Genomic DNA, 128,849 nt, shown 5'->3' on the forward strand with positions numbered 1-128,849 from the left:
TATCAATGAGTTACAGATCCTAAGTGCTGTAGACCAAATTATTCAGCATCTGATTTAAGATTGCATGTTTTCCAGGATATCACAGGTTGGTTACAGGCAGTTTATAAGAACAGGAGAAACCCCATAACCAGGATGAATTTTCACACTAGTCTAGATACTGAGGAGACCGTAGTCTTGTTCACAGAGAAAGATGGCACAGGAGAAAATACAGTGACCTGGTTCAGTCTGGTAGGTAGTACCAAACGTAAAGAGCTCATCAGCTCATTCAGTCTTCAAGTGGAGTCTCATTTTTCTTGTTCTTCCCACATCTGAATGTTTCCTCACTAAAGCAGCCTTTCTGTTCATACAAAAGAAGTCCAGGAAGTGCCATGACCAGAACCCATTTCTGATTCTCTCTGTTTTGCAGATATCACAGTGATTTGCCCATGGGAAGCTTTCAGCCATCTGGAACTGCACGAGCTGGCCCAGTTTGGGATCATCTAAAGCCCCGGCATCTCTACTGGTGTCATCTGGTGACTCTGCAGATCCCACCATGGTCTTCATCACCTTTGACACTGAATTTTGGCCCTTACATCCACCTGTTCATGGACAGGGTGATTTTGTAAGAGCTAGTTTTGAGAAAGTCCTTTGCAAATTAATTTGTCAAAGAAGTTATTCAGGACCCTGAACAGACTGCATGCTCCATGTGATGAAACTACTGAAAATGTCTTAATATCTCCCTGCACCATACCCTGTCCTCTCCCACTATTGTAGATCTTCATGTGTATGGAGAAAATGGGAGGCTTTATTTGAACCTTTCCCCTGGTTAGCTGAGATAGTGTGTGCATGGGTGTGCATGTATGCCCTCATTATATCAAGCCCATTCTTTTTTCTTCCTTCCCTTCCTGACAGCTTTCTATGTAGTATTTCCACGGGTATGTTCCCAGGTTATCTGGACCAACAATTAAATGCTGAGACTGTATCTGTAGAGAACAGAATCAGAGTAAGTAGTTCAGCCATTAAGGCGTTTTTAAGTAGCAGGAGAGCCTTCCCCAGGGGTTCACCATAAGGAATCTGCTGCTGAGGTTCACCTCATCAAGAAAGGGGGAAAGGGCTCTGAAATGTTCTCTCTGCTGTACTACCCACCAGCTTATGAGCCAGAAGATTCTGGCTGTTCTAGTAATGCTGAATGAAAACACGTGTGTCTGAGATCAAAAACTAAATGAATTAATTAATCTTTCTAATTCCTTTGTGAACCTGAGTGGTTGGGATTCCAAAGAAACAACACTCCAAATGGCATTGGGTGTCCTCTCCTTCAATGGCAGGCTCCTGTGTGACATTTGTACTGTCCCTAAAGCCATACATATTTACATGAGGAGTTTGCTCCCTGGGACATGATGCTGGTTCAGAAGACATTACAGTTTGCCACCAGACAGTGCCAGTAGTCCCACCTCATCTAGCAGAAGATGGTATTGAATTACTTGCTCTCTCTTTCCTGTATTTAGCACAGACAATTCTCTCTTCATCCCACCCATCAGCAGGAAGGCTTTTCCCTTCACCCTCTGGCAGCTTCAAGCTCCAAAGCCTGTCTGGACAAGCAGGCAAATGGTTGTTCCCCCAGGAGAGATAAGAGCAGAGCAGGTGGGGAGGCAGGGGGAGACTAGGATTTGCAGGCAAGCACGGAGCAAATCCACTTAACCTCATCGATTTTTGTCTCCTGGTCTCTGGCATCCTGAGCACTGGTGAGCAGGGAGGCACTTGTAACCACTTAAGTGCTCAGGGAAGGCACGGAGACTCCCTGCTGCCTCGGCATTAAGGAAGGGGGTTCATTTTGGTCAGAGGCAAGGAGCAAGCATTGTTGTAGCTATGTGATATTCAGAAGGGGAAATGGCATTTTTAATCATTGCCTTCAGCTTCACAAGCCTCCTTGCATATGAACTGCCTCCCCCGGCTTATCTTTCCTATGCTGAGCATGTTCACAGGAGCAAGGAATGGCTGTGGAGAGGACAGCAATTCCTGCCTACAAGATCGATCCCCACGCATAAAGCATTGCTATAAATCCGTGGCTGTGCTATAGTTATCAGCTAATGTCATGCCAGAAGTAAAAGCTAGCAGTTTTCATTTAAAATATAGCTTCAGCACTAAAAGCTAAAGGAAATTCTTGCTGGCAGTCCAGAGTAGAGCTTTATTATTCAGCACTCCTGTCATTAGCAACAGCAGTAAACCAGCGAGGGTTCAGACCAGCAGCACAATCACAGCACTGAAGTCATGTACCATTTAGCTAATTGCTGTACACAATATTTCCCTGGGCAGAGGCGGTCCATGCTTTCTGCTCACTCCTCATTTCTCACATCTTTCTGACCTTTTAAGGTTGTTCTTCCTTCCCTAAGTGTTCTGAATGTAAGTGACATTTTATTTAGCTTTTACTGCAGGAGACTGATTTCATTTTTCTTCAAGCTTGTGCTAGCCCTCTCCTTTTGTGGTTAAATGTGAATGTTCCTATGTCAATGCTCTTGTGATTTCCCTCACGTTACGCCATCTTGTCGCATGTGATCCTTATTTTACTTTCTCAGTCTGTCCTCTTCTATATGGGAAAAGACCCATTGGATCCAGTTTGTGATCCTGCAAGCTGGCTGCCTCTATTTTCACGGCGTTTTTCCTTATTTTAAGCAGGAATACACCAACAGAAGAACATTTGAATTAGTCCTTTTGCTCCATTATCATCCCAGACCTTGGGAAAGCAGTACAAAAATAGTGAGATTCTCAGTCACGAAATACTGGTGTAAAAACAAAGTTCTCCCTAGTCCAGAGACTGAAGAATTTCAGCAAATGGGAAGGTCCTGATGTAGTTCCACATCTGACTGCCATAACCCCTGCTCCCATCAGAGAACCACACCTCCAGCGGGAATGCACACATACCCCAGTCTCATGCTTGGCTGAAGAGCTTTGCCAGAAGATGTTCTGAGTCACCACAGTGTGTTAGTTAACTTAAAAATTCATTTCTATGCAGTAATAGGGATTACATTTGTTCTTGTACTTGTAAGGAGTTCCAAGACTTAGAAGAAGAGTCTTTAAACATCCTCACAGTTGTTTTGTCTGAGGGTCCGAGTTTTTTCTAAAGAGATATAACCCCTGAAGCTTTAATTTCTCAAGCAGTGAGAGATGGCTGTGGTATAAAAAGCAAATATATTTAAATAGCTTGTTGAAGGACTTCAGTCTATATACATTGTAATATGTTATTTGTTCTTTTACTATAAAAACAAGTCAAAAGCAATAAAAAAATTAAACATGTTTTAAAAATCCTACAAATGTAGTCTGATTTACTTACAAAACATATCCAGAGAAAGGCAGATGATTCAGCTTTTCATTCTATAATCCTTGCCTTAGGAAAGCTCTGAGTGCCAGTCACCACTCCTCATGAGAGAAAAGTAGCTATTTATCTCCAAACAATAGGCAATAAAGTCTTAACCGTGATATCATCTGAGAAGCAATTCTTCTCTGAGTGATGATTGGTGTATTCTCCCAGGCGTGGTGCACACAATTTCCTCAAGGCTGAAATCTTTTAGCCAGTTTTGTCTTTTGGGACTCTGTGCAGCTGAGTGTCAGCATGCTTCTACCCCATAGCAATAAAGGACTTAGAGACATGCATGCCACTCAGTTCCCCCTCTTTGCTGTGACTGCAAAGGAGAGCTGCAAACATTCATCTCCCTTTGCTTCTTGTTGATGCTGAACTTTCTAAACCTTCAAAGAAGTTTCAAGACAGGGTCAATTGCCTGCTGGTAACGTGCTGCTAGGTCTCAGTGTTTTCTTTTGCACCATCTTTGGAGGTGCTTTCTTGCACCTCATTGCTGAGTATCTAATCCAAAGTCTTTTGGATGTCTATCCTGAGAGAGACAAATACCAGTTAGCCAAGAGGAGACTTTAATTATTTTATTTTTTTTAATAAATCCTTTCCTAACAACACTTTGAAAGCCAGGGAAACTTCCTTTCATGTGGTTACTGCTATTTAACAGTCCCAACTTTGAAGCCACGTTTAGCTTTAGCTTGGAAAATTCTGTATCACACCAAGAGGGCCCTCAAAGATGAGTCCTATCCTCGCTGACCTCTGTTTCTGTCTCTAGTGAAACAGTTAAATAAACTCAAACGTCTGGAAAAAAAAAGAAGCATTAACCTTGGGAAAAGCTAGGAACATGTGTATTGCTTTTCCTCCCACAAAGTATCTAAATCACCTCAGGAATACCAATTAAAAAAAAAAATCTTCAGTGTGAGCTGGGTTCTTCAGACCTGAAGATGCTCATTGCAAGATCCCATCCTACAACAATTTAACAATTTGCAAACCAGTACCTCAGTATCAAGCCACTATCTCATTTTCCTATGGTATTGATCAAGATGGCGTGGTACACTGAAAAATGTATTCTGACAATATCCTTGTGTGTTGTGGGGGATATTTTTCTATTTTATAATTGGGATTCTGAGAGCTAGAAAAATTAATGTTCTCACTACTTTGATGTCTCCTGTACCTGATTTATGAGAGTTCTTAACATTGTGTCTTGGTGTTCAAAATACCGCTGTCCTTGCTTTTGGTTGCAGCTACTCATTAGTGAGTCTCACCCTCTCTCAATCTGATCTCGCTCAGATGGTAAGATCCAAGGCCTCAGCTTGGACATCTGAGGAACAATGAGGGTTGTTAAAGCAAGGCTCTTAAAAAAAAAAAAAAAGAGCTGTTAAAGCTGTTAAAGCTTAGTGCACTGATGTTGGCCACCTCCAGAGGTTGTCCTGCCTGCCCAAGGCAGTGAGCACTTAGAGCTCCCAGGCTTCTCCACACCATCTGCCAACCACCTGTAGTAGGTTGGGGAGAGCTGAAGTTCCTATACTGGGGGCACATAGGATTTTAATCTACCAGTGGCAACATTTAGCATATCTTTAAAAAGCACTCCTATTTTTTACGTGCTTCCCTTTCCTGGAGTCTAGCACAAAAATCCCTGTGGTGGATTTTTGCCCCTTGCTAGCCCCGCTGGGTGAAACTGATACTTCCACTATGAAGGCTCATTGCCTTCAGGCATTTGCAAACACTTCCTTGTCTCCAGCATTTTTCTGAGGGTCTCTCCCACACTTCCGAAGCTGTAAACAGGGTGAATGAGTATCATAATCACCAGCATGTATGCAACAGACACCAGCCGGTCCTGATGGTAGACCAGAGAGCACAAAGAGATGAACTTCATTATCCTGTTAAGAGTGTGACTTTAGCCAGGGGAGCACTGGCAGCAGAGCTTGGTTCAGACAGCAGTGAGCATAAGAAATGTGCATAGGAAAGAAGGATTTCTTCAAGAATATGAGCAGATGTTCCCCAGGTAAGGACAGTCTAAATCAGCTCCAACAGCAGCCCACCACAGCCAGGTGCCTTGTGTTACTAGGAAAAGACCCATATGAAGATCTCAATAGCCTGTGTTTTGTTTCCCCCTACCTCTGGTGAGGACTGAAACATTAGAAGGAGCAAAGGATGGAGATCCCTGGACTGTTAACGCCCTTTCCAACGTAAGCTGTTAGCAAACATCTCTTGGAAGTGTGATCTATGCAGGCTTACAGGGGGTGAAGAGGGACACAGCAGGTTATAGGCAGATAGGAGACAGGGCCAGTTCCTCAGTCACACAGGGGTTCCCAAGCGACCTCAAGCACAAACACGCATTGCTTCCACAAAACCCCACGCTGGTTTCTCTAGGCACAAAGAGAAGGCAAGCTCTTTCTGCTCATCTCACAAGCTAGCTGGATACCAGTCATCTTGAACCTGTCCAGCAGACATCCTGTACACCTTACCATCCAGGCAGCTGCTGGCACAGGCGTAGCAAGCTTGCATCTGTCTGCACCAGCGGGGCTGCAGGTCTGAGAATAAAGGAAGAAAAACAGCCTCAAGCCAACAACATGAGAAACAACAAAGAGTGTTAAATCTGGTGTTAACAGTTGAAGTTTTACAAGAAACCCTCACTGGGATCAAGGTCTTTCCATGTTAGACAATTTGTAAATGCATCACTGGGAATTAATGAGTTAGTATTAAGCCTGATCTCCAAACCAGTGTGATATTTCAGCCCCTGGATACCAAACTTCAGTAGCAAGGGGGGGCTGTGGAGATGCAGGACAAGGGTCCTGAAAATGCTAGTAATATGACTAGGTCACACAAACAGTCAGGATGGGGAACACACAGATACAGGCATCAGGGAACAGACCTTTCAAACACAGATCAGAAGTTCTGGTAAGCACCAGGCCCAAACAAGAGCAAGGGAAAAACAAGTCGGCAATTGGAATCAAATATGGTAAGCAAACAAAGCAATTCTGGGCTAAGACTGTGTGTACAGAAATAGCACCACAAGGAGCTATGTTATGAAAATCCTGAGAGGAGCTTAACACTGTAGCATCCTCAAGCAGAAAGCTGCATTCAGGCCCAGGCATTTTGAGGACAGAGGCCGATAAACTGTTAAGCATTTCAAGCTAATGTGAAAAGGGGAGGGAGAGTAAAGAAACATACAGATAGAAAGAAGAGGGAATGGAGTTGTAAGGACTCTACAGAGAGCAGGGAATTTGCTCCGGCATGCGCAGCCCCCTAAAAAAAAAGCCAAGTGGAGTTGTGATTCCCCTCTGTAAGTAGATAATGAAGGAGGGCAAATGTTACCTAGGATGGCCCAAGGGAAAACCTATCTGAACATAATAAGCAAAATTTTAAGTAGATGTTATCAGGAAGTCTTAAAAAATGCCTTCCTTGGGAAAGCTGGTCTCTTGTCCCATGGGAAGTGGGAGGGCTCTGTTACTCAGGACATTTGCAATGGGACTGTAAAAAGCATCCAAGAATCCCCTGCAGAGAACATCTGGTATGGATCAGCTGTAACTCCAGCAGGAGGCAGGGCAGTCTCTCCGGCCATCACCATTATGGCTTTCTTGCAAGCTATGCAATAGTGATGTACAGAGAGTCTAAGTTTGTTTTTCATATGAAATAGAATCATAGAATAGTCTAGGTTGGAAAAGACCTTCAAGATTATCAAGTCCAACCATCAGCCTGACCTACTGACTCCCATCACTACACCATGCCCCTTAGTGCCGTGTCCACACAACTTGTAAAACCTCCAGGGACTGGGACTTCCCTGGGCAGCCCATTCCAGTGCTTGACCACCCTCTCTGTAAGGAAATTATTCCTAATATCCAATCTAAACCTCCCATGGCACAACTGGAGACTATTTCCTCGCATACTATCACTTGCCACCGGAGAAAAGTGACCAACACCCTCCTCACTGCAATCTCCTTTCAGGTAGTTGTAGACACTGATGAGGTCTCCCCTCAGTCTCCTTTCTCCACAATAAACACTACCACTTCCCTCAGTCTCCTCACAACTATTGTTTTCTAGTCCACTCACCAGCTTCATGGCTCTTCTCTTCACATGTTTGAGCCGCTCAATATCCTCCTTGTAGTGAGGGGCCCAAAGCTGAGCACAATATTTGAGGTGCAGTCTCACCGGTGCCGTGTACAAGGAGACAACCACTTCCCTGGTCCTGCTGGCCACACTATTTCTGATACAAGCCAGGATGCCATTGGCTGTCTTGGCCACCTGGGCACACTGCTGGCTCATGTGCAGCACACCCAGGTCCTTTTCTAGCAGGCAACTTTCCAGCCACTCCTCAGCCACTCTTCCAGCCACACTCTTCAGCCAAATTTATGTTGCCATTACAATAGCAAAGCTAAATACACAGGTAGCTCTGTTTAGCAGCTATCTGTAAGCTTCCGATAACAAGACATAAATAGACCAGTAGAGAAATGAAAGACATTCATATGATGTAAGAAAAATGTTGGAGATGAGCTTTCACCACTGCTCCCTGTTACCTGTCAGGATTCATTATTTCTATGGAAACAAAAAATAAAAATAAAATAAGAAAAAAAAAAAGACCAAAAGAAAAAAAGAAAGAAAGAAAGAAAAACAGGAGCCATTGTCTCAGATGTACACGAGCGAGCCCTCAGGGAGAGGCGGCTGTGCCTGCCCATGACCTTTTGCAGGCACCAAATGGCTGCCACCACCGCCCGCTGCCCAGGCACCGCTGCAGGAGAGGGAGAGCCACCCGAGTGCCCGTGGCCCCCCCTTCACCATGAGCTAAGGAAGCACGCTGCAGTCATACCTACAGTAAGCAGCAGCCCAAAGCAAGCCTCCGTCAAGCTGAGGTGTGGGGTCTCATCCCCACACGTCAGCCGCCAGCACTGTGCTCGCTGCTCCCCCTCTCCGTCTCCCTCCCTGCCCCTCTTTCCTCCAGTGTCTGCCCATTCTGAAGGGTTCTTCCCCGCAGTACTGGGAGTCCTTTGCTGATTTCCTAGGAGCTAAGGGAGAAAAGCTCATTCAGAAAAAATAAAAAGCAAAAATGCAAGGCTCAAAAGAAGCAGCACCAAGTTGCATGAGACATTTTCATTGCACTGATGAGCAAGAACTGTTACTTGGAATAAACCTGTGGGATTTTAGTTCCACATCCTACCTTTAGTGCTAGATTTCTCCACTTTGGAAGATATAAGATACACCTCATTGTGCCTAATACTATGATGTGCAATTATTTTTCCTTGGCTACATTCTGGGACCATTTCGCTGAAAGGCAGAATAAAGCTTTGCAGCTTTATCCCAGTCATGTAACCTCTTTGCATACTTTCCTGTTAATGCCTAATCCCATTTTTAATGTTAATAAGCTCTTTAGTTCAATAATATCCTACGGCACTAAGACATACAAGTTAATTCCTTGACTTAAAGCCAGAAGTCTCTTGGGAGCTTTTCCACTGACTTCCACAGGCTTTGGTTCAGGTCAGGCTCCAGAAATAAAAACCAACCCACTGCAAATCACTGAATTACCTCACTGAAAAAGTGCTATGGTTTTATATCCTTCGCACATGTAGCCTCTCCATATCTCTCTATATAAATTCTGCTTTCACAAGAATTTCAAGCAGTGTTTAGCCTGAATATAGAGCTACGCTAATGCCAAGATATTCTTGATAAACCCTACAGAAGGAACGATTTCCTTATCCTCACTACCCTGGCCTGGGCTGATATGGTGATTCAAGATGAGAAGTTTGGAGCCTTCGGGTGCCTACTCCCAGAAGAACCCTCTCTCTTGATCTATCTAAATTAGTCAATTAAAAACAAGATTCCCAAGTTTATGCAGACAAAAATGATGGAGACAAATTTAATATGAACTAAATTGCAAACAGGAGGAAATTGCTGCTAGTTATAATAATTTAATTACAGAGCAAATTTTAAATCACTTCTTTTGAAGGACTGAGAAAAGTCAAACTGTGGAGACTGCCTGGAATTTCTCTCTGAGCACCAAATAAAGGTCCCGAGTGGTCCCAATAGTGCAAATCTCCTGGTTTGCTGCAAAACTGGAACTGTGGCTGGGAGCTACACTACAGTACAAAAGCCATTCAGTGCCCTTTATGCATCTTCATTTTGACACTGTTTAAAAATGAGAAGATAAATCTGTCTCCAGGGCCCCTTTAGTCCCTCGAGATTTGTGATGAGACACAGAATACGCACACACAGAGGGTAAACTAGCTCAGCGCTCAGCTACACGCTCAAAGCAAGGGAGTTGTTGTAGCTCCAAAAGTTACTGTTCATCGACTGAGTTAGAGAAGGTGACCTCTTTGGCTGCTCCAATTGCCCAATAAAAAACAGTTTATGGTGGTTTATGCTTGCATTTATCCTTTCTTCTTGCAGCAAGCTCAGAGCACGCACACAACCCATCACTGCATTTCAGCTGCTGAGTAGTATTTAGTAACCTGAAATGGCTTCATTACTTTCTATCATGGATCCATAACCCTTGTTTGGTTTACTAAGAAGATGGTTAAAAGGCCATTTGGTCAGACCTGGCAATGTGTTCATAGGAACAAGTTTCAGATAAAAAAGGAGGTTTTCTTCCAAGCAGCAAAAGTAAAATCAGATCCGGTGGCTGGAAACTGTTGTTTGAGAATTTCAGATAAGAATCACATTGCTCATTTCTGACAGAGGAAATAAAGAACCTCAGAAACAACTTTCCATGTGATCTGTGCCTTGTAGATCATCAAATCAAGGGTGCATAACAGGGGATGAAGATATATATGTTCTGGCTTACATCTGTGGCTCAGGCAGTTCAGTGCTCTTGTGCAGGACCACTATAGAAGTTTTCAAGCCAGAGATACACAGGATGATCCCAGGTGGCTCTGACAGTCTGTCACCCATCCTTACTCATTGGTGCACTGGTGGGAGCCCATGAGCAAGAGCTGTGCTTAGATATGATAGCTTTTATGTCCCTACAGATGCACACCAAAAGTCTTCAGGAAAATGGAGATTAGCACGTACATTATAACAGTATCACTCTGACATAGGCCCTGCAAAATTTCTAGCTTGTTGTTATGGAACAAGTCTTCTTGTTGCTGTCTTCTGTATGTCCATCTTCTATCAGAAACATCAGAAAAGCATAACAGAAGTGTCTCTACCAAATCAGACAAAAGATCCCTCCAGCCCAATACTCTATCTCCAGCTGTGGCCAGTAATGGATGCAAAGGAGAAGATACAAGAAGGTGGCAACGTGTAGCAGTATACTACTAACATGATCATGGAGCTTCCAGTGATTTACACTCCAGGACATCCTGAGCCAGAGTTGATGTCCTTGTGTTTCATAGCACTTAGTATATTTTTCCTTCACAACTCAGTCCAGACACTTTCTGAACCTACAGAAACCTTTACGACCCACAGAACCCTTAGGCAAGGAGTTCACACAGTAAGTCTGTTCAAATCAAATAAAGAAATAAATAGAAGTGACTCCTTTCGTGTTTCTAAGAATAAAAAAAAAAAAACAGTAATTTTGCTTGCTGTCACTTGTCAACTGCAAGTTTCCTTGATGCTTGCCTTGGTAGAGACAGTAGTACTATGCTGGCAAAAGAAAAGTTTTCCTACTTCTCATATTCTTGGTGCCCCAAAGCAGAGGATGTTGTGTTCATTCATTGTTTGGCTAGTTACACTCAACAGCAAATGATGGGTTCCATGTTACGACTCAAAGAACGTTGCTCAAAGAATCTTAAAAGCTTTAAATCCTTCCTCAGCTAGAGAGGTCAGGAGATATTCTACCTTTAAATGTAGTTACAATTCACTGCAATAAGTGTTAGATGGAAGTTGTTTTGTTGTTATTGTTGTTGTTTGTTTGTTCGTTTTTATGTCTGTGTTACTTAAAGCCTCTGTTCCAAGTATTCAGATAGGACATGGTGGTAATTAGTATAAGTTACGGAAGTTGGGTTAGTAAAGTTCCTGTGGGCAGATAAAATAATTACTGCATCCTTCCAGTAGTATCAAGATAAAAGATAAATGCTTCATGACCTTCCCCTGCACACAGGGTCAGAACCTCTGCTGCTGAAAACTGACCTTGAGCCTTGAGTTCCCAGACACTTATTTAACCCATAGCAAGGCCATTTTCTGGGGCCTTAGAAGTTCAGGTGTCATTGTGTGCCCCGCTTCAAGGAACTCCGTTTTCTCCCAGCAAGCAGTCTTTTTTCCACATTTCCTGTTCAAGGCACCACCTCTCACAGCATCATCCTTGGGCTCTCCCAAGGCCCAGCAGCTGATCACAGCAGTAAAATCCAGCTAAACTCATTGAAACAATGGGGTTTCGATCTTTAGTATGAAAAGAGATGCAATGGTCCTAGCCTCCGTGAGGTAACCAGCAAGAAGGAACAATTTAGACAGGACAAAGTAGTTTGTTGTTTTAACCTTTCAGTCAGCTATGGCAAACCAGAAGACCATTTCATATAACACATCGCATTACCTAAACCAAGGCTGTGGTGGGGATTTACTGCCTCGGAAAGGGTGGTAAGACATATATAGGACAAACCGTGGGTGCTCAAGGTGGGGTAAAGGTATCCAAGGCAGGGTCCACATCTAAGACAGCAGAATCAGAGGGAGAAATGCAGATTTCTGTGAGGATCAAATCAGAAAGGCACTAATAATTCATTTATAGCAAATACAGCTTAAATAACAAGAAGGTGAAGAACACCCCTATTCCTTCAGAGCAAAGTCCAGCTGCAGAAGCAAAACCACCTCTTGAATTTGCTGTCAATATCTGTAAGCAAAGCCTGGGACTGACCTGGTATGACTTTTGTTCCAGTGCTGGAGGCTACAAGGCTGCAATGATGTGAGTGGACACCTTCTCCAGTTCTTGTTCCCCATCCACTGTACATAACTGCCTCCTTTAAGCTCCTTTTGGAGGATGATGACAGTGGCTGGCAAACATGTCCTGCTCTCCTGGGGCTCCCCATGTGCTTGTACTAGTTCTGTCTGCTGTTCTTTCAAGGGTCACTGTGCACTGTTCACACACACATATACTATGCTGAGCACTCAAGTCCTGGCCATGCCAAATTCAAGGGCAATTTTCTTAACACAGAGATGTTCTTACTGAGGACACAGCCTTGTATGGTTAGACAGCAATATCTGTGGCGTATTGTGAGAACTGGAGCTATAAATACAGAAAATAAGGGTGACTTCGGTATGTTTTCCCACTTACATTTTATTGGACTTTTTAAATCCACAAATGCCAGAAAACTTCTCTTACAACAATGGTATTCTTTAAGAGGCTGTTAAAAGCTAAAAACTCTGACAGAGCCTCATCAGGCCAAGCTTGTTTCTCAGGCCTCAGTGCGACGTTGTTCCGAGTGAGGCTGTGACAGGGAAAGACGACCCCAGTGATGAGAGCATCACTAACCCATCCCACTACCCTTTGCCATCTTCCAGCCTTCAGCTGTTTGTCTGTTACCCCACAAGTGCAGCTGGAAGTGAGGAAAGGAGAGCTGCCAGAACTGCCCCACAGCACAACAGTTGGCTTGCAAAGCCTCAGCTGGCAGGTGATAGCATGCTGCATCCTCACACAGAGCCTCCTGTTACTAGCACCGAAACACAAGGAAGTTCCTCTTCCTCAGAGACATTCAGAGAGTTTTCAAAAGCTGATGGAAGAGGAACCGTGGGTTTAGTGACACCTGACCTCTGGATGTGGAGTGTAGGCAGCACCGCTACCTCCCACGGCTCACCCCACTGTGTGCCAGGGGACCAACACCGTAGTGTCTGGGGCCAGGAGCAGGACAGGGTGGCTGGGACACTCATCCACAATGATGCAGGTGTATCTCAGAATAAATTATCACTAAACAGAAGCAGTGATTCCTTCTACAGTAAAGGCCAGCTGCTGGTACAGACTAACTTGAAGAAGACCTGTCTTATGGCACGGGTTTCATCTCATCACAGCTGTCCCATAAATAAGAACTTACTCTTACTGGAAGCAAAGGCAGGGGGCTTTGGGGGAAATACATCGTATCTTTCATATCTTTAGCACTATCAAGTATTGTCAGAGCTCTCCATAGCTTTAAAAAAAAACAGCTGTTTTGTCCTGTTTAGGTCAGTGGAAGTCACAGGCATGACTTTGAATGACAGAAGCACAGAGATACAAATAGCTTATTTTTATTTATTTTGTTTTCTGACGTCTATAAATATAAGTATCTGCAAGACTGCGTGACTTTGCCAGAAGTTAAAAATACAATTGAAGAAGAAAGAAACAGCCACAGACTGTTCCTAATGACAAGTCAAAATAAAACTAGCCACAGGAGAGTAAATCTAACCAGTATTTTCTACCCTATAAACTCAATTACCTCACCTTACCTTACATCACCTCACCCTGCCACCCAAAGAAAAGTTTCAAATGCAAAAATAAATGAACAAAAAATAATTCAGTATCATACACTAAGTATCACTTAGTCCTTTTGTTCTCTACCAGGTTCCTTTTGCCATACACTCCCCAATGATCTGGCCTAAAAAACATGCCTTCTGCCTCCAATGAGCTACTACTGCATTTGTAGATGTATCACTCTGGTCTTTCTGCTGAAAGAGATGCTGTGTCCTAGGAATCTGCATGGCACCGGGAAAAAGAGAATGATTAAGTGATTTTTAGCCTGTGGTCTGTAGCCCCCAGGGACTCCATGAACTATTTCTAAATAGTTCTGAACCATGAAAAACAACCAAGGCAAGCAAGATGTTTGTCACTGTGCTTTAATCTGATGGGCAGGAACTCACACTCCATTAGAAAAATAGCTCAATTGGAAGCTTACTGGAAAAAGATAAAAGACATCATCCAAGATTGGAGGTGGTCTATGAAAGTCCACGAGCCCACCTGAAGAGCAGGAACTTGCTTCATACATACCACTTTCTGGATTACAGGTGTTTCAGCTGCCTGAAGCATGAAACTATGGTGAATTTATATAGCTTCCCAGCAGCATTTTGCAGTCCATATTTCCCCAGCATTCATGCCAGTTAGCTTAAAGCTAGTGCAGTGGTTTCATCGCTTTCCTAGCCCTACTTTATCTGAGCTGTTGTCATTTCTCCGAGTCAAGGAGCTTTGCTTTCATCTTAGAAGTAGGAACATTATTGAACTATTTCTTTCCACATTATAAATCTGATGTGCTGATTTACCCCACCAGCTCTGGATCTTCTTGACTTATTAAGTGTCACCAGATCTACTCCGCATTGTCCTAATCTGGGTACAACTATTTCACAACAGACAGACCAAAATAACCTCTGCTGGGTTAACATTTGTCATGTTGTCTGTTATACCACGGATCCATTTAGTGCAGAAACAGGCAACAGAGCATATCTGCATTGTACAACAGAACTGGGTGTAAAGATTGCAGAGTTAATGCCCAACAAAAATAGCTCTGGACTGGGAAACAGTCAAATGTCTTAGCAAAGCAGCCTGGCCAGCTAATTTTCCTTGAGGAGGGATGGAGTCACTAGTGGAACTGCTGTACTGTTCTCTAGGTCCAAACTGCTATCTCTGCACAGCACTGCACTGCTGTTCCAGCTTTGCCTGGAGCTGGCTCCAGGACATGGGAGCTACAAAGTACACCTGTGTGCTATTTCAGAAATCACCTGAGGGATGTTGAGTATTTCATACATTCTAGAGACAGAGAATGCTTGCATAAAGAAATAAAACAGCGTAACAGAAGATTTCCCATGCTCTTGAGCAGCAGCATATGGCAGCCCATGTTAAGGACAGTACATTAGAAATACAGCAGGTACAAGAATTCATAACAAAATAATGTTTTCGCCATTCCACCCGGGGACCACTTGGTGACATTCTCAGATTGAGTCAGATAGGAAAGCAGACTGAAAACCAATGGGATCACTTCAAAAGAGTTTGGTTTTAGGCTGTCACTGCATACTGTGGAAACAAATTCAGGCTCATGTTCCTTAAAGCTGTACTCATTTAGGACAGCTGGTCTCTAAATGCTCTGGTTTCTTGATGCAGTGCTGTAGGATCAGAGCTTGCCATCAGTAAGCATATACTGTCTGTATATCTTTCCTTTCATAAAAGAGGTGTCTAAACTTTTCCCACCCCAGAAAATCTTTCCCCATCAGCCTTTCCCACCACCTCCCCCATTTCTGTGCCAGTTTCTAAAGTTGGTCACTGTTTCTGGTGTTGCACTGTTTCTTCTGATCAGCTTGTACTTTACAACTTGGGGGTGTACTCTCTGAGCTGACTTCTGACTGCACCTTTCAGAGGGCTTCCTAATCACAGAGTCACAGAATCATCTAGGTTGGAAGAGACCTCCAAGATCACCAAGTCCAACCTCTGACCTAACACTAACAAGTCCTCCACTAAACCATATCACTCAGCTCTAAATCTAAACGTCTTTTAAAGACCTCCAGGGATGGTGACTCAACCACTTCTCTGGGCAGCCCATTCCAATGCCTAACGACCCTTTCAGTAAAGAAGTTCTTGTTACAAGGCTCTTCAGAGCCCGGTTATCTCAGCGAGTCCATGCCCTGGATGAATGAGTATCAAATTGGAAACAATCTTTAGTGCAAGTCTCAAACTCACTGTCCCTGTACCACGATGGAGATGCATCAGCCCTGTGACCGTTGGCATGCCACAGGGGCCTTATCACTGCATACTGCAGCAGTTTCATTAACTGCTTCTTTACTCTATGACTACAGCCAATTTCTATGAAGTTATAGCTCTGGAGAAAAAAAAAAAGAAAAAAGAAAAAAAAAGTTTATTTTTTTTAATCAGAAGTAATGGAGTCATTTCCTGTAAGTAACCCCCAAGTAAAACAGCCACAGAAGCCTGAGAGAGCCAGCAATGTTCAGTCAAGAGCGAGGAAGGGAGAGGAAGGATTAGACATGCCAACCTCAGCCCCACCGCCGTGCTGCTGTCTTGTTTGTCAAAGTTCATTTATTTAGGTTCAAAGACAATTTCTCTGACTTAAAAAGCCCTTGAGCCAGACCTCTGCAGGCTGGAAGCACCACCATCGCTTACCCTGCATTTTTCCCTGGCATTGACTATTGGCAGCCATCAGAAACTGTGAACCCTTGGGCTGACCCAATGCCACTCGTCTTATGCTTTAAGCTAATTCAAAAGCTGAGGAAGGAATTTCTCATACTTCTTCGACCCCAGTAATTAGAAAGAAACTAGAAATGTCCAGGAAAAAAATGAAAAAAAAAAAAAAAAAGAAAAAAAAAAACACAGGGAAACCAGCAAATGAACTGGCAGCATGGACAGAAGCCTGTGCAGGCACAGGCACAGCGCTGGGGACTGCAGCAGATACAAGCCAAGGAGAAGGGCAGGACAGGGTGGGAGAGAAGGTGTGACCGAGGGGAAGAGGGATTGTTGTGCGCTCTGGAGTTCATGCTCTGCCCCAGATGCGGCCAAGTCTGCGGGCCTGGTTAGGGACTCACAGACTGGGGAGAAACGGACAACAGCCCCTTTGCTGGGCTGGGCTCGCAGCCCCCAGGGCTCTGCCTGGGGCCAGGTTAGGCAGCATCCATCCACACACCGGCTTTCTGTGCCAAGTGACAGCAGCAGCACGGTAGAGGTCAGGATGGAATTCGTCTCTCCCAGTTTCAAGTATGTGTAGCACAGCTGACAAGGGGGATCTGGCTAATAAAGCCACCTGAGTTTAGGAAATACCTGTGTAACCAAATGCAGGTATCTCTTTCGTCATGAGATGGCTCAGCCATACTGACCAGCCTCTGTGGACTGAGGAGGAAAGCCAAGGTGCCTCGCTCAGACACAGCCACGCACACATGATGGGAGGTGAGCATCACACTCTGAATCCAAAAATAAAGTAGTCCTGAATTCAGTGAGGATCCATCCTGGTACAATAGTGACAGTAACAGTCACACCAAAATGTAGCTGGGGAACGCAGACAAAAATAAAACCTGTGGGAACAAGCCAAATTCTCAAAGGACTACAATAACCGTCAGTTAAACGGCATAGTTTTGACTGGTATTCAAAAACATCCAAAAACCCTTAGCAGGGTTCAAAGCCATGCTGTGCTAAGCACTGTATGACCATATAATAAGACACTCCCTGTCCCTGGAGAATGTGTGCAAGAGCAGTAAGATCAGTCCATGGTCTTTGCCCATTTTCTTTCTTTCTTTATTTTTCTTCCCTACCATTTTCACAGGGTTCTCACCAATCGCCCATTTCTCTCAAGGGGTTATACTGGAACACAGTGACATGATTTGGGCAAGAACTTGTATTAAAAATGGGCGTATACTGTTGTTCACAAACTTTCTGACTTTCCAAGGCCAAGCTTGTACCATGACATTTCAGGTTTCTTTTTGGGTGATGTCAGGTTGTTTCAACGTCTCAAGAGTTTCAGCCAAGTCTTTGAACGAGAATGAAGTAACAAAAATATTAGAAATATTTCCCAAGAATGTGGGAAAACTTTTATATATATATACAAGAACCAGAGGATTTGAGGGGAGTGGAAGAGGAAAGAAACATACCCTCTCTAATGAAAAATTGTACAGAACTCATTTTTACTCAGTAAACACAAGAAGGAACTTAACCATTACAACAGTTTCAGAACAACTTGTTAATGAAGGCAGAAAAAAAGCTTAAAATAATGCGTTTACTTTTCTGTACACCAGGTTTGAGTTCAGGTGTGTGTTGAGTACCTGTCTCCACGTATCTTCAAAAGTAATTTGTTCAATCTTTAGAACAAAGTCACTTGGCTTTTTAATCAAAATAGAAGCATCAGAGATACAGAAGGGTTTATTTGGAGTTGCAGATGAAATTTTCAAAGAAAGCTCAGGAGACTTATTAGAGATGGAGCTGGAAGAAAAAAAAAGAAAGAAAGAAAAATAAATAAATAAATAAAATTGAGCACAAACACAAAAAACAGTACTGGAAGCTGGTGATGCGACTCTCCTGAGGCAGCCTGAGACAAAAAAATATCTGGAAAGAACTGTAAAGAAAAAAGAGGAAACAAACAGATTTAATGGAGATTGGTCGACTAAGACCTTCTCAAATACCTGTAAAAATTCATAGAGATTTGCTAAATCCTGTAAGTGAGCAAGCTGCACAATAACTAGAGAGTGCGTAATTTTTAATTAGCTAAAAGTGGCTGGCATATGTATTCTTAACCAGTTTAGTTTCTGTTAAATGCGAGTGTACACATTTGAGAATTGTGGAATAAAAGGAAAACATGGAAATTAAGTCACGCAGAACTAGAAAAACATATCAACAATTGTATGAGAAAAACAAATTGGGCAGCTATCTTCAGTTCAGCATTTTATCACTTTGTAAACCATACTATGGCCAAGGAAAAACAAGTATGAAGGGAATTGGGTCAATTCAGGACATGAGTTATTTTGAAACTCCTCTGCACCATGTTTAACATAACCACATTGCACTGTACCACGAAGTATAGCGCCACTTAAAACAAGAGAAATTTAAAGCATCTGTGCAGGTTTGCAGCACCGGGTGAAACAGACCTAATACAAATCATGATTTCATCTTGTGCAACATGAACTGACATTTTTTCACTTCTTTGCCTCCAGGGACAGGGTCTTACTGAGCAATGTATGGGTGATTAAATCATTAGCACTGAAGGGAAAGACTTGCACAAGAGTAAAGCTGGGCTCCATGGAGGAAACAACAGCTTAGGCTACGGGTTATGGCTCTCACTAAGCAAATGACAATGAATGCAAGTCCCTACTAGTACTGACACATTTTTTTTCTTTACAAGATTTAAGCTGCGTGCTGCAGAGTCTGAGCATTCAGTCTGAGCACGACATGTCTAAATGAAACTGTTGCTATTCACAGCACAACTAGCATTTGTACATAGGAATGCAGCAAGATTTTGGCACCCAAGGGCTTATCTTCACTGCAAAGCTAAATTAACATTATAAAGTTGTACTTTGAATGTTGCCTTTATTTTGAGTCCTATTCACATCCAAAAACTTCACTCAAGTATGATGTAGAGCAGACACAGAATGGAAATATGTTGGTGCTGCCAGACCTCACACACCTTCCCCTAATTCCCATGCATCAAGAAAGGTTAAACTCTCCCAGAATCCACAGTGAAATAATTTACAGAACAACCTCATGTATTTCTTCTGATGATTGTAACCCACGCCGAAATGATCCTTGGAGTTGTCTACCCCAGTAATCTGCCAGAGGTTACTCTTTCTCTTCTTTTCTCTCATAACAGGAGCAACAGAAGATTTTTTTTTTTCCTGAAACTGTGGTTTCATGCACATTAATATGGTTCTGCACACTGCCAGATCACTCAGCAGCACATATTTAATCTTGATCACGTGTGGGCATATGACTGCATTTCTGTTAAAACAGACAGAGCACATGATGGGGTTTTTACTGTCACCTTCTATCAACGCGAACTTTATGTCAGCCTGGGAGGCTGAATGATGTCTGATCTCTTACAAAGACAGGCAGTATGAAGTTAACCCGTTACATTACTCTGAACTGATCTGAGCTGGCAGAAGGAATACGCAGGAGGCAATGTGCAACCTGGGGCCATGCCATTCTGGATACCGTTATGAGAGACAGAAAGTAGATTGACTGCACCGGCCAGCCAGGGCCTCGGGCATGGCAGCACACAAACCAAGATGCTAGCTTAAGCTGGCAATTTTGAAACCAATTTGCGCTTGGCATCCTTGACCAAGCCCTGTGACACCAGCCTATGGGGCTGTACAGCTAACAAGAAAGATGCTATGACCCAGGTGACCAACAAACCCACATAGATACAACACCATAGGCGTTATGGCCCATTGCTCAAAGTGGTCAAAGTGAAATGACTAAAGATAACAGCAACTGGATGTAAAATAACTCTGCTTGAACCCTACAAATGCTCCACCCCATGGCACAGCACACAGCCAGCATCTGGCCCCACGGATCCGTCAGCAAACCTCAGCGGCATCTCCTCGCCCTTCCTTACAGACTGCTACCACCTTGTGGTCGTGCTGCTTCCCATGTTCGTAAAAGCAGACGAAAGAAACCTTTGGAAGTTAGTCCCATTTTCCCCCGTTCCTCTGGAGATAAATGATTTTTAGGGAAAGAAGTTGCAAACACAAAGCACTATGGGGCAATTGTGTCACTGGAGAGAAAGTAACATAAAGGAATACACGACAAAAACCTTTCTCATAAAGTGAACACAAGGATCTCAAAAAAGCACCTACCACTCCATTTTGCAAATGCAAATAAAGCTCTGTTAAGGAAGGACAGCACAGACATTTTAAAACCAAATGAACTATTTGTGAAAAACGGTTTCTCCAGTATCAAACAAAGCTTTATTGCACTCATCCTGAAATCCTAGCATCCTTGATTCATTCAGGAACAAATTAACACCGAGATATAGAAATTATCTGTAAAATAAAGCTTAAAGACATTTTAAATCAAGTTGCTGCCAACACCTTTTCCCCACAAAATAATATAACAGCATGTAACTTCTCACTGGAGGTACCCAAAAATTCCTGGAGACCCCAAGCTAAGGTTTAGGCTGTGCACTGCCAGCTCAGCACCTCGCATTTGTTGAGGGGACATTTCGTTTCATTGTGAGAGAGGATGCTGCCCAGTGGGCAGGACGGATTTATGGCACAGTTTCCGTCCTAGGTTCTGCCTTCTGTCCTGTCCTGCCTCCTTGCCTGTCCCTCACTGCCTTGCCTCCTTGCCTCTCCGGGGGATGCTCAGTGAAACAGGGCACCCGACACAACATGGCTCTGACCGCGGTGATGGGTACGGCAGTGACAGAAATAAAAGTCAGTGACTGAAGTAAGAGCACATGGTTGATTTTATTTGGTTTGTGTTGCGGTTAGGTTACAGAGACTGGTGCTGATACAAGGGAAGTAAATCTAATCATTCATCTGGCAATTTCAGACAGAAAAAAAAGCAGTTCTGAAAGTATCAGGACAGTGATCAGTCAGTATTACTTTTCAGCCTACAAAAGAGAATCATTTTTCAAGCTACTTTCACGAGTTTTCCCGCTATTTGCCCAAGCTGCAGTGGTTTTCTTGGTGCCCACAGTAGCACCGCTAGAGGGGCTTATCGTATGTTAAACACAGTTTTCACTCATCATAAGCAGGAAAACATGATGGCTCAAATCTCCTTTCTCAGAGACTTTTATAGGGACTGCAGCTAACAGGAGACTGAAACATAAGCTGTTGACTCGTTGATATGCACGTACGAGATGTGTAAACACTGAATTTACTTTATTGCAATATTTCACGCTCATTACGCCCCCTGAGGCGAAGGGCAGAGGGTAACTACCCAAAAACCGCCCTGTTCCACGCACAGCCCCGCGCGGTGCCCGAATGGGCTCCTCGGGGGGGGGTTACACCACCACCCGCCCACCGCCACGCGAGGACACGACGCCGCCATCTTAGGGCACGCCGGGGGAGCGCGGGTCCGCCCTCGCGCCGAACTCTCGCGAGCAGCGGGGCGGTTGCCATGGCAGCGGCAGCGGGGCGGGACGCCCGGGCCCGGCGCGGCCTCGCTCGCCCAGGCCGCCGGGGAAGCGCCGCCCCCGGGCCGGGCCCCGGCCGCGGCCCTGCGGGGAGCCGGCAGCGGCGGGTGCGGGGGTGGGAGGCGGCGGCCGCTCCCCGGGAGCATGTCGGAAGGCGCGGAGCAGCAGCAGGCAAGGGCAGCTCGCGTGGAGGACGGGTACCAAGGGTCCTGCGGCTGCTCCAGAGGTGGCCGGCCCCGCCGCTCCGAGCTGTGCTGCGTCGCGACTGTTGGGCTGCCGTGACATCGAGGACAGTTAAAATAAAATCAGTCGTGTGCTGAGCGCTTGGAAACGGCTAAAAGGAAGGAAGGCAGTAAATAGCCCCAGTAACAGACCGCTTCTACCTGAAACGCATCACGGAGCGCGGTTGCAAATTGAATGTTAGCGCCCCGCTGGGTGTAGGGCTATGCAAAGCCCTGCCCTAAGCTCCCCAGGAGTTCGCGTACTGCTGGCAGCAGTCGTCAGCAAAGTAAAACCTCCTCCACGTTAGTTATATCTGTGCTTTGGTTTGTGAACTGTTCGCAGTTCTTCACCTGTAAAAATCACGCCCTCGATCAGCTATGGGACTAGCAGAGTTTTAGAAATCACATGTCATATTTGCAGCTGCAGTAAGTGTAAATGGCAGCAATAAATAAAGCTGAGTATTTTTACCAGCTGTGAAATAGATTGGATGTTAACGACGCTCATATTACAGGAAGGAAATTTGTTTTTTAATTGAATATGGTGTTAATGAAAGGGGGCTAGATTGAAAGAACATGAAATAAACACTGTGTTAAGCACAGAGCAGAGGACAAACGCTGTTGTCCCTGTGTTGCCTTGCCAATATGCTTCAAATTTAACCCAGGATAGCTGATTGCTTTTCATGGTCCGTGTGCAGCTTGGATGCAGAGTGGTTCCTGTTTAATTTTTGCCAAGTGTTAAACCTCTGTTTACTGATTGTCAGGTTCCTCATTTCCCTGTCCTAGTCATTATTGCTTTGGGATTATTGTGGCATATACCCGCGTTGCCACCAAAAGGACTGCGGCTGTTGGTTTCCATTGCCTCTCCTGTGCTTATGTTAGCGGACTTGTATGATGAGCTGGATCAGATGGCTAGCTAATGTAGCTGAAAACCAAACATTTTTGTTTTATGTTAGTTTTCTCTTCTACCTTTTCACCCAACAGTATGAATACGAGTACTGCACAAGAGAGGCACTGGGGAAACAGGATAAGTGAAAGCATGTCTCCTGTGAGAGGCAGCCAGGAATAATGGCACTGTAAATGACTATGCAGACTTGGCCCAATTATTTTTCAAGCCATTGATAAAGTACACCAAAGCAGAGGTAGCTCTTCTCTCTGAAAATAAGAAGGAGCAAGCTGTCCTGGTATGGACTTTTGATTTTATGTTAGTATTTTTTTTTTTTTTTTTAGGATGAAGACTCCCATAGCTCCTTTGTGGCAGAAGATAGTCAGCAGTGTGCAGTTCTTACAGGTTAGAACCCTTCCAGTTATTTCCCTACATTTTCCCTGTAAGACCACTGTGGGTAAGAAAGGGGAAGGGAGGAGATATTGGTACACATATAACTGTCAAGCTGTAAATTAAATTGGAGCTAGGTCTAGTCACACTTTATGGTTCTTGACCTAGGTGAGTGATTATCTCGGTCCCATCCCGCAGCATGCCCTTGATCACCAAGTACTGATTTGGTATTTTAGTAGCCAGGTATTCGTTAAAGTTAAGAGCTAACTAGAGTTTAAAGATGAGTTCAGCAGTTTTGCTTTTAGTTTATGTATGTTTCACATGTAGTATCATCTATGCTTGGAAACAGATCCTTAAGATGAAGAGCTGTTGTTTGTTATGGTGTTCTTTTGCTTGTTGTGAGAAGTAGTTCTAGAAACCAGATCTAAGCTGATTATTATTTTGTTTCTGGTAAAATAAGTCGTGTGGGTGCTGGTATCTGATTCAGACCCAAAACAAATTTAAAAAAAATAAAATTTCCATGAAGCCAAACTCCTGTCTTTTGGTCTGTCCAAAGTGGGTAGTAGTAAGGACAGAGGAAGAGCTTTGGAAGGGAATCTTTCATACCTGCGGCAAAGACAAGTAATTAACTTTGGCCAGTGTAGTGGTCAGCACACAGTACTAGTCCGAATCTTCAAATTACTAGCTTTTTATCAAAACCCTTTCTCTGCCTGTCATGTTTTCATTCAAGTGACTTCTCATGACTTGACAGGGTTCCTTGTGTACAAGTAAAAGCTCCCCCCACCTCTTCCAAATGTCTCTGGAGATGTACAAAATTCTCGATACCGTCAGATTGTTACCTCTCCTGTCATGCTAGCCAGTACTATCTCATTATTGAATACACCATGTGATAAGTTTTATAGGAGTAAGCTTTGTTCTGTATTTGTGCAATATTGCACTGTACAGATTTTGGCTTAGGCATTGAGATTGTAGACCTTACCATAATATGCTAGTAATAAAAGCAGTAATAATAACAGGTGCCATCATTTTCTGCAGGAACCCAAGTAAGCTATTTCTTGCTACATTGCTCTGTGGTTTAATGAATTAATTCAATGCTACTTTTAAATTTAGTGTGATTTATAGGCTAGAACATTGCATTTACATTTCACTGGGATGTAATTTTATTGTGCCATGCTTAGTTATGTTAATTTCATGTAGATAATCTGTGCAGCCTGTTTCCACTTGAAAGAACAAAAGAGACTGATGTAAGGGTTCTTTCACTTTCTTACAGATTCTGTTTGTGCTGATCTTTTTCCAAGGGCAAAACAGATTCTGCTACCATCTAATTCAGAGGCAGAGGTTCCCCATCTTCAGGAGCTGCCGAATCCGTGTGACTTAGCACCTGTAGGTCAGTTTTCCCAGGTGTACTGGCCAAACCAATGTGAAGTCATCAGGGACAGAATTGAGCACATTGGTAAGTTACTGTGGTATGTTCAAAATCTTGCTTGTGGGCAAAGGGGAGGCACACCTTACATATAAATACAGCCAAGAATTTCTTGTTAGTATAACAAATCTTAAGAGTGAAACCATTGTTAGTTCAGATCTAATTGCTACAGATGAAGAAAGAATAGTAGTGCAGTTAAAATTGTTATGCATATGCTTAACTCACATCCTTCTCCAGCTCCCCTTCCCACTGCTCCTCTAGGTCCTCAGGTCAGTGGTTTCATTCTGGTGGAGGGGAGGGGTTGCTTGTTGTGAACTGTCAGCCTCTGGAGCCCTTCGCTGGGAGAAATATGATGTTCATATTGATGATATCTTCTTCCTTACTCTGGGAATCGAATGACTTTTGGGGGTCATTTTTATATGTTTGATTGCTTGCTCTTACACCTTTCTCTTTTGTGTTGGTCTGCAGCTCCGTGTTAGATCTGAATTTAGTATATATGGTATCCTTTACATTTGTTAGATATTATTTCATTGTTCTCTTTGTTGCCCCTAAAATGAGTTTTGTCGAGCTCCAGATCTGCATTTACTCAGGTGACAATAGGAGAGTTGTTTATAGCCATAGGGTCTCCAGTGCCAAACTTGTGCTATGTCTGTTATTGTCCCGTGACGGTACTCCTGTACCACATCCTATATCTCTACTTCTCAAAGCCTCTGCTGTTGGACCAGGCCTGTATTTCCCAAAGCTTCTGTCTGCTATTGGACCAGACCTGTATTTCGCATGCTACATAATTCTGTTGGAGTTGCAAATATCTCGATGTGCGCAGAGTAACTGCTTGTTACTGTTGTCTGTATAAGCCCACAAAATACTACACAAAAATGAACAGTAGTAAAGCACATTAGCCATGTACCTGGTTGGTTAGAGAGATTACTGTCACGGCTAAACTAAGTGAAACAAGGCTGCAAACAGACGAAGAAAAGTTCAGACAGATTAAGCCTGACAATCTTCAGCAAAGAGGTCTTGCAAACTCAGTACAAATTGTATGGCCTGTTACTAGCAATGTCAATGCTTTCAGGGTTCTATAACCATCGCCATAGCCATAACGATATAACCGTATATGGTCATATAACCATATATAACCATATGTTATAACCATGGTTATAACCATATATGGTTATATAACCACAAGCATATGAATGCCAACTAATAACTGCTTTTATGCAGTCTGTACAGAAGTCATACTGCAAACCTATTAGGAGATGACGAACACTTGACCAGTTCCTGTGCTTTATAAATACAAACAATTGTGATTTGGAAGTGATCAGTAGAAATCAGAAATGCACAGAGGTGAGACTGAGACATCTATGACTTTATTCTGTTATCTAGAAAATAGATCCCAATATCTTCAATGGAATGAGATGAGACTGCTGTGAGTATTTCAGGAAGGAAATGCCAACTGTCTCAGTGTACCATCAGTCAGGGTTCAACAAACAGTTCTTTGACATGCCAGGTGAATGTCCTGCAGTTTGCAGGGGGACACTTTATTGTAGCTATGCAGTGTCTCTGTAGTCAGCAATCAGTGACTTCACTCTGGAGTTGGAGCATCAGTTTTCTTAATGGTACCATTAAGAAATGGTACTGCTTGTAGGGAGCAGTACAGGAATTCTGAGTAATTGCAGGGCAAACAAGCTGTACAAAGAATGGAGATAGGTTTGCACAGCAAAAGTTAGCCCGTGCACAGACTGATACATCTTTTTATTTAGAGTTATAGTGGAGATTTGTTCACAGATCAAAAAAAATATGTTCATAAAGGGGGCTCCCTATTCCCTTATGTGTAACCAGAATAAACAGAGTGAACTGCTTTCCAATGTGTTCTTCATACTGTGAAGACTCTAATACAATCTTCCTGCTCGTAGTTAATCTGTGTATCACTTTTTCAGATTGGATACCCACTACCCCTGAGCCAATGTACACTCCAACAGGTTTGGAGATGATGCCGCCATACCAACCTCCTGACAAGGGCACTGTGGTTTATCTGGGAGAAGAAGGTGAGAACACCCTGAGAAACGTTGCTGTCAGCTGTAGGTAGATGAAGCACCTTCTTTGATGCCAATATTTTATCTTCTTAATGAACCTAATGCAAAGCCTAATGAAATCAATATGATTTTCTGTTGTTTTTTTTTAAGCAGTTGGCAATAAATCCTTTTCCTATAGATAAGGAATAAAATTAGTTACACAGCAGTCTCATCAGCCATATGTTTTGCTCATGCTGTTAATAAACTCAGAAGACCAGCTCAGTTCAAGTCATTGTTGCCAGTGAATAACAGCATGAAACAGCTAAAATGTGTTGCTTATAAAATATGAGTGGAGAAAGATTACTTAACATCCAAACAAAAAGAGAAAGTAAAAAAGATGAGAGCTGTATAACTGCAGGATCACCACTAAAGTCTGCGTTGGGAGAAGTTTTATTATCCTGTCTGCAATAAATGTTTAGCCAAGACTTATAAACAAAACCTGACCAGACTGGATCAGTGCTTGATTACAGGCACCACAGTCTGGCAAGGATTAATTGGACAGAAATGAAGGGGGTTGGTTGCCCTACTCCACCGTCACCTGTTGATTAACAGAGGTTTATTTGTTGTTGTTTTTTTTTCCCCCTGTGTTTACTAAGTTGATACAATTGCCTTGAGTGAACTTGGAGCTTCTGGCGGTTGTTGATTTTGGCCCTGGGCCACTTGTGCATAGGTAAGAAGGGATAATAATAGTTTTGCAGTTCTAGGATAACTAGCTGTGGCCACAAAATTTTCAGATGTGCAAAACTGAAAGGATGCTGACATCATTGTTGAGGCCAACACGCCTGGTAAAGGCTTGCAATATGCTAAAAAGTACCAGTATTTTGAAACAATTTTTATCTGGAAATTTGCTATTTCTGCAGAATGAGAATATTACCCATCACTAGTAGGTTGCTCCATGTGGTAATCCTGCATCCGAATTAAGTCATACTGCTGACCAGGAAAACTGATAACTGCTGTGTGGCTGGGAAAGAACCTCTGTCCTCTGCAACTAGACCTGCTAACCTACTGTAAGGTACAAGGTGTAGAGGAACACTCTGAATCCCTGCATCCCACCTTTTAAAAACAAGGACAGTGATTTCTGTTACAATTCATTACTTGTCAATCTTTAAAAATGTAACTTCCCACTTTCTGGGACAGAAACCTCCAGGTTGGTAGCTTTGCTATCTAAGCTATATAGCAGTAAACATAATTTTTAAAACCCTAACATCCTCTGTACAGAGGACATCTGTAGGTAGGGCAGACACCTTACGCAGATTTAAAATGTGAGTGCTACACTTTGACTGGCATGTCATGAGCCATCGCATCCTGAGGGAGGCAGCAGCTGCACTCTCCTGATCCCTGCTGAATTTGACTTCAACAGGAGCTGCAATGCAAGGAACTACCTGCTGCTGAGTTCCTGCAGGCCCTCCTAAAATCTAATTTAGGAGAGAAAAAAACAATCCAGTGGTGACCCTCGTGAAAAAAAAAAAAACAAAATACCATGATAAACAACTCAGATTTTGTTCACGCATTTCATTCTATAGCACTTGTCTGATACAGATGTTTCCACAAACAGTTTCACTGGAATAACTGCTGAAACATTTTTCTGCCTTAATGTTAAGCCTAAACAGGAAGTGGAGGGTAGAGAAATTGTGAATAGATTTCAGCTAAACAGAAAGTAAGTATTCAAGTGGGTATCCCAACCAGCAGACTTAACAATTCTTTTAATGAAAAACCCTATGGATCTGTAGTAACTTAAATAACCAAGAACAAAACACAGAATATGACATCCTTTGTGTGATTCAGTGAATGAAAAAATGCCATATAGAAATCTCAGCTTTGCATAACTTCTCTGAGTCATATTGTCAGAGCTCTTCTACAGCTACGGGAGAGTACAGCTCATGCTCTGTGGGTCAGGACAGAATCACCAGCACCATGATGCTGAGTTCTGCAGCAGGATCTCTGGGCTTCTGGTTTTCAGCAGAGGAGATGTGTCTTCTTTTATTTTGTGGGTACAGTTTGGAGGTAGCAAGAAGCTTTGATTACCCCATTTTTCTACAATTTGGTGGCAAAAGCTTTGCCACTACGTAGAGCATCAATGCAGAGAAAGCAAAAAAAGTGTTAGAAGTAATTCTTGCCTTGGTTCTGTAAAGAGAGGATCCTTTATCAATAAAATTATGCAAAGAGTATTCTGGAACCTAAATATCTTCCCAGCCAGAAAATTTGCTGTTCTAGCAGTTCTGGTTTTTAATGAACAGGAATGAAGGTTGTAGTAAAAAGTTGAGTTATGCCTCTGTGAGCCTCTCATCTGAAGAACAGTGGAAAAGGTAGCAGAACAGAGCAAAAGGAGATCTGGGCTCAAATTGCATGCCAAATGTGATGTGAAAACATCACTTACAATATGAAACTAACTGCTGCTGGGTCTGGGTCATCTTTTTACTTCTAGGCTAGAAGATTTCAATAGAGATTTAAAAATAAACTGATGGCAACAGTTGTCAGCTACGTACAGTTTCTGAGGAGAGAACTTGTCTGTGTGACTGGTGAAAAGACCTGGAGGAGCTGAGTCTTTCGAGTCCTTCCACCTAACACAGTTGCTTTGCCTAAGTGCAGAATATGAATTGCTCTAAGCTCACACAGAGACACACAGGCACCTCCAAGACAGTCAGATTTTAGGCTGGCCAAAATCCATAAAGTTGAGTGGGAATAGGCAACAAAACCTTCCACGTCATTTCTTTTATGCTTATCTAAAGTATGTGTTGAAGCTCAGCTACATGCAGTTGTTTGTTTCTAGAAGGAATTTTCATAAAGTTGCATGTATTCCTTAAAATGGCTCAGGCTGAAACTGAAGACATTTGTTCCACTCCTTCCACTAGCTAACACAGACTCCTGCTTCATGTATTCCCGAGTGAGAGGTCTCCGCCCCACGAAGCAGGTCCTCCATCAGAAACTGGACAACACACTCATCTTTGAAGCACGGTTCGAGAGTGGGAATTTGCAGAAGGTGGTTAAAGTGTAAGTTTATAATCTTTCCTCCGTTTATTACAACAGTGTTATTATCTGAGTTGTTATTGCCTGCAGCGTGCTACTGGTTTCTGAGCAGGTTATGTTTCTCTGGGTTCGTCATTTGTTTTACACTAACTGAAGAAGCTTCAGAAGTTGTTCCAGGTAGCCTTCACATGAAATGATCTGATAGCCATTTTATAGCACTGAATGATTTCTGTAGGTAATAATCACCCACCAAAATTCACACAGCTTTTCTTCAGCACCTCCTTTTCAAACGTCGCGTAGAGAACATTTTTAGAAGTCCTAGTCATTATTAGAAGTCCTAAGGAAGACAGCAGTTGCATTATTGACACACTCAGTGCAAGTAGGCACCTTTTCCTGGCAGCTTTGTAGACTTTATGACAGTATAAATCTGCAAGATTTGCACCTGGTTCACCACAGGGTATTTCTTCATGGCAGCCTGCGTTACTTGACATTGCATCACGCTGCAGTGCTAACCAGCATCACAACTGTTTGCCTTCTTTTGCCTACCAGTAATGACTTTGAGTACCAGCTGACCTTGCGCACCGACCTCTACACGAGCAGACACACGCAGTGGTACTACTTCCAAGTCAGCAATACTCAGGCAGGGATGCCATATCGCTTCACCATTGTCAACTTTACCAAGCGTAACAGCCTGTATAAACATGGTTTGCGGCCGCTGTTGTACTCAGAATTTGATGCTAAGAAGCACAGTGTTGGCTGGCGAAGGACAGGAAATGAAATCAAATATTATAAAAACAATGTGGGCGAAGGTGGACGTCGGTATTTCTCACTCACTTGGACGTTCCAGTTTCCTCATGACAGAGACACCTGCTATTTTGCCCACTGCTATCCTTACACCTACTCCAACCTGCAGGAGTACCTGGTGGACATCTCTAAAGATCCAGTGAGGTCCAAATTCTGCAAGATTCGTATCTTGTGCCGTTCCCTGGCAGGAAACATAGTGCATGTCTTAACTATCACCAACCCTCCTGAAAGTGGCAACGACACGAAGAGGAAGGCTGTGATACTAACTGCAAGAGTGCATCCAGGAGAAACCAACAGTTCCTGGATAATGAAGGGATTTCTGGATTACATTCTTGGCAATTCAGACAAAGCTCAACAGCTCCGGGACACTTTTGTCTTCAAAGTGGTTCCAATGTTAAATCCAGATGGTGTGATTGTGGGAAATCATCGCTGCTCTTTAACAGGACAGGACTTAAACCGCAAATACAGATCCAAGGTGAAGAAATGTTATCCTTCCATCTGGTATACCCGAAACATGATCAGAAGGTAACCTCATTTTCTTTCCCTCTAAAATAGATTATTTTCCTTTCCAGTGTCTCTCGCTTAGCGTGACTTCTCTGTCACTTATTGTTCTGGTATTATTTATATCTTTGGCGTGTACCCAAGCCTTTCTGACTATTTAGTTTCCCTTCAGTTGTATTTCAGAGTGGGCTATTTTTTTCTCCAGTATTCTGTAGGTTTTCCTGTAACATTTTTTCCCCTTCCTGGTTGCAACCTGTATCTCTAAAGTGAGAGTTCTCATCAAAGCATTTTCACCACATTTCTCCCCACTATCCTCTGCCAAGATCTTCTTATCAAAGTCCTAATGTTTCTCTCATTTTCTTTTCTGGCATGAAACCATGTCCCTGAATGAATTTAGGCTGAGAATAGATCCCAGCTGTCTATTTGACAGAAAAGACTGTCAAGTTTGCTGTATGTTTTACTATAAATATGTTTGATTTCTTAGGCAGACCAAGTCACATAGACATAAATACTCTGGATATAAAATTAAATCTTCAGGTATTAAAGTAAATCTTCAGCTAGAGAACTTAGCTAGTAAATCTTTTTGTTTTAACTTCTGTAACAAACTGACACAGATAGACTCTTGTGGGGAAAAAAAAAAGAGTCAGAATTAGTACATTTAATGCTTTCCATCCAGTGCCAGTTACAGACTGTTTTAAATAAGATCTGTGTTCTTAAAAGTATATATTTCAGCATGTATATCCCTCACTTAAAGGAGATGAGTACTGTCCCTCTTCTTCTTTTCCATGAGAATTTGCCTTTGTCTTACTGTACGAAAACAGCCTGCACATTTAATTGCAGTGCCCTGTAATTAAATCAAGTAGGTGTGGTGAAGTGCTTCTGGCCTTCAGATTCAGAGTCAGCCGAGTCAGACGGATAAATTTATTATTGCTTCCTTCTTAGCTCTTCCATGGATTTCCAACTCCTGCCCAGAGCAGAGCCCCAGGCGACATGCTCTAGTGCCATGACATCTTCTGTGTAGGACCCTGCTTCAACAGGAATTGGGCATCAGGGCTGGGGGTCGCCAAACCCCAATATATCCACCTACAGATTTTATTTTAAAAAGCTAGTTTAGTGATAACACACTACAGAGTCTTGGCATGTCATAAAAATTGTGGCTCCAGCTTGAATAAGGGAAAGAGTATTCACTACATCATTCAGAGCCACTTATATTTATGCTTCAGTCTTGTAATTGTACAACGTGTATTATTCATCACATGTGCCACAGCAAAAGAACAGCAGATAAGAACAGCGAGTTTCAGCTGTACAACATGCTGTAGTACACATCTACAGAGGTGGATGCATATAACTGAACCTGAGAGTTAGAGGCTAAAAGAAGGGAAAAGAGAGAAGAGGAGAAAAGACAGGGTGGAAAAAAAACACCATGCAGCCACTGCACAGTAGGAGATTGAAGAAATTATATGCAAATAAATAAATAAATAAATAAAGCAGTGAACACGTGATTTTAAAAGATGGTGCCTAGCTCTGGAATTCATGAAGACAGCTAAGCTGTGAAAGCTTATGAACAGATGGACAAAGATTGCTGATACATACAGTCATGTCTGTATTTCTGTGCAGTGACAAGTGTTTTATCCTGGAGGAGCTGAGCAGTCTGCCTCTAATCTAGCATTCTAAATGTTTATCTTAGCACTCAGAATAGAAAACTCCTACTGATTTCTTGCACTTCAGATTAAATATGAGCTTCAGTGTATTATATTAGCTCAAACTAGTACTTCTGAGGTGGAAAAAAAACCCCGCATGTTAGCGAAGTATTCTGTGTTGTTCCATATTACAGAGTGATGGAGGAACGTGACATTTTTCTGTATTGTGACATCCATGGTCACAACAGAAAACAAAATGTCTTCATGTATGGTTGTGAGAAAGAGCAGCAACCAAAAGCACCGTACTTGCAGCCACGTGCCTTTCCACTCTTGCTGAGCAAGAACTGCCCAGAGAAGGTAAGCAAATGCCAGACCAGAAAATTATTCACTTGAAATTTCAAACACCAACTGTGATCCCTAAGGTTTATATAAGGGTATCATATCGGCTTAGAGACCGCACTTCACCTAGTAAAATAATCTTCAATTGGCTAAAACTGGAAATGTTAGAAAAATGAAATTTGAACTCCTTTGAAGTTCCAGTATCCCAAAATGTGTTGTGCTGAATTGGGTCACAAAGTTAACATTTTTAAAAGAATGAAAAAAGGAATATCAAAGTAACATTATTCTAACAATTTGAAAAACTAACGCTAAATATTATTTATTCATACATAAAGTACAACTTTGTAATATATAGTAGAACTAAAAACAAACAAGTAAATAAGAAGCTAAAGAAGAAAAAAAATCTCTAGGCTGAATCTTTTTGAATTGTTTTCTGCTGAGAATTGTGTTAAAATCATCATGTTTGTGTAAGATATTTCAATTAAAAAAAAAAAGAAAAAAAAAGAAATTATTAGTATTAAAATATGTAATTTTCCAGCAAAATCTAACTGGAGTAAGCTTCTTTTGAACCAGAAAGGTGGCAAACATTCAATAATAAAACAACACACAAGCTAACTTACTAGATTTCACTGCATACTTGTAGCTAATGCTGTTTTCCTCAGATATCAGTGATAGTAAGGTGGTTGTGAGCTCCAGATCTGTTACATCAAACTGTTGATCTGTTAACTCACAAGAGAACTATTCTGACTTTTTAGTAAATATGCACATTGGTATATAGCAGGATTTGTGGTAACTCATCTGTTCAGTATTCTTATACGATTTAGAAAGGGTAAATACAGGCATGTAAAAAAATAAGCTCAGAAGTCCCAGAAATCCCTAAAGTAAATTAAACTTCTAGTTGAAGGACTATTCTGTTGTTTCATCTATATCTCCGTTATACCAGTAATAATAGTGATTGTCCTGAACTATACTGTGCAATATTCAAATAAGGTGAATAGAGTGAAAACACAATTATTTTCCTGGTAGATAGAATATAAAAAAATTTACAGGGTTAAAATGAAATTCTTGCATCCTCCTATTTACTTCAAAGGCTAATAGTGTACCTGTCTTTTGAGTTCTCATTCCCAGACTGCCGTTTCAGAGTACGAAAGAGCAAAGAAGGTACAGGTCGAGTTGTAATGTGGAAGATGGGCATCAACAACAGCTACACTTTGGAAGCCTCTATTTGTGGCTCTAAGTTGGGTGAGACAATTCCCTGTAGCTATTCAGTAGGAATCATCATACAAGACCTTTACTTTTGCTTTTTCAGGGAAAGCAGTAGCTTAAGGTACCAACTCTTGCTGGTGTTCTGTCTTATTGGTTAGAAATGAATGATGATTGAAGATAAGATTTGGAAAAAAAAAAAAAAAAACCTACAGCATGCACCTGGTGACCTTTCAGGACACCGCCAGCATTATTACATATCTACCATAAAGCAACAATATTAATGAATGGCAAATTAAAAGTAGTAACTAAAATAGTTGTATGGGAATCAGTTATTGGGAAGAAAATCCTCGATAAAAAGAAATACGATTGGTGCTGAAAGTAATATAATGCATAGTTAATCCATGCTGAGTGGATAGATTTGTCCATATGGGCAGAACAGTGAGTGATCTGTAATGCTATCTGTATAAACTCTGGCAGTCATAGACCTTTCTGGCATTTGTCAGTGATATGTATATGTGAGTTTGCAGTCAGCCACCATCCTGACACACCACAGCTCACAGTCAGCAGGATGACTGACATTTCTATTTCTGACTTGCTCCTATTGATGTTGCAGGCTGGAGACAAAGCACCCATTTTGATACGAAAGACTTAGAGTCAATAGGACAGCGTTTCTGTGATGCTCTCTTGAACTACTCTGTTCATATTGAGGTAAGGAAAATCCCCCCTAGGCCTTTTCTCCTGCCTCTGTTTATCCTACTGTGACAAAACATAATACTTAATAGGGTTACAGTAATAGTAAATTTGATAATGGCTTTCATTAAAGCAGTAAACTAAATATGTGGTGTGTCTTCTTATTATCTGTGCCTGAAGGAACAAGAGAAAGTAGTGAGACAGCAAACTAAGGTGAAATCTGAAGTCCTCAATTCTGATATATACTGGGATTCCAGGTAACTTAGAACTATAAAGATATACCATAATTTATTGTGTGTTCTCCACACTGTGTAAAGAGTGCCCAAGTAAATGTTAGAAGTGTTATTAACATTAGATTTTTAATGTTCACACTTCTTAATTTAACAGTCCTTTGTATATATACAAACCCCATATGCAAACCTTAATAATTGGAAATAGAGCTCTGTATCCACCCAAGGTGGCCCTCCTGAGGAGAAATTAAACTGCGTTGGTGCAGGGCTTGATCTGTTGCATCACTTGAATCATTTTTTTTCCACCTTACATTTTGCAGAGCAATCTAGCCATGATACAAAGTCTCTTGTTTTAGTTTTTTGTATATGTAATTTCACTAACCGTGGAAGATGCTAGTGTGATTCCATTTAGCCAAAGGTTATAATTTCAGGGTAATTTAAGGTACAATGACCAAATGATACAGTTCTTAAATATGATCAGCTCCTCCTGTGCCAATACTGACTGTGAGTGGCAGTATGATCAGTTGTGCAGGTGATTTGTGTGAGGTGGGTATATATGTGCTGTACCTGTAGCCCTATGGACATTTCTTTGGGAATAAAACTTTAATAGATTTCTTTTCTGGGGAAACATTGATGGGTTGGATCTATCTCATCTAACTTTAGGTGCCCAGGGTATAAAAATTAAGAGATGAGATTCACAACTAGTACTGGAAGTGCTCAATAAAGAGAGACACAAGATCTTAAGGGATCCTCAGACAACTAAGAGAAGGTTCTCTCTGAACAAAGAGGATGATGTTCCGTGGAAGGATTTAGGAGGGGAGGGATAAGGTATGTGAAGTAGAACTCAAAGAAAGCTGTGTAGAAGAAGGAGATGCCAACTCAATAGATCAGATCTCTTACAATAATCAAGCTTTCTCTAAGATGACACCTACTTTTTGCAGGTTAGGTAGCTGTAGGTTAGCTGTAAAATTAAAATGTGGATCTGGAAGAAAGGCATGTAGAAAACATTTATATCTCTACAACTAGAGGTACTACAGAAAACACCTGGTAATGGTTGGAATTAATGCTGCAAAATACAGTTTGCAATTACCAAACTCAGAAATTAAACACAACAATGCTCGTCTTTCACAGCAGTCAAACTTCTGACAGTTCAGACTCCTGTGATCTTCCTGCACACAGGCAAAAACAAGGCACTAAGGTATGCTATGAATTTTTCTTGGCTGTTCACATCTCTGACCTGAATGCCACTAGGAAAGAGTAACTAGTGTGTAATAGGATCTATTTTGAAGAAGCTTGGGATTCAGTCGGTGAGAATAATAATTAACAAATTAATCAGGTAGCTGATAATTATAAAGCACCCGTATAATCTGTAGAGATAAGGTCCAAATGAACAGTACAGAACAATACTATTATTTAATAGCTTAACCCAAATTGTCCAAAAGGTGGTGTTTTAGTTTCAAAGAAAGGCAGATGTCTACCTGCCAGGTTCTGCCATGCAGACAAGTACACAGATGTAAGATCAGGATGAGGAGGACATCAGCTTTTAGTACAAAAAGTATACATTTGTACGCTGATGTCAGCTATACTTTGCAGACACTCAGTTCAGTGTTCAGAAGTTCTCCTCTCATGCATACAGGCACGTTATCATTCTGCTGCTAAGTGCTATCAGCGTAAGACTGCCCCATTGCCTATTTCTAATTTGTAGGTAAATCTAGCCCCAGATTTTACAGTGTTGTCCCTGGAAGACAATGAGACATTTTATTTTCCTGAAACATGTATTTACCTGTTTCAGGAAAAATAAAAAAATACTTTACTTGAATTTTACTTTGTTCTTGTTTACTTTATGTTTATTTCTTTGGTGACTGTGATTGGTATAATACTCAAAACGTTTGCTGCAGATAAGCAAAACAAACTTTTGTGAGTATATTATTTTCTTATCCAACAATAATAGTTCCTGTAAATTGGTACTTCCTGTTTATGTCATAAATACCATAAACAACAGTAAAAGAGGAAACCATAATACCAAGACTGAGTACTTATGTATAAAACTGAAGTGACACCCTGTAGCGCTTTTCAAAACATGCTGATAAGTATTTCAGATAACTGGGCTGGTGGACAAGTTGCATAATTTGGAGTTTTAAATCTAGTTTTAGTTATGACAGATCAAAAGAGAATGCGGTCAGATGTAGCAGTTATGAGAGTGATTTTGACTTCTAGTGTTTACTCACAGCTTGAAATTTCTGCCCCGTTCCGTTCTACGCAAAAGAACCAAGCAAGAGTTTCCAGTACTGATGTTATGTTATTCCCAGGAGTGTTTTAGTCACAGGATGTCTAACGCGTAGTGAGTTGGGTGAAAAATCTCCTTCACAGCACAGTAACTGATAGCAGAGGGTTAGTGAAAGTACAGAGAGGAGGGAGAAGTATGGAGATAATTTTTTCCTTAATGTACCTTCCATCTTGTTTGTTCTTATAATGCTACCTTTGGAGTTCAGTTTATTCATATGTGAATGATAAATTGGCACATTTCCCAGAACTGGATTGAAAAAAAAAATCATGAAAACCTTAGAAAGAAAATGTTAAATGGTCTCTGAAGTTAGCAGCGTTTTCTGATTAGTGCCAAGTATCCTGGGCCTTCTGGTACTTCTCAGGTCTTCATGCTTTCTTGCCCTACCTCCTCTCATCAGGCTGGCAGCATGCCTATGCTTGTAGGGTATGATAACTTGGGATCTGTGTGAAAAGTGTGCCTAAAACTATGAGCCTTTCCATGACATTGGCTAAAAATAGCCTTGCATGTGTCAAAAGACTCACCATGCCAGTGAGTGGGTTTGATTCCATTTTTTTTCTGATGTCCTTGAGTGCTGTTTCCCTGTGGTCTATACATGGCACATACTAGGCAAGGCATGCGGGTTTGCCTGATGTTTGTCACTAAGCTGTAGGTTGAGCTGGCTGCCACATAAATCTCACATAGTACATCACTGCTTATTGTAAAACGCCTGTGCATGGTATGCATCCCAGGGATTGCAATTAAAAGCTGCATAACGAAATTTATCTCAGTGACATGAGAGATGTGGAACCACACTGGATAACTGTGATTTCAGGGACTTTCAAACTCAGAAGAAGTGGAGGGGTGTAACACAGCTTTAGACAACTGAAGCCCAGACAAGCACAGAGAAGACCACTGCAAAAAGTTAGGGTATTGCTTCTCATCATTTAGTTTAGTCTTTAAACCTGGTAGACTTGCTTTGTAATATACATAAAAGAAACATCCAAGAACAAAGAAAGACGGGTGCATTTCTAGAAGCATAGAACCTTCACAAGAACATTTAGTAAAGCTTAATTGCTTCAGAGTCTGTACTCAGGCTAAACAATGTCATTCAGCTGCCATTGGCTTTGCCTGCCAATACCTAGTACATATTGCAAAACTGTTGGCTAAGTGGACCTTCACTAGGTCCACTTCTGTAATTTCTGTACTGAAACAGGCAAAGACTAATGTCTCATGTAATGAATTAAAGCACTTTTTTTGTATGTATAATAGGAGCAAAACACATCAAACTAACACTATAACAGTCAGATGCTGTCAGAAAGTAAAATTTTATCAAATGAGTTTGAATGAACAGTACGTCACAATTCGTGCAAGAAATTTCTTACTTTTTTCCTTCCCTTGATTATGCATGTTTTGCCTTATGGATCTTCTTCAGTGACTAATTTAAGGTTATTAGATCAAAAAGACTTAGAGAAATTTCCATTGCTGTTCTTGATGGATTTCCTGTAGAAGTACTTAAAGGCATTTGAGAAAGGTGAATAATGGAATATCACAGATACAGTAGAAATTTGACAAAATTTCATGCTGGAGCTGTACATAGCCCTCAATTGCACTCTGTTAGTGTTCAGCCTAGAAAACTTTGTGGCCTTCAGATGTAAAATAGGAGCACTGTTATTGTGTCCTAGAGAAAGCAAACTGTCATTTGGAAAGAAGTTGCATTAATATTTTGATAGGTAATATTCTTTTTATGTACATATACTTCATAATGCTGGCTGCTTTATGAATGTTTTCATTGGTTCAATGATAGACCAGTGCTTCCCAAGCTTTTTGTATTTTGTGCCAGTCTTTCTTTTCAGAAGGCCCAACATTGGAAAAGCAGAGCAGTGGCAATTAATACTACTGAGAAACCCTGCCTCTCCAGGTTCCCAGACTAAAAATAAACCTCCCAAATTGAGGAGGAAGTGAGGTCCCTTGTCAGTATGACATGTTTGTGTCCAGGTTCGTAAATATTTGCTGAGCAGAACAGCGTAAGGAATTCAATCTTGAGAAGCTTGCTTACATATGTTCCTTCTGGCATTGTGATTATCATGTTTATTTACAACTTTTTTTTTTTCATAACTATAATATACCCAAATTAATCAAAATGGTTGCATACTATTTTATGTGCAGAAAGAAAACAAAACATCAGGAGATCATTTTAACGGTATTGCTAAGGACAGAAGTCATGAAAGCAAAAATGTGAGTATTTTTCATCCCAGTGGAAACTTGTTGTGTTGTTTTTTGATCAGAGACCGATGATATATGACACTTCAACCACTGTAACTCTGGATGAACGATTTTGTCACCAGAAATCACTGATACAGAACAGCCATCGCTCTTTATTGACGAGTGTATCTAGTTTATGCCACAGATATGGAAGTATTAGCATCAACAAGTCTGAGGCAGGAAAAATAGTAAAATTCTCTCATGAATGTATTATTTGATACATTTAGATCTCTCTGTCAAGAAATATGCATTGGAGATGGAGACTATACCAGCTCCCCTTCAGTCTCCAAAACTGCTAGTATATGACTCCCTCGGCTGGACCACTATCACTCCTAATCTTGTTGAACACAATTTTTGCGAAGTCCATTAAAACATTTTCTGTTGTGGTTTCCTGTCTATCTAATAAAGTGCTGTAAAGAGAAAAGAAAGGGAAAGGTAATTCTAGGAAAACAGGCAATAAATTTTCTAATTAACTTTGGGATTATTACCAAGCCCCAGGTCTGAAATACTTGTGTTTGCATTATTCATGAACTGTGTCATGTCCCTTCATACCATTCAGATGTGGTACTCGGCATGTATTAGCTGGTCTAGCTACTACCCCATGGGAATAATTTTATTAAAGTGTCAATGCCAGGATAATTGGTATATGATCTAATCTTTTTTGAACATATCACCTCTCCATTATTGTTGTTCAGCATTGTACATAACTATTTAGAAAATGTGGGCCTTGTTATAGTTGACGAACACCTAAAAATTCTAGGTGGAAACAATAGAGTCAAATGTTTTGTTCCTACTTTCACTAAAAGGAATTTAACTTTTTTTTTTTTTTTTTAAATGCTGAGCATCCAAAAACTTGAAATGTGAACACAAGTTGCTGAGTTTTCAAGCTTTTGGAAATCAGGCCAAATATTGAATTACTAGTAAAAGCCTATTGCATATTAACTCTTTTCCCACTAATTATTGAACCCTTACCAAACTTTTCCTGTCCTAACTTAGTTGTATACTCCCTGAACAAGCCATAAAGAGGCTGACTTATTAGTAATACATTTTTCTCATTAATTCTTTTGGTGCTTGTTAATAATTTGCTCATGTTTCTCTTGTGTCTCACAGATGCCAGGCACTGAAACTCAACATAAGATATTTCAGGAATCTGACCCAGTAGAAAAAGGTAAACATTATCTGTTGTGTTTTTTTTTTTTTTAATTCTTAAAATCTTAATTAGTCTTTTTTTTTCTATAATCCTAAACTCCAGAAAAGTGAGCGTTCCAAGAAAGATAAATACAGAGTTCATTGGCTGAAATTTCACTCAGTCCCTGCAGTTGGAAGAGCCAATTTTTCTTTCCTTTAAACTGTCTTCAGATAATTATATTTGGCTTTACTGTTTGGGAACAGTCTCATTGGAGAAAAACTGAACTTGAGGCAACTTCCAGAGAACTGAACAAATAAATATATACTACTGTTGGCAATAGGAGACACACATTTGTAATAATGTGCTCATTTGGAACAGAGAAACCAGAAGAGAAAACATTTGTTGCAGTAATGCTCCAGACTAAATCAAAGTTGTTGTTTTTTTTTTTTTTTAAATCTTCATTCCCAAGAACAGTGTAAGATACTTCATATACTCAACAGTACATCCAGTCATTGAAACATTTTGGTTTTGCTTCTGTCTTTTGTCATAAACAAAACTGTTCTGAGATGTCACTACAATAAAATAAAAAGACACTTTTAAGTAAATGCACGTTTTTTATTCATTAAATATGCCTTGGTACGTAAAAACCTAAATATATTAACAAATTACAAATGGAAGCCCAGAAGGACCCAGTATAAATTAGAAGTGTAAAATTAATGAGAGATGTTAAAAACATGAGAAAAATATAGCTGGTAAATCTGAGTTTAATGTGAAAATTTTCTTAAAGATCAAGAAAAAAGATCATTTTAACAACGGGAGGACTGCATTGCTAGAGATATTGCTCAAAGCAAATGATAAAGCTGTTAAAGATGCTGAGAAGAGAGGCATGTTTAATAAATCCCACATGCAGTATTTGAAAACAGGAAAGCTGATACACATCAGAAGAATGAGGTACCTTCCTGTCAGTCTGTTACAAAGGAACACATCGAACAAACTTTCTTGGAATATCCTAAAAGCTTTCATGTAGCTTTTTTTCAATCAGATAATTTAAGGATAGGGTTTGGTAGAGGTTTTAGTGGGGTTTTCATTGAAAATGTTGCTGTGGACAGAGTATTGGAAAACAATGAAATGTGTTATGCTTAATGTCATGCTTCAGGGATTCACAGTTACCCAAAGAGCCAAGAAACAGCCCACCATCAAGTACTCAGGGATATACAAAACAAGTTAATTTGTGCAGAAAGTAGCAAAGTAGAAATGCCCTGAACAGGAGGCTGCCTGTCCTCACTCCACGTTGCCATGTCAGTATTTATTGATTTTAGTCTTTTTTAATTTATTCCAACAAACATCTCTGAGCAGTGTTAAATACAGCGTCATGGTACTTCTTTTTTCCTAATTCTTACAGCTCATGTTATTGGCAGATAATACATTTCTCTCCAGTTCTGACCTCTCCTACAGTTAAACAAGAAGTACTCTTGTACCTTGGGGGTGTTTAAGGAAAGGTTGGACGTGGTGCTTAGGGACATGGTTTAGTGGGTGACATTGGTGGTAGGGGGGTGGTTGGACCAGATGATCTTAGAGGTCTTTTCCAACCTTAATGATTCTGTGATTCTATGATAATTATCACACTTTGGAAGCTGAAAATCTAACAATGTCATACTGTAGCAGTACGTTTTGGCAATAACTTTGTGCTTGTTTCTAAATTCCTGTCTCGTGTTTTTTCACACATGCAGCCAGAACTATTCTACCTTATGACTACTTTGTTTTTGTCTTGAAGAACTTAACCAGGGGGAAAAAAAAAAAAAAAAGTACTCTGGTAACTGGAAAACTAATCGATAAATACTTGGTTTGTGACAGGGTTTCCAGGAAGGTGACACATGAGCTACCTGTGGTATGGAGGGAGAGAGGAAGTAAAAAGTGACTCTCTCTCTGAGCCTCTAAGTTTGGGCACAAATAATTGCATTAATAATTGACTTCTGGAATAGGCCGTGTCCGTTCTGTTAAGTACATTTAAATATTATAGCTATCAGGGCTTGCCTGCAAAGAGGAGACTGATAAAGAACTTGTGTACTGACTAATGTTTTTGCAGTCTTGGGAGACTTTCTTCCCCAGCTGCAGCTGTGTTCCTAGCTGTTGTGTAGCATGCCCAAGGGTAAAAATAAAACATATCACATGCTTCTAGGCTTTCCTGGAACTGGCCTTACTTAGAAGACAAGAAGAAAAAATCTTGGCTCTTACTACTTTGTTATTGTGGTTTTAGATCTGAACTGAAGTACTGTCTCACAGCCTGTAGAACACTTTACATCTCAGAATCTTTTTCTCCCTCCTACTGTTCTTCAAGAAACGTTATATTGGCAGGGTGCATAGTGAAGGCAGGTGCTCTACATGTACCTGAGAGGAAACAATTTCTAGCCTAAAGGTCGCTGTGACTCAGGTACTTTCATCCCACCTGCTCTGGACCCCTGTTCAGCTGCTGCCTAAACGCAGTGCCACCACCACACTGGAGGCTGCAACACTGCTTTCAGCTTCCTAGAGTACTGGGACTCTGGCACTTCTCATGCCCCAGAGCACCTTGTTCTTACACAGCCAGCTATCCTGCAGTGAACACCAGCAGATAAACTGCTCATGAACATATATCACCTGTGAAATTCAACTGGATGGCAGCACCTCTTCTGTCCCACTCCCACCCGTATTGCTTGACCAGTGTGGTTCAACATAGTACTCATGCTCTGGAGATGTCTGTTATGGCTCTGCCAGAGTGAACCCCGCACACAGTGCAACCATGTGCATCACTTCCAGAAGTGAATGGGTAGCTGTCAGCCCCTCCAATAGCCTAGCAATCAGGGTGTTTACCAGTAAGAGGGACAGCTGTTATTTTTTTCTTCAGTTCAATGGATTCAAAAGTGCATCTGCCACTTCTCTGTGGTACTCTCTAAGCCCCGCTCTCTCCAGGTGTGGATTTCCTTTATTCTCTCCTGGTTCAATAGAGCATCTACACTTATAGAGATGGACCCAGAGAGTCATGCAGTCAGAAAAAGAGAAACACAAAAGAACACAGGATGCTGCATGACTTGCCAGCCTAGCTCCAGCCTCCACATAATCCCTGCTCTGAAGACTGGTCCAGTGCCATTTGAATGTCCCACTGCCTTGGAGCAGAGACAAGGACTGAGGACATGCTCTTGAGCAGAGCTGCATGCTTACCAAAACAAGACCATCGTGTTGCCTTTGGCACCTTCACTTCCTGACTTAGGGTTTAGTGGATAGTAGAAGAGTTTCACTGGGAGTTGTACGGAGTGTTTCTATCTCAAAATAGCCTTTGTTTGTCAAAATTTGGATGTTTCATTGTGTTGTTATTTTTCTGAGATATGACATGCAGTTTCAATATTTTTCTTTTTTTCTACTTTTTACAGTAAAATTGCCAATTACAGCCTCTGCCAAACAAGTAGGAAAGGATTTCAGGTAGGAGAGTACTATATTTTACAAACTTCTAGCATTTTTCACAAAGCAAGAGGGAGAGAATGGTCCCAGCCTGTTTTCTCTCAGACTCCAGTCTCTTCCTTTTTTATACTCCTCTGACATTGTGCATCTTTTTTGTTTTTTTTATTCACTCACAAACTAAGACAGGTGTCCTTGGCCACTTCATTCCATGGTGGAGAGTGCAGTGAATGGCAATGTTAGACATTCAGAGAATCCTTCTTCCTCTAGCCCATCTAGAGCACCAGACTCCCTCCTTCGGTACATGGTCCCCCTTTCCCCAGCTTTGCTGGACTCACAGGGGCACAGGCACTAATCTGGTGCTTTGCTTGAGGAAGGGATGATTGCTGCTGCCCTGGGAGGAAGGGAGAGCATAGAGCCATTCTGTTAGTTAGAAGCAGTGAGAAAACAAAGGCCTAGCATGGCTAGGTGACACAGATAGTCCAAAAGGGATATGTACTGGTTTTATTATGGTTTGCTATCTGATGCACTTAAAACCACAATATTGTCATGGTGCTGGTGCATAGGTCATTACTAGCGCATTCCCTTCGCTTCTAGGTTCTGGTGATTTGGCAATGAAACGTGAAGGCAATACTCTCATAGGGACATGTAAGACCCTGTGGCAGTAAGACTGGCAGTGTTGACTACTTTCATAAATACCCACCTACTGATAGGATAAAATGTTCTGTGTCTTGCTTAGTGTAGCTGTTGTCGGGCAACAGAAAAAAGTGGAATTAACTAGCTAGTTAGATGGCAGCAGATCCTGCCACAAACACCTTGTGGAAGAAGGTATATTAATTTGTTCACACTAAATAATTCACAGTCCTGCTTTGCACCTTACAGCTCAGACTTTTTTACACAAATTTGAAAATAGTAGGCTTTCTCCAAATAATAGAGAAAAGAAGTGTCTCCAGTATCTTTCTTTACTTCTACAATGGTAAAGTAACCCTCTGCTGCTTCTACGATGGGTACTTCTCTCTGGCTCAGAAGGGGTAGTGGTATAGTGGCTACATGATGCTGACACTAGTCTCCTTAACGTACTGTGATGGAATTGTGGTTCTGTGAAGTTTGAAATACAGTAAGTTACTTTTTTTTTTCTCATATGATTCTTAGGAAATGCTTCAGACCAAACTAGTGGGAATTTTAACTGTAATGATTTTCCCTTCTAGGCAGTCATCTTTATGTATATCTTGTCATGAATTTGTATATAGATAAAATATTTTCTGTCCTGACCTCTGTGTGTTTTAGCCCAGAGAGACTCACTCATGATGCTGAAGGCAATTGTAGAAAGACATCTGTGCCACAGAAGTCAGGAAAAAGTGTGTGCCCTGATATAATCCTATACACAAGAGAAAGTTTCCATTCATCCAGCTTTAATCTGATTTCCCAGAAGACAAAGAAACACGATGGCAAAAGTGTCTCCAGCTCTTCAGAGAAGACACTTCAATATTTAAAAGGTTTCTCAGCTATCGTTGTATTCTAAAAACACCAAACAATTACAATTTAGTTCTGTTAGGTGGGTTTCCTAGTCTAGCTATCTCAATATACTGAAAGCTTTAAGACAGATGGTAGTAGGCAGCAATAGTGCTGGAAAACTACATGCAGCTGACACTACGGAGGACATCAGAATAGGTTTTATGGAGCTTCCTAGCAGAGACACTAAAGGTCCAGAAGCTCTTTAGCCTCTTCGTGAACACCTCATGGAAAAGTGCTTGAAAAATCTCAGCCTAATAATGAAGTATAATGCCTTTGATCCTGCACTTCTATCCTTCTGCAGTGACTGGTGGGAGAGGCTCTAGCCATCAGTTCGCAGCTAGTCTTATGTATCAGCATGCCATAAAGGGATGTATGATCTGATTATGTGAAATGTTGGAAATAACCTTTTCATGTGAGTCAGTAGAATATCATAATGCTGGATCAGTAGACACGGGTCTTGTGCCTATGGCTGAAATTTCCATATTTTAATACTAGCTTTTGAATTATGCCGTGGCTGTCCTTTAGTAAAGGAAATGTTTGTGCCACAGTACGGCAGCTTCATGTGAAGGAAACCAAAGTCATGTGCTTTTTTTCCACTAAGTAGTAACTCATTAGAAGTTGATATGGGTTTGGTTTTTCCTCCTCTTAGGCTCAGGTCATGATCGTAGTGCAAAGAGCAATTCCAGAAAAGAAGAAAGGAAAATGGAGAGTCTCCCTTTAAAGCCCACAAGACTCAGGAAAAACAGGACAGCAAGCCAAGATGTAAATTTTAGGAAGAGTAAATCCTGCCAGGCACAAAACACATTGCAGTTCTCTCTGCCCTTGCTGCCTCAAGCAAAGAATAGTCAACCTGCTGCAAAATATCGGGATGTGTATTGGAGTCCCAGTTCTTCAGCCAGTGAAGGCCCATGAAAGAGTGTCATCCATCTGGTTTGCTTAAACAATTCCTAAAACAAAGTAACATTTATCTTAAACAATACATACTGTTTCTGTATGGTGGACTCCACTTGCAGAAGGAACTGTGTGAATAGCTAAGCGACCCCTCACCCCACCACCCCTTCTTTTTTTTTTTTCCCTTCTTTTACTCTATTTGGAAGTTTTCCTAATATTCACCAGGAGAGTGATTATTCACCAAGCAGCAGAAGCCACCATCCCCTAATCATAGTGGAAAAACTGGAGTCATAAGCCATGAAAATCATTTCCCCTTTCACCAGCAAACCAAATAAATTTTACACACAGAAAAATTTGACATAAAATCAGTACACAAATCATAGAATTCATTGCTAAAGGATGTGGATGCAAAAACGGACTCAGTTGGACATGTACCTTAAAGATAGACCACTGAGAGTTTTTAAATAGACAAGCCACATATGGCTTGGGAAATGTCCTCAGCTGACAAGAGTAAGAACCTAGGAGAGTACTTGGAAAAAGTATATGTTTGTTCCGTTCCTACTCTCCCCTGGGCATCCACACAGAGTCATCGTGGAGACAGAGTGCTGTGATAGGTGGCCCCTTGGTCTAAACCAGTATGACTATTTGTTACAGTCATACGCCTGCATAGTTTGTGTCATCTGGGGGGGTATAGTACTGTATGGACATCTGAGAAAATGAAATAAGATTAAAAATTTGGTTCTTTAAACAGGTACTGGATTTTGTCATCTTTAAGTTTTGTAGCACTCAGGATTGTCCATTAAGTGATTCAGTAGGCTCCCTCACTCTGCCTTGTCTCTGTCTCTACAGCATACTCCATTTTATTGCAAAAATTATAACCTATTGCTGCAAAATCAGTCATCACATTTTTAGCATTTGAGAGGAGACAGGCTAAAATTGCCAGTAATAACTTAAATAAATAAATAAATAAAATTCTTTTTTTCTCTGCAAAGAGAAAGAATTGGCCAAATACTTAAAATGCCAGGTGCCTTAGACGGGTAGAAGAACCTGACGCTGTAGCCATTGAGCCGTGTTGCTGTGGTGGTTCTAACGCAGGTGGAAGTGCAGGGAATGAAGTATACACAGGATGCAAGTGCACTCCAACCTTTCTTCTCACCAGCCTAAGAACTCCCACAGGAATCTTCCAGGTCCGTCACAATGGGGCGGTATAGTTATATATAGGCATCTGTAGCTGAGAGGTTTTTTGAAATAGTAGAGGGAACACAGTTGTTCTGTGGAGATTTCCTCAGGAATGAGGACCAGGGTCATGACCAGTTTCTGGGAAGCTAGTCTAGTAGCTTACTTTTAAAGCAGCAAGCTAAAGCAAAACACATTTGAAAGTCCCAGCTCACCCATGCTTTGCTTGTGATTGCTAATGTTACTGTAACTGCTGACTGTGTTGCTGCCTGTGCTTTAACTCCACCATGAGAAACCCAGAGTTGCAGCGCAGTTCATTCTGCTGTAAAGCCACGTGAACCTCTACTGAATGCACACATGCAGACATTTCTATTTCAGGATACAATTCCAGGGAGAAACAGTTGCACGGGAATTTGGTGGAAGTCCGCTCCTGGGAAGTGCTCTCCTTTCCCAGCCACAGGCACCAGGCCCCAGCACACCGTCTGATCTCTCCTACCCCCAGTCACGTAGAAGTAGAAGCCCTCCTCTCTCTCCGTGACAGAGATGAGAAGGGGATCCGCTGCCCCCCGAGGAGGACAGTGGCGCCAGGGGAAGTGCTGTGGCATGACAGGCATGGCCTGGCTAGCTGAGGGAGCAGGCCCACTCTGGCAGTCGTCCCGATCGCCGCAGCAAACAGGAGCCCAACACAAAGCGAGGATGTTTGTGAAGGAGCTGCTTGTGCCTTCTCTGCCCATGGCAGCAAAACAGCAACCTCCCTGCAGGTGTTGAGGTCAGCAAAAGAGCTGTCTGGCCTCCAGACCCAAACCATTCACCCTTTTCCTTCCTGAGTGGCTGAAAAGTGGCATGAGGCCAAGTGGTATGACCGCCCCGCTTGAGAGCACAAGCGTACCTCCTGCACTGCATGTGTCCCCACTGGAGCAGAGGTCTCGCCTCAGTGGTCTCTGCCCATTCCTCAATTCCCCAGCTAGCAAACAAAATATTAGATAATGGCTGTGTTCAGACCCAAGGCTTCCTTTTGTGTCCGGGCCATTCGCCACAGTCAGCTGAGCAGCGGTGGCCTGCTGGAGTTTATTTGCTGCATTTCGTCCACCATAACCCCTTCCCCATCTGTGATCCAAACCACCCCAATCCAGGTCTCCATCCTCAATACTAAAATTAGTCCACACACAGAGACCAGATACAGATGCATCTCCCCAGTGCCATCTGCCTGGTGGCTCTATCCACTGAGCTTCTTGTAGGGTTTCTTCCCATATTTCCTTTCACTTACGTTGTCCTCTAGGATGTAAGTGCCATAGCACTGCGTGTAGGCAGAGCTGTATATGTAATATTATAGGCTCACAGCATGTATATCATCAGGAGGTTTCCAGACCTCACCTAAAAGTAGAATTGCTAGGAGGGATTCTGTGAACAGCTTCATGGTCAGGTTCCCCACACATATCATCTCCTACACATCTCTCCTAACAGACCCACCTCTAAGACTGAGTGTACATCAGGACAAATGGTTCTGGGTCTGGCCAGGAGGAACAAAGGAAGGAGAATTTTGCTGCTTCCATCACACGGGGGGGATTTGTTAACTACCTTTTTGTCCCATTCCTGGGAAGGGTCATAACTCTTGCCAAAGAGCTAGCAGCAGCGTTTGGAGCCCACGGGTCAGACATGGGCACACTCCAGTCCTGTATGTTGTCCAGGCTGAGAAGAGGGGGGTGGCTGGGGCTGAACTCACGCCTGCAAACTCCACTTGCTTTTACTGCAGCTGCTTAAGCAAGGCTGCTTTGTTGGCACTTGCCAGGAAAGAAGGGGTCCCTAGGGCTTAATGGACCATGGGCTGGGAGCGCACACATGCACACATGCCCTTGTGCTCGCTCTTGCTTGTCTGTGCTGGTACTGGACAGCCAGGGCTGCTTGTCTTCTGCAGGCAGGACCTGTCGGGCACAGGTCTCACAGGTTTCCCTTGGCAGCACGCGGCTTGCCACTTCTCCTGCAGTGTGCCCACACAGGCACGTCTGCAGTCAAGGGGGAGCTGGGGCGAAGCTGTGTCTGAGAAGCAGCGGGAAGGGAAGAGTGCTCAAAGAGCAGGAAGGGCAAAGTGGTCACTGAACTCTGTCAGTGCTGCGGGACCCATGACAGCACTGGGATGGTCACCTCTACAGAAGTGTCACAACACAACAAACTCCTCTCAGCCCCCACGGCTGCCCAAGCCTCTCTAACAGCACAGCTTCCCTGGGCAAGCTTAGTGCCGCCAGTTATTCACAGCAGTTGGCAGGGCCAGGAAAAGAAAGTGCAACTCTGCACCCAGCTGAGCTCAGATTGTTTTCCTGCTTAAATTTAGATTACGCAATATCAGGGAGGAGCACAGCACCAGGATCCCATGGCCCTCAAAACCGAAACAGAAAGCAGAGCAGGAGCCCACAGCGATAACAAGGGCTGCGCTCGCTTTGTGCTGACAGTGTCAGAGCCCAGCCAGCACAGGACCTGGCAGCAGCTGCAGATGGGATCTGCTCTCCAGCTTGTTTCAGCTCCACACCCCGATGGGTAGCCTGTAAGTATCCTCTAGCTGTGCCCCCACCTCTTCAATGCCACTGGCGATGGGGGGAGCTGCCAGGGGTAGAAGGGTTGCCACCAGGTGCAAACGTCTCGGAGGGAGAAGGTCCTTCCCCAGCTGGGGGGCACTGCTGGTCTCTCACTTCAGGGCTCCACAGAGCTGTTTATCTCTGCGCAGGGATGATCAGAGCTTCCCCCCAGCCCTGAGGCCAGATCCTGGCCAGAGCTGCATGCCTTGTCCTCTCTGTCCCGCTGCCTTTGCCTGGGCATTCGGCCAGCAGCTTGCTGGGTGGAAGGTGCTTACCTGCCTGTGATTTGGGAGAGGGAAGTTGCATGTCACCCCGATAGCACAGAAGGGTCCCCACGAGCCCCGTGTTGTACACAGACACCCCCAGGAGCTCCTGAGCCGTACACACGGAGCCCCTCTCTGCCCGGAGGCTGAGGCACAGAGCTCGTCCAGGTAAAGCGCAGCGCTCCCAGCAATGCTCACCCTGGAGCAAGGGCAACGAGGCCAGGCTGGGGCGGGCTGCACCGCGCTTGGGTTGCTTTCTCTTGCACCTTTGTGTTAGAACTGCAAGCTCTCCTGTCCAAAAGGCACAGGCGTCTCCTTAGAGGCAGAGGGGCTGCAGAAGGGGGCTGGGAAAGGCCCCAGCTGGAAGCGAGTGACAGCTCTTTCCTGTTTATCCCCTGCTGCTCAGCTGGGCTGCCTCCAAGCCGACTGGGGGCCAAGCAGCAGGGCTCACAAATGCCGAATGCCGCGGCTGCGGCTGCGCCGGTGGCGGGGCACCAGGTCTTGGCTTTCACAGCCAGACCACACATCCCCTCCGGGCCAGCCATGTGCCCTCTGCCCCGGCTGGCATGGGGCACTGGCACTGGGCAGCTTTCTGTCACCATCACGGTCACACGGATTTATGGGCTGAGCAGGGCAGGGCAGCAGGAGGCCAGAGGGAAAATCTGTCTGCAATTCGGCCAACACAAACAGTGAAGGGGGGTGCATGGCTGGGAAAAGATGAGGTCCTGATGGACATGAGTATCCAAGATACCTGGCTGGTTGGGGTTCCCTTGGGGAATCACATAGCATCATGGGCACCTGAGGTGTCTCTCCTCTACCTCTGCAATACATTTCCATGAACCTGTCAGGCATTTAATTCTGCTTCCCTCTCTGGTAAACATGTGCAAGTAGGACAACTTTTAATTCCTGTTATGTTTTAATTTTGGGGGGGGGGGGTGGCAAATAGAAGGCAACATGAGGTGATTAAACAGAAAGCCTGTGTTTCTGTAAGCCTGACTGCCTGCCTTAGGAAATCCATCTAGAGAAACAGGACAGCAAGGGGCAGTGGGCCAGCAGGCACCAGGAGCCCTCTACAGACCCCAGCTCCGAGCTGTGCCAGATGTCGTGGGGAGCTGGCTGCTAACGCAGAGCACCCGCGCAGCACAGCTTGGACTCCCTCTGAAGGCCGTGAGGCAGGGTGGCAGGGAGCACGGTGCAGGGTGTGAGCCCTCACAGGGACAGGGGAGGAAGAACAGCAATGCCTGGCTGCAGGACAGTGCTGTATAGACAGGCAATGAGGAGGAGGAGATGCCAGGGGCAAGACTGTGGTGGTTTTACACAGGTGGGCAGCTGAGCTCCACCACAGCCGCTCTCTCACTCCCCCTCCTCAAAGGGAAAGGGGGAGAAAATATGGTGAAAAGGGCTCAAGGGTTGAGATAAGGACAGGAAGATCACTCAGCAGTTATCATCAGAGGCAAAACAGACTCAGCGTAGGGAGATTAGAGAAATGTATTACCTATTACTAACAAGCTAGAGAAGTGAGAGACAAAGAAAAACTAAAAACACCTTCCCCCCCAACCACCATATTCTGCCTTCTCCCCCTGAGCAGCGCAGGGGAACTGGGAATGGGGGCTGCAGTCAGTCCCTGACGCTTCATCTCCGCTGCTCCCTCACGGTCCCTCTCTGTCCCTGCTCCCCGTGGGGTCCCTCCCACGGGATGCCGTCCTTCCCGAACTGAGCCTGCGGGGGCTGCCCACAGGCAGCAGCTCTTCAAGAACTGCTCCCACATGGCTCCGTACCACGGGGTCCATCCCCCAGGAGCAAACTGCTCCAGCACGGGTCCCCCACGGGCGGCAGCTCCCCCAGACCCCTGCTCCTGCGTGGGCTCCTCTCCACGGGCTGCAGCTCCGGCCCGGGGCCTGCTCCTGCGGGGGCTCTCCATGGGCCGCAGCCTCTTCCAGGCCACATCCACCTGCTCCACCGGGGGCTCCTCCACGGGCTGCAGCGTGGAGATCTGCTCCGTGTGGGACCCACGGGCTGCAGGGGGACAGCCTGCTCCACCAGGGGCCTCTGCACAGGCCGCAGGGGAACTGCTGCTGCCTGCCTGGAGCACCTCCTGCCCTCCTGCTGCACTGACCTGGGGGGCTGCAGGGCTGGTTCTCACTCCTCTCTCCCAGCTGCTGTTGCACAGCAGGTTTTGTTGTTGTTTTTTTTGTTGTTGTTGTTGTTGTTTTTCCTGTTTCTTAAATCTGCTCTCAAAGAGGCACAAACAACATCACTTATTGGCTCAGCTCTGGCCAGCAGCAGGTCCCTTTGGAGCAGGCTGAAACTGGCCTTTATCTAACATGGGGCAGCTGCTGGATTCTTCTCACAGAGGCCACCCCTGCAGCCCCCTACTACCAAAACTTTGCCATATAAACCCGCTACATTCCACCCCTCACCTCTGTGAAAGAATGTTTAAGCATAATCACAGTATACTCTTATTTCACAATTCAACAGTCTTCACAAATTTCACTTACATCAGAAAGAAAAAGAATTCCCCACACCAAAATAAACATTACATCATCAGAACACCGAGAAAGTGGACAATTTACATACACTCCACCCCTTGTCCCTTTACCACATTACTATGAAACATACTCCTCACAATTATTACTTTCTTAAATCCTTCACAACTGTTATATTCATAAACAACACCCAGTCCATGTTTTGCCTGTTACTTCTCTCAACTATCATCCTTATCTCAAATTCCTTGAGCCCCAAATTGAGCACCAAAAAGGACTGTGGTGGTTTTGCCTTGCTGGTTAGCTGAACTCCACTACAACTGCTCTCTTACTCCCCATCCTTAGAAGAAGAGGGGGACAAGAAAGTATGCTGGGAAGAAAAAAAACAACACAGGGGTTGAGATAATGATAATTTAATTAAAGGGAAATGGAAGAGGGGGAAAAAAAAAAAAAGGCTGCATGGAAGCAGAGAGAGAGAAAAGCAGTTACTATTTCTCATCAATGAACGATGTTCAGCCACGTCCTAGGAAGCAGGGCCTCAAGAGCAGTTGTTTGGGAGGACAGACATTTTCATAACAAGACCCCGCCCTCCTTCCCCTTTCCCCCCTTTTATTGCTGAGTGTGACACCACAAGGTATGGAATATCCCTTTGGTTGGTTTAGGTCAGCGTCCCTGGTGATGTCCCCTCCCCACCCCTTGCCCACCCCCAGCCCGCTGAAATCATGAGGTCTCATTCTGCAGCAAGGTCTAGGCCTGAGCAGTGATGTTTTCCTGGTCGTTTGTGTCTTCATAGTAGGTTCAGAGCAATGGGCATCCTCCACGTGGCCTTCCAGCCTCTCCAGAAGCCTGTTGTGAAGAGCTCCAAGGGAGGCTACAAGAAGAAGTGAGGCGCTGACCCGAGGAAGGGGACAGATCTGTGTCTGGATCCTGTGACACACTGCACGTTGCGTATGTGTTCCTCTTGGCTATGACTGGGGGAGAAGTCTGGGACAGAGAAGCTTTATGCCTGTGCACATTAAACATGGGCGTCCCACTCCCAGGTGTGTAGGCAGGAGGGTAGGAGGGGGGTGCTGAAGGGTCTCCAGTCACCAGCAGCATAGCCAGACACTGGGTGAGGTCTTTCCAAGGTGCTCTGAAAACTCGTGGAGGCTGTACCAAATCCACAAGTGGCTGTGGGGTGGGAACACAAGCAGCACAGTGCATGAAGGTTGGCCTGGGACACCCAGGACATTGGGATGACACACTATTGGGTAAGGGACAGTGGAGAGGGGATAGCAGGACCAACGTTGCGAACTTCTTGAGAGAAGCTGGTAAATGATTCATAGGAGATAATACTTGTCGAAGACAAGAAAGAGGTTAATTGCAGAGGCTCAAGTCGGACACAGCATGAAGCCAAGGTCTCTGCGCTCCTTGCCCCATGTTTGTGCTCCTGTGCAGCCCCAGATGGCCAGGGCTGTGGTGCCGGTGATGCTCCTTGCTGACGACACTCCCCTGTTTTTCAGTGTGAAGCAGATGCTCGCAGGAGGGCTCTGGGGACAGCCCACGATTCAGAGAGAGGAGCGGGTCGGCAGATTTACCAAGCTACCAGCAAGAGGAGCGGGGACGACAGCGACTGCAGGTCTGTCTCTGTTGCACCCATCTCCCGGGGCCCCAGTGGAGGGCAAGCAGATGCGGGTGGGCCCAGGGTGCCCCTTGGTGGTGTCACAACTGCCCGCATACGGGGGACATCAGTCCTCAGGCAACCAGGGCAGAAGAACACCATGTCTGCCAGCCTCAGTGGGGACCGGGGTGGGGGCAACCAGCCCTGTGGTGCCCAGAAATGTAAGGGGATGCAGGGGCCTCAGGGGCATGTGGGAACACGGGGCACTGATGGCATCGGGTGTCTCAGGGCTATGAGAGGCGGAGGGGGGAGCGGGTAGAGCTGCACTTCAGACCCTTTCATGCCTGCGTTTTGCTCAGACGTCCAAAGATCGATGGATGTCCTTGCCTGACCAGAACTGAATAAAAAGCATTTTCCCAGAGTAGCCCTTAACCCCCTCCTTACCAGACAGCAGTGTTTCACTCCCCTGCCATCACTGCAGTTTCCTGACAGATTCTTACCTTGTCCAACAGGAGGTCATGGTACATAGGTTGCATGTAGGGCTTAGGGAACCACACCAGTCTTCGTCCCCTGTCCTCTCAGTGCTGGCCCATGCGCAGAGTGTGATTAAGCCACTTTTGCTGTGACCACAAATGAGCCCTCTCAGCCCACACAGGGGAAGCAGGACTGAGACGCTTCTGCTCTCTGTGCAAGGGCTCAGAGCACACCTTGGAAGGGTACCATAACGTGCGCTAACCAAGGGGTCCCCCCTCATGTTTTGCAGCAGGAATCCTCACGGCAGCCCCCACCATGGTATCAAGAGAGCGTGTGGGCACTGCGATGGGTCTGCTGCAGCTGAGGTGCACAGGGCACCTGCTCTGTGCCCTGACCCTCCTCGAGGCTGCCGGGGCCTTGGCCTTGATGCTCTACGCACTGCTGTGGGAAGCTGGGAACCTGGTCAACCTCCCTTACAAACGCATCGGCTTTTACAACTTCTGCCTGTGGAATGAGACAGCTGGGGAGCTGCAGTGCCTGGAGCACAACGATCTGCAGGTGATGGGCATCAGCATGCTGGGAGTAGTACTTGCCAGGGTTTGTGTCTACACCTGCCTGGTCTTCTGCATCTTCTACCCTATTTTTGTTGCAAATGTGAAGTGCACAGAGGAGGCAAAGGGCTGGAAGGTGATCCTCATCATACTCATCATCAAGATGATAATTCTGTCTGGAGGCCTGGGTATGTTTCTCCTCCAAACCTCACAGTGGATTCAACCCTCTGATTTCACTGGGGGCTTTCTGGCACTGGTTGCGACTCAGGCTCTGCTACTGCTCCAGATTTTCACTGTCACTATCAACCTCAGCTGGGTCAAGAACACACATCCGTGTTGAAGCCTTTTTATTGCCCATTAAGATTTGAAAGCAAAGAAGATGCAAAAGCTCTTGATAACCTGATTAAAACAGTAAACATACTACAGCTTTAATCACTGGCAGAAAAAATAATCCTTAGTCCAAGTGCTCTAGTCCAGCCTGACCTGGAGGACAGTGAAAGGGACAGACTGGAACCTGCAGATGGTGCACACATCCTTCTGGCCATATCTAAGTACATCCTTCTGAGTACAGGCAGACAGTGAATCAAGCAGGCTTATTTTATTGGAGCTGCCCAAAGAGATTCCCTTCTCCACTTCCTGGATGAACTGAGCATGTCTTTGAGGCAATCATGACTCAGGAGCTGTGGCTTCACACTGCTGTCACAGCAGCAGCCTCCCCAGAGGTGCACTGGAAATACTTTGTTCAGCAGGAGCACCTGCATTTCATCTGCTGGAATAATGTCTGGAGTGATGCTGCCGTAGCTCACTAGGGTGAAGTGTCCCACATCCAACCCCAGCAGTAGCAGAGCACCTGGAGGAGCAGATTAACCACTTGTTGAGTGCTGAACACAGCCCTAACGAGGAGGGCTTCCCGAAGACTCTTCCTGGTGCAGAGCCCCAGGTTTGTACCCATTGATATTACAGGGCTGAGTCCATCAATCCATCAGCCATTGAGACTCCAGGAGAGGCTGGTGCTGCATGAGGGCAGCTGTCAGCAGAGCCAGCTCAGCTCTTGGTCCAACACATGCCCCACACAAGTGGCAAGGAGCAGGACCAAGGCTGCCCCCAACTAGGGTGCAGTGCCCCAGCAGGGCACACAGCCCGCATGCTGGACTGTGGCTCTTCACTGTGACGGTACACGGCACTGCTCTGTGCTGTGTCTGTAACCTCCCAAAGGAAGCACCTGCTTCCTGTTGTTCCCTGTAGGGACATGAGGGGATGCCTCTTCTGCTGGAGAGTCTGGGGGGTGGGATGTAGCTGGAGATACTGGTTTGAGTGATCTTCAATAAAAAAGCTCTAACACCTGCCTGGTCCTCATGTGGTCTGTTTCCCCCCCTTCAGGCCAGGAAGAGGACACCAAGCCATCCCCATCCCTTCTCAGGCCCCCCAAGTACACTACCACAGGGTCAGCCCACTCAGGATGGTCCCTGCCCCTGATAGCCTGCTCCCACCCATGTTCCCCAGCTGAGGGAAGCCTGCACAAGGCCTGAGGCCAATTCAGTGCCAGGATCGACAGGGACAGCCTGCCAGGACCCACTGCAGCCACCAAGGAGCCACACTCACTTGCAGAAACCTGTGTTCCCTTTAATGTGGACATGCTCTGAGATGCCAAACAGAAACATACCCTCACCTGGAGCCAAATCCCACAGAACCCAGCACACACTGGGAGAAACATGTGCCCCTTCCTTCACCATGGCCTTCCTACCATCTCCACAGCGAGAAGCCACCAGTAAGGCAGCTGGCCCAGCCCCAGGCTCTCCTTCTGCCATCCTCAGTAGTGCAGGCAGGGTGTGATGCACCAGTAGAGGGTCTTCCAGGGTTTCTTTTGGATTCCAGGACTGACCAGGCAATCATTCACAAAAAATGTAAGTCAAGTAAAAACAGATAGGAAAAAAAATTTATTTAGTTCTTCTCTACCAAAGCTAGACAGGTATTTACAGTTGATTGATTCCTCGAGGCTTTACTCCAAATAACATGGGTGCATGAGTTATCACTCTCCCCCACATCCCATGTGCTATCCCATGGTACTAGCTTTCTCCAGAACGTCCTCACAATGCTCAAGCCATGCCAGGTGAGCCTCATCCTCCCTGGCAGTTAACATCAGAGGTGTCCCTGCTGCTGGGTGAGCTGTCAGACCACAGCCCAGCTTATGGTGAGTCCAAATCCTCACCGAGTACGTCTCCTTCTTTTATGCCTTTTCTTATGACCTGTGCTCCGTCCTTTCAAACCAGTTAAATATAAAGCTGGTGTCCACGATGAGCTCGTGCTCCAGCTAGAATCACCATCCTTGGGTTTACACAATTATTTTAATAATTCTCTCACTCCCTTCATCTCTGCTTTTGGGGGTCTGTGGTGTTACTGCTAGTTGAGTGACAGGAATTTGGGGAAGGGAGGTGGCATCACCAGGACACAGCTTGTCATGGCGGGGCTTTGGTCAGCCCACACAGTGCAGCGACTCAAGCTGTGCCCACCCGGGAGTTCTACAATCTGAGGGCACCCCAGATGTAGTCGTGCTGCATCGTGATGGGCTACGCCATCCCCAGTCCTGCCCTTGCCTGCGCATCCCCTGTCGGACACCACCGCCACAGCCCCCTGTGCACCCCGGGCCCCACAGAAGCAGCACGGTCAAGTGAAGAAGATCTCCCTGACGTATTTCAGCACATCCTCCTCGGAGTCCTCCCCCACCGTCCCCTCCGCACCGGCACCAGGAGGGGACGGGAGGCCGGGGCTGCGGTCACCGCCCGTCCCCACACCAGCTGCGCTCTCAGGGCTGCTGCTTGGCGCCGGCTGTTGCTCCTGCTCCTCCTCCTCGCTCCCGCTGCGGGCCTTCTCCTCAGCTCGTTCCCTCCCGAGGCTCTGCCCAAAGAAAGCGCAGCCAGCCCGGGCCGTGACCAGCCCCGCCCGGGGCCGCGCCGCCTCCCGACGGGGGGCCTCCCGCGGGCTCACCTCGGCCAGCACGCCCAGGGCCACGTCCACCAGCTCGGCCTCGTTCATGCAGTACACCGTGGCTGCCCCGGGCTCCGCCGCCGCTTGCTGCCGCCTTCCCCGCCTCCGCCCGGCCCTGGGGAGCGCTCCCCCGGCCGGCTCCCCGCTCGTCCCCCCCCGCCGCCCCCATCCAGGCGGGCAGCAGCCGCCGCCGCCCCGCGCCCGCCGCCATTTTGTGAGCCGCAGCCCGGCCCCGCGGGGCGGGACCCGGGTGCCCAGGGGGGGCCCGGCCCGGCCTCGGGGCCTGAACCCGGCGGCGTTTAAAACAAAATCACGTCGGCACGAGTCTTGTGACACAGTGCTCGGAAGGAAACTGCAGCCCGGGTGGGAGCAGGCCTTGAAATACAGGCAGAGGGCACTGCAGGGCTGCAGCCCGCGGGACGCCTCAGCGAGAAGGAGCGAAGCAGCAGGTCAAGGTGTCAGGATAAGGAGCAGCACAGACAAGGAAGGGAGCTGGAAGAAAGACCTGTGCTTGTGCAAAGGGCTGTTGCTGCCCCGTGTCTGCCCTATGCAGGGCGTTTGCCTGTTGCCTCCTTCACTTGATGTTTGTCAGTAGTGCTTCAAGCGTTGGGATCCTTTATGTGCGACACACTATCACAGTATAAGGGGTGAGCAAGTAAGTTGTTTTTTTCTGAGAAAGTTCACCAGAAGAGCTTAACAGGAGTTGGATTTAAAAAAAGGATCACGTAAACATCTAATGCACCTGTTTATCTTCCTCACAACACGCTGATTTCTAGTAGGGGGCGTTAGAGAAGGAAAAGGAAGGTATGAGAGCTTCTGTAACTGAGTTACATCCGTTCCCTGCTTGAACAGGCTGTTAAAAGTTCCCATGGCTGCTCCCAACCCAAGCATAAAGCCCTCCAGGGAAGGGAGTATAGCCAGAAGAGGAAGAAAAAGGGCAAAGAAGAGCCTGGACAGTAGCCCAGTCTGGGGAGTAGCAAAGCTGTACGTTGTGGAAGGCACCAGAATGGCAGGGTTGGTGGAAAATACCAAAATTGCCTTGTCCGAACCATAGCCAGGATGGAAATAATAACAGTCACCTCGTGGTCCTATACATAGTAGCCCCAAGCAAAGAGCCCTGTGAGCTCTCCAGGGACAGCAGCATGCAGCACCCTCAGTCTCCCCCTGTGCTGGGACGCCTCTCAGGGTACTCCTTCAAGGAACAAGCTCATCTGCAGACAAACACCGACAAGGGAATAGGGTGAGTAATTCACACTAGGGGGTAATTTGGAAATGGGCGACTGGATTTAGACACCTACCAGGACCCTGCAGTAAGTTTTGGGTGAACCTTGCCCTTCCCGATTCTTTAACTAAGTCGCTGTTTCTACTGTAGCAAATTCTGTCGAAATCGTTGTTAAATTGGCTGATGATCAAATGCTGATGAAGAGCTGTTAAAATCATACAATCTAACTTTGTTATTTATAAAACTAATCCTAAATTGCTGCTACATTAAAGTTGTGTAAAAAACTATTCCACAACGGCCCCTCAGGGCAAAGGGCTCAGCCCCAGGTGCACAGCACACACCACGCTGACAGCCCCACGTGTGCCCAGAGCTGATTCCTGGCCCTGGTCTGCCAGGGCGAGAAGCAGCCCCCAGCATCCCTACCACTATCCCAGGAGGGATACCCACCACTATCCCAGGCTCAGGACCCACATCACTCTGAATGGCTAGAGGTTCAACTCCCATATACATGTTAAGCTTTCCCCCTGAGTACACTGGGGTTTTTCTGGATACCACTGCCTATATAGTAATGTTTCACACCTGCCCTGCCCACCCCAAAACCAGGCAGGAAACCTCTCACTATTCCCTCTGCTGAGCTAACTGGCTTAGAAAACAGTCTGCATGAAAGGGCTTTTGTTGTTACTGCTTGGAGTAAGAGCTGGAAGCTGCCTGCGGTCCCCATCCCTCAGTTCCCAAGCGATACAAAAATGAGATTACTTAGCACATACCTTCCCCCCATCCTGGGTTCCACGCAGAAGTGTAGCCCAGCTTGAATAAATATGACTTTAAAAAGAAAACAAAAGCTGGAGTCCTGCAGCCTATAGCCACGTTTGCCCCTGCAAAGCACCAGTATGACTGGGAGTTCATAGAAAGCTGCTCCAGGTGCACAAATTAGGATGTGTGCTGTCTCCAGTGCAGCCTGGCTCTCTTCTCAAGGCTGAAGCTACCATTAGCCACGTTCAAGTAGGCCCTTCGCTCCAGCCTGCATTTGGGCTGATCTTTCATGCCTAATGACATCTAGTGGCTGGTTGGTCCACAAACTGCAAGAGTAGCCCAGCCTCGGGCTGAATCCTGTCAGGGCTCAGAGAAGAGACTACTCAGCAAGGGGATTTTATTTCCATTCACATCTGATGGAACGTCACTCAAAGAGGATCTCGTCTGTTCCACTGCACAAAGACACTCTGACCTGAGATGCAGAAGTTAGAAGTGCATTCTTTTCCTTAACAAATTACACTGGCAACTTCTCATTAACCCAGAATCTATGCCCTGCCACCCTTCCAGCAGGACAGCCTTGAGTACTCAGATTATTCCACAAATCATCACGTCCCACATTTTAAGTCCAGCTTTGGGCTGACAGACCAGGTATTTATGAGCCCCCCAGAAGCATCAGCTGTGTCAAACCAGAAGGACCCAGAAGCCACTCAGCCCGACCACTCAAACACTTTTTCTCCTTGACTCAATTGATATTTAGTGTTTTAGGAGGCAGCTCTAGGGACAGAGCACTATAAAAGGCCAGACTGGTCCTGGCCTTCCCCTCTTCTCTCTACCATCAAATGGTACTCTCTACTATCAAATACATCAGGCATTATGTAGTTTCTGATCTCTAATGTAAGCATTTCAAGAAGTCTGACTGAGAATCCCTCCCCTAATTCCTGGCAGACACCGCAAGTGAACACAAGACATCCAACCAATGCAGCTATTTTCGTTCATGGATGACTTGCACTGGTAGCCCCCACTGAGAGGTTGTCAGCGCAGGAAGCACCTGGTGAAAACAAAAAGGTCTTTTCTCCATGCAGGAGCCTGTTCTTGGCTCATCACCGCCCAGGATAACCTCCATGCTTTCCAGCAACAGCTGAACAGAGCACAGGAATCAAGTGCAAGGGAATAATTTCTTTTTATGAAAACAAACAAACAAACAAAAAAACACATTATACCCAAAGAATACTCTGGTTTTGCACTGGCCTTTCCAGTTTGAGCCGTGTCACCACACATTGTGCTGCCTCATGTATGCCTCCTCCAGCTTCACCTTCTGCACAACCCCTGACGTGATCCCAGCAGCCTTCTAGCCACGTGCTACTTCAAGACTCCCTAACAGAGGGAGCCCAGCTGCCACAATGGGTCAGTGGAGTTGTATTTTTCACTGCTGCCACTGATCTGGTCCCAGATCGGCATTCTATTGCACAGTGGTTTGGCATATGTATTTAACATTTGTCAAGAGGCAAAAGCTAAAATGAGAAGAGTGATTGTGGTTTGCCTTCCCTCCCATGCAATTTGTTCCTGTGGAGTTAACACTGTTGTTTTTTTTTCAAGTCTGCTGCTCTTTTCCTTCAGCACTGTTCCGGTTAAGACTTTTGAGCCAGTAGGGTTGTTAACTTAATCTTCCCATCCATGGAGGCAGTGAGGCAGGTCCCACAGTCCATGGCCGTGCTCCAGTCCACTGTGACAACAGGAGCTCGGTGTCCTCCCAGGGAAAGGCAACTCTCCAGGACCTTTTCCTCACCATTCAACTGCAATAAGAAAAGCAAAAGAATTTATGGAGGCAAGTTGCTGCAGCAGGGACAGTGTACCCAGAGCAGAATCCAAAGCCTACTACATCCTCTATATCCCTATCAGCAGACATAATTAAGCAGAAAAAAAAGAGGTACGTTTACGTTTATGTAGCACACGAGGAAGCAAATTTTCAGTCTCAGGACAGAAGCACATGACCACAAGCTGCTCAGCTTCTGACGTCAGCTAAGCTGCAGTAATTGAACAAGGCAGGCTAAGAGCACAGTTGTGTAAGTTTAAGCCATGGGTCATGTTAGCGCGGGTGCTCCGAACGCCCCAGCTGCAAAGTAAAAATTCCACTTAAACTGCCTTGCAGTGGCTTATGCTGAAATACATTGCCTCAAAAGGGGGATGCAATCAGTAACTATTTGTTACTGCACCAGCAGAAATTTGGGTATTTGGGTACAGTCTTACCCTTCATTTCATTTCAGTGCTGTGCACAGTAAGAGGATAGAATCAGGCTGGGACCAGCGTTAACATCAGCAAGCACATGAGGCAGATTAAAGATGAGCATCAGTCATCAACTGCACATTCTGCACTGACCCGGCATGCAGTAATGTAATAAAAAAACTATAACTTTGTCCTAGGCACTTAGCGCTGAGGAAAACTGCTGCAGCTAAGCTTTAGGAACAAGGAGCACATATCCTCTAGCAACAGACAGAGAGCCTAGAGTGCAAATATTTGCTGGACAGCACGCACTGCTAAAACGCACACAGTACTGACCACACACCAAACTGAACAGCAAGTTCTACAAAACAGGGGTGCGAAAGCATTACTTGAGAACTTCTAGGGGCTGCTCTTGCAGCCTTGTAACAAATGCTTGTATGAATGCAAAAGAAAATTTCCCATCACTTTGCAGACTTACCTTAAAAATGACTCCCCCGGTTGAGGAGCATGTCAGCATATAGTTCCCCTCAGAGTCAAAGGCAAAAAGTCTTCCTCGTGGGAACTGGACTTGCTTGTATCCACTGTATCCAGACAGCACAAAGGGACCCGTAGCTTCGCTGGGAAGATCATACTCCGACACCTTCAAGCCACTCTTGTGAATATTCCACTGAATAAACTAGAATGACAAAAATGGATTATAAAAGCCCACAGTTTAATTAACTGGGATGAAAGAAGAGGGGCTACTCACAGTTTTTAAGAGAAGGGGCTATTTTACACGAACAGAAGATGGCACTTCCGCATCTCTAAGTAGCTGTGTTTACAAAGCACAGGCTGCATGGGCTGTAAGAGTGCCTACTAGGCAGGCCAGCTGAAGAGACTGAATGCAGCAGAGTGGTGCTGTGTATCTAAGCCTGCAGTCAGCAGCCTGCAAGTTCTCCAGAGCCTTTGGGTATTTTTACTGTTAGCCCCACCACATGGAGAAGACTCCAGAAGGGATCCACCAACAGCTGACCAGTGGAAGGTCACACACAGCCTACCTTGCCATCCTCGCCTATGCTGTAGACTGTGTTCTCATCATAGCTGAACTCGACGGAGTAGACTTCCCCCTCGTGTGCCTTCCAGCTCATGGCGCACTCGTGCTGCTGCATATCTGTGGGGAGAACCAGTACTGAAACACTCCCAGTGCTCACACAGAGTTGGGGTGAGGAGGGGCTCTTCGTGTTGATACAGACTCTGTCCCTGCCATCTACACCAGCCTCTGGGAACCCTATCTAATCTCAGCATCTTGTCCTTATTCTCCAACACCTCTCCCTCCAGCTTTACAGGGCTGTTCACATCCTCGGCATCAACTGCAGTCATTCGGTGCCCAAGCCACACTGGCACCTTTATTCTCCTCCTCTCCTTGCTGTCCTGTCCACTCCCACAGCTGCTTCTATCTCTGTCCTCACACCCACCTGGGACTGTAGCCTCATAGGTCAGCAGCTGAGGCAAAAGCAGATCCCTTTTTCACAAAGAAGGAAGGCCCAAGCTGCCTTTATCACAAGGACAGGCTAAAGAGGACAGAACCTGAGAAACAGAAGTTGCTCAGTGAAGGACTGACATGAAGCCTTCAAACTAGAAGGTCACACATTAAATCCCTTCATTTAAGACAGCTTTTGGCAGTGGTACTGCTATTAATGGCATAGCCAAGATGACGTGGCTCAAGGGGAAGTTAACTCTGCTCCTAAGCGGGAGGGAAACAAATCCAGCAGCACTACCAGGGCCTCCAGGCAATATCCCCCAGGGAAAGTTTATCTCAATTCACTCCTGAGAGTGATCATGAAGGAGAGAAAACAGCTTCCAGCTTGGCATTTGGTCATGTCACACAGCTGCCTCCCTGCTGGCAGGGCAAGGGTGCTGGGGCAGGGGGAGCAGCCAGCCGAGGACACTAAGGGGCCACCTCACCACTCAGTTCCAACATACCAAAGAGACGAACGATCCCATCTGCAGCCCCCGTGACCAGCAGGTTGCCGTTGTGGTTGAAGGCTGTGCAGTTAATAGCGATGGGCTCAGGCTCCAGGGAGAACTGCAGCTGGAAGGGAAAGTCTGTGTTAATGCCCAGAAACCTCAAATGGCGCTGGGGTGCTGAGGAGCTGTACCCCACAGAAGGGAAGGAAGATGGCGTCTAGCAACAAGAAGTACAGTTCTTGTTCTGCAGTTCCTCCTTCTTGAATTCCAGTTCCTCCACCTCATGACCACAGACTTCAAGGTTGGCAGCTGCATTTTACTGTGACACTAAACCAACTCTTCACCTCAGCCAAGACACAGCTTTCTTAGCAATGTCCTCAAGGCTGCACAAACAGCTTCTGGCAGACATGAGCTTGAGTTTGCTGCTTTCTCTTATGCATCAGGGAAAGTATTTCTTAAGGGCAAAGGCGAGGGATAAGACCAGGATGCACTGCCAGAATACAACCCATCTAAACTGAAACAACGGAGAAGATGATGTAAGACTAATTCTCTTGAGAAGCATTTCACTTAAAAATAGATTTAAAATGCATTCTGACACATGGCTAGAAGAGCTCTGAAGACAGACAAGTTCGTGCTGTGTGGTAACTGCTATCTCCAGTCCTCGCAGCTGGAGCACACCAGGCTGGGATGAACAGCTACGGTTCACCATGCTCACCCCACAGCGCTCCCCTAGGGAGATGCAAATGGGTCCCAATATCCATGCGGGCAGAGGGGGAAAGGGCAAGGGAAAACAGCAGAAAAGAAAACCCTTCAGTGTAGCTTAACGAGAAAGCCTGAGCAAAGCATCATGTCAAACGACTTGAGAGGTTGCCAGTCAAATTCTACAGGCAGGGAAGTTGCAAGATCATGAAGTATTTTGAAGAATTCATCAAAAAAAACTAATACACACACACACACACAAACACATTCAAATCCAGCAGCTACAAAGAACAGCTAAAACCAACTTGTTTTATCCTACATGTGATAGACGGGAAAAGAGGAAGGGGGTGGGGGAGAAGATATTGAAAAGAAAGTCAGCATAATTTAGGAAGAAGGCTCCTACACATCAAAACAGAAGACATTCATTCTCGACAAGCAGACTAAGAAAGGAAAGGAACTCAGCAAATACCTGCTGTTTCATCGTTTTAGTGTCCCATAGCAACAGCTTCCCAGGAACTTGGTTCATGCTTTTGCCCCCAGAGCTGACTGCTGAGAAGTCCACGTGAGAGATGGGGCTCTGGGCTGCTGCAGAACAGACAAAGGAGGCACCACTTGGGCTGCAGGCAAGCGACAGGATTCTGAAATACAGCAGAGAGTGTGAAATGCCTTTCTCCAGCAACCACCTCAAGAGCAACACTCAGCTCCTAGTTCTGCCAGAGAGACCCTGCAAGACAGGACCTCCATCTCAGGTGCACTGTAAAGGAGAGCATGATCCACGTGCTTAGGGAGATTTTGTGTCTCTCCAGTGTAACGGAGCAGTTTTATGCTGCTCAGACAAGGCCATCTACACAAAGGCCGCATAGTATTGCAGTTGCAGGGAAGCAGTATGGACATTGAGACTTCATCTGCCAAAAACAGCAGATGAAACTTCAAAAAAACTTCAAAAACTTCACAGTCAAGAACAGCAAGATATATGCACATAAATCCATACACACAAAGATATACATGTGCATGTACACACATATGTATATGTACATACGTGTTCATACACAGATACCCACATATACAACCAATATTCCAGAGTTACCTGGGCATGTCTTCATCAATGCTGATTTCACAGAGATTCTTCTTGGCTTCTGTGTCATAAAGACGAACCGTCCCGACCCCACTGCCAAGCAGCAGCTTGAAACCAGCAAGGAGATGGAAGGAATGTGAGTGAGGAGTACAGCGATGCTGTCCAGCAACTACCAACACCACGCATTATTTTTTCCCATTCATACATTCCAATTATATATAATTCCATTACGTACATCCTGTCTTTCTGTGGATATCATGCCGAGTAGGACTACTCTAAAGTCACAGGAATCAGGGTTAAAGCACTGCTCTCCAGAAATTTTAAGAAAAAGATCTGATCTCTACCAAGGTAGAGAACAAGCCTCTATCTGGAATATGGCTCAACGTATGCAAAACACACGTGGAGTCTCAATATCTAGGGGAGCAAGGAAAGAGTAACACAGAATCAACTTAACTTTAGGAGAAAGCTAAGTAGAAGCCACCTCCTTTCATCCAGGGGAGAATGAAATTACTCAGAAGGGCTCACACATGCTTTCTCAGTGGTGTTACAATTTAAATCGAAAGGAAAGCCACGGAGGGATGCGTTATCAAAGAAAATTAAGCACGCAAGATCCTTCTCACTTCACAGCCTGAACTGCTGCTGAATCCCCATGTATTCCAGAAAGAAGAATCTCTCCACAGGAGAAGGAAATAAACTCCACAAAGCAGAAGAAATCATTAACAACTGTATGGACAACTCCTTTCTAAGAGTAAAAGAAATGAAAGAGACAAGCTGCAGCACCAGCTCTTCACAACTGGCATTTGGGATTAGCAGCAACACATCATCAGTGCCAGAACGTGAATGATATTCCCTCGGTTGCAGGCCTGCCTCGTCACACAGCCCTGTCTCTCTGCCAGGGAAGGAAGCGAACACCAGCAACAGTTCTAGGACTCAGCAGAACGCATGCAATTTAAGGCTCCTCTCTAGTAACAGAATTAGAGGAAAGGTGCTATGGGAAACATTTAAACTGTCTTGGCATCTAAACAAGCTTCCCAGTCCTCATGCAAGTACCAAGCCCTAGCTGTGTGAGGCACCAGAGTAAAACTGGACACGGAGCCCTTTTGACACCTGCACAAGCCAGGATGCCAACAACACACCCTTGCTCTCCCTGTTTCCTGGCTCAGGCTGCGAGTGAAGCTCCACAGCTCCCTGCTTTTGGCTTCCCACGGGTTGCTGTGCCTCCGCCTGCCCTTACAAGTGCCTGCCTGCAGAAAGGCACTTCTCCTAAAGGAGATACTTCTGTCCTGCAGCTGTCCACGTGCTGCAGCTTGAGAACTTCTGCCTCAGGGCAAGCAGCGCTGAGTTCCTTGCAAAATACAGAGCACACTCCTCACTCCCTGGCTTTTATAAGACCCTACAGGCTTCAGTTCTCCCTAAAGCGGAAACTAACTGTCGCCCTGATTTTATCTGCAGTGCAGCCACCTAGAAGTTAATGTGCAACACACAACAACTGAGCTCCAAATCATCTGCTGTGACTCTTGGGCCTCTGCATGCACAGGCTACTCACCAGCCGATCGCGCTTGGTTGCCCATTCCAGAGACAGCAGCGGAGACTTGGAAATAGATGAAGCTTTAGTTTGCATTATTGGATTAAAAGACCACACCTTGATGACTCCATCCACATCCAAGCTGGCCACCCTCCGTCCAGAACAATCAACCCTGCGTGCAGAAAGAAAATGATTGGGTATTTTTCTCCCTGAAGTTCTTAGATGCAAGCAGATAGCCCAGTAATCCTTCCTCTCCTGTTCCTCTCCTACAACAACCAGTGCAATGAAGCACTAGAGCTACACATGCAAAGCATAAAGCCCTTCAGCAGTACCAACATGCTTTCCCAGGGAGTTTACTCCTGGCTGGCATTTCCCTATCACAAAAATCTTTGTCCATTCTCAATGCACAAGCTACGTGCTATTGTCAGTCACAGCAACGCTGCTGCCCTACAACCAGAAGTACACACACTGCGCTGGACAAAGTAGAGGCTGGGAGAAGGAAGCCAGACGGAGCTGATCCTCTGGAGAAGTTTCTAGGAGAAAGCCTTCCTCTGCCAGCCTGTTACCTGCAGTACATGATGGACGAATGGTGCTCCCCGTACTCCTCCTGGCTGAGGACGATGAAAGGCTGCTCCTGTCGGACCCCCACAGCCTCTGTACCACTGGCGGGCATTTTGGTTGAAGTCTCTGCTTGGTCAGCTTGCAGCTCTGAGCACGGCTCTGTCTCAGATGTGCTAATATCCGTTTTCTTCTCAGCACTTTGGCCCTGCAGGAAGAAATCCTGTGTGAAATACAAGGAAGCAGTATTTCTAGGCCAAGTTTTTCAGCTACCCCTCCTGTTGAGAGAAAGAACAAAAGCTGTACTGGAACAGAAGCACTGTCAGCTCAACTCCCCTTCTGTCAGGGACCTTCCTCCTGAGCGCAGTGATAGGGCACGGCACAGCTGTGCCATTTGATGTGGCCTCTTTGGTTAGAGAGTCCCTTATATGCCCCCCACATGGCCAGCCATACACTTTCCTACAAGAATTCAAGGAATTGCAGCGCCTCTGTTCAGCATACCTCAGCTGGTATCAGACTGTGGTCAGTCTGCACAAGAGTTCTCGGAGAACGGTGAGCCACAGTGGATAGATTACACTTGTCAGCAGAGACCCAGTCTGTGCACAATGTGGCAATCAATGCAGTCAACAGATGATGACAACTGTAGAGTCAACACGAGTCCAAAAGTTTAAAACCCAATTTGACAGGACAGATGGGAGTTGGAACAAGTGGATTTTTAGGTGAAAGCATTTGATTGAAACAAGATATCCACTGCAGCTCACAAAGTCTCTGAAAGAACCTTAATCTTCCCTTGTCACTAGGAACAGATACAGTGCACGAGTCAGCAAAACGTTTGCAAGCAACCCTTAGCTACACCATCCTCTGAAGATGAAATGCTTGAAAAGTCTGCATGGTAATGTTCCCTAACACATCCTTGCCTTATTTATAGCAGTGTCGTATCTTGAGCAGTAAGTTAAACACTGCATAATCAAATCGTCACAATTCACAAAGCCGGAAAAGACTGGGAAATAAATCCAAGAGTGCCTTGCTCTGTGTTAACGTGGGGAGATAACCAATGAATGACACTCATGTCAGAGAAACAGTACAGCCTTCCAGCTTCCTTTTTGACTCATGCTTTGAGAACAGAAAGCTAAACAATATCAGCTTCCCCAAGACGACCAGACACAACTTTTACAAAGGCGGAAAAACATCGCCTTCACCTGGAACTTTGCAGCAAAAGGAAAGCCAAAGGATACTTGTTAGGCAGCCAGGGTTTCCAACGCGCTGACCGGTGTTTAATTAAAGTCTTTTAGATGAGCCACAAAGAACAAAGTTCTCTCATAGCCTGGAGCACTCAGTGGTGGAATAACATTACTCCAAAGCAGCACACCCCACACAGAACAGCCATGCACGACAGCAGATAACCAACAGTCCCCCAGCACCACCTCTCCCCCAGGGGAGAGTGTCTCATATAGCCACAATAAACATGGCTGAGATGTTACCACCATCCCTCCTATGCTCCATACCAAAACACACATGGCTGCTCAAAGCCAGACAACATGGGGGTGAACAGCAGCAGTCCACTGACCTTCAGCAGTTAAAACCCAGGACATAGCTTTATTATTTTATTACACAGAAAGCAGGGCACAGCCCCACACAGAACTGCAACACATAGTGCAAAAAACTCCAAAACATTGCTATGAAGGATATTTCTACTCCTATCCAGGGAAGTTTGTTATTTTTCACTGTCCCACAGAGCCTGCACAAACCAGCACGAGAACGCAGCTGACAGGGAGGAGAGAAAACATTCTGCAATCCATGCTGCAGGACTCTTTGGAACAGCATTATTTATTTATGCAAAAGATCAAGCATTCAAATCTATCTTGCAGTTGCTCACTTCTGCAGCACGGGTGAGCCAAGCCCACTGCTACTCAGGCAGGTGGGTTATAACAAGGTATTTGAACATAACAGCCACTAAGGTGGATGAAACATACCCTCTCCAGGACAAGGCTGTTGACCAGACCATGACAAGCGACAACTCTTCTTCCATTTGAAACGTCAACACTGAGTCCCTTCCAGGGACACAGAAATAATCTGAGAGTGGAAGGAGTTGATTAACTACAGAGATTAACCTTTGATACAGCTGATTGGAGCAGCATTCCAGGAGCTTAATGGGAATACTTGCATTTTTTTTACTACCCAACATAACAAAGAACAGAAAATGGCAGCCCTCCACTTGCCAGCTTCGCAGTGTTGCCCGGTACCTGAAAGGTCCCTTTTGACAGCAGTTCTCTCCTTTCCTTCCCGTGTTCTTGCAAGCGCTTCTGCCGCTGCTGCAGGGAGCTTGACTCGCCCGCTGCTAACCCACTGAAGTGGCTCTTCCCATCCTTACAGGTCACTGCTCCTTCTTTTCCTTTGGCACTCTGGAAGGCAGGAATGATTTGGCAAAGTTATGTTTGCATCAGGCTGTGGAAGAAAGAGCAAAAGACGAGGCAAAGAAACCAGGCATCCACAAGGGCTCTACACGTCCCCAGACATCAGCTGTTCTTGCAGTGCATTCACACCCAGTGTACATGTTCAAGGACAAAAATGACTTTTTTCTTCCAGGTGAAAGCACAAGCTTGGAGCAGTGCTGTGCTGCAAGCTAACTCCTTGGCTACTGAGCACCTTTCAGTGCATAGAGTTGAGAATCACCTGGTGATTTGCTGGTTCTTTCTTCCCAAGCAGCGTGCTGCCGGTCTGTGTTGGAGAAGCCCCACTTGGCTGAGCTGGTCTGGAAGGGCCCTTTTTGCTCTGGGAGAGGAAAGAGGAGAGAAAGCCTCCACGGGACTGAAGAGAATGTGCAGTGCTCCTTTGGCTGCAGGTCATATCACTAAAAAATAAACAAACAAACAGACAGAACGTGAAAGTGCAGCCAGACAACCTGATCAAAGATGACCCAACAAAAAACTGCTTGAACCTCTGGAGGACAGATGCTCCTTCCCAAGCTGATGGACCACTATGCACTAAAAAACTGTTTTAAAAACATGCTGTGTTAGCATCTGGAGCAGATCGTTGCAATCACTGGAACCAAAGCTCACTTCTCGGCAGTGTCATGGAGAAAGACAGCCCAGATGGTGCTGAATCATCCACAGGGCCACCCCAAACTCCTTCCACTCCATCTGGTTTGTTTAAAGACCCCAAGGGTGGGGGAACCCAGCTTTCCAAAGAACTTCTTCAGCCTGGATTCCCGATTCAAGGCATAAAACAGACCTCCCTTGAAAGGCAGTATCCAGTGTTTCACTCAACATCCTTAGATATTCAGCAAGTCACGTTCAGGACAGGACCCAAAGAAATCAAGAACCACCTCTGTGATTACACACACCTCCCTTCTCAGCCCACAGTGCCAAGAGCAGTAGCTGCTTCCCAGAACATAACTGTCTGACCTCACCATGCTGCAGCTTCCCCAGAGCAGAGCAGCATACAACCACCTTCAGCCTCATCCTCTCTTCTAAGGAAAAAAGTGTTCTATCAAAAATAAGCTTTGGGTTGAGCACAGACATGGAAAAAACAACCAGAACTGGGCCCCTAGCTAACACATGAGTTGTGCACACAAGAAATACCATTTCTAAGGCAAGTTTTCCTAATAAAGCTGGACAAAAATATGGAGAATGTATGACCCCAGTACTCGCACCACTCTCTCCCACATATGCAGGTGAATACCACAGCTTTCCGCCCAGAGTAGTTAGACAAAAAAAAAATCTCGAATTAAACTCTGTGGCCTGGCCTGTGTGGAGCAGTTATCAAGATAGTTCAGTGGACACTTAAGTCTGTTTAATCAGAAATTTTGAAAGATTTAGCGTGTGAACTCTGCTACAACTTCTATTTGCCACTGTCAGCAGCGTAATTTGATCAATCCCCCTCATGCCTCAACAAAAGTGAAAGAAGCACATGAGAAAGTCAAAGCCCCAGCGGTAGTATTAATACACTGTGGCTACGCTACTCTTGCTTTCAGATCCTTTTGAAGCAGGAAGAAAGCTCAATAACAGAAAGAATTCAGGCACGCGGACTCGCCTCACATAACTGCATACTAGGGGAAGACAGGGGTTTAACCAACCAACCAGTATCCCTGGGTACGTTGCCTCTTCTCCATAGAGAGGAATACAACAGATGTAGCCATAAAACACTCTTCAACTGTAGATTTATTGGGAGTTCCATATATAACTGAGCCTCACGGAATAGAAACTCCCTTTCTCTTGCCTTTGCAAAAGAAAGCCCATCTCTGCATAACAATGACCCCTTTAGGTGACAAAGGAGCAATATCTACAAACACCACAGTACACACACACACTGCACCACAGCCACTAAAGAAAACAGGAATTAAGAGACAATCCACTTCATCTGAGCAACACTGCGGGGTACTCCACTGTCACCAGTGTTCTGGCTGCCCAAAATACCCTGGTGTAATGGTGAGACCAAAGCAGAACAACTTCTACATGTGCTTGGGCTCTCCCTGCTCAGTGAGAATCTCTCTCCAAAGACAGGAGATGATTTCTGCCAGGATGTATTTCTGTAATGATTCCCAGGGCAGCGAACAAGGAAATGACCCAATAAAAGCGGCAGGGTCTGTCCCAGCTCCTCCCCTGCAGGCACTCACAGCTCAGAGTCCCCTAGTCGATCCATGTTGGCCACATACGCAGGCAGCTTGTGATGCACAACTGCTTCTTCCACTTCCAGTTCCTCTTTCTTCATGCGGGAGGATTCAGCCTGCAAAGCAAACAGCTACAAGAGAAGAGAGAGCCAAGTCAGCAGAAGTTTCACCAAGATTCGCCTCCTTCCCACTTGCTGAAGTTGTTTGTTCCCTTTATTTTACCAGCCCTAGAAGGCTGGGGAAGGTAGAAAGTTGTCCTGACTGCCTGAGCACATCAGTCCAAGCACTGGGAACAACCAGCACTTTACATGTATGAAATTAGAGCGTGCTTAAAACCCTTCGCTCCTCTTGGGCTGTTGCTGTAGCAGCATTAACAGGGCCAGGAAAGCAGCGTTGGCTAGGGCACAACTGCTCAGCCTGCTGCTCCACGCAGGTGGTTCAAGGCCAGGGCAACGCATGTGCCTGGCGGTGGCGATGTGCAGGCACCGAGCCTAGGAAGTCGGCTTCCTCCCACAGCCAAGGGTTTGGCAAGCTGGCAGGGTGCGCTGAGGCCAACGCCATCAGGCCATCCTGAAAATCCAGCTCCACGTCCTGCTCAGCTCCCTCCCGAGCATGACAGAGAGATTTATCTCCACATTACGGAGAAAGAAACATCTTTCTTTTTCCCCTGAGCAGACAGGAACCTCAGGAAGCGTCTTTCTGTGACAGATGTGGTTGATGGCTGTTGACTCTTGGCTGTGTGATGAGTTCCTCAGGCCTTTCCGTATATTTGTTTTTCAGATACAACTCTCATTTGTCCTTTTATCACAGTACTTCAGGAAAGCAACAGCAAAAATAAGAAGGAGCTTTAGAAACCCAGGTTGCTATTCATGTATTTGCATTCAGTTTCAACAGTGAAATTGAGATCACTACGTAATCCCAGCTACCACTGAATTCAATACTTATTCACACCGTTTTAATTTAAACTTGTATTCTGTAGGTAGCTGTTTCCCTTTCTAGCTTGAGTAATTCTTAAAAAAAATAGTCTAGTTTTATGTCTGACAGAGAACACCTATCCAGTTTGTGATATAAATCAAAAGCAAGACGAAACAAAAACAACCCACCCCACAACCCAGCTTCAATCTGACCAGAAGTGCAGAATACAAAATTGGAAGAAATAAGAGTTCTACTTCAAAACACACCCTATCCTCCCCTCCTTATTCACTGACCATCTCTGCAGACCTGCCCTGGTAGTTTTCCTGCTCTACTGACTCCACACAGCACAGTGCCAAACCTTGCTTCTCTTAAGCCATAAAACCTCCGTTTTGAGATAAGTTTTTCTATTTTACTTCAACATTTTAGGACAGACGAACACAGAGTTGATCAGTTACCAAAACAATAGTAGCACAACACACGACAATGTTTTGTAACACAGGAGGGTAAAGCACAAAACTTAGATTACTGAAGCATTCATTTAGGGAGAACTTTTTTCTTGGAGTGTTTAAAGAAATGAAACTAAAGTCCTGCTTACATGAATAAGGTTTCCCACTTGTACAAGATCAGCCAGATGTGATCTGTAGTTTAGAAGATTCTTAAATTGTGTATCTCCCAAGTCTCTCTAAGGGGAGATTGTACTTGGAAAGGACCGATACGTCATATTTTCTTACACCTTTTCTCTAAACATCTGTGGATGTTACTATCAAAAACAAGACACAGAACTGGGTGACATTTTGTTGGAGCCGGTCAGCCTTTCTTACAGTAGGGTCTAGAATTTGGAAACAGATATTCACAACAACATTTGCATTAGTTGATTTAAATTACTTTAAGTGCACTTCAGCAGTGGTAAGTGGCCACGTCAGACGTAATGGTTTCTGCCTCTTCACCCTAAGTTGTTGCCACTTTCTATTGCACTGTCAGCTCAATCCTGGAGGCGACTGTCAACACCCTCCGTAAGTTTCACTGCAAAGTCAGTCATACGTGCACTTAACCTGCCATTAGTTTCAGCTTGGCAGAATTTGCAGCGTAGCAGAAAAGGCACTGCACAGGATCTGCACCCATCAGACAGCACAGGGAGAGGGACAGACGCCTCCAGCAGAGGCCCAGGAATGTCCTACAGACATTGCACTAATCATCATACGATCACAGCCCTCGGCTTGCTGGAGACAGTTCAAAGATAAACCAAAATAACACAGGTTTTCTGCAAGAACCTGCCTTGGAATAACTGCACTAAATTGAGGAGATACAATTTGCTTGGACAGACAGAACCAACTTCACAAAACTCACAGCCGTATAGTCAGCAAGTACAGAGTGACTTCAGCTCTCACCTTATGCCGCAAGGATTCATTTTCTTCTTGTATGAGACTGCTCCTGTGACATTCAGCTTCAAAGTTCAAAATGACTGGCACCGGTGAGAAACGTTAAAGAAAAACTCAAGGCAACAGCTTGTGCACAGCCGGCTTAATTCTGAAAACCAGCACTACCAGGCAATACTGGCCACGTGCCTTTCACACAGCAAGGGTGCCCCGTCCATACTACTGGCAAGAAGCACGTGCGAGGCCAGCGGACTGGTAACAACTTAGGTAACCTAAGCCAACTTTGTACTTGCACAAACTATTTCACATAGGCTTTGCAAAGATTTTAGATTCCTCCCTTTGAGATGTCAGAAGCGGAGGACAAGAGGGGTTATGACACTTCGTTAATGTACGCTGAGGACGTAGTTCAAGATGAATCGTATTCCAGCTGCAATGTAAACTCGCTCATCATGGAAGAAGGCCAGAACTCTACAGTGTGGGACAAAAGCTGTTCTTTCTGCTAATGCTGAGCATTATTATATTATATATTATATAATGCTGAGCATCTACTATATTGGGCTGTCACTACACAGCATCGTGAATGGATGTACCCAGACGAGGGTCTAACAGGAGAAGCTGGTTTAGTTATGGACTAGGACCCAAGGTTGCGTGCCTGTTTTGTATGCCAAGTAACCAGGAAAAGCACTTCACAAGATGTGCATACGATTTCTGACTGCTCTCCTAGTCACTGGCATAGGGATGAGTTCAGCATCAGCAGCAACCACAATTGTTTGTGCCCAGGGAATATAACGTATCATCGGGTAATTGAATAATAACTATTCCGACATCCTCTGGTAAACACCAGCTTCCTATTAAGGCTTGGCTCTAAGCAATCACCTGAAAGCAGAAGGTTCTGCAATCCTGTATTGTTGGCACCATTGCTGATAGTCAGCATAACACCAGGGCAAGGGAGATTTAACTCTTGGTTGCAGAAAAGGATATGCATGCACTGAAATAAGACGCTCAGGAAGTTGTGCAGGGAGACGATGAACGTATCTGCCCACTGGCGTGAGAAATATGTGGCAAAGGTGGGGTTGGAGTCTGGGGCAGGGAGGAAGGGCAGGACAAACCAATCCTTCCACTCCGCCTGGTTCTGGAGCTCGGAGGCCTGCTTGAGGAAAAACTCCTGCGCCTTGTCATTGCGGCCGCTCTGAAACAGAGGAGAACAGCGCTCACACCTCCAGTCACATCACTGCACCGGTTCTAAGCATCAATGCCTGATGGACACCGTAAGAGCTACTTTCACCACCAGAGCAACTGCTTAGAATTAAGACTCATGTGGGAACAAAAGAATTGCCCAAATGCCAGAAGCTCCCCAACACGCTTCATCCAACATTCTTTCCGGTCACCACAGTCTTGTTTAAAGGCCGAGGAAAATCAAGCTAATTCCTTGGCAACTTCCAGCTAACCCAGTACAGCTTTCCACTCACATGAGACACAAGTGGTGGCAAAATATACTTCAAATTACTCAATTCTACCACAGATGCAGCCTGAAAAAAAATTGATCTGATTCATTATTCAGACATGACAATCACACTCCAAGGTAAGCACAGGGCAAGAGAACAAAACACGAGAAACCACGCTTCCAGAAACATGCATTAGATTTTGACTCCTCCACTCCTCCACCAACATCCATCATTTAAGATTTTCAGTCAGGGAATGCAATCAAGGTGGAAATATTGCTCGTAAATCGTAAGAAATTAAACATGAATTGTTGACAGGTGTTTGTGTACCCTGCTTGCCAATGCTCTCCCTGGTTATTATCTTTCTTTCACTTTCCTAAGGTATTGTTATTTTCTGTTCTATTCAGAGCAGACAAAAACACTTTCATTTTCTCTCCCACATTACTTGTCCTGATTTGAAGCTCACATCTCCCCTCTCTCCTCTTTTATAAACTAAAACTGAACTCCACCAACTCCAAATGTCCCTTTTTCTTCTTCTAGACCCTCCAGCTTTCTTGATTCTTTAGGAACCCCGGTACCTGTAAGGACCGGCTGAGCCCTGCCAGCAGGTTACAGCAGAAGGAATACCAACAAGCCTGTCTGTTGGTCCCTAACGCTGCAATAAGGCCCTTCTCTACCCTACTGCTGCCTGCTCAGTCACTCCTTATTCTGCAACAGTGCAGTTGATTACACTTATCTAAGCAGAGATTTTATTTTGTTCTTGACTGTTTCCTCAACTTTAGAAGACTACTTCGAGCACTGACCTTGTCCTCCTGCGTTCTCACTGCCATGCCCCACGAGGAGGTGTTTAAGAACCTTATGATCTCTGCTGGTATCCACGTTATTAACAGAGCCTGAGCAGGACTGAGCTGACAGTCACAGCCATCCCATCTGCCAGGGACTGAGCCTGCCTTCGTGCCTGAGCACAAATGCCTTGCTCCCAGCTAACCGTATTCCCTCTTGCCTTCTGAGCTTCTCTATCCTCCTGCCTGCAAGCCCATCATGTGAGTCTGCGTCAAACTCTTTACCACGCTCTGATACATGACAGATGAATCGCTGACCCCCCACCAGGCGGGTCAGAGGCTCTCAGGGTATTTCCTTGCTCTGGTTTCAGACACCAGGAGGTTTTGTTTTTTTTTTTAAATCAGAAGCCTAAAAAAATCGAACCACCACCACCTGAACAGTATGGACGAGGTAGTATCGGAATAAGCTGGTTTTCAGCTTGTTCACCGTGGGCCGGTACACGTCTTCCAAACGGCTGAAAAGGCGCCGGTCCAGGTAACTCCAGTAATCCCGCAGGGCGGCCAGGTCGTAGCTCTGAACAAACTGCTGCAGCTGGTCCACTATCTTATCCACCTAAAGAGGGCAAAACGGGGAAGACTCCGGTCATGTGAGGGCTCTTTTTTGGCACGCGAGACTTTCTGCAACTTAACGCTGAGGAGCTTTAACTGCACGAGGAATGCCACAAATAATGCGCCAAGCCAGTCCTTACGCATCAGCTGAGAGAACAGAGGCAGTTTTTGACAAGAAGATTACATTCTGTTAAACACGGGTGTTTGTGGCTGCTTTTTTCTAAGCAAGCAAAACATTTCCACTTCTTCTGAAAGCCAGTTGATAACGAGGAACCAGGAATAACGTCGTTAAACACTGAAAACTCAAGCGCGGCACTTGGGAAAGAGCGTTATTTTTAGACTAAAGGGAAAAACTGTACTTAGCCAGCAGAAAAGGAGCTCAGAAAGAGGAAGAAAGCCCCGCTGTACTGGGAGCTTTGAAGCACTTTTAACTTGGATGTCATCTATTAGCGGGATTGCCACAGAAGCCTGTCACGCAAAGCTTTTTGTCATTATGGCTCTTTGGTAATCCTTTCTGCAATACGGATAAAGCACAGCGGTGATGGGGGCATCGATTTGCAGTTTGGTGAGTTCTGGTGGTCAAAATATGCTTTAAAAATAAAGAAGGTCCCGGAGCCTACACAGAATTTGACTGCTGAAGGGGATCAGTGCGTGGCTTGCCTCCCCCTCGGCGGTTAAATCTTTTGAGACACCACCTAACCTTTTAGGACACCATCTCATCTTTTAGAACACCACCCTAAAGCCTAACCTTTTAGGACACCATCTTTCAGTTAATATTTTAGGACATCACCCCCCCACACACACACATACACACACACCGCCCCCACCCCAGCCCCTCCGAGGCCCCGGCCCTGGCTCACCCGGAAGCCCTTCTCGCGGTCCGCCTTGATCTCGGCGTCCAGCTGCTTGAGGGCGGCGGTGAAGCCGCGGAAGAGCAGATACTCCCGCACCAGCTCGTCCGTCCGCTCCGCCGCCGCCGCCATGGGGGCGCCGCCGGCTCCGCCCGCCCAGCGGCGGCGAGGGGGCGCCCGGCCCCGAGCGACGCGGCCCGGCCCGGCCCAGCCCAGCGCCGCGCGGACTACAGCTCCCAGCGCGCCCTCCCGCCGCCTACCGGCGCAAGGCACGCCGGGACTTGTAGTCCTCACCGCGCGGCCATGAGCGCAAACCCACCCGTGCTTTCAGCCTTCTCCAGCCGGCGGCCGCAGCCCGCGTTTTTCCCCTCGCTCCCATTGGCCGCCGCGGGGCTCCAGCCGCGCTCCCATTGGCCGCCCGCCACGTGCGCCACGTGTTGCTGGGGGCGGCCGGGCAGAGGCGCGACGGTGGCGGGCGGGCGCCGACCCCGCGGGCAGGGCGCTGCGCTCGGCGTGCCCGTGGTGCCCGGCGGCCGCCGATGGAGGCAGCGGGCGGCAGCCCCCGGCTGTGTGTCAGGCTGCGCCCCGGGCACCCGGAGCCGCGGGAGCCGCAGCCCCGCGCGGGGAGGAGACGCTTGTTGCAGGCGCGCCGCCAGGCAGCGCTGGCCGGGCTCTTCGGCGTCCTGCAGGAGGCTGGGCCGGCCTGGGCAAAAAGCTCGGCCTCTAAGGTGCGGAGCACTGAGCGCGATTCTCGCCCGTTGCTGCCGTACGCACGTGTTTACATGAGCTATATCCATTGGGGTGGACGCCGTGCCTTCAGGGATGCCAGCACACGCGTAATTTCACTCCGGGCAGCTTTCCCGGATCCTTTTTTCTTTGCGGCTGGCAGCTCGTCCTGAGCAAATTACTGGCTCTGCGGTCTGGGTCACGGGCTTATCGCGTGGCTCGTCTGCACTCTTCTTACGTGGTTTTTTTTGCAGCTTCCTCCTGGTCGTGTTCTGGAGACAAATCAAGGGGTCCCATGATTAAACTATCTTAATTTCACAGCGTTTCGGTATGGAATTGGAAGTAGTGAATTTAGGGACAGAAGTTGTTACGGGGAAGAAAGTAACTCATTCATCTTTTGAAGTGCATTTTGTCTTTAAGGCACTGAAAAAAATAAGGCAGAAAAAGAAACCTGTTAACTGGCCTCTTCTAAACTAAGAAACTACTTAATCAAAAAAAAGGTTTATAAAGAAGAGATTAACCAAAAGTGCTACTGAAAAGGTGTATAGTACTGTGCCCAAAGCAGAGGAAGAATCATCAGGATTCCTTTTCTTCACAGCTCTGCCACCAACCCATTTAGATTGGTTACTTCCAGTTTTCCAGTTTGTAAAATGATGGTTTTAAGATGGTAATCATGCTTGTAAAGTGCCTTTAGGTTCTGAGCATGCTAAATGCTGCTCTGTGGGTACTGTGCCAACCGGGCCCCTTACCTCTCGTGAAGTTTGAGGTAAGAGTTCAGTTTGCCATGTTCTGAAGAAAGTGCAAGTTAGGTTGAAGTCACCATAATGCCGGAAACGAAGACTATACAGGTACTTGTTTTGTCTGATCTGACCGTAGTATCTTCACATACCGGTTCTTGGCACTGCTGTTTCATAGTATCGTGCCCATCGCATGACTTCTGGGATCCAAGGAAGATCAGTATCTTCAAGGGCTTAAATACAGAAGCTTAATCCTAATTTAGTGCTTAATGCCTGGCTGGAATATCTGGTTTGAAAGCTCTGCGAGATGGACCTCTTGTCCATGGTGACTAGATGTTCTCTCTGAGCATGTAAATCTTGAAATGTTTTTGAGATGGGTAGGTATGTTTAAAGGCATCGACATACATTCTTCACTATGCCTGCTATAAATAATGAAGGAATGATCTGCAGCATTGAAGTTACTCCAGTTCACGGCAGCGTAGCTGAGAGTAGAACATGGGAAGGGCTTCTACTGAAACCCTCATCAGAAGTGAATGGTAAAGTCTCATGCCTTAAGTCAGCAGACATCCAACAAGCCATGCTGCAGGCATGGTATTTCTGGACAAGCTTCAAGAAGGGAATGGTCCAAACAAGAACAGCTGCTGGTGAGAGATCAGACTGAAGTAGCAAATGTCTATGTGACTCAGGATTATGTTAATGCATTATATAACGTACTTATATTATAGAATATTTATATTTTGTATTTAATTTTGCACTGCTCTTGGTTCTTTCCCCTTCTCATTAGGGTATGGGAAGCTGGTGAAACAACACAGTTGTTTCCTCAGAGACGTCGAGATAATGAAGAAAAAGTGGGGGAAAAAAAAACACCAAGGCATGTTAAAACATGAATCCAGTCAGAGCAGAGAGCAGTCAGTTCTGATCTCTTTTTTTTGTTTTGTCTTGTCTTGTTTTATTTGTTTAGTATCAGGTTTTGTGTAAGGCTAAGAAATACATCCAGGAGCTGGAGCAAACGTTGGGTTCTTTGCTGAAGATGAAAGGTACTGCAAGCATTTGCCTGGATGTGGTTTTTACTTCTTTGTTAAATAGAGGCGGGTGCGTGGCTGCTCCCATTGAGGATCAGACTTCAGTGTGACTATTTGTAGCAGTAAGTAAGGGACAGCACAGTGTCTATCAACCCACTGAGCACTGTACCTCAGAGGTCCCCAGTCATTCCTGGGCCACGCAGAGGAAGGAAACAAGTGATGTCTGCTGTCCCACAGCAGCAGGCAGCTGGGGCAGGGTGCTGTCCGTTCACCCCACTGCCTCCTGCCCAGCCAGCCTGGGGCTGGCGTGGGTCCCCAGGCTGCCTCTGTGGGCTCCGGGGGCTGCAGGAGCGTGTGTGCTCCCAGCCACAGCACAGCGGGAGTCACAGCTGCCACAAGCACCCAGCACTGCAAACCAAGCACAGCCAGAGCTTAAGCTTCAAAAAGCAGCATCTGGTTTGAGTTACAGGAGGAGCAGAGAAGAATCTGTTGAGAATTTGCTCACAAAAGTGTAGGAAGTGGAAGCCTTTAGATACACGTTTACTCCAGTAGAAACAGGTAAGAGATGATGTGGGTTTTGCTTTCCCTTTCAGCTGGGCAGGTTGTCTTCACGCACTTCTCCACTGCTGCTGACATCGTGCAGCTCTGGCACGTGCTGGTGGCAGTGGAGGGAGGCAGCTCCCACTGCTGGGCTTCGCGCCCTGCCAGTGTTGCCAACTGCTTACTGGTGCTGGCCACTGCCTCCAGTGGCAGCAAGTAGGACTGGGTGCCGATTTGGTAGAGGCTTTGGACACGTTTTTACATCCTTTCAAGTCTCCAAAATATGGTCAGATAGAAGAAACACGTTGCTATTCATGCAACTTGCACCTCCAGTAATTTTCATCAATTAAAAGTCACGGTGCTTAAAGAATCAAACTCCTCTGAACCCACGTCCTCGGGTAACCTGTAAAGGTCACAGGCAGAAGGAGTAGTTTGACAGAGCAAATCTGAAGGCATCACAAGCAGTGGGGCTGGTTGAAGAGAGTTCTGAGGTAAACTTCCCCTTTGATTTACTTACATACAGGTACAATTCATACTGTTGCTGAATCACAGAGTTGGTTGTCAGGAGTTTTTATGTGCAATTTGCTCATTACATGGCAATCGTGAAATACTGAATTGACTGGTACTTGCCTGGACTTCTGATTTGCTAGTTGCTTTCACCATCAGTTCTGTCAATGTTACGAAGACAGCATTAGATTCTGAGTTCCTCAATGCTCAGAAACTCCCAGTAATGCCAGTTTCATTGTAGGAGAGGCAGAGGGGTGTCATTTCACATCACTTTGTCTAATGAAGAGCTCTGGCTCGTGAAGGACCAGTTGTTAGAATTATTCTGCTTGATTGGGATTGAGGATGAGAGGGAAGCCAAATGCTCCACTGATATGACAGTTACTTTTCTGCTGACAACAGAGTCCTTCAGTCTGGAGGAGGGGAACCCGTCCAGCCTGGAGGAAGTCAAGGAGGAATATGTCAAGAGGTACTTCAACAATCACAGGTAAGGGCTTATACTAATCAAGGAAATAGGATAATACTTTGCATTTGCTTCCATTCCAGCATCTCTGAGCCTTTTTGTCATTGTTACTGAATTTCCAAGCAGAGGCCTTTCATCATGAGGAAAAGATGAAGAGATTTCACGTGAACCCCTCTAGTCCCACGCACTGCATGAGCACTCTGTGCATCTTGTTGGTCTCATTTCCAATCAGTGCTTGTATTCCTTTAACCTCCTGCACAGCTTGTCTCCACCACAGGCCTAGTTTGCTTGCAAAGCAAAAGGAGGAGGGAAAACCAGCTTAGGAAGAATGGTCCTGGACTCTGGAGTGACCATGACAAGGATGTTATTAATCCAGTTAAGAAGTTGTTTATTTGGCTTTTTTTCCTGTGTGTTCTTTTCAGCACTGCGTCACCCTCAGGAGCTGTGAGTGAGAGTGATTCCACCATCTTGTATCTGATACAAGAATGTGAAAAACAAACAATGGAAGAGGATGGGAAGCCAGTATTTAGCCAGTACCCAAGCACTTCATCCCCAGAGCTGGTGGAATTTGAACGGTAGGTGCACCCCAGCTCGCCTTCATTTTTTTCATTTGCATTAACACTGCATCCAGTCGCTGCTGTACATGAAACCCCCCTGGAGCCTGCATCTGCCTTGCAGAAGCCTTGTGCCAGCAACTTTGGCCCTGTTGGCAATGAAGCTTGAGCACCTCCAAGTTCCCTTGCCCATGGCTGCCATGTGAATGGACTCCAAGCATCCTGTCAGCCCCCTGCTCTCCCAGCCTTGGAAAATCCAAGTGGATTTTTTCCACCCATTCTTAAGAAAGAGAGGAAAAAAACGTTCAAGTGTGTCAGTGCTCTTCTAGAGCTTCACCACGATAAATTTACGTGGTTTCTTTTGTTTTTTTCATTGAACTGGTGTGTTTTTATAAATTTCTCATTGGATTATTCATCAAAACGAGACTGCAGCTCTGCCAGCAGATGGCACCAGCCTACCGCTACTGTGCCTGCTTTTGCTCCTGCGAGAGCCAGAGATGGCTCTGGTAAGGTATCATTTGCAAGACCTTGAAATGTGCTGAATCAAGCTTTTTTGGGGGAAGGAAGCCCTACTTCATCAAAGGCTGCATAACGGAGCCATAAACACTTGTCTTTCCCCTTCTTCACTGACAGTGTAGACCAGGGCCTTTGTAGGGCTCTGTGGGCTCTGGGCACTTACCCTGCTGCTTTATTGCAGGCTGCACTTGGTTCTAGGCTAATTCTTCTCACAAAATGATCAATGACAACATGCATAAAATAGTAGGGAGACTTCAGCAAACAAAACAGCTTCTTGGTGATAGTCTGGTCGCGTTATTTGGGCAGCATCTGAAAGACATTGAGCTTCTACAGAGTTTTTCCTTCTAGCCACGTCCTGCAGCTACAGCTGCTAGGACTAGGCACTGCTCCGTCCTGTGCAAAGTGTGGTTGTGTCCTTCCAGCTGGGAAGGAAGTTGTTGAGTCATGGTTAGTCCAAGGTTATTTTCTTTAGCAAGCAGTCTAATGGTGATTCGTGCTTTGTTTGAGAAACTCCAGAGCCTTCGTTTGGAGCTGTTTGAGAAACTGCTCAGAATTCTTGGTGAGGGCAGCAGCTGATGTGAGAACAGTTATCCCCCTTATGGTATTTGCCATAAAAATGTTGGAAAATACTTCACAGCATGGAAATTAGAGGTTAAACATGTTTGTGTGTGGGATTATTTTATATTTTCAATATTGGTTTACTAAAACAAATATTTACAACAACCAAGAGACAGCTCTTTGGAGTTTATTTCTTGTTCAGTAGTTGAGTTAGTCAGGAAATGTGCCTGACTGGGACATCTTCCAGGGAATCATCCTGAGCCCAGTAAAACTTAGTAACAATGACTGCTGTTTATAGAGCTCTTGCTTTTTGCTCCTATGAACTTGTTAGTTTCGTCCAAGAGGCTCTAATAATCTAATCAACATAAACTAACCTTCAGTGCTGCTTTCTAAAGTAGGCGTCATTACCCCTGGTTCAGTGTGCCACACGGTGCCAACAGAAGAAGCAGGCTCTTCCTGCAGTTTGGTCACCAGGTTGAAATTACAACATTAATGTTCAATTGGCAATTTTATGATAGACATCACAGAAGTCAGTCTCAGATGTAAAGTGGAGGAAACTGAGCTCCCATGCCCAGAGTCAGACCTTCCAGGCCCAGGGTAGTCTCCTTCTGTCTGCATGTGCAGTACCTAATGCATCAGGGTATGACCTCAGCCAAGAGTTTTATGAGTACTGCAATGCCAGTAAAAGTATAAAAAGTGACTTGCAGTGCAAGAGCCTCAGGATACAAAGGCAAGTATGCAAAATTTATGAAATGCCAGAATGAGGTTTGCCTCTGCAACAAGTACAGCCCGTAGCAGCCCGGAGCTTCTGTTCTGAGGCAATCCTGCTGAGGCTCTGGCTGGAGCCTGCCTTTTGCAGATGAAATCTTGGCAGAACAGCGTTGCTAAAATCTTCTGGCAGTGTTGGGCAACATTCAATAATTGTATGAAGTCTTAGAGGGAGAAGTCAGTGAAGTAGTCTCGAATCACAGCTACTCCCTGCTCTCCTGATGGTTGTGATCGCATGACAGGATCTTTCTGGGTAACAGCTACAACAGTCAGGTAGGTTCAGCACAGCAACTTTATTAGACAGGTCTATTGAGGTGTCAATTCAATTGTTTAACAACAAACGTTGCACAGTAGTTACTTATCTGCAAAGTCAAAGTTTAATTGCTAATCTGAGGTAATGTTAATTATATCCTTGGCTTACCTCCCAAATACCAAGCAGTCACTCAGTCCCTGGGAAGATTCCTTAACTGGCATCCTGAGCTGAAGGGAGATCACCACCTCTGCTCTGAGACCAGCTGGCTCAGGCAGGAGTGCTCAGAAGGGCTCGGTTTGTCAGCATGGTTTATCTGTTGTCGTCTGTGGTCCGCTGTTTCACAACGGTTTGTTTTGCTTTTAGATCTTCTAAAACTTGACATGAGGAACTGCATCTTGTGCAAGGGCGAAGGTCATTTCCACCACATACGTTGCAACAGCTCAGCATTGACTATGGCCATGGTTGCGACTGAGTCAAGCCTTTGGTGTTCTGCTGTCACTGGACGTCTTGTCCCTCCACACTGATTTGCAGCATATGGCTGCGTGATAGCTTGGTCTTGAGATGCTCCTTTTCCTTTCCTTACAGGTACCTGTATGTTTATAAGCACACAGTAGACCTGCTGATAGAGCATGGAGTTGTTTGCACTAAGGAGGCACCTCTTCCTGTGGTCTCCATGGCTATTTCACACCTCTGGCAAGAACTTTCTGAAGAAAGGAGAGACAGCATCTTGCAGTACTGTAGCCAGAGAGATTTCCTCCTGGATCCGAAGGCTGCTTGCCAAGAACCTGCGTGCACTGATGGTGACGTGAGGGACAGTCAAGGTAACAGTGAGGAAGCCAGTGGTTCCTCGATCTCTACACCGGAGGAAGTAAGTGCTCAGTAACACACATCCTCTGCTTCTGAAACCCAAGCCAAGTTGCTAATTGGCACTGCAGCTTTTAATTGGAGCCATACAGTAGTTGTAATTAAGCTTTCCCAAGACCACTTGAATGCATATGTGGAGACAATAAACAGTCTGAGTAAACGTCTGCATCAAATTCTCTCTTAGTAAGATATAAAGCAAGCTCTAGGAGTGCTGTGGCAGTAATCCTGCTGGTCTTCACTTACCTGTGGAGTTTCTGTGCTAGGCAACAGTTTAAAGTTTGCTCTAACTTGCCCAGGAGTCAGGAGAAGGAAGGATTATACAGTTGCTGTTCTTTGCAAGTCCTCCAAGGAGGACACGTGAGCTAAATCCAGAAGAAATGCCTGGCTTCCCAAGAATTGTAGTGTTCCTGCCTGCTTTTTTTTTTTTTTTTCCCCTGGTAATCAAAGCACTTGGTAGCCAAGAGAAAGTATTTGTAGGCCAGTTTCAATGATACAGGACTAGTGACTGCCCATTCCATGCATTTCTGCAGAGCCAAGAATTCAGCGACTATGTAGGCCAGGGCATGTGTTTAAAAAAAAAAAAAAAAAAAATCAAATAGCAGCCAACTCTTCCTAAACTGTTCTGGAGCTCTGATTACTTAAGCAACTAGCTGCTCAAAGATGTGTGTAATTTTACTAGTTGCAAGGGAAGGACAGAGGTTCACCTTCAGCAGATATGTGCATTGCATTGACGAGCTCTTTTTGAGTCACAGGACGCTTAGGCAATTCATTTTGCTGACCTACTTAACAAATGTCATGGGGATGTTGCACGTACAGTACTTTCTGGCACAGAAAGTGTGTGATCTACATTATGGCAAAGTGAACTAATGAGCTTATTGGTCTGTCACATGGAGAATCCAAACTCCTTTGTAAGCCAGACCGTACACTGGAATTGGATTTGTGGAGAATGGCTGATACAGCTGAGATCCCCAGCCGTAAACAATGCAACAGCCCACAGTCAAGTCTGAAAAGCACTGTTAAAATTCATGCTTTTACTGATGTTTTGGGAGATGTAATGCAGGTCTAATTCTTGGAGGTTGAAGCACAGGCCTAAGGGAACGGACTAACCTTGTGTTCCTAGTCATGAAATATAGCTACACCTTATTCCTGTCTCCGCAAAACCCTGTAGGTTTACTGTAGCAGTAAACATACCCGTTAAATGGAAAGAAGGAATATCATGCTTTTAAAGACTTAATTATTAAAAATTATGCCCTAGGTAAAACTGTTTAGTGGCTGGATATATTGACATTCAAAGTGTTTTCTCTGACAGGTAATGTTTGAAGATGCGTTTGATGTTGCTGCTGGTTTCCTTGACACAAATGAGACTCAGGGAACGTCTAGCCAGAGGTAAATTACAAACCCACCCCTTTTATGAGACGGAATAACTTAATAGCCGACAGTCAATACTCCACAGCAAGTTTGCATGGAATAAGTCAATAGCCTAACTCTCTTTTTTTATGCCTAACTTTTAGTAGATGGTTAAAATAGTAGCATACGGCAATTGTGCTCACAATAGTACTGTCTCTTAAGGTGTATGAGTGAAATGATTAATAATCATTATAGCAAAACCAGGAAGACTCGCTTACTGAGAGTGCCCAGTCACTTTGGGGTAACCAGGGCACTGTTAGTGACTCTTTCTGGTAAATCCAGGAGTCTTCCTTCTGGATAAATGGATAAACCCTTCTATTTTTTTTTCCTCCACTCTGCATAGCTTTACATCTTTCAAATTACAAGATTTTTAATGTTTTCCTTTTCTCTCTCACTTACCAGGTCTATGAGGACCATAAGGCATTCACTGGATAAGTCAGTAATCATGAACTGTACTCTCACGTAATGAGACAAAAATAATATATTTTTTAATAATGTCTCTCTTAACCTTTTTCAAGTACTCTAATTTCATCAGAAAGAGGTGATCAAGCTAAAGTGCAGTTGACCTGAGCAGTAACATCAAAGAAACACAAGACCTATTAAATAATAATAGGTTTTTCGTCTGCAGGTCAGATCACAGTTACCTAGGAAAGAACATGTCAGATACAAAACTAGCATTGCCTTTGATTTTCCCATTAGACCAGAAAGAAAAGGGTTTCTTTCCTCAAGAGGAAAATCACATTGACTCCTCTCTTATGTATTCTTGCTGCTTAGTCTCAGTTTTTTTTTCTCTTTCCAAGTAGTGTTTAATCCCTTTTTTGACCCAGTTTTTACTTATTTTTCCATACTAAGAAATGCACACATCTTTAGCATGCATCTTCACTATTTCTCCCCAATTCCTTTTTGCACTTCCAGAACAGCATGAATGGAAATAACGTTGTTCAGACTGTTGATCAGAATACTCCTGAATACATCATACGGCTTTAACAAAGCATGTATCCACTAAATGACATTGATTAGGTCACAATTGCTGTTTGCTTTTGAAACAAGTATTCGTTAATACTGCAATGTATTACCATCATCTTTGCAGTCTTGTTTTAGCCCCAAACTAGATTAGTATTTCAGTAGACAACATTTATCCTGTTCCCTTCTTTTTCCTATCACCCTATGCCTTTTAATTCCGGACAGAGGTGTGGTGGCAGAACCTTGTAAGATCCCAGGGAGAATATGGAGGTGAAGTGCAGAGTGATTATCTGAGCTTGTTACCAATGTTGCCCATTACCAAACTTGCCAGTGACAGCTGTGTCATTTCATGACCACGTTTTTATTGTGTTCTCTCAAAGACTTTACAAAAGAAGACAGTATTGCTCCTCTGAACAAGCCTACAAAATACTCTACTAAATAGCCATTGTTGCTCTCTGTTACAAGGGATGTATACTCTTCCCTAAAACAGTTACCACAGCTGTAATGCATCAGTGGATCTCTTTGTTGTGACAGTGGCTTCTTGTACTGCAGTTCTGTTCTTAATATCTTCCTCTCATTTGTTAGACAATATCTCCTCCCTACATACACCTCCACTCCTCCCTATCTTTTATACCCATTGTCTTTATTATCAGGTTTGTCTTGAAAACAACTTGTCTTCTTTAATTTATAAGTAAAATATGGAGGAGGGAAAATAAATAGGAGGAGAAAAGAGGGAACGAGACCTTAAACATAACTTTGGGTTCCATTTTCAGTTCAGCATTTGCAAGCTACACTTCTGAAAATCCAGAGGATGACCACAGACTCTATCTGCAGATCACTGACTTCCTAAAAAGCCTTTTCTTTGCTAATGCACAGTTTTGCCAGGTAAGCTTTGCCACAGGGTTCCTTACAGAAGGAGCAGTCTATTTCTGTCACTGTCAGGAAGGAATTTCTGTTTTCCATGCTTCAGATCATATTGTCCAGAATTTCTAAAACAAGAGCTTGGGGTTTATCACTTCAGATGTGTCATTCCAAAGGTCACTAGGATTGCCTCTGTAAGACACAAGGTTTGAGGTGTCATTATTACTTAGAATCTTACTAAAAATCCAAATGACATGATTTTTTTTATTATTATTGTTTTATTAATTGAAGTTGCAGGTTGAAAAGCTTGAGTGATCTCATGTAAGCAGGTAAAGCTGTGCCTGCTCTCTCCATAACTAAAAGCCTCTTGATTCTGAGCTCAATAGGGACCAGCTTGTGCTTTGTCTTGATGCCAGGTTCCCTACCCTCAGCCCCTGTCTGGCAGGCCTTAAGAGCAGGGTAATTATGCTCTTAAAAGAGAACAGCTCTTAAAAGAGAGCAGCTGCTGTGCTGTGCCTTACCCTCAGCCTGCTGTTGCAGGTTCACTGAGCCAGAAGCCTTTGTATTTGCAATGTTCTTCCTCCTGTTCTTGTCCTCCTGCCAAGGAGGTATCTGAGATCTCACACATGGGTAGAGGACCAAAAGGGAGAGATCCCTCAGCAAGAACATGCTTGTTTGGGCTCAGAGTTGGTTGTGCCTCTGCAATGGCCACTGTTCTATCTTTTTTTTTTGCTATCATTCAGCTTCCACCTGCTCTCTGTTACATGAGCAGACGTTCCTTTAAAGAAAACAATGTTTGTGATGAAGGGTAATTGAGACCCAGCCCCCACCCCCCCCCCCCCCCCCCCCAAAAAAAAAAAAAAAAACACACAAAACAGAAACTAGTATTACACCACTTCCTAAAACACTCAGATAAAACTCTCACATAGTTTGGTTCCCACTATCTCATGGAGATATTAGCACTAGAGGGGGTTCAGAGTATGGCAGCAGACGCAGCAAAAGCTATTAAACAGGAGCTACTAGAGTAGGGCTCTTCAGCAAAAAAGACTGAGGGGTAGCATGAGAGAATTTTGATCCTAAATGGATTTGGTACACAGAATGATTGTTCATTGCTGTAAGACCAGAAGTAGAAAGCACCCAATGAAATGAAAACAACATAGTCCAATCAGGCCATTGACAGTATACCTGAAAGTCTAGATACAATTGCCAGCTCAGAACCTCCTCACAGCACGGTGTGCCAGAATGCAGCAGCACGTATTATGGAACAGAGCATGTTGTATGCTATATTCTTGCACTTCTTGTCTAAACATCCACTCCTGGCCATTGTCAGAGACAAGGTGCTGATCTACACAGCCCTTTGGTCTGTGAATTACTGTGTTCTGCATAAAAACAAGGCTCTTCCTGTGTTTATGTAAATGACCATGAACTGACGATGCTTAGAAAAGAAAGATCAACTGTAGGCAAGATAGAGTATTTTTGAGTTGTGGTTGTCATGCCTTGGTGCTGCTTTTGTCCTCCTGCTTGGTGCTGTATTGTTATACGGGAGCCCAAGCCCACCTCACAGCTCCCAGACTGTGGCATGAGTGGTAGTGAAATACAGCAGACTGGCAGTTGACTGAGAACTGCACATCCAAAAGGAAGTAAAAGACTGTGCACTTTTTTTTTTCCAGTACCTTTGGGTTGTCTGTGATGAGACAATAAAAAGGGAGTCTGAGCAGAAATCACCCAGGCTAGAGCGTACTGATAATATGAAGGTTGCAATCTGTTTTGGTTTAGATAACTGCAGTACAGCACATCTAGAGAGCCCTGCCAAGAGGGGAAAAAAAATACAACTGACAAGAGTTTTTTGTTTTGTGAGCAGAAATTCTGCTCTGTCTCTGAGCAAATAGTTGGAGGCAGTTAGGGAAGTGACTGCTGAGTGGGCCTAGGGAACATTTCAGCTAGCTTGAAACACTAACTCTGGCAGCAGCAGAGAGCTCAGTGTAGGCTACACAGCTTAGCCCAGAAATTGGTTTACTCAGGGCTCTGGAGACTCCTGGACTTGTCTGGGTTATGAGACAAGTAACTTGCTTACCTTGTGGGTGTCACTGAGTCCCTGCAGACTGTTCCACTTCTCCGACGCGGTGCCGGTACACCAGCCCAGGAGTCTGGGCAGTGCTGGTGGCATGGGTTATCCCGAGGTAAGTGAAGTCCTGATGCACTGTGCACACACATGGTAGATGATACAGAGGTGGGCAGCAGGTAAAGTGCTAAGGCAAGGTAACCAACGTGTACCCGACTAAGTGTGAAAGGCAGCCTGTGGTCTCCTTCCCTCCCATCTGCAGAGCTGGTGAGGTGACACATTTTATTGCTGCTCAGTACATGCCAGTTCTGTGTTATGCCATTTGCAGTTAACTATCCAGGTACAAAGTATTGTTGGGTTGTGCGCGTCTGCTGGTTTGTAGTCACAGCTCCTCTTGAGCTGCGGCCCTGGTGCTCAGGGCTGCCAAGGTCACGCACCCCAGTGATGTAAAATGCTTGAGAAAGAATCACACAGGAGGAGGGAGGAAATCGTCTGGACAAAGAAAGGGAGTGCTCTTAAAAGGACATTGGCCCAAAAATGACAACAGGAGCATGGAAGCTACATGGTACAGAAATATTGCTGAGCGTGGGAATAGTTAAACAATCTTGTCAGCTGTCCAGAGCTGTTGTCATGAGACAACATAACAAGAGATGCTAAGCAGTAAAGGCACTAAAAGTTTATTTGGATTGAGGTTCAAAGTTTTTAAAGTATCTAAGTAGAAGTCTGCTTTTTTTCTAAATTGTATTGAGTACCTTTGCATCTTCAGATGCACGCTTTCTTTTAAAATTACAGATTTTAGATGAGTCATTTTGCAAGCAAGAGCAATTTAGTGCTCCTTAAGCTATACGTTTTATAAATATCACCTGTTTTTAAAAGCAGCCTTTCCCTGACAAGTCTTGCATCAATGCAGAAGGTGGACTGGATTGATTGCAGACACAAATGCTTTCATCTCATAGACTTTGATTTCTCAAGAGCCACTTACGCTCTGTAAGCTGGTCAAGAAGACCATTTCCTTCGATTGCTAAAAGCAGCAAAGCCTGAAGTCAGTAAAAGTTAAGGGCTCGAGGAAGCTCTTGTATCTTCAGAGCCTGTTACGTGATATGTTTGCTACCACAGTCAGTAACGTAAGTCCAAATGATGTAAATAGAGGCAGGGTGAAGCCCTGTCGTTTTTAGAGTGAAGTTGGTTGGGAATTTGAGACATTCTTCGTCAGGCACCTCAGGCACTTGACTGACAAGCTGCTGATTCAGGGAGGCACATTAGCTGACACCTGCCAGCGCTTGACCAACCAAGCACTTCGAAACACGATCAGCTACTGTGCTTTTTAACCTTACCTGGCTTTGGGGGGGCGTTTCAGGAAGAAGATCTTCAGTTTGATTATGAGACTGTGATGCTGAGGTGCACTGAGACCTTCGATGACGAAGATTTGTAAATAGTGTCCCTGTTGGCTAAAGTTTTGCCAAGCACTGCTGGATACACCAGTCATGTGAAGAGACTGCACCTCTTTCGGTGGAGCACCTTTCCAAGCAGAATGGGGAGACACCGTGTTGAAATGGTTTGTTATTGTTAACTTCCCTTCCCTCGTCAGTGCTTCTTGACATACCAGTTGAGCAATTTATACTTTTAAAAGTTTCAGATTTAAAATGTTTATAAAATCTTAAGGAATATTTTTGTCTGTGGCTTTTTAATGCTTAACCTCACTTCACAAATATACTTGAGGCATGTGATGTTTGGTGACCTTGCCTAGCATAGGCTGTGGAAGAGATGCAGAGAGGGCACGTCACTGGCATCCTACATATCCCAGACTGCAACCTGCAAAAATCATGAAGTGCCTCCCAGCATCCTGCTAGTGACTACTTTACTATTTTTCATCTTGGGCTGGCAATGAAAAAGGAATTTCTTTGCAGAGAGTGAGATGGAGCAGCCAGGATTTGGGGCTGAATCCAAAAGGGCTGGGCTGTGTCCCAGCACTGCCTCCTACGTAGGCTGTGATGCACACAGCTGTGTTCACCCAGTCATGTGGAGATATTGGTGCCAAAGTGCAAGGAGGGATAACTCTTCTGGAGCACGTCTCGTCAGTCTGGTTGAGGCTGTGGTAGTACTCACAGATGGACACTTGCCAGGCTGTTCTGTGAGGGGAGGTCCTGCCTTGCAGATCCTGCTTTGGTTTAAGAGCTCTGAGTTCTCCAGAGCATGACCTTGTCTTTCCGTCACCTGTCTGGTGTGCTTCATGTGTACAGGTTGTCATTGCCTTGGTGCCTTAGGCAGTGCTGACTCTCCGTCCTCCTCCTCTCCTTCTCATTCCTAAATATCAAGCATATATTGCCCTGTACAGTCTGAGTTTTGGGATGCATGCTGGTTGAAATACACGTACAGATTTTGCAGGGGAAACTTTTGCAACAGTTTTTAAGTTGTCGCCATATACTATGCAGATGCGTTCCCTTGATCATCACATGGGAGAGCTTCTGATGCTTCACCAGGAGAATTTTAGGTTAATATGGGCTGAACATGAATGTGGAACAACAGGTGCGTTCAGGTAGTGTGAAACTAGGAAATAACTACTCCAAATGGTAGCGAGCCGTGTGGGAGGTGTTTATGAGGTGAAGGAGAGTATGATGAGCACCTTACTACAGTTCATCCTGTGGCACGATCATGTTAGCACGTTATTGCTACCTGTGCACTGGCACCACTTCGTTCAGTGCTCACTGGTTGGTCTTGAAACTTTATGAAAAATCTGGAAAAAGCTAGCAGGCTACTGGGGAAGAAGGGGAGGAGTTTGAGGCAGGAGGGCAGCAGGAACGAAGGAATGGCAGACATAAAAGCAGCGATGAGAGTGAGGCTGTTGCAGAGGTTTGGGCAGACCAAGCTGAACAGAGGGGAACCAGGTATGTTACAGCTCTGCTACAGCGCGGCAGCTCCTACATATTGCAGTGTAGGAATACACTAGTGGCTATAACGTAGGGCAGACCTACTGCCTGGCTCACGTCTTGTTAGCTGTGAAAATGAGCCTCTAATTAGCTGTTCTAGAGCCAGTGCAATTAGGTACAAGCCAGCGCTCATCACCAGCTCTCTTCAGCCAGAACAGCAGGAGTGTCTGCCTGGGCTTGGCAATTAGCTGTGCGCACCTCTGCAAAGCTGCAAGCAGGGTGACAAGCTGGGTGACCCCACACCTGCCTGAACCAAGCTCGTCTTGCTGCACGTGGGACTAATCAGGAGCAAAGGGTAATACAGGTGGCAGGTAGCTCGCTGTTCCCCAGACAATCCAGAACAGCCTTCAGGTGTTCAGCTCTACACTTGAGGATCCTCTGATCTTCATTTATTTTCATTAAGGAGCAAATAAACAGAAGCTGTGTCACTGCAGTGCAGAGCCAAAGCTGTTGCCAAACCTCAAGTGGCCACATGCAGCTGGGGAGGAGTGGTGGCCCTGCAGCCTAACCTCTGTCTGCTTCATTTTGTAATTCAGAAATGTCTCCCTGAGGCAAAAACAAAACCAAAACATACAACAAACACACCAGTGGGGGGATTTTAAAGGGCAATTATTAGCCTGAGCTTGAAATAGGGACATAACCTGCTTCCGAAAACTGCCTCAAGCCTCAGCAGCTCCAGACACGGCTGCTCCGGACCGATGTGCTTCCCCTGCACCGCTCTGCGCCTCCTGGGCTTTGGGGCGAGCTGTAAGGAAGAAGCCTTACAAAAAAAAGCCAATTGAAGACTGTAGGGAAGGGATGCCATCCTGAGGGACCCGGGCAGGGCTGAGAGGTGTGCCTGTGCGAGCCTCATGAGGTTCAACAAGGCCAAGTGCAAGGTCCTGCACCTGGGCTGGGGCAATCCCAAGGACAAATATAGGATGGGTGGAGAATGGATTGAGAGCAGCCCTGAGGAGAAGGACTTGGGGGTGTTGGTTGATGAGAAGCTCAACATGAGCCAACACTGTGCCCAAAAAGCCAGCTGCATCCTGAGCTGCATCAAATGCAGCAGGGTCAGGGGGTTGAGGGAAGTGGTTCTCCCCCTCTGGAGACCCCACCTGGAACCCTGTGTTCAGCTCTGGGGCCCCCAGTACAGGAAGGACACAGAAGTGTTAGAGCAAGTCCAGAGGAGGGCCACAAAGATGATCAAAGGGCACCTCTTCTACAAAGACAGGCTGAGGGAGCTGGAGTTGTTCAGCCTGGAGAAGAGAAGGCCCCAGAGAGACCTTATGGCAGCCTTCCAGTGCCTAAAGGGGCCTACGGGAAAGCTGGGGAGGGGCTCTGTGTCAGGGAGTACAGTGACAGGACAAGGGGTAATGGCTTGTTTAAAGCCATTAAAAGAGGGCAAAAGCCAGTAGAAGTGGGCAGATTTAGATTAGAGGTTAGGAAGAAATTCTTCACTGTGAGGGCGGTGAGGCCCTGGCACAGGCTGCCCAGAGAAGCTGTGGATGCCCCATCCCTGGAGGTGCTCAAGGCCAGGCTGGATGGGGCTTTGGGCAGCCTGCTCTGGTGGGAGGTGTCCCTGCCCGTGGGCAGGGGGGTTGGAACTGGATGGGCTTTAAGGCCCCTTCCAACCTAAATCATTCTGTGATTCTATGAGTCATTTTTATAGGAAACCTGTGTTAAATAAATATATAAATAAATATCTCTTAAGTATAAAGCAAATACAAACCTCTGGCATTTGCCAGGATTCTAACATACCTTACAAGGAGAAGCCAAAAGCCTAACAGCTCACTTCCACACATGTGCTACAGCACAAGTTCAAGAGTTCTGATGTGTAAGACTGTGGGTTTATGTGCTAGGTCCCCCGGAAGTATAGGCTGTCAGCTTAGAGGAGTGGGCAGAATTGTGGAGGATGAAGATGATACCAGAGCTGAGATGCGTAGGACTAATCACCTCTGTAAAATCTGAGCTGGGCAGGGATCAGATGTAGTTAAATGTGCTAATCATTTTTTCTCCCGAAGACATACAACCACAATCCTGAATGGAGGCGCTCCAACCTGCCAGTAACATCAACCTGTCTATACCATATTGTTTCCTCCTTTCAGACCCCAACGTACGCAATAGATTGATCTATTCAGACTTCATTCACTCCCAAAGCGAAGACACCAATATAGAATCATAGAATCATTTAGGTTGGAAAAGACCCTTATGATCATAAAGTCCAGCCATCACCTAGTAAAGTCCACCTCTAAAACGTGTCCCTAAGCACCACATCCACACAGCTCTTAAATACCCCCAGGGATGGTGACTCCACCACATCCCTGAGCAAAACATTGCCCCTTACCAATAAAAGAACATATCACTAAAGCTGCAGGATGGGATTAAAGAACCAGATGGTAATAGGCGTGAGAAATAAAGACTTTTAGGGGACATCATATCGCGGTGGAGGGTACAGAGAAGATGGGGTCAGAGTTTTCTGAGAGGGGAATCAGTGCCAAGAGGCAACAGACACAAGTTGAAGCACTGGAAATTCCAGCTAGACATGAGGGAAAATGTTTTTCACTATGAGGGTTGTCAAGCACTGGAAGAAGCTGCCCAGCGAGGCTGTGGCTCTCCATCCATCCATAGCCTGACTGGACACAGCCCTCTGCCACCTGGGCTAAGGAGGAGGGGTTGGTCCAGATGTCCTCCGGAGGCCCCTTCCAGCCCAAGTCACTCTGTGGTTCTTTGTATACTACCTGCCACTCGCTATGGCAATCACCCTGAGAAATATCATTGCGTTGTATATTTTATTTATTTTCCCCCAAAAATATCTAAGTATAAATCTCAATGCAGGAAACACGAGCTTATGTTACAGCAATGCTATTACATGCCACCAGCATGTGCAGTCACATATTAACAGGCTAAGGCTGGTTCTGCTGACAGCGGGAAGCAGCAAGAATCTGCAGGCTGTTTTCCAGAGACGTGGTTGTCACCACACAGTCACCAAACCAAACAGGCATGGTGGGGACACATGGACCATAGCAGTAGCAGAAGTACCTCCGATTACAAGCAGAAGAGTTTTCTCCTTCATCTCTGATGGAGATTCCTTCATCTCTGTGCACTTTGGTGCCCCGGGGAAGCTGCTCCCCTGAGCCTGCTCCCAGCACCCCAGGTGGGATTCCTTCCAGTTACACTGGTTATTGCTGACGGATCAACAACCTAAGTAAGGTCTGCAGATTCCCTCTGCTGGCTAGGGACAGAGAGGCACTGTCAGAAGACATTCATCCCATTAAACTTAGATGCCTCTCTTCTAGCAACGTTCATTTGATTGACTTTAAAGTATCACAGCAATGAGGTGAATCATGGCCTAGAGGTGCCTGTTTCGTCCCTTTGGCCAGAAAGAGGTTTAAGTCTGAGAGGTGAGCATTGCCATTAAAGATTTTTAAGGTGGGGGTGGTAAGCCTCAGCCCAAAGGATGCCTGAGAGTGGCAGAGGGCCCACATCAGGGATGCCTTCTCCTGTGGCCTGGTGAGCAGCCAGGATGGGGGAAAGGAAGAGCTTTGCTCCAGCTTAACAGCTGTTACTCAGGATCCCCGAGGATCAGTGCAAGGAAGGAAAGTGAGCAGCCTTCCCAGGCATTTCTTGGGCTTTCCCAAAGCAGAATTATGTTCTTCCTAGAGTTGGGCAGGCAGGAGTAGGGTGGAGAAAAATGATTCCCTCAAGGTCACCAGTGGTACTGGGGGCAGAGCTAGGAAGAGAAGGACACTGTCATTCTCTTGCTTCAGCCTCTAAGAGATGCCAGCTCATGTTCAAATGATGGGAGCAGCAGACATGCTTTTCAGACCTCAGCTTGAGAGATGAGTTCACCTTCAGGCAAGGTGCTTATATCCTTGTATCAGCACCTATCTCTGAGTCTCTTTCTGAGCTTGCTTTATCACTGCTTTCTTGTCCAGCAGCCTTCAGTTCATCCATTTTCTTGCTGCCGGGTAGTCTTTTGGGGCAAGCTGGTAGATACCGAAACCAAGAGACAGCACAGTATTTGGTGCCTATGCCAAATGGAAGATCGTAGATCTTGGAAATGAGCTGAGAGTTGCCCGCCTCTCCCCTGTGGCTATGCTTCCATGCCAGGAGTCCCCGCTCCTCCTGTGTTCCTGTGAAAGCAAAAGTAAGGTGCTTGTGTTTTGACCACTGAAATGGGTGTTCTGCACATGCAACTGCCTTGTGCACTCCACACCTGGCTCTCAAATCCCAGCAGACCCACTAGAACATACAAATCCCTTGCACTTAAACATTTCTCGCTCCAAAAGTCTTCACAGAAATCAGCTAATGAGCTGCTAGACAATACCAGTCTTCCTGCAATGGCTTCCAGGTAAGCAGTCTTCTCCACTGCTTTTTTAGGTTTTCACAGACTATGGGGGATGCAAGAACCATTCAAGGGGCATCAAAAAGTGCTAGAAAAGCAAGGCAGGGTGTTAACTGCTCAGATACTGTGGGGTGAGGGAATAAGGTTTAACTAGCAATTACTAACTGCCTGTAATTGTTGCAGCAGCTGAGTCCCTCTTGGGAAAGGGAGTGAACACACCTGTAAATTCTGTAAATTCTGCCTGGAGGAGCTGAAGATCAAGGGTACAATAAAATTAATGAGCCAAAAGGATATTGGCTTTTCAGTAATTCCGAGTCAGTAAAAGAGCCTGGTTAACAGAGTGCCCTTCCTGTTCTGTTTTTGCATCAAACCTGAGATTTTCCTCTCCTATTCTTACACCATTCCTCCCCAGGCTTGATCAAAATCATAGGGTCTTTGCTGGCTGGGAGGGCCAGCTGCAGGTCCTATATCCTAACTTTGGTCATCAGCCTTTCCTGCTGCTTTCCACTGCTGTGATACAAATTCAGCCTTAATTTCAGCAGCTCTCATAAGCAGGCACGTTAGCACATTGTCTAGAACTAGGGAAGAAATATTTCTTCCAGTGTCCCTGCAGTTGCCTTCCTCTCTCCTTTCAACATGACTCTAGGCTAACATTTTCCGAAAAAGACATTTTTCCTAAATAAACTTTTCCTTAAACTGTATTGATCTTGAAAAACAAGTCCTTTTCTTACAGGCTGCCCTTTTGCAACCAGAGACCATGGCATTGATGGGCTCCCTGTCTCTCCTGTTCCTTACCCATCTCCAGGAAGAGTTCAGTGTTGTGGTGTTTCATGGTTGCTATCACAACTCTTACCCATAGAGCAGTGGTAAAGAAGACAAAAAATGCTAGGAAACAAATCCTAGGGCAGGCTTGAACAAGTAGCTTAGCTCATTTCAGCAAATCCTACCTGGAATGGTGTTATCCAGGATAAACCCCAGCAGTCCACCCACAAACATGCCAGTGGTAAGGAGCACCTGGATCACCTGGTCCAGCTGGATGATACCTAGCAGAAAAACAAAGCTTTGGATAGTGGTGCAAAGAGACACATATTCAACCAGCAGCACAGCCGGTGCCAAGAGGCTGTAAGCTGCATGCTTGTTTAGGCAAGACTTGCAAATCCCAAAGCACAGCCTGAGATTTGGCAATGGGAGAGAGGTTGACCTCACTGCCAGTTTCAAACCTATCATTTTATTCTGCATAATTATTCACCGACCCAGCTGCAAGTGAGCAGCAGATGACTCAGAAACAAGTTGCAGATCACAGCACTATCCCCCCCCCCAAATCCTTCTTCTACTCCAAAAAGGTTCTGAATCTCCATGATATAATGCCAAGCAGCTCCCTACAAGAAAATGAGCTGCAGTTCCCAAAGAAATATTGGGAAATTTAGCATGAGATTTCACCACAACTAAATGAATGTGTGTGATGTCTTTCTGTGAGGGCTAATACACACAAGAAAAACAGCCCAGTGACACGGAGCATCTGACGGACTGTCTACAGAGCATGAGATCTGTAGGCCCAGCTTTTACAATGGCCCACCCAGCATGCCATATATACCTTAAGAGATGACACTATAGCCTTTGTGACAAAGATGTGAATCACATGAGACACAAGGAAGGGGGAACTGTTGGAGGACCAGAAATCTCAGTACAGTGAACTTAGAAGAGGAGCCTGCTCCTGTGTTTTATTGTGTGTGTGAGCATGTAAGAAAGCCTCATTCGTGGAGATCATGATCAGGATTCAGCCCTAGAGTATTCTCCTACCCAAGTACTCATCCCAGATACATGTCCCAAGGAAGGGATCAGCAGTGCTTAGCCCAACAGGAATCTGACAAGGTGCAGTCACTGGTACTTCCACAGCAGAGCTGTGTGTCAGACCAGAGGACAAGAACAGCACTCCCAGAAAGCAACAGTCAACAGTCAAAGCACAGCTTTCAGAGATTTGTATGGAAAAAATGCTTTTAAAAAATTATCTGGATCAGTCTGTGCTTCAGTTCTATGCTACAGAAAATGTTTCTAAAATAACAACATGCTATCACTTCTTACCTGTTTCTAGCAGCGCACTATTTTTGTTTGCCCAGTTGGGAACTGTGAGGCCAGAAAATACAGAGAATCCAAATATAAAGATGTTTCTGGAGGAGTTCATATCCGTGTACTGCACAGAGAAATTGTATACGTTACTATTTGCCATTTGGAATTACCAAAATCCGTGGATTGCTGTTGTGTTAGTGAGCCATGCTCAGATGTACATACAAACCCAATGGCAGGTGTTAGAACAGGAAGTTCTGCTTAAAGCTGAACCAAAATTAGCAAATGCTTTCAAAACCGCGTATGGCATACACCAGCATTTTTATAGGGCAGATGCAGTCAGATGGCAAAGCACTCCATGATCTCCAGCTGAGACGCTGGGAAAAGCTGTGATTCAGCCATCAGCGCTGAACAAACCGCTGGAAGAGTTGGAAATGAAACCCTTTTCCTCCTGCCCAGCTTGTGTCCTCTAGTCAAAGGGCTGTCCCCTAAATATACATTCCTATAGGACATGAAGAAATATCATCTATAGGCGCAGTGACAGAAATGCCTCCCTTGCTGATAACAGCTGCCTTGAGATAAACCATGTGACTGGGACGAGCAGCCCTGGCACTACGGGGGCATTAGTCATCCTGCTGCCCCAGCTGATAGCAAGCCTTTTCCCAACCAGGAACCTGTCTGTGATTTAGTTTGTGTGTGTGCGTGCCCTCATCTTCACCCAAGGAACTGCCAGTACAAATGTTTGCATTTGCTGCAGCACAGCTACGTCTGACTTAGGCTGGTAAGAATCTGGCCTGAAGCCAAAGTCATCTACCCTAGGGATGAAACAGCATGCACACAGCCGATACCTGCAAATTGGAAATCCCCACTGCTGTGATAATGCCAAACATCACGAGGAACATGCCTCCGATGACAGGGGTGGGTATGCTGGCAAACATCGCCCCGACTTTTCCGAAGACGCCGCTGAGGAGCATGGTGCAGGCACCGGCAACGATCACCATGCGGCTCCCGACCTGGGGCAAGAGGAAGAGGAGGCAGTCGTGCGCTGGCACAGCCAGGCAGGGGGTGGCAGCGCCAGTCAGTGTGGACCTGCTGGGCAGGGCTTGCACCTCTGACCGAAGCACTCGGTGTTGCCTTCAGTTCCGAGGTTCGGACGCAGCTGCTGGTGAGCCAGGAAGTTCTCACCGTGTGGAAAGTCCCTGTAGCTGCAGACTAGGAAACGTTTATCATAATAGGCACTCCAAGAACAATCAGGGATCCCCACCTATGTACTTTATGTTATCTTCTTCCTTATTGCTGCCAGGACTTAAATATTTTGCTGTGAAACAAAAAGCTTATTAATAATTTAAGAGCAGAGTAATCCCCACACACTGCTTTGCTTTCTCTCCGGCCCAGAAATGTCCTGGCATACCCCCAGGCTGGCGCTGCAACCACCCAGTTAATTCACTGGACAACGCTTCCACCAGGGGTTAGATTTACATCTAAAAATGGCTTTCAACTAGATGTCCTGCACCAAGTCATCCATTCCCAGGGGACAAAGGTGGGAAGGCAGAGCTGGCCGCGCTGGCTGCTTCCATCCTGAGCTCTTGGATCTAATACATCCTTTCCATGATCAACTACAGAAGTGGGGAAGTCCCTTGGTCTGCCCCCTACCCGTCATCACCCATCTAGCTTCAATAAAAGCAGCTCTCTCTCATTTTTTCCCTACGAAGAGCCAGGGGGTCATTCTTAGTCTGGCACTACAACTAAAACAGGATGAAGCACCAAGCCATGCCTTTCATTCAGAGTTGTTAGAGTATGTGAATAGGGAAGAGAGCATCTGCCAAACAAAGGGATGAAAGAGACATTTATGGATTGCAGAAATTAAACAGAAAAGCAGAAATATTTATTAGACTTTCAATTCAAGATAGGCCTTGCCACACCAAAACTTGGACAGCTTAAAGAATCATGTTAAGATTTACAGTTTTCAAGTCATAGGCTGAGAAATTCTGTAATCCTCTGCAAACAATTCATAATTCAATTAATTATTTTAATCCTTCCGTTGAAATATCTGAAGAATGTCACTTTTCTTTCAAGGGCATTTTACAAATGCTTTCAACAGAAACATTCCCAGTAACTAGTAGTGTCCCTTTTAAAATATCTTTAAAAATACTTTAAAGGCACATATTTATGAAACACTAAGTATTACTTAATTGTGAAAGATAAATGAATGAGATTTGGTGGGGAGTTTCAAAATAAAATCATGCATTGCCTTCAGGTGCACTTTTTATATTCTTTGGCTTAAAACCTTGGGACACCATTACCATCAAAACAGTAATTTAATAAAAGCCAGAAGAGCTATTTGTTCCAGGATTAGAATAAAGCTTCAGATTCTTCTATTGCCAAAATTGTGAAATGTCAAATTACCCAATATCTGGAGTTGGCCTTAAAGGCAAATTAACTAATCCACTGATACCACAACTGGGAGCATCTGCTTCTAAAGCCTCTAGATTAGAGTTTGTTTCAATTATGTCAGGAAAACAAAAAAATTGGTTGATTGAAGAAACCACACAGTTCTCTGCTACGTATATGGTGATTCTGAGATCTTTACCCCTCCTTAAAATCCTCCTCTTATTTTCTGGACGTGAGAGCCCAGTACTGGCATGCTGGGCTTGATCCAGTAGCTTAAACACAGGTGTCTGGTGCCATTTAAGTTGTTGGATCTTGGCAGTTTGTGGCAGCTTCTCCTTTGCTTTACCTGACAGCCCCTGTGTATATCTGAAATATCCAAACACATTTCAGGTAGTGCTGGACACCTGTGTTTAAGCAAAGGAAACAAGTCCTTTGTGTTTCTTTTTGTGATGGAAAAATATATTTCCCATGTAAAAACCAAATGAAATGGAATCTGCCTTGTGCTCTCAGCATCACCACCTATCCCAGTCAGAGTTGGATTTAAGATTGAGATGAGACTTCTGGTTTCTTAAGTCTGAACAAGGTGAGCAGAGGTGGGATCTAAGGGAACTCTGCTGAATCAGCAAGGATGGCATGTCTATCTGAAGGGCTTTGGGTACATGGGGAGAAGGCTTGTCCTATAAACTGATACTTGTGAGTCCGGTCACTTCTGCATTACGATCACATCAGCAAACCACACGTCATGAAAGAACAGGCTCAGGTGTATGGTCAGTATGCACCAACCACATAGTGACAAGGTCAAACACTGTAAAAAATGGTTATTGTGACTGAGGTTTATAAAATCCAGTGAAATAACTAAAATTATAGAGTGTGAGCCGTAAGTCAACTTCTGCATTCATTTACAGACTCACAGCTCTGCTGACATGACATAGCTTGTTTGACAATGATTTTAAAATGTTTTCAAGTGGTTGCTGGATGTACCCATCCTCTGGCTATAAGTCTTAGTGAAAATCTATGATCTCTATGATCTGATAGTCAAGCTTATCTATCTCTGGAAATTTCTCTTCCTTATAAGAGCAATAAGATACTCAAGGAATTCACAAAACTTTATAGAGAAGTAAAAACATAAAGTATTTGGCACCACATTTTATCCTCTCCTCTTTAAAAATATCTAAAAGAAGATGGATAGACAGACGGATAGGTAGGTAGACAGATAGTCTTTGGACTATTCAGTCCTTAGGACATTTCCAGAGTAGGTCAGTAACATACCGCCCTTTAGTCTTACAGAAGCCTAGGCCAGGAGCCACGAGTAACAGCAGCTTGTACTTCTCCCATATACAGACCATGAGCAGCAAAAGAGGGACTGACAACCTGTGCTATGGGTTTCGTAGCACCCTGAGGTGGTCACCAAGTGCCTGTAGGCAGCAGGCACATTTTCAGGTGGCAGTCCCTGCAGAGGTGGGCTAAGATCGCTTCCCAGCTCCAGTCCATACCCCCACACAACACACCCGTAAATGCACCAGGGAGGAGCTGCAGGAGGCCGGGAGCACTGCAGTCACCCCGCCGCACGAGGCTCACCTTGGTGATGCCCAGGGCCCCCACGTTCTCGCTGTAGGACGTGGTGCCGTTCCCCGTTCCCCAGGCCCCGGCCAGGAGGCAGCCGATGCCCTCCACCCCGATCCCGCGGCTGACGGCGTGCTTCGGCGGCGGCGGGGCGCCAGACAGGCGGGCGCAGGCGTAGTAATCCCCCATGGACTCCAGCATGGAGGAGATCACCCCGGCGAGGATGCCGAATATCCCAGCCAAGCTGACGGTTGGCACTCCCCACTGGCCTGCAAATGCAGAGCTCGATTCAGGCTCAGTTTACACTGAAATCTACTGAAGGGGAAGAATGATAAAGGTATTTGTGGGTATTTGCCTCATTTTTGGCACTTGTGGTGGCCATGAACCACGTGGGGAGCAGCAGCGAGAGATGGGGTTGAGTGCGGGGCCATGCCATGGTACCTGGGTAAGGGATCCGGAACCAGGGAGCCCGAGACAAAACGTCCCCGCGTGTGTCAGTCCGTGCCAGGTAGCCGTAGGCGGCGGGGTCCCCAGGGAGGACGTCGGTCACTGTCAGCACGTAGCAGAGCAGCCAGCTCAGGGACAGCCCCAGCAGCACCTGCCCGTCACATTCAGCAGCCTGGTTAGGGCACACCTGCATCGCTGGTGAGGCTGGGCAGGGCCTGGAACGAGCCCAGCCCCTTCCCCATGCACATGTGTGCGTGCATGTGGGATGGAGGGGGAGGGACAGCACAGCAAGGGTCCCAGCGGCCCTCCCTCCCACCCCGTGAGCAGGGCGGTTGGGACCTTCTCTCCTTTTCCCCTTCTCCCCTTCTCCCTTCTGTCCCCTTGCAGCATAGCCTGTGCCAGGAAGCGTTCAGTCCACTTGAAGCGAGTGGAAACAGCCCCAGCAGTCTGGGCTGGGTGAGGCTGGTCCCTCCGCCATGCCGCACAGGTGGCCAGGAACCCGAACGTACCGGGAAGATCTGGAAGAGGTAGACGGGGGAGAAGTGGCACTTCTTGCCTCTCTGGTACGACGGCAGTGGTACAGGGATGTCCTTCAGGTACTGAGAGAACAGAACTATGAAAAAAATAGTCCTGGGAGGAGGGAAAACCAGACCATGAGACAAAATGGGTGCCCAGCTGCCCACCTGTCCCCACGCTAACTGAAGGCCTGGCTACCCAAAGATCCAGGACTCCAGAGGACCTCAAAAACAGGCTCTCAGCACCGAAGGGTGGCTCCAGCAAGGCTGGGGCAGAATGAGCTTTCGGTCATACTCTACCAAGGGCTTGTTCTGATGGCTACAAGGTGCAGCCCCTCTCCCATCCCTCATGTGGGATTGAACCTCTTGGCAACGGCAGCACAGAGCTGCACAAAGACACACTACAGCATACAGGCAAAGGTTACCAATCGTAATTCAAAGCACTCACTGAATGACTGGACACAGAACATCGGAGGGGGAACCAGTTTCCATTCCTGGTTTCTAAAGCTGCAGAGCCCAGACCGACTGCATCAGTGCACGTTTTGTGCATTTGCACAAAGGGGCTCAGCACCCTGATGAATCACTGCCGAGCACTCGTCTATCTTTGGTAGGTGTCACTGCTTATTATTCAGGTTGCCTGACACATTCCATTAACAGATGCTATTTTCAGCTGCTTATAATTCTGCCTAACTTTACCCATTCAGGATGAAAATTTCCATGGAAAACATCTGCCTCGGGCCAAATATTTCTGAAGAAATATATCCTAAACCTATTTAGAAGAGTGATGTTCAGGAAATAGACATAGTATAGCCTGCGTTGAGAAGGTCATTATGCCTTGAGCAGTGGTAAGGTCTGCCTGTGACCTGCAGTAGAGATTTGAGGTTTAGTAAAATTTTTTCTATGGGGAGATACATATTGCTCTTTTTCACAAAACTCTGCTCACATATGATCAGTCTGTAACAATGATCATTCATCCCAGGTCCCAAATACTCAGCATAAACATCTCTGATTTTAGCATTTGCAGGCTCTAAAGATTGGGAGATTTTTTCAGGAATATGTCTGGGCCTCGCCAACTGATGAATTGTGTATGTACCATCACCATGTGAGCAAGTGAGCACACACTAACCCAGTTTCTCAAGGCAACAAAGGGTATCGCCCATTATCGGGGCTCTGGGATGTGGTGGGGGCTGGACAGTAGGGCTGAGAGCACAGGGCTCATGTCTTCTACCAACTCCACCAGCTCCCTCTCCCTTTCCCTAATGGCACCAATGGAGAATGGAAGAGGCAGCAAAAGAAGACACAACCCACATGGCTCAGAGCACAATCATCAGGTTGGGGCAAAGGAGTCTGAGTCATGAAAGAAAGGACTGGGATCAGGGAACAGAACAAACCAGAGATGTGGTGGAAGAAACAATGCTGAAAGGGAAGCTGGAGAGCAGGAAGACAGGAAGGGTTTGGGGTCTTACGGTGTGCTGGTGGAAGAGATCGGTCAGGTGGGGAACTGGATGTGGAGAAGAAAGGTAGCATTGGGGGCCTGAGAGTGCAGGTGTGGGCAGGCAGAACAGAACCAGCAGTGCCAGGAGAAGTGGAGCTAGGAGCAGAAGCCCAGTCTGGGGCTGGATCATGACCCTACAACGGTACGTTGCTTTCCCAGGGCTGCATTCAGCCCTGACCCCTGAGTCGCCAAAGGCAGCTCTGAAAGCACTAGCAAACTGTTACTAGCAAACTGTTATGGAGGATAACAACCTGCTGCTGTTATATGCTAGCCTGAGCTTAACTCTGTATTATAGATCTGAAAGTGCTAAACCTGCAGGCGAACCATGCAGTGGACCTTCTATTTTCTGAAATTGTTTCTGAAGTACCAACAAATTTCTGCCACCAAGCACACTTGTACACTCATGCACAAAGGCACACACACAAATAGCCTTGAAAGAAAGCTCTTAACGGTGCAAAACCACATACACACAACGCAGACATTTCCAGAGCCCCCCAGGCCCTCTGGGGAGAAAACAATTCCTCCTCATGGTGTGAAAACAAGACAAGAAGCAGCAGCTCTTTTAATTCGAGGAATACCTAAGCCTGGGTGCTCAACTTTGTTATTTTAGAAATGCCTTTTTAATTTAAATAATGGGTGTGTAAGATAACGTGCATACACAAATACAACAGAGAGGCCCTCAGCAATGACTCACAGGAAAGACTTGTTTCTCTATTGACCTATGAACTTTGGGTTTTCATTATATCAGATGATTTTAAATCAATTTTTGGTTTTGCTTTGTTGCTGGTGTTGCTGAGGTCTCTAAGTTCTTTGGGAGGTAGCTATGCCATGCTGGTGTCTTGCACAAGCCTGCTGGATGTTAGTGCTCAACAAATAAACCTTGAACTCAAGAGAACCCTGCTACCAATTGTAACATCTGATTTCAAATTTGAGGTAGGCAGTTTGTGTACACTCAGCTTTCCCAAGGGGAAGTGAGACTTACATGAAGGCTATGCCCCAGTGCTGCCCAGCATCATTTCCAGCTGAGTCAAAGAGAGGTAGTGCAACCAAGGTGATGGTGGGGGCAATTGTCAGGGGCCCGATGAATCTTATCAGAAATCCAATCAGGCCAGAAAATCCAACGAAGATTTGAAAGCAGGAAGCTACAATGATAGCTCCTTGTACCTGGAAAATTGGAGAAAAAGAGCAGAGGGTGAATGGAGCTCCAGCTGCTAAGCCTTTTTTTATGTCGGTGCCAAACCAGTGTGAGAGCCAGGCTCAGACTCCACAGATGGACCAGTGCAGAGGCTCTCCTGCTGGCTGCAGCACGGCTCAGCTGAGCAGGACATGTGGGGAAGGACCACCAAAGTACCAGTACATCAACTCCCACCTTGGCTGAGGGATTTAGTCCTCACCAGGGCTAATTTTATTCCAGAGACTCCTCCAGCCTGTCCTTTGTGCCATCCAAGCATGCAGCAGCTTCCCTGCACCCTCTTTTTCTGCTCCCCCAAAATGCAGGAAAAAAGCTCTTGCTCTGAAAGTGGGAGTAGAGCCATGGCCTCCTCTCACCCCCAGCTGGGAAGGGCTTGGGAAGTTTCAGCACACTTGTAAGACAGGAGGGTCATGACAGCCTCTGTTTTTTCTGAGTATCATTTTCCCTCCAGGGACACAGTTATCACCCTGAACTTTTCTGTGTTTGACAATCACTGTTTAAGTAGCCGGTGATCTGTCCTGAAAAGCCATTTGCTGCTCATGTCACCTCCAGCTAGGGGACTCTAGGGTGAGGCTGCTCTCTGCCTTTGCAGATTTGGTGATAAACCAGGCTGAATCCCCTGCAGTGCTGAGCACCTTCTTTCATCCCAGTTCCAAAGGGAAAAGAAACACCGGGGGCTGGGGATGAAGCACCCAGCCTGAAAGGAAAGATAGCAGCGTCCTTATGACAGAAGAGGTTTTACATGTATCAGTAGGGATGGCAAGCTGCTCTGCACAGCAAATACTTTGTGAGCTCACAACAATTCCCAAACACTTTGCAAAGCATCCCAGTGTAGAGATCGACAGAGGCAAATTTAGTCACTTACCCTGACAAGGCGATAGATGTAAAATAAGACAATGAGATCTCTGACCCTTCCTCCTCTCTTTTGACTACCCAAGAATGCATTTTACTGTAATATTTACAGTATGTTCTGCCTAGCATCTCTTTTACTAGGTTTCATGTGCATAGGCAAGGTCCTTTCATTAGAAACATCTTCCCTGTCTTCCTTCCCCAAGGTCAACCACACTTCATGGAAAAAGGATCTGTCTGCACAAGTGGAATTTTGCAGGGACCATAATCAGCCACAGACTCTATGCCCCCAGTTCAACAGCATCAAAACTCCTGTTGGAGAAGGACTCTTTATTGGAGGGACTCTTTATCAAGGAATGTAGTTATTGGACAAGAAATAATGGCTTTAAACTAACAGATGGTAGATTTAAAGTAGATATAAGGAAGAAATTTTTCACTCAGAGTGTGGTGGGGCCCTGGCACAGGCTGCCCAGAGAAGCTGTGGGTGCCCCATCCCTGGAGGTGCTCAAGGCCAGGCTGGATGGGGCTTTGGGCAGCCTGGTGTGGTGGGAGGTGTCCCTGCCCATGGCAGGGGGTTGGAACCATGTGATCCTTAAGGTCCCTTCCAACCCAAACTATTCTGTGATTCCATTCTATGAAAACACCAGAAAAGCTGTAACAGGGTGAGGGCTTAGTTCCGCTGTGGATGGAGCATTCCCAGCACTGATGTCCCTGCCATGTTGAGGTGCTTTTCTGAAAGCAAACAGCCTTGATGAAGAACAGGTGCCACTGAAAATGCAATATACCTCTCGCATCCGTGTCTGCCAGACTTCAATGAACTCCGGTGAAGAGGCATTCACCAGAGTGGCGTTCTGCGTCCAGGCAGGGCACTTCCACTTGGGGAGAGACAGCATGGCCAGGGTGGGGGTCAGGAATGCAAAAGTCCCTCCTTGAATAATAGGCAACCTGGAAGGAGAACAGTGGGGAAAGCTGAAAAGTGAGAATGCTGGAATCCCAGTTCCATAAGAGTGAGAGAAAGAAAAGCAAAATAATTAAAAAAAAAAAAAATCAATCTGCTCATGGCCACTGACAGTGTTTTTTGAACTGTTCTGGCAAGTCTCTATCACTAACAATGCTTGGGAATTGCTGCCCATTGTACTTAAGAGCAACAACCACGACGGGGAAGCAGATTGGCTCTGGAGTCAAATTCTGCTTTAAGGAAAAATTGTCCTCCTCAGGTGTGACTAGGTCACAGGGCTGCATGTGGTAAAACAGCAGCCAAAAGAACAAGTTGGAGGAGGAGAGAAGAGCAAGGAAGAAAGATGGTGAGACTCCGAAGAAAAGTTTAGCATTGACCTAGGCCCAAATCCCACCAATATCCAGTTGTTTCCTCTGTTCCCTTGAGATGCCTCATTTTTCTTCGCAACCAGCTTACAAACACAAGCACATATATATGCTGGCTGCTCCCCACTCCATAGCCATCCTCAGACTGGGGTCACTGGAAATTGTCACTCAGCTTTTACTAGACTGTTTTTTAAAGCTAAGCCCTCTGCCCTGTTTCCACTGACACTAGAACGGAATGGACACAGCCAAGAATGGAGCTCGGAACAAGCCAAGAGAAGCCTCCAAGGCACCTTGGCTTCATTTGCTCAGAACGCATCCCTGGGAGCAGCTCCCAGAGCAACCTCTCCTTGCCCCAGAAACTCCTGTGGCACCTGCTCAGAAAAGCAGTGGGGCAGCAATCCACGTGAATGCTTCTGCAGGGCACAAATTTCCCTGCATTTCCACCATTCACCAGAAAGCACAGGAAAATGAAAGGTGGCATAGCTGTAACAGCACAACTCCTCTGCCACCTGAAACAGATATTTATACCACTGCAATTACTCATGCCATGTATAACCAGAGCACTGTTAGAACTTAGCCAGTAAGTTATATTTGCACATCAGTCATCCATGGAGTTACTTATCTATGGCATCCATCCAAACATGTTGCAGCCTTCACAGAATTTTGCTGGGCAAGGCAAAAACAAAAAAATAAGCAAAAGTCACGGAAGGACCAGCACCACCACTGTTGAATTAACAATAGCTTTTTAGCTCCCGAGTTCCTGGTGCATCACCCCTGAAGCTGTTTCACAGCTGGTGCTGGTGTGGGTGGGCTAGTTGGAATTTTGGAACAGGTTGCCCAGAGAAGCTGTGGGTGCCCCATCCCTGGAGGTGTTCAAGGTCAGGCTGGACGAGGCCCTGGGCAACCTATCTAGTGGGTGGCACCCCTGCCCACGGCAGGGGGGTTGGAACTAGATGTTCTTTAAGGTCCCTTCCAACCCAAACCATTCTGTGATTCTGTGACCTATGACTAAGGGCAAGATGAGGTGATCCATATGGGGCACATGGAGTTTTTTGCAGCAGGGTTTACAAGATGGAAAGCTGCAGGTTTAGAGAAGATGTTATGCTCTAATCATCACTGCAGGATGCCGAAGCATCTGCTAAGGGGGCTCACCACAATGGCAAGTGACCTGTGCCTCCTCAGGAGCTGCTAGGGTAGTTTGTCTAGTGACCCATCACTGCGTTTTCATGCTTTGTCACACGACCAAGCTGCAGGTTACAGTGCGTCGGGATTTTCCCCTGGCTATTGCTTCAGCAGGACTGCTCCCAAATTGCACCCACTCTTGCAAGGAACCTCTTTTCCATGGCCAGTTCCTATCTCTTTGTTCATGTGCCAGCATTACCTTTTAGCTAAAATTGTTTCTTCTTGCCTGATCCCCCCTCTTCTCTCCCAGACTAGTCATAGGCTGCAGCCAGACCCTCTGACCACCATTTGCCAAAGCTAAAGCAACCAATATCACTCACATTGCCTCTACAAGATGAACTGTCTCCCTTCCCCACACCATGTTAATGGGTCATCTCTGTACCTCTTCTCACCTCTTCTCTAAATCAGTCTTTCTTAAATGTGGTCACCATGAGCTATGCAGAGCACTTAGCTGAGGGCTCCCCAGGGCCTAGGAGAGTAACATTGATGTTTTCCAGGAAAAAGCATCCCCTCAGCCTTGTATTTACTGTTTTCCCAACAGTCCTGTTGGTGATTCATGGTTATCAGCTACTAAAGGCTTTGAGAAAGCAGTAAAAGGAGGAAAAAAAAGTGCTTCCAACTGTTTCCCCAGGCTTGGTTTTGATTACCATCCCTCCTCCAGCTGTGCCACAGGCTGAGTCCACCTTTCTGACAGGGAATGTCCTCATGCCTTACAATTGGGGCTGGCAATAAGGTATTTGCATCCTCAGCACAGAATAAATAAATAAATAAATAAAAAGTAAGCTTATCTTACAGGAATAACTCCTCACTGCTTAATTTGATCTGTTGTTCCTTGTTTAGCTATTTAGCCACAGGAGAGGCTTCCTGCCACACGCTTCTCCTTGGCTAACAGCAAGCAAGGCAAGTCACAGCCCTCAGGTATTCACCAAGTCATTTGGGGGTGGCCTGGGAGGACTCCAGTCTGAAACGGCCCCCACTATGGCCATGCACCCTAACCTGGAGTTAACTGAACTCAGAAGAACCAGGTTGTCCCTCTTTAGTGGCCATGGTGGCCTGGCCTGCATGGCATTGTACATCTCCAGACCCCTTCCTCCATGAATCCTGCAGCAACAAAGGAGAAGTGGGGTCACCTCTGGGGAGGGGGTCATCTACAGCCATTTCTTATGACAGACAGAGATGGGAAAGTTGCCCTGGGGAAAGATACAGGAAGTGTAAAAAACATTTTGTGATTTGCTGGTAGAAGAGTTTTAACCAGGTCATTCAGATTCAAAAGCCAAAGAACGTGTGACTTTTGCTCCTCCCTGTGTCCCTAAACGTGGCAGATGGGCTCCCATTTCTCCCAGTCATCCCCTGCCCTAGAGTTTCTCAAGGACTCTGTGTCCCAGGATGAGATCAAAAGGGACCTGCTGCAGCTGGAGGATCCCTGATAAGGAGGAGGCAGATACTGCTTAGTGCATCTTTTAATGATTTATTATTTAGCATGGCCAATACCTTATGAACCCAATGAAAAGTGCATCAATTACCAGGAAATGCAGAAGTCAAACAGTGAGGTAGCCATACAAAGCTGTCAGGTACAGCAATTGCAGTATGCTTTGGCATGTGTCCTGACTGCCCAAGGGTAGCAAATGACCCTTGTTAATAGATAAACTCTACAGCAAGCTGGTTGCTGAGCACGTAGTAATTGCATCTATAAATTTTCTTGCATATTCCATTTCTTGCCTTTGGCCTACCTGACTCCAAAGAGGACTTGCAGCAGGGTGCAAATGCCTGAGACAAAGAAGATGGTGCTGATCAGGTGGCTCTGGGTGAGCAGGTCGTGCTGGAGGCAAAGCTCTCTGGAAAGGATCAGCGGGACGGCTACGAGACCTCCCATAGCTGTCAGGAAATGCTAGGAGCCACAGAGAAAGACTGAGTGAAGGAAGACACAGAACTGGCATAATATAATTACTGTGTTGCTGAGGGAAGTCTGAAAGTATCTTGCGCTTTTGTGTTTGGGTGACACTAGTACTACCCATTCCCTCTTTTGACAACTTTAATGTTCTGTTAAGGACTCTTCCAAGGTACCTACAAGAACTGCAATGCACTCCCACAGACTTCTCTCACTTTCCATGCCCGAAGACATTTTGTAGTGCTCTGAACCCCCAAGATTGCTGTCATATGCAACCAGTTTATCCACAGCCCTGCAAACAAAGCTGCTGGGTATGCTGTTCCAGGAAGTAGGGGACTTCCCAAGGAAGGGATCAGGTGAGGTGAGTGCAAATGTCTCTATTCATTTCATTTGCACCACAACTTATAACATAAAAAGTTAGCAAAGTCGTCCACTCTTCGCTATCAACTACTTTTCTCACACAGTGCAATTATGAATAGCCTTAAAAAACGGACACCAAAGAATGGAAAAATCAGGCATTGTGTTTTTCAGAAGAGTCACAGAGGTATTTCAATGATGAACTTTACTTAATAACTAAATGTGCAAATAAATTTTTCAGATTTATTTTTGCTTAAATATTAACATTATTTGTGCTGAGCAATGGACAAGGTAAGGTCACTTCAGCTGGTATCAATTCCTAGTTCTTACTCATAGTACAGGACTGCAGTGGTGGGATTGGTGGCACTCAGAAACTCACTGTGCTCATTAGAGGCATGCTTTATTAAAATTATGACTCAGATGTGTTCATAAAACCTTGTTTTTATACATTCTAACTCTGAGATGACCTTTGAAGGAAACAAAGTACAAGATGTCCACCAGGCTTCAAGCACGGTCCGTTGTTTCCTTAATCACTCTGAGATCTCTATTTTCTGAGGCTCCGCACCCGGTGGCTTTGTGTGGCACTGAGGCATTTAACACGCTGGGGCATGGAGTGGCCAAAGCAGTGTGGACCCTTCTCATGCTTCCTCTGTCTAGCTTTTATTGCAGTGGGAAGGCAGAAGCTCAGACATCTTTAGCCATTTGACTGGCTTCAGCAGAGGTATCTGACCTGTTCTCGTTAGCTATTTGACTCTGGTCCTGGCACTCTGCCTTCCATCTGCACTTCAAGGGGCAGGGTGTAGCTGCAGGCACAAGGATAGCAATCAGTGCTCAGGCAGCCGTGGGAAGGACCTGAAGTCCACTGAGATCTAGCCCAGAACAGCTCCAGTCACACCTGGGGAACATAAAGCACCGCCAAATTCGGGTTTTGCCACCATGAACTGACCTGAACAACTGTTAACCTTCCAACCCCCCCACCTTCTGCCTGCATCCCTGTCACACCTGAATGCCCAGCAGGATGCACAGGTACCAGGGGGGCACGTCCGTGATGGTGTAGGCTAACTTGTTGTCCCGGCCCTTAACCCCGATTTTCTCTGGGCCTTGGGCAGCAGGATCCGGCAAGGAGCAGTGGTGGCTCCCATCTTCACCCTGGAAAACAGAGAGACCTTTCGTTAGCCACAGCTGCCTCTCCTGCAGCCATGCTCCATGTCTTGTTGCAAACCCATGTATGTAGTTTCAACAAGGCTGGAAGAAAAAAGAGCAACTGAGGGGAGGTTAAAACAGAGGTAAAAACACCTAGGGAAATCGGTTATATGCTTATATACACATGTCTAGTCCAGGAGAAACATTTGAGGGTGTGTCAGCCTCAAAAAGACATCGGGACAAAGCCTTTTAGTATCATTAATGTCTTGCTAAGGATGGAGAAACTGACCAGAAACAAGAAGGAGTGTGCAGTGGATTCACACATGACTCTTGTGCTGTCCCCTGTTCTCCAGCCCACTCAAACATCTCTTTTGATAAAATACATTGAAACAATTTGACCCTTTACAGAGTAGAAGCCTTTTTTGTATTCATTTCCTTCTCTTAAATCTTCTTTTCCTGATCTCACACACACCCTTACAAGTGTTCTGCCTCAATAAACACACCTGTGCTGGGTACAACCCAGGACTCCTCTCTAAAACGGAGGAACCAGGCGAAACCAAAGACCATGGCGTCCTGGCGTCCATTTCAAAGGCGCCAGCTGGCAGAAGCTGGGTGGGATGAGACCTCATCCCCAGCAGGGGCTACCAGGTGCTGCCCAGCTTGGCTGTCTGCCACGGGGACGGCACCCTGTGCCACAGCTGCGGGGCAGGGGGATGCGCTGAGCACGGGGCAGCACCGGAGATGGGGAGACAACCTGGGGACACGGGGCCTTGGGGAGGTGGTGGGTCTGGAACAGCTCCCCAGGAAGGCTTGGATCCCCTCGCAGGCAGCCGGAAGCCTCAGGGCTCCCCAGGGAGCTGTACGCCTCACAGGGTTTGTTTGTACAGAGATGTGCTTTGTCAAGGAAAGCAAAATAGTGCTTTGCTTCAGGTGCCTCAGTTTTTAAGCTGAGTAAATGCCCCCAATTTTCTGCTTCTTCTTCCACCTCACCCTGACCTCTGTGCATACACGTGCACACACAAACACGCAGACACCCCATGCACAACTCCACGCACATCCCACCTGTGCATGCATACAACACCATGTGCACATGCACATGGCAGAGAAACCTGCTGTCAGGAGAAGCTCAACCACTGTGTCAGCACCAAACTTCTTTTTTTTTTTTTTAACCTTCAAGTCCTGCCTGAATGTAAAGACACTGAAAGGCCCAGCAAAGCAGGGTGTGTGCTCATGGCCTACCTACTGCTGGAGCTAACACAGGGTCAGGGAACAGGGACTTAAAATTAATGTTACATTCAGTTGTACATTTGCAGATGCGGCCAATTAACCCTGCAGGACAGCATCACCACTTGAAATCTCCAAGTTTCCAAGACCTGTGCCTGTCCCATTTAAGATCATGCTGTTAGAAATGCGCTATCTGATACCTCTTAAAACACAGTGTATTTACCCAGCCAAGGCAGGCTGGGGTCATCACACATCCTTCAAAACAGATAGGTGAGGGCAGGGTTAATTCAAACTGAGCTCAGGCATGAACTTCAAGAGCAAAAGGCGTTCCTCAATAACTCCCTATGGAGGCATTTTCATTTCAGAACAGGAGGGCCTGAGCTGTGGATTAACACAAAGTACAGCAAGGTATTTAAGACTGCTCATGCAGGGAGTTATTTGGGGACAGCTACTCCTGAATAACACCACGGGTAGATGATTCCTAAGCTAGGCGGACAGCATTAAGCTCCTTTCCTTTCACTGCAACTTTTCCCATGTTAACCAGGAGGCACAGGGCAGCTGGGCAGAGCCTGTGCCAGTAAGAGCCTCGCATGACCATCACGAGTGCCTGGCCTTCCCCGGGAGCTGGAGGAGAGCGAGCAGGGCTCAGCAGGAGAAGGATGAAGCAGAGATAACAGGACCAGGCAGGACAGGAGACAATGTCTGACCGAACAAGAGGTGATGGGCACAAACTGGAGCACAGGAGGTTCCACCTGAACATCAGGAAGCACTTCTTCACTGTGCGGGTGATGGAGCACTGGCACAGGCTGCCCAGAAAGTTTTTGGACTCTCCCTCCTTGCAGATCTTCAAAAACCACCTGGACGTGGTCCTGGGCAGCCTGCTCTGGGTGGCCCTGCTTGAGCAGGGGTTGGAGCAGGTGGTCTCCAGAGGGCCCCGCCAGCCTCAGCCATCCCGTGATGCCGAGGCACTGCGAGGAGGAAGAGGCAGGAGCAGTCTGGGGCAGTGACAGGCCCTTGCAGGAGCTGCTGTAGCTGCTCCTGGTGGTTCTCAGCCTGGCTGCTCCCCTGAGGCCAGGGGCCTGGGATGCCCTCTGCGTACTGCATCAGGAAGGTGGTCAGAAACCGAACTGCCAGAACCACAGGCAGAAGATAGTGGTAATTCAAACTTCAGGCAGTCACAAGCCTGATCTGTGTTATGGCAGAACAGGTAGAAATGGAGATCATTAACGATAGTGAAAGCAAGCCCCTGCATTGCTCCAAGTACCTCCCCGAGGCTCTGCCTGCAGCTGCTCACACAGCACTCCACCTCCACTGTTCGCAGCAAGCTCTCCAAGAGTTATCTGAGAAATGGGAGACTCGGACACCAGGAGATTAAATGACTCCTGGGTGGTCTGTACCAAGGTATGGGACAGCTGCAGGACCCCACTCTTTGACCCTTGCTGTCAGAATATAAGCAGCTTTCCTTGTTTCTAATGGAGGTGACCTCTGCCATGAGATAGGAATGGGGCTGCTGTGCCCCAAGTCCTTGCCCTGTGGCTCTGTTATAGCTCCCAGTATTTCCCGTGCACTGCACACCCCTGAATTCACACATCATTTACAGCTTTTACTATCCCACTATAAATCTACAGGGTACTTTCCCATGCTGACTCCCCAAACCCTTTTTCACCCACCTCTCTAACAGTTAACCTCACTAGAAATAGATCCAGAAGACAAAGAAACACATTCTTCGGCAGGCTAAATTTGTTTTGTAATTTTACTAGTTAATATATAAATGCCTCTGTCCGGGGACACCTGCACCAGGATCCACCAGCTCTCTTCCTTTTCAATACAGACACACTTGCACTGCCATTCACCTACTCTATCATTTTAGAAATAATGGAGAGAAAAGAAGTGAGAAGGGCACCAGAGAGCAGAAGCTGCACTGAGTCTGCAGCAGCAGCAAGCTTTAGTTAGGCTATCATTCCTCAGATTCCTGCTGATAAAAGAGCTGAGACAGACCTTTACCACACACAAGCATCCCTGCATACAGTCCAACCCCCCTGGCTGTCCCTTTCTCCTCCATTTGGAGGGATCACACCAATTTATACAAGAATTACCCATCAGAGAAGAGCAGACTCACCACAAAGCTGGGGTTATCTAGCCCGTTGAGCTCTCTATCTGACGAGGGGGTCATGCCTTCCACTTTTCTTCACTGACTGCCTTGAAAAAGAAAGAGGAGTAAGAAGAAGGAAGCCTCCCAAATTGCCACTCGTCCCGGTCAATACAGCCCTAAAGAAACTGGGTGAGCAGATGCAGAAGCTGGACGTCAGGAGTAAACCAGTGCTCAGTCCTAGGTCTTCATGTGAGCAGTATCGCAGAAGTGTTTTCTTTCCCCGCGCTTATGTAAGTGACTCCTTTTCTCCAGCTGATTAGGGGATCGGCATTCACACCAAACTGGAAAGCAGCCCTTCCCTGGGCTGAGTGAATCAGTAACTGACGACAGAAAAACTTCCTCTCTAGGTAAAGATGTGAGGGGGTATCAGAGAGGTGAGACATTTCCCTCTCTCCCTGGCACAGCCTTGAAACCTGTTGCTTCACTACTGATTCAACAGCAACTTGCATTTCCCAGGTGGGTTGGGTCTTGAAGAGCTTTATGCCAGTCTTTAGAAAATTAAATTTCTAGATGGTTTCACTTATTCTGCATGTAAATCACTGTGTATTTTGGCTAAGGTACAAATGTAGTCATCTTGTATGATAATCCTATTACAGCGTGAAAAGAATTAGGCTTTTTACAGGGAAATTATATAAGACAGAAACCAACAAGCAAGTCATCAGAAGACGACACCAGAAAGGTATAAAAAAATAAGATTTTAAAAGGACTACTTCAGGTCGTTTGATTATCTCCATTCGACTAAGGATCCTAGCTGAATGGGGATAATCAGATGACTTGAAGCACATTTGCCCTTATTTTAATAAGCAGCAGTGTCAATGCTCTTATCAAGCTATCCTAGCTACCCCTCCCCAGCTCCCCTCAGATGAAGTACCTATTTAATTTAATGGCTCCCCCAGGGCAGTGAACTTCCCAGACCAACTGCAGAGAGCTCCTGTGAAAAGGAGCTTGCTATTGCATGCACACAGTGATCACCCATTGGGAATATCTCCAGGTTTCCAGGCAGGAAGCAGCCTAACAGAAATAAGCTCTGTCCTCTGTTTCTTATGTAGAGCACTAATATTCTCAGGTCTTCTCCTCAGACCAGGACTGCATTATAGAGGAAGACAATCTTGCCCTAAACATCATCAGTGAAGCTATGACCTGCTGAACAGCTAAAACTTAAGGCATCAAAATCATCAGGCATTTATGGCTTTGCCAGATCTCCTCTCTGAACCCCTGATATATATAGGGATCTCCCTATAATTTTAACTGCAGGGGGTGCATTTTCAGCCCCACTGATCTTGGCATGAGACCACACTTTTTCTGCAAGCTGTAAATGAGAACTATCCCTGGTGAAACTAGGCTAGACACTTTTGCCCTCAACTCTATCAATTCAGAGGGAGCAGCACAAAGGCACTGTTTTATAGACTTGCTCATCTCTTGTTATCCAGTGCACTGTATGATTGCAGTTCATTGCATATATACAGTTTCACATGGCACCATATATACTGATAGTGTCCATTACGTAATACCAGTGAGAATGCACTATTGCAAAGCTCCAAGAAAAGGAGCATTAGATTTTCTTTCATTCATTTTGTAAAAGTACATTCCTGCTTGCATTTCTTGATGGATGGATGCAGTGCAGTTGTTGGAGCAGCCATCTACATCTGTGTGTTCTGATATCCTCCATTCACCCTTCTCCATTCCATGAATCAGCCAGTCTCTGTGCCTCACAATCTCTCTCGTTGTGTTTTGTTTCGTTTTGTTTTGTTTTTTGTCAAGTTGTGGCACAACATTCCTCTGGGGTTACCCTGTCTTCCCAGTAAACTTTTAAAAGACCTTGCATCAAAAAAATCTCCCATCTCGTAATTTCAGTCCAACACCTGTTCAGCGACCCCCCAGTCCTTTTTTTAAAATGGCATTCAGTAATCAGGGTTTCTTCATCTCTTTGGCGTACAAACCTATGTAACAACCCAAAGTGGAAGGTACATTACAATGCTTGTCATCTGGGCTAGCTGCCTGTGTCATCTAGGCTAGCATGTGCGGGGAAAAATAATAATAATAAAAAAAGCATCAGTAACAACAATTCCTTTTCTCAAAAAAAAATATATAATATAGCTATTCTGGTAAACTCTGCAGTGTCAAAAAATGCACCTTAACAGCACCAAGAGAGTGCAGGTTTCCATGAAAAAATGCAGGAAATAAGTCCTAAGTAGCCAAAGGCCTGGACATAAGAGTAGGTCTATCAGGAATGAACAGTTTAACAGTATCAGCCTCTGGCCAGAGAAGGGTTAATGCTGTAATCTGTAATCTAGAAGGTTATGAAATAGGACAATGTACACACCAAGGCAGAAATCTACGGAGACCACATGAAGTGCCTCAGCCCGGCATGTGCTGGCCTTGGAAATAAACAATGGGTGTAGGAAGTCTCTGTGTGCACGCAAGTGTCTGTGTACATCATCTGTAGATGTACTTGTGTATATTTGTATATATACAACAGGAGTAGTAATAACTTACTAAATTGTGACGTTTTTGGAACAAGGAATTATTCAGTTAGCAAAGAGGCATGCTGAACTACTAATATCATAAATTCATAGAACCCAATCAACTGTGGGGGTTGTTATTATGAATAGATGGGCAGGCTTCCTCTTGTTCAACTTACTCAGGATGTGTGAGAAAATGAAACCAAAAACTGTGGTATGGATTCCCTTTAGGCTTCTCTGTCTGGCATATCGTGTTATCCATCAAGCTACCTGGCCAGCTGCTCACAACAGTAAAGGCTGTCTGGGCTTACGCCCCTGGGGACAGGAGAAATCAATTGACTGTTAAAAGCTGCTAATCAAGGAAAATTTCGGGGACATGGGAGACCCAGCTGAGAACTTCAGTCTTGACCCCAAGTCTTGGTACCCACAAAGAGAGCCTGGACCACCTGTATCCAGACTCTCCTGACAGGGTCATTTTCTCTCTCGTTCTACATTTCTCCCTGACACTCCAAATCTTTTCCAGGAAGCATTTCAATAATGGATCAACTTATAAAGCCATCCTGAGATAACTCATCCAAAGAGCTCCCTGCACTCTTTAGCAGACAGGTGTCCCTACCAAATTGCAGATAGAGTGGCACCAGCATGGTGACTTCCAAGCCGTACAGGTAGATAGAGGTGTGGCAAGTGCCTGCCATGTGCGATTGTCCCCAAAACCAGTGGAGTGACAAATCTGAATGTGCTGGCAGCTCCCTCTGCTGCCAGAGGGTACAGACTGCTGTGATGGCTAAGGGACCTGCTACCAACTTTACCCATCTGCAACGCAGACATTGATACATGAGCTTCCTCTGAATTCAATAGGCCCTTCTACAACTTCCATTGGATCTTAAAATAGGAGTCCCAAATAGGCTAGGTAAAGAAAGTGCCATTTCTTTCCTGAACTATGCAACAACCAAGAGAGACTAGCACAGATGAAGGTGTCTGAAGATGAGTGAGATGAGTCCCTCCCTGTGGGGCTGTGCACACATAACCCAGGGGAGTGCAGATTTGGTGATTCACATTAAGCCCCTTGCTTAGAGGGCAGGTTCATCCACAGTGTTGCCACAAACTTCTCACGCTGTCCCAGCTGGGAAACTGTGGGTTTAGAGGGAACTTGGAGCTATGAAATAAAAGCAATGTGGTATAGAAGAGGAAAATTTGGAAACATCTCCCTGGAGAATGGTTCATTCTTCCACAAATCTAGCCCTGGTTGGTTCGCACGAAGGATGAACTAGCGAGAGAGCTATGCAAATGGATTGCAGTGAGTAATTTAGTCTCAAAATACCTCTCTGTCCTTCTGTCTGTGGAACCTTCTGCAAGCAAATAGGCTCACTCGTGTTCATTGACTTGAAATTACTACTTTCGTGTTTGGTTGTGGAAGTTCAGCTTCTGCAGAAAAATTCTGCACTGCTCACTAATGAGACTGGATTAATAGAGTGCTTTAGTCTTGGACTGCAGACAGTATTTCCTATGAGAAAATGTCTTATCACTTAAGTGCAACCAATGCAACACACTGCAGTGTACCTGGGTTATACAACAAAGTTCACCTGCAAGGATGTTACTTTAAAACACAACAGGGGGATAACCATGACCAGAGTAAATCCCCTTAAAGAGTCAGGGATCATTTCATTCTACTTTTGAAACAGGATCTGTATGGCGCTGCAAGGAACCAAGTGCAGAGTCCCAGCCAGAGAATTACCTTTGTGCTCACCTTTCCCCTCCCACTTCTCTCGGTTGCCTTTCCTCGTCCAAAGGACAAGAAGACAAGTGGGGCACGGAGGCATACATCTACATTCCTGTTGCCACTTTCCTGTGCAAGCAAAAGCAAGCGTCACGGTGAAATTGCACAGGCTCTAGTCAAGCAGCAACACCCCCTGGGCTTTGTGCAATGCTTAAGCTCGCTCAGCTCTTTTCTAGCAAGAGCCCTACAGTCATCCAGCTCTCCCAGCAAGTCTGCCTTGACCCCTCTCTTCCTCTTTCCTCCTGCCGCTGTTCTTCCAGCTGGACCCGTAGCCCTGCTCTCGGTGTGGGTCTTGGATCCCATTGCTGCCAGGGCAGTGCGTCAGCCCCAGGGGATGAGATGAGTGCTTCCCCATGGCAAAGGGGGCTCCTCCTCACCTCCCCTGCCCCACCTAATCTCCATGGCTAGCCCCAGGCGGGCCATACCCTGGGGCATGATGTGACCGAAACTACGTAACCTTTTCTGGTTATCCTCAGAGTTCATCTACCTGTGCTCCTCCAGGACCCCCCCCTCCAGACATCCTTGTCTCTCAAGGCAGAAGAAAAGTGCTTGCTCTTCTCTAGGGCTGGTGCTCCTTGGTGTCAAAGCAGCACAACAACAAACCACAGAGCTGATGGAGGCTCTACCAAAATCAGGAGATTGGTATGAGGGTGTGGGCCAAGACACTGACAGGAGATTAAAGGAGACACCTCCTCAGTTTCACGGTGCTGTGCCTACGGCAGCACACCTCTGCTTGGCTGCCTGTGCCAGGGGAAGGGAGGTGTTGCTTTCTCCGGCCAGGAGCACCGGAGTGAGGGGAGGCAGGGCGTGAGGATGGGACAAAGTCTGCCACCCCCTTGGACCAGCAGCAGCCTGGCCTGGTGAGGATGTGGGCTGGGAGATGGGAGAGCCCCTGCAGCTGATGGGAGCTGGGTTTGAAGCTGTAGAGCAACGACTGGAGGGGAAAATCTTCCAGGACAGCCATGCGGGTGGGAGGATGTGAGGGGCATTTTTGCATAGGGGGGATTTGAAAGGTTCAAAGGGGCACAGGAGAAGGTAGGGGAAAACACAGCCTTGGCTCAGAAAAGCTTTAAGTGGGAATCCCCATAGACCAGCAGAGAACTTGAGAGCAGGTACGAGGTGCCTCTGAGCCAGCTTTCGCAGCTGTGCTTTGCCTCGCAGGCTGCCCAAAAGAGATCACCTGCCCGGCCCTGCTCTGCTCCACCGGGAAGGTGGGAGCCCTGGCCAAGACCTCCGGTCTGTGGCTTCCCCGTCCTTCCTTCCCACCAGGAAAGGGCTCTCCAAGCCAGGGCACGGACGTGCTCCTTCATGTCCGAGCCTCAGCCGGGCTCCCGGGCCTGCACAGCCTGTTGCCCAGCTCCTGGTTCAGCACAGGCTGCTGGCACCTGAAAGCTGGGTGCGGGGAACGACGCTGAAATCCCTCCCTGGCAGGATATTAATTCCACAATAATAATCCCCTTCATCTCCTTCGGGCTCTGGAATAGCTCTTTAGAGCATTAGCAAAGGAATAATCCCCGTCATCTATGCAGCAATTTGAGCACAAGCTCAAGCGTGGTTATTGTGTCCCCAGGGCCACGCTGAGCCCATTCGTTCCTCAGCATGTGACACGGGGACGGCCGCTGGCCCTGTGCCGCGGGCCACGCTTGTGGCACAAGCTGGGTCCCCAGCTATTTAGTGCAGGGACACCTCCTGCAGCGGGGAGGGGGACAGAGGACCCTGCCCTGGACCCATCCCCATGCCAGCGGCGGTGGGGCTGGCCCGCGAGCCCCACTGGTGCAGCCGGAGAAGGCCCACACAGACAAAAAGCAAGCGAGCAGCAATATTCACCCAGCCAGGCAGGGTCTCTGCTAGCAGGGGGTGATGGATCCCCCCGTCCCGCTCTCCAAGGGCAGCCAAGAAAGCTCACAGTTTAAGATGGATTAGCCAAGAAAGGGAAGAAAATACCGTTGTTTTCACACAAGATCATTACGAGTCATGGGGGGCTGAAAGAAGTTTTCCTGAGACAGCAAATAAATCCCCTGGAAAGAAACCAGCGAGGTGCCAGCAGAGGCAAAGATGTAAAGAGGTGTCTGAGAGACGGACGGGCGGACAGAGTGGGATTACGGTGTGTGCTGGCCCAAAAACCCAAGGTGGTGACAAGAGACCCCTGGGCAATGCAAGGAGGGCTGGAGCACGGCTGCACAGCCTGGTGTCAGCGTGAAGGGGGTCACAGCACAGGGTGTGAGCGGGGCCCAGGGCATTGCATGGGGTGGGGAGGGAGGCCTCGCTCTGCAGGGTACCCCCATGGCAGCAGGGAGCGCACATCCAGCAAGGTGCACCGGGCAGCCAGCTGGACTGAGAGGGGCACCCCCAAGGGAGGTCCCCCAGCAGTGTGGGCAGGGGGAAAGTGGACAAAGGGGACACGACAAATGGGGGAAAGCGAGAGACGGAGCAGCTGCAGCTCACTGCTGGCTGGGGTCCCTGCCTCTGCCCAGAAACGCTGCTCCCCTCTTTGCTGCACCACTGGGATGGGATGGGATGGGATGGGATGGGATGGGATGGGATGGGATGGGATGGGGTGGGGTGGGGTGGGGTGGAGTGGGATGGGATGGGATGGGATGGGATGGGATGGGATGGGGTGGGGTGGGGTGGGATGGGATGGGGTGGGGTGGGGTGGGGTGGGGTGGGTGTTTGATTCCATCTGACAGATTTATTTCCCTTCATGCCTTGCAGTGAATCACCTGGTTCACACAAAAACCATAAGGTTTTACAAACAGGAGCTGCCCACACATCTGAGGCAACACTTCTCTCCCCAGACCCCTTCAGGTGGCCGTGCCTGACCAAGCACACCAGCCAGCCCAAGGCAGCCTGCACCCAGGCATTGCTCCCAAGCTGTGGCTACAGGCTCTGGATGTAAAAGACATAACCAAACATAACCAAATGACCCACAAAGCCAGAGCATCTCCCTGCCAAACACTTACAAATATCCTCATGCCCAGCCACCAAGGCCGTTGTATTCCTTGTATTTGTGCCAGTGCTGTTAATGACTAATTGGCTGGGCTTTAACCCTCGTAGCTGCAGTAAGTCCCAGGTTGCTCCAGGAGAGGCAGGGATGCAGGATGGGGGCACAGAGACCCACAGGGCAGGGCGGAGATGCAGGGAAGAGATAAGGCAGCCACAGCAGGGGATGTGCCAGCAACCAGTGCAAAGCCCCGCTGGTCACACACCTGGTATTGTGGCCGCTGGGCAAAGCCTGGGCATGGAGGCACTGCCTGCTCCTAAACCTCACGGTCTGGAGTGCTGGGGCAACGTGGGGCACCTCAGCCCTGTACAGGGAGTCAGGCAGATGAAGGCAGGCAAGGGTGGCTTACAAACCAGAAGGCAGGAGCCGGTCACTACTGCAGCCTCCCCAGTTATAAAACATCACAAAGTAGGCCAAGAGAGATGCTGTGCATGGGAAAGCCCAAGAAAAATGGAAAACAGATTTCTCTGTGGTTCCCACAGCGGCGGGCTGAATTGCTACTACAAAACCACTTTGGCTGTGGCGGCACACATCCAGCTCCACTGGTGTTTACAGAAAATCAACCCTGGGCTGTGGCGGGAGGGAAAAAAAATGTGCACGGGAGGGGCTGCTGCCCAGGGGTCTCACCAGCTCTTTGCAAAAAAACAGCAGGGCAGTTTCATACCCAGCACTGGCTGCTGTCAGTGGGCAGAGGAGGAGGAGGAGGAGCAGGAAGAGGAAGACAAAGAGAAGGAAGGCTCCCAATGCATTGCTCCAGCACCTGGGGAAGCCAAGATGGTTGGGGAGACGGTGACAGCTAGTCCCTGCAGGAGGGAGCTGTAGAAGATGGACCCCAGGCACTTGCTGTCTCTTGCTCCTTTCCAGCTGCCTGTTTTTCGGCAGAGCTCAGAGCATCTCTGCCCAGTCTGCAATGTGGGGCTGGGGGAGGGGGTTGTGGGGTGCAGGGAGGCTGTGGGAGCCCTGCCTGGGTGGGAGGGGGACAGAGGGAAGCAGCGTGCAGCTGGAGCGGGGCAGGCAGTTCTAGGAGCAGGGATGGGGGGCTTGTGCCTGCGGGGAGGAGAACGGCTGCTAGCTTTGCTGCTCAGGGCTTAACGCCTTAAGAGCCCAGCTGATTCCTGCTCAGAAGCAAAGGGAAAACACAGGCATACAGGACAGCGGGGTGCTCAAGGATGCTGTGTTTCCCCAAACCATGACGGGACGAAGGTTTGGAAAATGCATCGCTTTTTGCCTATTGCCTTGGAGCTGCCTGAGTGTTGCCCAGAGCAGTGCTGCTGGGCCCATGACCTCTTTGCCCAGTGCAGGACACATCAGGAAGGGGCTGCCCAGAGACTCTGACAACGGGACCTACGTGCACAGCAACATCTCAGGTACTCGAGCAAGCGTTTGCCCGCCTCTCGGGCTGCTGGGGGCCCCGCGGTGCAGTAGGAGAGGCAGCGGGATGCCTCTGCAATGGCACGCGGGTTCTTCTGCAGAGGGCGCGTAGGGCACATGTAGGGGCTGCAGGGCTTCATGTGGTCCTAGGGGCCACAGCAGTTGTGGGCTCTGGGAGGGACATGTCACGTCAGAGGCAGGGTTGCAGGTACGGGGAGGAAACAACGCTTCACTGCCTTCCTGACAGAGGAAAGCTCTCTTCCATGTTAACCTCTATGCATATCACAACGGGCCAGCTCTCTGGCCAGGGGACGAGCTCACTAAACACATCCCTGTCCCCATGGGCTGAGCTGTGGCCCTCAGGAAAAAATGAGGATGGAGATTTGTTAAAAGCAACAAATAATCTCCAAATGCTGCAGGTCATTATGGTTTTTAATCAGCTTCCTAGAGCAGAGCAGGTGCAGCTCCTCAGTGAGGGGTGCATGGCATTAGGGCTGCCACAGGGCACCCACCTGCCTGATGCTGTATTGTTGAACCTTCACCTTCCCAAACCTCTGTCCACTACATGTTTCCAAGGTGCATGTTGGGAACAGTCCCCGAACCACCTCATCCTCACACCGTCATTACGGATTGTTGGGGAAGGTGCTAGCCAGTGACAGACAATTTAACCATATAACAGGTCCAGTCCAGGCATCCTGGCAATGTCCCTACCACTGCTAAATTTATGCATATAGATGCATCTGTTACCTCTTAATAACACTGATGGACCTGGAGAAAGTCTGATCTTACTCAACTTGATGCTTTCTTGCCAGCCCCTCTGACATCATCTCAGCAAAACCAGAGGCAAAACAAAGCTCTCTTGCATTAACTTTACTGCTGCACTTTGAATGTGCCTCAAAAACTAAACATAGCAAGTTTTTACCTGCATGCTTTAAGCTTGGCTAAGCTTTCTGACCAATGTCTTCCTTTAATTGAGGATGTTGATGCCCATAATATCTGTTACACAAGAATCTACCCATCTACCTTGCCTTTGCCTTGCGTTGGGATATCTGGGGTTTTTGCAAGCATACATCCAGACTGACACGCT

At 46.1% G+C, this 128,849-nt stretch overlaps 8 protein-coding genes across 21 annotated transcripts in view; 5 read left to right on the forward strand and 3 right to left on the reverse strand.

Moving 5' to 3' along the window:
* PDE6H (phosphodiesterase 6H) overlaps nucleotides 1-1,278 on the forward strand; it is a 2,236-nt gene extending 958 nt beyond the window's left edge. Inside the window, exon 3 of the mRNA XM_013196403.3 lies at nucleotides 407-1,278. Within this exon, the coding sequence (XP_013051857.1) occupies nucleotides 407-483 (77 nt within the window). The 3' untranslated portion in view covers nucleotides 484-1,278. The remainder of the gene's footprint in view (nucleotides 1-406) is intronic.
* A 20,524-nt stretch (nucleotides 1,279-21,802) lies between these two features.
* AGBL3 (AGBL carboxypeptidase 3) lies at nucleotides 21,803-54,058 on the forward strand. 9 transcript variants are annotated; one of them, XR_007162320.2, is made up of 16 exons: nucleotides 21,803-21,939; nucleotides 23,217-23,277; nucleotides 24,533-24,715; nucleotides 26,623-26,730; nucleotides 29,610-29,748; nucleotides 30,199-31,053; nucleotides 32,864-33,026; nucleotides 34,124-34,250; nucleotides 34,828-34,922; nucleotides 35,085-35,161; nucleotides 36,266-36,332; nucleotides 39,567-39,635; nucleotides 40,773-40,830; nucleotides 44,199-44,247; nucleotides 50,135-50,344; nucleotides 53,918-54,058. XR_007162320.2 is itself a non-coding variant. In XM_048061151.2 (16 exons), exons 1-16 carry the CDS (start codon nucleotides 21,913-21,915, stop codon nucleotides 46,648-46,650), a joined length of 2,550 nt encoding a protein of 849 aa, XP_047917108.2. In that variant the 5' UTR covers nucleotides 21,803-21,912; the 3' UTR covers nucleotides 46,651-47,380. The 9 variants fall into 9 exon arrangements, 7 of the variants coding, with proteins under 7 accessions (XP_047917108.2, XP_047917109.2, XP_047917112.2 ...); XR_007162319.2 differs by having other exon boundaries at nucleotides 53,915-54,057; XM_048061151.2 differs by lacking the exons at nucleotides 50,135-50,344; nucleotides 53,918-54,058 and adding exons at nucleotides 45,511-45,719; nucleotides 46,388-47,380.
* TMEM140 (transmembrane protein 140) lies at nucleotides 53,918-57,090 on the forward strand. 2 transcript variants are annotated; one of them, XM_048061158.2, is made up of 3 exons: nucleotides 53,918-54,069; nucleotides 54,624-54,739; nucleotides 55,485-57,090. In XM_048061158.2, exons 2-3 carry the CDS (start codon nucleotides 54,634-54,636, stop codon nucleotides 56,084-56,086), a joined length of 708 nt encoding a protein of 235 aa, XP_047917115.2. In that variant the 5' UTR covers nucleotides 53,918-54,069; nucleotides 54,624-54,633; the 3' UTR covers nucleotides 56,087-57,090. The 2 variants fall into 2 exon arrangements, with proteins under 2 accessions (XP_047917115.2, XP_047917116.2); XM_048061159.2 differs by having other exon boundaries at nucleotides 55,488-57,090.
* A 565-nt stretch (nucleotides 57,091-57,655) lies between these two features.
* CYREN (cell cycle regulator of NHEJ) lies at nucleotides 57,656-58,924 on the reverse strand. The gene is made up of 2 exons (XM_013182544.3): nucleotides 58,732-58,924; nucleotides 57,656-58,641 (listed from the first exon to the last, which is right to left on the reverse strand). The coding sequence occupies exons 1-2, from the start codon at nucleotides 58,777-58,779 to the stop codon at nucleotides 58,411-58,413; spliced, it is 279 nt and encodes a 92-aa protein (XP_013037998.3). The 5' UTR covers nucleotides 58,780-58,924; the 3' UTR covers nucleotides 57,656-58,410.
* A 2,943-nt stretch (nucleotides 58,925-61,867) lies between these two features.
* WDR91 (WD repeat domain 91) lies at nucleotides 61,868-79,526 on the reverse strand. Its single transcript, XM_013182543.3, has 15 exons — nucleotides 79,324-79,526; nucleotides 78,288-78,467; nucleotides 76,612-76,819; nucleotides 75,643-75,725; nucleotides 73,346-73,470; nucleotides 71,404-71,581; nucleotides 70,974-71,132; nucleotides 68,739-68,938; nucleotides 68,194-68,344; nucleotides 66,660-66,754; nucleotides 66,042-66,210; nucleotides 64,889-64,997; nucleotides 63,964-64,076; nucleotides 63,405-63,602; nucleotides 61,868-62,499 (listed from the first exon to the last, which is right to left on the reverse strand). Exons 1-15 carry the CDS (start codon nucleotides 79,444-79,446, stop codon nucleotides 62,335-62,337), a joined length of 2,256 nt encoding a protein of 751 aa, XP_013037997.3. The 5' UTR covers nucleotides 79,447-79,526; the 3' UTR covers nucleotides 61,868-62,334.
* Nucleotides 78,462-93,790, forward strand: STRA8 (stimulated by retinoic acid 8). 3 transcript variants are annotated; one of them, XM_066994296.1, is made up of 8 exons: nucleotides 78,462-79,028; nucleotides 81,739-81,814; nucleotides 83,246-83,330; nucleotides 83,729-83,881; nucleotides 86,541-86,823; nucleotides 88,129-88,205; nucleotides 89,963-90,074; nucleotides 93,470-93,790. In XM_066994296.1, exons 1-8 carry the CDS (start codon nucleotides 79,005-79,007, stop codon nucleotides 93,542-93,544), a joined length of 885 nt encoding a protein of 294 aa, XP_066850397.1. In that variant the 5' UTR covers nucleotides 78,462-79,004; the 3' UTR covers nucleotides 93,545-93,790. The 3 variants fall into 3 exon arrangements, with proteins under 3 accessions (XP_066850397.1, XP_013038092.3, XP_066850386.1); XM_013182638.3 differs by lacking the exon at nucleotides 78,462-79,028 and adding an exon at nucleotides 79,785-80,042; XM_066994285.1 differs by lacking the exons at nucleotides 78,462-79,028; nucleotides 81,739-81,814 and adding an exon at nucleotides 80,100-81,421.
* Nucleotides 93,791-97,796: 4,006 nt separating this feature from the next.
* LOC106036880 (solute carrier family 23 member 1-like) lies at nucleotides 97,797-119,763 on the reverse strand. 3 transcript variants are annotated; one of them, XR_010830387.1, is made up of 13 exons: nucleotides 119,119-119,759; nucleotides 115,635-115,781; nucleotides 114,118-114,275; nucleotides 110,668-110,827; nucleotides 108,824-109,005; nucleotides 106,341-106,461; nucleotides 105,826-105,982; nucleotides 105,400-105,653; nucleotides 102,540-102,642; nucleotides 102,279-102,443; nucleotides 101,449-101,557; nucleotides 100,314-100,409; nucleotides 99,111-99,154 (listed from the first exon to the last, which is right to left on the reverse strand). XR_010830387.1 is itself a non-coding variant. In XM_013182526.3 (12 exons), the coding sequence occupies exons 1-12, from the start codon at nucleotides 119,170-119,172 to the stop codon at nucleotides 98,886-98,888; spliced, it is 1,872 nt and encodes a 623-aa protein (XP_013037980.3). In that variant the 5' UTR covers nucleotides 119,173-119,612; the 3' UTR covers nucleotides 97,797-98,885. The 3 variants fall into 3 exon arrangements, 1 of the variants encoding a protein (XP_013037980.3); XM_013182526.3 differs by lacking the exon at nucleotides 102,540-102,642 and having other exon boundaries at nucleotides 97,797-99,154; nucleotides 119,119-119,612; XR_007162359.2 differs by having other exon boundaries at nucleotides 102,279-102,642; nucleotides 119,119-119,763.
* A 7,672-nt stretch (nucleotides 119,764-127,435) lies between these two features.
* LOC125182462 (uncharacterized) overlaps nucleotides 127,436-128,849 on the forward strand; it is a 7,567-nt gene continuing 6,153 nt past the window's right edge. Inside the window, exon 1 of the mRNA XM_066994417.1 lies at nucleotides 127,436-127,758. Within this exon, the coding sequence (XP_066850518.1) occupies nucleotides 127,581-127,758 (178 nt within the window). The 5' untranslated portion in view covers nucleotides 127,436-127,580. The remainder of the gene's footprint in view (nucleotides 127,759-128,849) is intronic.

This window comes from Anser cygnoides, chromosome 1 (genome assembly GCF_040182565.1).
Source record: "Anser cygnoides isolate HZ-2024a breed goose chromosome 1, Taihu_goose_T2T_genome, whole genome shotgun sequence".
Taxonomy (NCBI): domain Eukaryota; kingdom Metazoa; phylum Chordata; class Aves; order Anseriformes; family Anatidae; genus Anser; species Anser cygnoides.

Excerpts from the sequence above, each read along its gene's own strand:
- AGBL3 (XM_048061151.2), top strand. The coding sequence starts at position 21,913 with ATGTCGGAAGGCGCGGAGCAGCAGCAG. Across the intron at positions 29,749-30,198 it reads TTGCAGAAGGTGGTTAAAGT|CCTGCGTTACTTGACATTGC; the intron begins GTAAGTTTATAA and ends TCTTCATGGCAG. Across the intron at positions 34,251-34,827 it reads TATTTGTGGCTCTAAGTTGG|GCTGGAGACAAAGCACCCAT; the intron begins GTGAGACAATTC and ends TTGATGTTGCAG.
- TMEM140 (XM_048061158.2), top strand. The coding sequence starts at position 54,634 with ATGCTCGCAGGAGGGCTCTGGGGACAGCCCACGATTCAGAGAGAGGAG. Across the intron at positions 54,740-55,484 it reads GGGGACGACAGCGACTGCAG|CAGGAATCCTCACGGCAGCC; the intron begins GTCTGTCTCTGT and ends CATGTTTTGCAG.
- CYREN (XM_013182544.3), bottom strand. The coding sequence starts at position 58,779 with ATGAACGAGGCCGAGCTGGTGGACGTGGCCCTGGGCGTGCTGGCCGAG. Across the intron at positions 58,642-58,731 it reads CCCTGGGCGTGCTGGCCGAG|AGCCTCGGGAGGGAACGAGC; the intron begins GTGAGCCCGCGG and ends TTCTTTGGGCAG.
- WDR91 (XM_013182543.3), bottom strand. The coding sequence starts at position 79,446 with ATGGCGGCGGCGGCGGAGCGGACGGACGAGCTGGTGCGGGAGTATCTG. Across the intron at positions 71,582-73,345 it reads CGACTAGGGGACTCTGAGCT|TGATATGACCTGCAGCCAAA; the intron begins GTGAGTGCCTGC and ends TTTATTTTTTAG. Across the intron at positions 66,755-68,193 it reads CAACCAAGCGCGATCGGCTG|CTGCTGCTTGGCAGTGGGGT; the intron begins GTGAGTAGCCTG and ends GCTGGTTTCAAG.
- STRA8 (XM_013182638.3), top strand. The coding sequence starts at position 79,854 with ATGGAGGCAGCGGGCGGCAGCCCCCGGCTGTGTGTCAGGCTGCGCCCC. Across the intron at positions 86,824-88,128 it reads CGATCTCTACACCGGAGGAA|GTAATGTTTGAAGATGCGTT; the intron begins GTAAGTGCTCAG and ends TTTCTCTGACAG. Across the intron at positions 88,206-89,962 it reads CAGGGAACGTCTAGCCAGAG|TTCAGCATTTGCAAGCTACA; the intron begins GTAAATTACAAA and ends TTCCATTTTCAG.
- LOC106036880 (XM_013182526.3), bottom strand. The coding sequence starts at position 119,172 with ATGACCCCCTCGTCAGATAGAGAGCTCAACGGGCTAGATAACCCCAGC. Across the intron at positions 115,782-119,118 it reads TAGATAACCCCAGCTTTGTG|GGTGAAGATGGGAGCCACCA; the intron begins GTGAGTCTGCTC and ends TCTGTTTTCCAG. Across the intron at positions 110,828-114,117 it reads CAAGTCCTCTTTGGAGTCAG|GTTGCCTATTATTCAAGGAG; the intron begins GTAGGCCAAAGG and ends TTCTCCTTCCAG.